General features: G+C 38.1%; 1 protein-coding gene and 1 long non-coding RNA gene across 2 annotated transcripts; one reads left to right on the top strand and one right to left on the bottom strand.

Annotated features, from left to right (window-relative positions):
* Window positions 1-29,238: 29,238 nt before the first annotated feature.
* LOC126147815 (uncharacterized) lies at window positions 29,239-30,877 on the bottom strand. Its single transcript, XR_007530355.1, has 3 exons — window positions 30,817-30,877; window positions 30,548-30,658; window positions 29,239-29,406 (listed from the first exon to the last, which is right to left on the bottom strand). It is a non-coding gene; the product is annotated as an uncharacterized LOC126147815 (long non-coding RNA).
* Window positions 30,878-41,254: 10,377 nt separating this feature from the next.
* LOC126157479 (arrestin domain-containing protein 3-like) lies at window positions 41,255-126,076 on the top strand. Its single transcript, XM_049916377.1, has 7 exons — window positions 41,255-41,526; window positions 70,807-70,944; window positions 79,306-79,517; window positions 103,483-103,665; window positions 124,820-125,008; window positions 125,275-125,672; window positions 125,977-126,076. The coding sequence occupies exons 1-7, from the start codon at window positions 41,415-41,417 to the stop codon at window positions 126,074-126,076; spliced, it is 1,332 nt and encodes a 443-aa protein (XP_049772334.1). The 5' UTR covers window positions 41,255-41,414.
* The last annotated feature ends 18,103 nt before the right edge of the window (window positions 126,077-144,179 follow it).

Genomic DNA, 144,179 nt, shown 5'->3' with positions numbered 1-144,179 from the left:
TATGGTTGCTCCACGTTTGAGAAAATCAATAAGAATCACACCTTGCCTATTCCAAAACACTGTCGCCATCAACTTACTTGCTGACAAGGTTTGCAAACATTTTCTTGGTTTTTGGTGGGACCTTGTGTCCCACTCCATGGACTGTAATTTTGTCTTGCAGTTGATGTGTTTCACCCAAGTCTCATCACCAGTTATGATTTGATCCAGTAATGAATCACCATGTTTGTGGTAAGCCTTCAGAAATGTCAATGTTGCCCCCATTCGCTGTTCTTTATGGTGCTCTGTAAGCATTTTGGGCACCCGTCATGCACAAAATGTGTAGTAGCTTAGCTTCTGAGTGACAATTTCAAACAACGAAGTCTGTGAAACTTGCGGAAACGAAAGCAAAAGCTCCATTATTGTGAAGCGTTGGTTTTCACGAATCATTTCATCAACTTTAGCTACAAGACCGTCAGTCACAATGTTCAGCCATCCACTCCTCTCTTCATCATGAAAGTTGGTTCAGCCATTTGTAATCCTAATGCACCATTTCCAGAACATTCACTCATTACGTTGTTTCCATACTCTTCGCACAGTTCACGACAAATTTCTATAGGTTTTAGGTTTTCTGCCACAACAAAAACCATATCACAGACCACACCTCACAACTGGCAGGATTTTCGATTGCAGCGCACATTTCAAATTCGAACATCGAAAAATCCAGACACACAGAGACATTCCCGCTGTCACGGATGGAAGCCGACTGAGCTGTCAAGCCCGCACATACCAAAATATATGCAATCGGCCCACGCCTAGAAGCATCAGACAGAAATGTTCCCTACTTTCTGAATAGCTCTCATTTATTATTGATGACAAGTCTCTGTTATGTGTGTCTGTTGTGTGTATTAAACTTATGGAAAACTTATGCAAATATTTTATCTTGTAACGCCTGTTGCATCATGTAATGTAATACGTGAGGCCAATACTTATAAAGAAGATATTTTTACAAATATCAAAACCATAGTCAAAGGATAATAAACCTTTATTTGCAACTGGTTGACTGATTTTTCAGTCTATTATGGAAAACTGCTACGAGCTTATACATTTACCCAATGAATGAGCTACATTTTCCTAAAATTCTCCCAATAAACCAATAAACCAAAACTAATACGTTGCCTTCCCTACTGCCAACCTTATGTGCTCATTTCATTTCATATCACTTTGCAATATTAGGGCTAGATATTTAATTGTCATGAATGTGATGGAGCAGCACACTGTTAAGATCATATTTGAACATTAAAAGATAATTATTCCTACTCCATCTGCATTAACTTACATTTTTCTACATTTAGAACAAGCTGCCATTCCTCACATCAAACAGAAATTGTGTATAAGTTATAGTGTATCATCCTCCAGTCACTCCTATACATGATATCATCATAAGCAAAAAGTCAGATTGCTGTTCACCATATCTGTCATATCATTTATGGTTATAGAGAACAACAGTGTTCCTGCCACACTTCCCTGGGAAACTCCTGATGATATACTTGTCTCTGTAACACTAACCATCCAGGACAATGTACTCATTTCTGTTACTTAAGAAGCCTTCAAGCTGCTAACATATCTGGAACGTATTCCATATGCTCAGACCTTTGTTAACAATCTGCACTGGGGCACTTTGTCAAATACTTTCAATAAATCTAGGGATATAGACTCTGCCTGTTGCCCTTCATTCATGGTTTATGTTATGATGTGAGAAAAGAGCAAACTGAGTTTATCATGAGCACTGCTTCCTAAATCCATGCTGATTTTGAGGCAGAAGCTTTTCTGTGTCAAGGAAATTAATTTCATTCAAACTCAGAATAAGCTCAATAATTCTGCAGCAAACTGATGTTAAAAATATTGCTCTGTATTTTGCAGGTCTGTTCTCTTATCCCTCTTATACATAGGAATCACCTGTGCTTTTTTTCCAGTTCCTAGGAACTGTGCACTTGGTAAGAGATTCATGATAAATGCAAGCTGAGTAAGGAACCAATGCCAAAGAGTACTCTCTGTAAAATCAAATTGGAGTTCCACCCAAACCTGTCAGCTTACTTGTTTTCAACTCTTTCAGTTGTTCCTCAATTTCTGAGATGCCTGTTTCTATGTTCTCCATATAAGAGTCTGTATAGCTTATATTTTTAATAAATGTGTAGAATTTGGAATTTTTCTGGATGCACTCAAGGTATCAAAAGTTGTCCCAGTTTTTAAAAAAGGAGACAAACATCTCCCCCAAAGCTACAGACCAGTCTCCATTGTTCCAATATTCTCAAAGGTATTTGAGGTGCTGATACACACACAAATAAGCAACTTCTTTGAAAAACACAATATCCTATGTAACAATCAGTTTGGCTTTCGAAAGGGGAAGAACACAACAGGGGCCATCTTTGAAATCATTGACCAAACCTTAACAGCTTTTGAAAATAATAACATGGTATCACTGGTATTATGTGACCTAAGCAAAGCTTTTGATTGCATTCCTGTTGACATACTACTGGGGAAACTAGAGTTTTATGGGGTGAGAGGGAGCACTTTATCTGTGATAAATTCTTATTTAAGTAACCGAAAACAATTCGTTTCAGTCAGAAATTTAAATTCTTCCATCATGGAAATCAGCACAGGTGTACCACAAGGGTCTATCCTTGGATCCTTCTTCTTCATTGTCGCTATTAATGATTTACCTAAAAATATAGCTCACCCTGTTGTGTGTTATGCTGACGATACAACACTACTTAACACACATCAGAACATTTCAGATCTGAATAACCTAACAAAAGAAACACTAGATAAGGCCCTGGACTGGTTTGCAGCCAATAAGCTCCGGTGCAACCCTGACAAAACACAACAACTTTTAATGGGAACATCAAATGAAGTAGGCAATGAGTCAGTAAAACTCTTAGGTATTCACATTGACTCAAAACTATATTGGGAGGAACATGTCAATCATGTATGTGAAAAAATATCTCGGGTGGCATACCTTCTCTTGAAACTGAGGGAGGTAGTGAGCTTGGAGTACCTCGGGGTGACATACTTTGGGCTACTCCAGTCACATATTTCATATGGTCTTATTATATGGGGGCACTCCCCTCACATCAAAAATGTATTGAAATTACAAAAAAAAGTCATACATATAGTATGTAAAAGAGGTGATAGGGAGCACTGTCGTCCTCATTTTTCCAGACTCAGAATACTTACAATTATAAATTTATACATCTATGTGTCTGTACTCTATATTAAAAATAATATTTCAGAATTTATTGCCGGGAAGGAAATACACGAACACAACACCACGGCGAACGGTAATTTAGACATACCGTGCCACAGATTAGCGAGAACAGGAAATTCCCACAAAGTTAACCCACTCAAAATGTTCAATAAACTGCCAATTCATGTTCAGTCTATGGATACAAATTCTTTTAAAATTAAGTGGTACAGCTGGCTGTCAGATCATCCATTCTATGACATTAAAGAATTCTTTGAGATGCCTGAGGAGAATATAAGCATTTAAAAGTTGTCTGTAGTTAAACACATTATTTTGTGCTGTGGTTAATCGTGTGTAATTACAAAGTTTATACTATAAACAATAAAATACCATATTATATTAGATTATAAGATAGCTTGTTGCGTTAGCTTTTAAAAGCTATCCTTTGTAATTTGGTACACTGCCATGCTTCAAATGTATTTATAATGTATTGACAGAAGTTTATTTTGTTATTCTGTATGTACTAGTACATCTTGTATGACGAAGCCAATATCATTGTAAAATGATCTATGGTGAATAAAATTCTTGAAATTCTTGAAATACACAATCATCCTGCATTAACTGTTTTTTAACATGAAATTCAAAACTTCAGCTTTCCTTTTACTGCCTTCTATTGCCATACCAGACTGGTCAATGATAGACTGGACAGAAGCCTCTGGTCAGGTGCTTATTGATTTTACATAGAACCAGAATTTTCTTGGGTTCTCAGTAAGATCTTTTTCCAAGGTATGACAATGGAAGTTGTACAGTTTGTGAATTGATATTTTTATAGACACATGAATTTCTGTCATCTTTTGCCCATCTACATTTCCTCATTCTTATATGAACACAGAGAACATTTCAGAAAAGTGCATCAGTATTTGTCACTCAGTATTGTGAAGTCACTGGATTCAGCTTGGCCATCTAAGGAATATACATCTAATATAAAGTAACTTATTTCATCCTGCTTGAGACCCCATTCCATTATTGCCAGTAAATATTGGTTCTTACTCTATTACTGCCTGTGTCAAGAGCAATTTATTTCTTAGGTACTGAATGTTTCAGCACATCACATGGAATGCCTTGTTCTGTTCTATTTCTCCTGTACAATGATTACTGTAGGAGTTGGATCTTTCTGTATAACTACTCTTCTGGTACTTAGATACCATTTTAACACTGTGTTGCTTGTAGTTAATATGTGATGTTTCCTCATTTCTTTCAGTAACTTCTGTATTACTAATTGCACCCCAATATCATGTAAATTATGTCCATCCCCAGTATAGAATCAGTTTTTGAAAGTCTGCTAATTTATGAAAAATATTCATTTGTGGCACTGATTTCCCTGTTCAAACAGGACCAAGGTAACAGATCATGTTGATATGCAATATTCATTAGTGGCACAAATCATGATAATGTGGAATGTTCATTAGTGGCACTGAATTCTCTGTCCCTATAGGATCAAGATGACAACTCATGGTAAAGTGGAACATTCACAAAAACAATTTCATATGAATCAGTTTGCTCAGGTGTTCTTTTCACTCTCGGCAGGCTATTGTGGCTTCATTTCCTATAATGTAATTATAATCACCAAAGAGGGCAACAGAATCATTAGTAGATGACTCATCTATTTTTGTACAGTTTACAACCATGCTTATTTCTGAAAAGATGGTCCCAGGCTGGAAGAAACCTGTTGTTTTCACAATTGCTGCTTCATTAACATGAAATGCAATTATGCAAGCACTACAGTCAACAAGAATCGAGAGTTTCCCCAAGTAACAAGAATTTACAGACTGTTGATATTGTTTGCAAGTGTTCTGGGAAACAGCAAAGCTGCAGGATGTTCATGGGTAACTTCAATAACACTATCAAAGGTGATTTCACTTAGTGTTTCATATCTGTTTTTTAGCAGAATACATGGATTTAATTTGTTTCTGCAGCTCTCACATTTCCATTCTAACATCATCTTTTCATCTGTTTTAAACAAGGAATTAACTTTTCCATGCTGTGCATTCAGTGCACATGACATCATTTTTTATGTCTCTCCTGTATTTCTATACTTTATTACTGTAAGTCATAATATATCATAATAGTTCAGTGTGTGATTCATTTTTACATAATATGTTCTACTGCATTAATTTGATTCATCTGTGTTTTAAAATGTAAGCTTTGTAATAACAACACAATAATTTTGTATTTACATGGCTTTTATTTGAGTTTCTACATTTGATTATCTTTGCTACATTTTGGGGAACTCTATCTTGTTTCAAATCCATATTTACACATTTATATTGTTATAGTTTCACTTTTGGTACTCATTATAAATTTAACAGCTAGATACTTGGGGTGGAAGAGATCTAAGCACAACATTCCACTCTATTCACCATAAGGTTATTTAGGAGTTCCATATGTGAATATACTATCACATTTTCTTATTAAACTACTGATTATTGCAGCAAGTTTCTTGATGATATAGCACATTAGTACTGTTGCCAGGTGAACACCCTCCTTTGTTATTTCTGCATTTTTCTGTGGACTGATCACGATTGTGATCTACACTCAATGCCTGAAATGCCATGTTGATTTAGATACACCAAGAAAGAACATTCTTCCGATTTGGGCTCTCTCTCATTCCTGTACCAAGCTTCATCCCATCTAAAAAACTAAACTCCACCCAAAAAGACCATGAAGACCCAATGGTACGGACCAGCCGCCATGTCATCCTCAGCCCACAGGCATCACTGGGAGGGCATGTGGTCAGCACACTCCTCTCCCAGCTGCATGTCACTTTATGAGACCAGAGCCACTACTTCTCATTCAAGTAGCTCCTCAGTCCCACAGTACTTAGAGCCATTTGAAGTCTGCCAGTTCAGTTTCTTCAGTATCTCTGTGACACTCTCCCACAGATCAGACAAATCTGTGACCATTTGTGCTGTCCTTCTCTGTATATGTTCAATATATCCCCTCAGTTCCTATTTGGTACAGGTACCACACACTTGAGCAATATTCTAGGATCCATCACACAAGTGATTTATAAGCTACCTCATTTGTAGATTGATTGTATTTGCCCAGTATTCTTGCAATAAACCAAAGTCTATCACCTGCCTTACCCGTGACTGAGCATCTACGATTGTTCTATTTCATATCCCTACAAAGTGTTACATTGAGGTATTTGTATGAGTTAACTGATTCCTGCTCTGGATCATCAAGTTATAGTCATAGTATACTACATTTTTTTCATTTTGTGAAGCGCACAATTTTACCTTTCTGAATATTTAAAATTACTTGCTAATCTTTGCACCATTTGAAATCTTATCAGAGTCTGACTCAATATTTCTACAGCTTCTTTCAGATAATACTTCATTGTAGATAACTGCACCATTTGCAAAAAATCTGAGGTTACTACTAGTATTGTCCACAAGGTCATGAAGATACAATATGAGTAACAAGGAAACCCGGCATACTTCTCTAGGGCTCAACCAAAGTTATTTTTACACCTGTCAATGACTTCATCCAAGACAACTTGCTATGTCCTCCCTACCAAAAAAAAAATCACAATCCAGTCATGAACTTCACTTCATACCCCATCCACTGATGCTTGACAATAAGCATAGACGTGGTACTGAGTCAAATGCTTTTTGAAAATCAAAAACTACTGCACCTACCTGACTGCCTTGACTCAACAATAAAGTTTTTGCCCCAGTTCAGAAATATCGTAGATCCCAGATATTGACAAGAGAAAGAATGTTCTTTGAATTATTAATTTACAAAAAAATTGAATAAATAACTAAAATTTTGCATAAACAAGACTTTGAAACTGAACTGAAGTTCATACAACAGTAAACATATGACTTGGACAATGCCTACAGTGTGTGGGTAGAATGCACAACTGTGGTATCAGTTATACTGGATGACTCGGACACAGTAGGCTTATATGTTATACTATACCACTCTCCCACATTATCCCCTCCTGGGGTCAATATTGTTTCTACAGGGGTAAATAGCATGAATATGTAAAATGTGAGCTCTAGACATAGTTGAATGTTAAGGTTACATAGGACCATAGAGTGATAGTAATGTGTGAACACAGATGGCTACCATCAGTGTGAACAGAGGTATTGGCAAGTAGACAGAAATATTGGAGCATAGAGGGGAGACTAGGGAGAGAGTAGGAGAACACTAATAAAATACTGTGCAGAACCCATAGTGTAAAAAGGGTAAAGGGCAAAGGGATGTTCAAACTAAGGCTTAAAATATAAATACAGTAAATGATTTAGATAACTATGGCACTATAATGGAGACAGGGGAAAATTGTATGGTAGAAAGGGCAGAATTGAGGGTCTGAGAATAGGGCACAGATAGAGTGAGATATGGACTAGTCAAATCAAGAGCAGGATGGCCGGTGGGATAAATTGGATGTTGAAGAATATCTTTCTTGAGTGAAATTCAGGGAGCATCTGGACATCTTACTTTGTGAAGAGATTGTTGGAGTTCAACACTTCATGCTGAGTAATATTGCTCTACCACTGGTTAATTAAGATTTTCATTTTCTACAGACTGACAGTGTCTGTTAAAATAAATGAGCACATGGTGTCTTGTCATGTGCAAATATAAGAGGTAACAGGAAAGTTGGTGCACGAGGTGACTGCTTGAGATGGTGTACTCAACTTCAATGGAACTGCATTTTCCAGTGAGAAAACAAATATAATGTGCTAATAGATCTTGTACCTGGGCATGTCAAATGCAAATAGCTCAATGAGCATATAAATGAGAACAGACAAAGATATTTGTAACTTGGAGGGGAAGTGGAATAATAACAGAGCTATTCTATTTTGATTTCAAAGCGTAGTATTCAGTAGTCTGGAACAGGGTATGATCAACTGCCCCAGTGCAGGGTAGTACTGTGTAATAGAAGATAATCAGGGGATTTGGCGTTGGATACTCAGTAAAGATATAACTGCACTTTTTTTTTTCTTTAGGTTCCTCATAATCTTGGTTGAGAGTATACCTGTGTATGACAAAAAATCAATGTCCTATCTCTTTCTTGGATTGATATTTCACTTCTCATTGTTGTTCATGCATGTTTAATGTTGATTTTGTAGTATCCATTTCTGCAAAATGTTTCTTTCAGATTGCACTGCTCAGCCAAATGGTTGATATGTATGGACTGAGATCAGTGAAGGAACATAGTGATGTGGCATTGCAGTATGATAAATGATTTCATCCCAATATGTATAAGTATTTGTGTTATCCATCTGTTTTGTGTGCGGAATACTGTGTGACATGCCATTGTAAAAGATGGTACCAGAATCTGTGTCAATCAGATTAATGAACTGTGATGGGAGCCAGTTTTTAAGTTTTGCACGGATCTGGTAATGAAAGTAATGTGTTGTGAGTGTACTGCATAGGCAGAAACTCTGTGCACATTATGACCTTATGGGTCATTCCACAAAGGACTCTGTATCCATCAACTAGTGCTGTGGCTAGAGGCATCGTTTGGGCAGAGGAGTAAGTTTTCTCCAAGATTTAAAAGTAATGGAATCATGTCAAATTCAGCAGAAGTTGTGTACAGTGACTTAGATTTATAGCAACATTATGATACTCTGCTTGATTTATTAGAAATATTCAGTATTTTTATCTTCATTAACGAGACAGATGTATTACTAACTTCTCTCATCCTATCTAATTCATTGCACTTCCTGCTACATGAGAAGATACCATAAGAGTTAACAATGAACTTACAGAAATCAGTTAATGTTGTAATTGTAATTTTATTTATCCTGTAGATCATACATTGTGTGCAGAGAAGCACATGACAATATAGGACAAGTCAAAAATGGAGACGAGATGATACATGGTTAAAATGATTATGATAGTGATCTTATAGTGATACAAATGTTCATATAATACATCTGTAATGCCAAGAAACAGAGAAGTGTATAGGTGCATATCTTGAAAAAACACTATTTCTAAATAAGTTCTCATTATTAAGGGAAAGAAACATCTAAGAAAATAACATGAAAATTAAAAAGTACCATACACATTTAAAAAGCCATTACTAAAGTAAAACAGTAAAGGTGAGACATTTCTGTATTAAGGTGTTTGGGTTTACATACGAAGTACAGAACATGGACAGAACTAATTTTTATGTTTCAAGATATTCATCTATACTATAACAACACTTTTGCAATATATATTTATGAACAGCAGTTTTAAATTTTGAAGTGTCTTTCATTGCTTTAATATTATTAGGTAGCTTATGGTAAATCTGTTTCCTGTTTGTAGTGGTCCATTCTGTTTAAGCATTTTGTATGCATGTTAAATATGTATATCCTTCTTTCTCCTTGAGTTATACAGATGGATACTCTGGTTAGTTGATACAAGACTGTTGCTATTTTCCAAGATTTTCCTAACAAACATTATTAATTGTAAGATAGTAGACATGGTAGTGGAAGGATGTGAAGTTTCTTAAATAAGGGCTTGCATGAGCTTGACTCTTACAATTCTCTTTTGGCATATAAAACAACTTTTGCTGGCAGATTCATTTCCCCAAAAAGATTATGCCATATTGCAGAAAGATTCTGCCTGGGCAAAGTATTCATTTTTTAGTCTCTCTTCCAATGTGCAACCAGCAAGAATTTTGATAGTGTAACAAATGATATTCAATTTATTTGTAATGTATTTTGCATGTTGGGTCCATCTTAGATCTTATTAGATCCATATTCCAAGAAAGTTTGTAGGGCTTACATTTCAAGGGTTCTGGTAAACAACTCTATGCCTGGTGTTAATGGGCATTTATTTTGCGCTGTGTGTAAGTGCACTGTAACTGTTTTTCTGTGTTAATTACTAAACTGTTTCCAGAAAACCAGTCTATAATGTGTGTGGTACACTTTTTAATCTCATGCACTAATTCTTTTCTGGTCCGTCCTTCTATTATAAAATTTGTGTCATCTGCAAATTTTATGTAATTATGGTGTGGACTGATTAGTTCCAAGTTATTTACAAAGAGTAGAAACAGAATTTATCCTAGAATGGAGCCTTATGGTACACCATACTTAATGCTCTGCTTTTCTGAGCAATAGGACCTTATCTTGTTCCCTTCTTGGATAGCAAGCTCAACTACTTGCTCTCTATTTTGTAGATATGATTTGATCCATTCATAGGCTGGGCCCCTAATACCTACAGCTTCAAGTTTCTTAATAAATATGTTGTGACTGATGATATCAAATGCTTTAGAGAGATCTAGAAATATGGCTGAGATATACACTTTGTTGTCTATTGCATTTAAGGCTTCATTTAGAAATGCAAAAATAGCAGTCTCAGTTGATTTACATTTTCAGAATCCGTGTTGTGTATTTGAGAAGTAATTATTTTTTTCTATGAAACTGATTAGTCTTTTATAATAGAGTTTTTCAATTACTTTGGAAAAAACAAGATAGTAGTGAAACAGTCCTGTAGTTTGATACTTCTGTTTTTATCCCTTTCTTGAACAGTGGTTTTACTTTTGCTGTCTTCAATTTTTCTGGGAACACCCCTTCTGATACAGAACAGTTATAGATGTCAAAAAGAGGCCTCAGTTACAGATGTCGGAAGGTGGCCTGGCTATGAGGGAAGCACATTTCTTCAAGATGTAGCCAAGGATATTGTCAGTACCAACAGAGAATTTGGACTTCAGTTCTTTGATTATAGCAAGTATTTCCTTTTTATTGGTGGAGTATAAAAAAAAGACTTTTTATTTATAGTACATCTGGATTGATTGCTGTAAATTTTTATTTATATCTTGTTCAGCTATCTGTGTAAAGTAGGAATTAAATTTATTTGCAATTTTTGTAGGTGCACTTATCATGACTGACTTCTCCATTAGGCAGTTAATATTATGGAAATTGTCTGTTCTGCTGCAGTTTCCCTCCTTACAATATTCCATATGGCTTTTATCTTATTGGTGGATTTTTTGTGTATGTGTGATTTGACATTATCTTTGCTTGTTTGACAACATTTTTGAAGATCTTTCTATAGGTTTTGTAACAAGTATCAAATTCTGGTGACATGAACTGTTTGGACAATCTGTGTAGTAATCTTTTTTTGTTTGGGGATACCAGATTCCTGGAAGTGATCCATTTATTTTTTGTATATTTTCCTCTGTTTTGGAGGGAAGCACAACTCAAAATAGTAGGAAAAATTACTGTAGGAGTTATTGTATTTTCCATCTGTGTGTTTGTAGTTATAAATCTCTTTCCAGTTTTCTTTGCTCAAGTAACGGAGAAAGTAATTTATATTTTCATTACTGTATTTTCTACTAGTGGTAGGTAGGCAGTGTTTAAACTTCAGCTCGGTTTCTGTACTCAAGAGTTTTTGAGCTGTGTGATCCCCAATACCCGTGCTTAATGTTTCTGTTTTATAGTTCAGTTCTAAATTTACAAATATCTGATCAATGGTGGTAGATGAAGTCTTCATGATACGAGTTGCTGTTTCTACAGTAGATTTCATGTTAAATGTTTGCAAGAGATTCAGTAATTCATTTTTTTTCTTTGTGTCCTTTTCAAAGTCAATATTTAAATTACCACATAGAATAACTCTTCTGTTTCTTTCTCTTAGCCTGTTAAGTGAATGTTCCAAAATTAGGAAAGTATTTGTGTCACCAGTTGGAGCTCTGTATAAACAAATAATGGCTAGTTTAGTGTCCACTATCTCAACTGCTGATAGTGCTACATTTTTTTCTTCATTATTTCAACAGGAAATGTTATATTTACAAAGTTTATGTCATTTCTACAAATACACAACTTCCACCACGTTTAAGAATTTTTCTACAGAAATAACCACCTATCACATAGTTTGGTAGGGACACAATATGTAACTTGTCCTCATCAAGCCAATGTTATGTGAGACACAATAATGAGGTAGTTTTTAATTCACTTTCTAAGAGGATTTGGATTTCATTATTTTACTAGTTATTGACTGCACATTTTAATGAAAAGAACCAAGTTCATATTTTTCTGTTCTACCTGTGAGTTTAGAAATAAGATGTTACTGTGACTTATCTGTGAGTTAGCAGGCAGATTTTTCGCATTTTAATTTTTTTCCTGGCTTGAAACCATAAAAAATTGTCATTGAGTGAGACAGATATATTTTGCCTTTGGCTCCTCCTTAAGCTGTGCTGCTCCAATTGTTGTTGGTTCTGCTGCTGCTACTATTGTTGTTGTTGTTGCTTCTGATGATGGTGTTGCTGGTGTTTCACTTATTGCTGGTGTTTACTCTTCCACAACTTCTGTGTTGTTCTGCCAAATTTGTTCATTCAGCATATACAATTTGGTACCTCATGATGAATCCTCTGAGACTCAACATGAAGATGCATATTGAGAAAGATCACACTATAAACTACTTGCAAATGATTCATCTCATATTATTTGGTAATTATTTACTTCTATATACAGGGTGTCTCACCTAACTCTGCCACCTCAAATATCTCTGGAACAACAACAGATATTCAGAAACGGTTTTCACCAGTATGAACGTACGGCAGGGGCTTAGGAAACCAAATACCATATGAAATGTTAAAACGTAAATGAATACTATTTTCAACACAAACTTGTGTTTTAAGTGGACACCCCCTATTATTTCATATGCAATCAATATCATGAAAAATCACAAAAATAATGGCATTGGTTGCATGGCAATACGTCAATTACATCCCAAGAAACTGCAAAGTGAAGTTGATGCTTGAAATAAATGAAGTGCACAGTTAGCGCATGTCCTGAGTCTCAAGCGTGCACTGCACACTGCCTGTGTCAGGATCTCACACAATGGGAAGGTATGCACAATCCACAGAAATAAACAAGTAACACATCCAACACAAAGTTACATTTTCCAAATTGTAAATGTATGTCTGTTCTAGCAAAATAACAACTAGGGATAACACACTTGAATTCACTTTGCTAAACACATTTACTAGTGCCCTGTCACCCAAAAAAACTGTATTGTTGTGCATTACATCCAGCATAGAAAATACACCCACATCTTGACCAATGAAATTGTGTCACATCAACCTATGTTCAAAGTGCCCTCCTTTTGCATGAGTACGTGTTTGCAGATGGGTAATAAGAGAGTGTTGCACAGATTGTAGAGTTTCTACAGACACTGCCACACACGCCACAGTAATATGATGTTGAATATCCTCTACTGTCATTGGGGGTTGTTGATACACTTTGTCTCTCATTGCGCCCCAGAGAAAGAAGTCTAATGACGTCAGGTCGGAGGACTGTGCTGGCCATCGCACAATACCTCCCCGCCCCTCCACCTATTTGGAAATGTCATATCTAGAATGTCTCTGGCAACTTTTGCATTCTGTGTGGAACATTCATCATGTTGAAACCACATTGATAGACGAGTTTCCAATCCTAGATCCTCCATGGGGAGCGCTAGTATGTGTTGAAGAAATGATGCATATCGCTGTCCATTCAATGTTCCATGGTAAAAATAGAGATCTTCAGTACAGTTTGCAATGATAGCACACCAAACATTGACACTCCAGTGTCATTGATGAGCAACTTGGCGAATCCAGTGGGGATTTTGCATGGACCTGTTGTGAATATTCCGCAGATTCACATTACCATGATTTGTAAATGAAACCTCATCTGTAAACAATGTGTTGCTTAGAAATACTGGATTACCTTGCAACTGCTGAAGTGCAAAATGACAGAATGCAATGCGGGATTCAAAGTCATTCCCGTACAGGTCTTGTTGCAGTGAAGTATGGAACATATGAACCCGATGCCGATGCAAGATTCTGCACACACTACTGTGGCTTATTCCTACACCTCGTGCTATTTCTTGTACACCTACCTGAGGACTGTGTGCTACAGCAGCCAGATCAGCAATTTTGTTTCCATTGCCAGTCGCTGGCACTCAACATTGACATTTTGTGGGAGCCCAGCTTTCTGTTTCCATGGGTGTCTTGCAGATGTTGCCAATGGTTTGATGTGACAGACACTGCCGATCTGGGTAGCGTTCAGCATACAGTGTCACAGCTGTGGTTGCATTTCTGTGACATTCACCATAAATTAAAATAATATCTAGTTTTTCTTCATTACCGAAGGCCCGCATATCAACTAGATGATGACAAATGTAACAAGCCACAAGAAAACGGGTTTTAATGTGGCAACATATGTGAATTTTGTTACAGCATGAGAGCAGTTCAGCAGACCAGATTAGGAGACTTGTATACTGAAGGTAGAGCATGCCATGGTGATATTGGTATATTTACAGCAGGATACAGTTGCCACTGCAGGCAATCCCTGCTCTGAGCACAGTACGACATACAATGCATTATGTCATAAATTGTGACGCCATTGCTATCCTTTACAAGCCACATATTGCAGAGCATATGGGGTTTAGAAACGTTAAACCAAGTGTCTTACCACTAATTGTACCTCTAGTTGTCGTTTTACAACAATAAACATTATGCGCAGGACATCCATCATTCTGATACCACATTATTTGACACATTATAAGAGGTGGACCGGTTCAAGTAAGGTACAGCTCAAGAAGGGGCCAAACTATACCCCATTAGGAACAAAATATGGGCATGTAATGTGATGTCAAACAATACCACACCATACATTAAACTCCACTGACATAGTACGTCAATCACATCACAATTACCGGCAGCGTGAGGTGCGTGCTTGAGTCTCAGGATGTGCACTAGCTGTGCGCTTCATTTATTTTAAGCGTCAACTTTGCTTCGCGATTTCTCAGGATGTAATTGACATATTGCAATGCAACCAACGCCATTAGTTTTGTGGCTTTTCATGATATTGATTGAATACGAAATAATAGGGGGTATCAGTTTAAAAATACACGAGTTTGTGTTGAAAATACTATTTGTTTAAGTTTTAAAATTTTGCTTAGTATTTGGTTTCCTAAGCCCCTGCCATACATTCATGCTGGTGAAAACCACTTTTGAAATTCTATTGTTGTTCCAGAGATATTTGAGGTGGCAGAGTTAGGTGAGACACCCTGTATATGAAGTTTATTTAGTAGTACACTGCACCACTGGAATTTATACCTGTAGGCTACCGTCTGGGACCCATGATATGAGAAAAAGTATCAATATCTACAGTCAACAAAATAATAATACAAGAACAAAATTACTGGATGTACTACATCTGGAGTATGTGAGTAATAATCGTAATAAAAACCGAAATGACCTGAGTGATAAACTTAAATATCTTTTTCCAAAGTTAACTGTGCATGAAGCAGTTGGTGAGGGCATGGTGAAATTTATCCTGTTTTGCAATCAGGATCCAAATACTTCGTAGTTTAGTTCAGTCAAAAACTAAACATAACATACACAAAAGATAAATGTGTACTTACTGTGCTAATGATCTTTCAGTCACATAGAAAAAAAAAACTGTGGTTAAACTAAGTTGTACACTTTTTTTCATTGTCTTATTAGCTAATTTTTTGGAATTATCAGTTGAAAAAGGAAATATCTCGGTCATGTTAGTCTAAATTCTAAATAGTCTGGTAAAGTAGAGCGTACCACCATTTTGAAGCTTACTGACCTATTTTGATGCCTCATAATCCTCACAGATTGTCTTTTACTACTGTCATTGTGATGGTTATTAGGTGCTCTAAACACTTGTTAAATGATTCAAAACAACACAGTCTTGTTGACTTTTAATTTCATTCACCTTTATTGACATCAAACATAATTACACTGCTCAGCTTGCAGGTAATGACTCTGACAGATATTACAACACAATCAGCAGCTCACAAATGCCCTAATTAGCCTACCAAAATTAAGATGTATTCATTCAGAATAAACAAGTGATTGAATAACATACTTCTGATAGTAATGGTCACTGTAACTAAACAAATTGACTAGAGAGCTTGAACTATGGTAACTGACATAATAATGAATATTTCAATACTGTAGCTCAACTGAGGCTGACAGAGATGTACCCCATGTAATGAATGATAGGTGACAACTGTCTGAACCTTTATGTGCAAGGCCTATTTAACGACACCCATAAGACTGTTTTTACAATATAGTAAAATACACAGTAATTACATACCTATTCAGTTATAACACAAAACAGTGGAACACTCATATCACCATACACAAATCTGCATAAGACATGGAAAACAATTCTAAGGTACCAGGAACTGACCCATGCTGAAATACCCATATCAGTATACAATGTACCCTCCACAGGTGGCAACACAGATGTTGACTCTGGCATCCAGACAACTGTACAGATGGCATATGCAGTTGTTATACTGCACCTGCTGGACCTGTTCATGCAGTTCTATAAGATTTGCTGGTTGATGTGTCACACGAGTCATTTCTCATCCCATGATATCCCATATTGGAGACTGGCCACGGAAGTTCCTGCACGTCTTGCAGGGCATGTTGAGTTTCATGAGCAGTGTGTGGGCAAACATCATCCTGTTGGAACAACACATCACCTTCCTGTTGCAAGAACAGCAAAAGATAGGTCTAACAACATTCTTCATGTACCAAGCACTGGTTAGCATCCCCTCCAGAAACACCAAAAGTGAGCGAGAGTTATTGCTTATCGCACCCCAAACAATAAGGCTGTGGTTGGGCCAGGTGTCTTCAACAAATGCACTCTGCAAGATAGAGATCACCAGGTCTATGTTGTACTTGCAAATAACCATCACATGTGTACATGCAGAATGTGCTTTCACCACTGAAGATTATGGTGCACCATTTCATCTTCCAAGTGATTCTCTGATGGCACAATTCGAACCATGTGTATCAATACTGTGATGTGAGTGAAAGATGGGCTAGAGTTGTGTGGGCCCATAGTCCCACTGGTTTGCAGCAGTTTGTGTTGACATGTATGGGCTCACAAGTCCTCTTATCTGTGCTGTGATAGCTATACAATCTGCCATTGTTGCCCTTATAATACAATGATCCTGGTGGGTGGGCGTGCTGCATGGATAGCCAGAATGTCATCTAAAAGTGTGAGAATGTTCACATGACCACTGACAGCAGCATCATTGCACTACTGATGGGGGCATTTCCAACCTGCGTGGCAATTCTCTGAAAGTACCATGCTGCCACTCAGAAGGCCACAATTTGACCCCTTTCAGACTCGCTTAGTTGGCTGTAGGAAGTACAAGTGCATCTCTGTGGCATGGTTACTTGCTTGCTTCACACATTTCCCTCACAATGAGCCTTATGACTACGAGTATTCCCTATTAAAGAGTAGACACAGATGATGCTCTAGCAGCTACATGTTGGTGGACAACGTTGAAAGCATTATTAGTACACCTACTATCACCCTGGTGCCATATTCCATTATTGGATCAAACGGACGACACCTTTCCAGGTGTACTATTTTTTTTAATTTTTTTTTGTAACACTGTAAAATGAAAACCACTGAAACAATGGTGATGGCATTGCCTATGGTAGAAGTTGTGGTCTCTATAAGGGTGCTGACACGCTGTTGGAAGAACACGGGTACACATGCAAATCATGACAGAGAGAGCTCATCTATGCATCGAGCATCCACCGTGCTCACTAGTGCTGAAAACAGAGAATGAAGGCTTCAAAAGAAGAGCAAATGGGTGTAGTGGGTTTCTTTACAGTAGAAGGAGTGCGCAGAATGGTAAATTGTCAAAGGGTGGGAGAGGGTATGAATTGCACTGCATGTTTGTTGCAATGGTCAAGGTGTGACATAGGCGATTCAAGGAAGGACGAATGTCATTGACCAATGATGCACGATCTGGAACGCCACACTGCATTGCTGATACCATTGTCCAGCAGGTGGATGCCCTCATTGTTGAAGAATGATGAGTTACGGTGGCCACCACTGCCCCAGAAATCAGACTGAGCATCAGAATTGTAATGGATATTCAGTTCTCCATGTACACTTTTGACATTGTACAACGAACTTCAATTACCCGCACTCCATCCACTGGCAAAAAATGCACTACATCCTTTAGTCTTCTTTTGAAGCTACTGTTTCTCTGTTCTCATTACCACTAAGTGCTGTGGATGGGCAAAGTGTTCACAATCTCATGCTGTCGTCATGTGGGTGTACACCTATGTCTCTCCAGCAGTGAGTTTTGGGCCTCAGTGCTCTTATAGTGCTGCTTCCATAAGAAATGGCATTACAATCCTATCAGCTGTTTTCACTTTACACCCATAAGTCTGTTTCTTTTCCAGTAACTCTAACAGACAAAACTATACAGATAAGGGTACTGCACATGCAGCAAAAACAAGGGAGTATCTGTAAAGAGGCCAGACTGATTTGTGGTTCCTGAAGAGGGTAGCAACCTTTTGAGGAGTTTCAGGGGTAACTCTAAATGATTGACTGATCTGGCCTTGTAACATTAGCCACAGTGGCCTTACTGTCTGGCACTGCAAATGGCTGAAAGTAAGGGGAAAGTGCAACAATGATTTTTTTTCCGAAGGTATGCTGCTGTTCTGTATGGTTAAATGGTGATGGTATCCTCTCAAGTAAAATATTCATCAGATAAAAAGTACCCCTTTCTGATCTCTAGATGGGGACTACTCTCCATCTACATCTATACATCTACTCTGCAAATCACACTTTTGCTTGGCAGAGTGTCATCCAATGACCTTTAAGGTATTTTACTACCATTCCACTCTCAAACAGTGTGTGGGCAAAAGAAACACTTAAATTTTCCGATGCAAGCTCTGATTCATTTTATTGCAATAATCATTTCTCCAAATGTACATTGGTGCCAACAAAATATTTTCGCATTTGGAGGAGAAAGTTGCTGTTTGAAATTTCATGAAAAGAAAAATGGCTTTTTATTAACAATTGCCACCCCAACTCACGTAACATGTCTGTAAAACTCTCTCCCGTGTTTCACAATAATAGAGAACGATCACCCTTCTTTGTACTTTGTAGATGCCCAATGTCAATCCTGTCTGATGCGGATCCCATACCATGCAGCAATACGCCACACAAGTGTAGTGTCAGCAGTTTCACTAGTAGACCTGTTGCACCTTTTGTTCTGCCATCGTCTGGAGCATGTTATGTTCAGCAGAAACAAAACTGGCATTCTACAGATCAGAGCATAGGATGTTACATCTCTTAATTGGATTCCTAGATTAGAGAACTTAGAAAGGGAAATGGGTAGTTTGAAGTTAGACTTAATAATAAGATTAGAATACATAATGAGGGATTGGTACAAGACTAAACCAAAGAACATCCTAATTGGAAGGCCCAAAGACAACATAAGTTTAAACTAGCTAGGATTTGCATGTGACCTTGCTCTCTTGTCAAATAGTAGGCTATTTAGGAAACAAAACAATACATTATCTCACTACAGTAAATAGCACAGAAAATTTTAATATCCTTTGAAAAAACAGTCCTCATGTTAACTCACCCACCACTTATAAACAAAATTGCTATAAGAAACCAAGAAATCAAAATTGTGGATAAATTTAAATTTCTGGGAGAAATCATAACATATAACCTCAATGAAAAGCCAACATGGCACAACACAATAAACAAACTGACTGGAGCACAATATATCACCCAGAACACCTACAACAAAAAGAGCCTGTCAAAAGCAATAAAATTAAAATAGCAAAAAACAGTCACTCAACCAGGATTAACATATGCGAGGGAAACTATCTTTAAAACAACTAACACTGCACAAATAGACAAAATACTCAAAATAGAGAGAAGAATCATAAGAAACTGCATCAACAAGTCATACCAGAAAGAGACAGACACTGGAGAGTGGCTACAAACGAAACAGTCTACAAGGAAATAGAACCGGTATCAGGAATAAATGCATTTCATTTTTCAGACATATAATCAGAACATCAGAGAACAGGATCGTCAGGAGAATAATAGATGCTTCAAATAGCTCTAAGCATTACAGGACTTAACATCTGAGGTCATCAGTCCCCTAGACTTAGAACCTAAGTAACCTAAGGACATCACACACATATCCATGCCCCAGACCGGATTCAAACCTGCGACCATAGCAGCAGCGCGGTTCCAGACTGAAGCGCCTAGAACCGCTCGGCCACAGCGGCCGACAGAATAATAGAAAATTTTGGAATAGTAAGCACAACATTAAGTGGATTACAGAAATCAAGGAAGAGATGGATGAGCTTCAGATTACATTGGAAGACCTAAGAAACAAAACTGAAAAAACTCAGGAAACTCGCAGACAAACAAATCGGACTGCAAATGGGAATCAACAAACAGTCAATAGGAAGGGTGATTTCTGATGAAGAAAGTATGAGATCCAAGACAATGAAGAAATACTGGGCTGACAGGAAACTGAAAAGTTCTTTGTATAAAATTGGCTACAGTGGTCCAATGAAGCCATAAAATGTAAATAATAATAATAAGGTTCAATGTTTTTCACGCATATTGACAACAGTTTGAAAGATTCCTACCTCATTCTGGAATCAAAGAGAGGGTCAAGAAATCTAGCCTGGTATTTTATTCGGATTTTATGAGCGGATGATTTTACATTGTTCAAACAGCCTGGTGTAATTCGTTTTGTTGACAGAACAATATCATCTGCATACGCATAGTTAGGGGATTTTTATGGGAGAAGTGATAATTGTCTCCAGCTCGTTAGTACACAGTGCAAAGAGTATGGGATTGAACATAAATCCATGTGGGAGATTTGTTGTAAGAAGACGTGGTCTACATACTTTATTCCAGAATCGAATCCATATGCACCTTCTGAAGCCATACAGGTACGTGAACATTATCATACACTTGGTTTGCGGAGTATGGATGTAGATGTAGAAGAACATGAAGAAAGACAGCAGAAAATTCTCTGTTCTTGCGCCTGCGTCGTAGATGAGAGGTCAAGGTAAGGGAAGGGTGGGACTAGAGACCACGGCGAGCATACTTGCCACTGGCTATATTTCACCTTAGATTGCTGTCACCAAGCGGCAAACGCCTCAACTTCTCCACTATCCATTAGTGCTATGTTGAAGTTAGAAGGTATTCTGGTTCATTGTCTGGAAGTTATCCTGCTGATGTGAGGTAAGCGCACTATATTAACTGTTACAACTAAATATAAACTTCTAGTAAATACGATTGGTAGTCACAGCCGAAATCTACGTAATTTAAGCTTTAACAGCATTTTTCAAAGTAAGATCTAGTGTTAATTGTCAGATCTGTAGAACTGCATGGCGTCAAAATGGGCAAAGAGGCCATGACTGGCTACTTTGCTTCACACTAAACTCGCTGTACTTTTTATGTAAATTATTTTCATGAGACTAAGACCAAGCTCATTTTGTGCATTTACATACTTTTACAATTATAAAAACTTGATATTAAGGCCTATCTTACCATAGTTACCTAGTTTCATCTTTGCTGAACGAAGATAGCATTTCTCTTTGAACTGCTTACATTTCACGTTTGTTCCGACGCAGTTATGGTGTCCAAATAACCAGAAGAGCCCGGGACTCCAAGGTGAACCAACGAGCTATTTATGCTGTAAAAAAAGAGATGGTATGCGGTGGAAAGCAGCTGCTAAAACCTTTAACGTACCCAGGAACATTCTAAAACATCGTGTTCTTAAAAAATCAACACGCTACTAAAAACAAAAAATGTCTAGGACACTACCGAGCTGTTTTTTATGAAGATCAAGAACAGCAACTTGTACAACGTCTTTTGGATATAAATGTTCGTTTTTATAGAATTACAGTAGCTGACCTGCATAATCTTGCTTACGAACAGAATGGAATAATTTCTTCAATAACTTCAACCATGACTTCAGAAAGCAAGATTCGGAAATTGTTTTGAGAAAGCCAGAGGCGACTTCTACAGCGAAAGACCAAGAATTCAGCAAAATAATTGTTACTAAATTCTTTAATATTTTAGAGGATTCCCAGAAAAGTCACTTATTTTTTGCACTAAAAGGTAGACTGCCAGTAGCTGAAAGAGGTGTTCTACGTTTGTTATTTGTGCTTCGGCAGGTGGAACTTTTATTCCTCCTTTCGACTTATTTCCCACACAGCGCATGAAAGTAAAGCTCCAAGATGGTTCTCTACCTGTTACAGCTTTTGCTTGTCACCCGTTAGGGTTGATGCAAAGTGAGATATTTACACCGTTATTTGATCTTTTCTTTTAAGTATGCTAAACCAACAAAAGACGACCCTAATACTTGATTGACGTGCTATGTGCACCAGGAACCTTGATTTCATTGAAAAGGTTACGAATAACTAAACAATTTTAATTTGCATCCCCTCACATTGCAGCCACAAGCTACACCTGGTGGACGTATCTTTAATGGCGCCTTTCAACACCTTTTACATCAAGCTATCAAGAGATTCTTGCGAAATAACTCTGGTAGGCAAGTGATTCAGTGTCAGGTGTCTCATCAGCTTGGGGAGGCTTTTGTAAGTGCAGCAGCTCCTGTTGCCGTAAATGGATTTCGAAGATGTGGCAGTCAAAAAGGACTTCTTTACTGAAGCAGGTTTAGCTGCAGCTACAACCACAGACGTTCACAATCCATCTGCCTCTGCTACATGTCTACCAGCTGAATACAGTCAGGACTCAAAGATCCTAGGACTAGAGAAACTCGTCCTTCTGAGACATAACAGATCTGCAGAACCTCAACCCAACACTCCACGTCTTGCACTTCGTCGAGATAGCAGTGCACCATTTGCTGTAAGTTCTGGAGACGCCAACACTGGATTTGTTCTCATCCTTCGATACTCATCACATCCTGGCACCTCATCTGCAGTTAATCCACCCACGAAGACCAGTACTTCTGCTGCAAGTCCACTGTCCACGTCCAGCAAGCCAACTTCATTTGCTGTAAGCCCTCATGCTATTGTTCCAGTCCCAATAGTAAAAATTAACCAACGACAAAATAAGCGAAAAAAGGTTCAGAAGTAGTTTTAACTTCAACGCATTACAAGGTTTTTCTTGTAACAGCAAAGGCAGAAAACGAAGAAAGAGAAAGACTGAAGCAAATTTAAATACAATCTGAAAAGGAAGAGAAGGTTAAAAATAAAAAGTTAATAAAGAAGAAAGAACTTAAAGGAAAAAAGAAATCGAAAGTGGCAAAACGAGCTTAGTTTCAAGATTCTGTTAGAGGCGTCAGAGACGTTGACTGCCTGTTTTGTGAGGACTTATTTTCAAACTATAGAGAAAATGGGGCGTATATCACTAGGGGTAAGATAGATACTGCCTACAGGAAAATTAAAGAGACCTTTGGAGAAAAGAGAACCACTTGTATGAATACCAAGAGCTCAGATGGAAACCCACTTCTAAGCAAAGCAGGGAAAGCAGAAAGGTGGAAAGAGTATATAGAGGGTCTATACAAGGGTGATGTTCTTGAGGACAATATTATGGAAATGGAAGCAGACATACATAGATGAAGATGAAATGTGTGATATGATAGTGCGTGAAGAGTTGGAGATAGCACTGAAAGATCTAAGTCGAAACAAGGCCCCGAGAGTAGACAACATTCCATTAGAACTACTGACAGCCTTGGGAGAGCCAGCCCTGACAAAACTCTAGCATCTGGTGAGCAAGATGTTTAAGACAGGCGAAATACCCTCAGACTTCAAAAACAATATCATAATTCCAATCCCAAAGAAAGCGGTGTTGACAGGTGTCAAAAATTAGCGAACTATCAGTTTAATAAGATACGGCTGCAAAATACTAACATAAGAAACAGACAAATGGAAAAACTGGTAGAAGCCGAAATCAGGGAAGATCAGTTTGAATTCCGTAAAAATGTTGGAACATGCGAGGCAATACTGACCTTACGACTTATCTTAGAAGATAGTTTAAGGAAAGGCAAACCTATGTTTCTAGCATTTGTAGACTTGGAGAAAGCTTTTGACAATGTTGACTGGAATACTCTCTTTCAAATTCTGAAGGTGGAAGGGGTAAAATACAGGGAGCGAAAAGCTATTTACAATCTGTACAGAAACCAGATGGCAATTATAAGAGTAGTGGGGCATGAAAGGGAAGCAGTGGTTGGGAAGGGAGTGGGACAGGGTTTAGCCTATCCCCGATGTTATTCAATCTGTATATTGAACAAGCAGTAAAGGAAACAAACGAAAAATTCGGAGTAGGTATTAAAATCGATGGAGAAGAAATAAAAACTTTGAGATTCGCCGGTGACATTGTAATTCTGTCAGAGACAGCAACGGACCTGGACGAGCAGCTGAATGGAATGGACAGAGTCTTGAAAGGAGGGTATAAGATGAACATCAACAAAAACAAAACGAGGACAATGGAATGTAGTCGAATTAAATCGGTTGATGCAGAGGGAATTAGATTAGGAAATGAGACGCTTAAAGTAGTAAATGCGTTTTGCTATTTGGGGAGCAAAATAACTGATGATGGTCGAAGTAAAGGATATAAAATGTAGACTGGCAATGGCAAGGAAAGTGTTTCTGAAGAAGAGAAATTTGTTAACGTCGAGTATAGATTTAAGTGTCAGGAAGTCTTTTGCTGAAAGTATGTGTATGGAGTGTAGTCATGTATGGAAGTGAAATATGGACGATAAATAGTTCAGATAAAAAGAGAATAGAAGCTTTCGAAATGTGGTGCTACAGAAGAATATTGAAGATTAGATGGGTAGATCACATAACTAATGAGGAGGTATTAACTAGAATTGGGGAGAAGAGAAATTTGTGGCACAACTTGACTGGAAGAAGGGATCGGTTTGTAGGACATGTTCTGAGGCATCAAGGGATCACTAATTTAGTACTGGAGGGCAGTGCAGAGGGTAAAAATCGTAGAGAGAGACCAAGAGATGAACACACGGAAACAGATTCAGAAGGATGTAGACTGCAGTAGCTACTGGGAGATGAAGGAGCTTGCACAAGATAGAGTAGCATTGAGAGCTGCATCATACCAGTCTCTGGATTGAAGATCACAACAACAAATAACAGAGAAAATGAAAATGTATCAGGTGTGCAGGCTGCCTAAACTGCAGTGGCGTAGCGTGGTTGTAAAGGTTGGGGAGACTCTGCAGTTGTTTTAGGCAGACAAAATAGTACAAAAAACAATAATTTAAACAAATGAAACAAAATGCATCAAATAAAACAACAACTACTACCCTACCACTATTACCGCCACTAATAATAATAATAATAACTAACTTGTTCAAGAAACGATGACAAATTTGTAGAACTCCAGCAGCAAGAGAAGAAGCACTTACATTTCCTTGTACACAAGTGCAATGCACGTGACTTTTCTTTCCACGAATAAGTCTATTACTCGATCTACAAAGATCTGATCACCGCATAGCTCTTTTCTATTGCTAAAGTGCTCAAACACGGGAGTCGGATGTCGGACATTGAATTCCTTAAATAATTCTTCACTCGTTTAAGAGAACTCATGCTTCGTTCACTGCTTGCTGTTGTTGCGGGTAGGGTCAAATCCAAACGCAGGAACTTCGTTGTTTCTTCATAAACGGAGTCTAAATGATTGACAATGTACTTTAAGAGGATTCTTGGAGGTAAGTGTTTTTTCTCATCAACGTATATGTTACACAGTTCATTTTCAAGTTGTTCTTGCTTGAAAAAAGGATACTGTTCTAATAATTGAAGCAGTTTCAACTTTGGAAATTCTTTTTGGTAGTTTGGGAAACACTTTTCGTTCAAAAGTTCAAGAAACTGAATTAGGGGAAAGTCTTGAAACCTTCTTTCCATCTGAAGAATTTGCAAATCCAGTATCTCGTAAGTTAGTGCCCTGAGAGATGTCTTTTGACTGTCACAAAATGAGAAGTTGCCATTAAAACAGAAAGTGAATTTAATGCATTCATCAACGAATGTTTCCTTTGTTAATTGTCGTAAGTTTCTCAAAACAGTTCTTATTTCTTCGTGGCAAGCAATTATACTGACAGATATTGACTGAAGAACATTAAAGAGATGATCAACATAAACAAAGCACCCTCGGCAGAAGCAAAGCAAGTAGACAAACGTAGGATCATCCATCCGTCGTTTCATTCCCACAGCACAGCTCAAAGATTCTGGGTCCCACTGAGAGTCCATATCATCAAATATATAGTTAAAACACTATATAGCCTTAAGAAATGACTAGATGTTGTTGAAACTGCCCTGGAACGAAAGTTCCAGCGAGTGTTGCTAGCATGTGGCAGTTTAAATCCTTTCTCAGTTAGCAACACAGTTCGTTTTGATGATTTGCTGAAAAACGAATGGAATACAGTAATCATTCGTACTTGTCGTATGATTTTGGAGGCATGTAACAGTACCAAATTCAGTTGGTGTGCGTAGCAATGAATAAACAGCGCATAGGGACAGAACTGTTTCACGAATTGTTGTAGTCCTCTTTCTCTGCCCGCCATTACTGAAGCGCCATCATATGTTTGACTAACCACTTCTCTTTCCACTTTCCATTCTTTCAATACTGCATGAATAATGTTTGACAAACCTTCAGCAGTTTTATTTCCAGAAACATCGTAAAATATTTCCTCAATTTTGTCTGCAATACAATACCTGAATGTTATACTCATCTGACTCTTGCATGACACGTCTAATGTTTCATCAGTCTGAATCGAAATGAAATTGCAGTTCTGAATTTCAGATTTTATTATCTTATTAACTTCCAGAGTTATCATTTCTATTACATCATTCTGTATATCTGGAGAAGTTCCTTTAAAGGTTGAAGATGATGACAGATGGTCTCGGATTAACTGCTCTCCTTGAGCTAGTAAATCCAACAATTCCAGATAGTTACCTTTGTTCCTGGAGGATTCGTCTTCTCGATGGCCTCGAAAGGCTAGTTCTTGTTTACAAATACAATTGCCTGAATAAGACGAGCCAATACTCTCCTGTTGGATGCAACTTGTTTGTTGTATTTTATTGCTGTCAGACGAGCGGCTTCAGAAAGGGCGTGCTCATTCTACTTTTGCCAATAACTGAAATCATTCTTTGTACTGCAGGTGACGTTTTGATATTTGATGCTTTTGTGCTTTCCTGTCAAAGTTCTTTACTATACAAATGCCCTCATTGCATCATTCCTTTTCACCACCAAACAGAAGACATATTTAACAATATAAGTTGTTATTAACTGCATTCACAGTCAGCCAAGCATACTTTTCGTATCAGGCTGTCTGAAAAGTGCGTTTTTGTTTGGCTTCACTTAAAACTACACTGAGTATAAGAGTAGGTCGTTTGTTCTTCAACTCGCACTTTTTCTCGTACGATAATGTAGAAAAAGGCGTTTTTAATAAAAATTATATAAGGTGTTCAGTTGATGGCTCACTCATGTTGGCGACACAACGAAAATATGCACTAAAATCACACAAGAATGACTACGAACACAAACGGCGCGACTGTTCACTTCCGTGTTAAAAGCCAGCATAGAAGCGGCAGAGACTAGTCTCGATACCTGCTACTTAGTGGTGGACAGGAAATCGCGTATCTGTTAGAAATCACAGTGACTGAGAAGTCACAGATATCACAGTAGCAACTTTACAGAATCTAACTGCGATTTCAGTCACAGTTAGCAGTCGCAAGTAGTATTTCATATTCAAAGACGTGAGCCATCTATTGGTCGAATTTAGCACTGCTTTCTGCGATTTCAGTGACAAGTCGCAACTAAGAGTCGCAAGTAGCAACTAAAAAGCGCGGTTAACAGTGGCATCTGTTGGCCAAAGTTCGTACTACGTCCATCTCTGCGGTACGCTATGGAGTCTAACTGCGATTTCCGTGACAAGTCGCAACTAAGAGTCGCAAGTAGCAACTAGAAAGCGCGGTTAACAGTGCCATCTGTGGGTCAAAGTTTGTACTACGCCCATCTCTGCGATACACTATAGAGTCCCAACTGCGATTTCCGTGACAAATCGCAACTAAGAGTCGCAAGTAGCAACTAAAAAGCGCAGTTAGCACTGCCATCTGTTGAGCAAAGTTCATACTACGCTACTCGCTACCGAGTCAAACTGCGATTTCTGTGACAAATCGCAACTAAGAGTCGCAAGTAGCAACTAAAAAGCGCAGTTAACATACTTTTCCTAGTGTCATCTGTTGACCGACGTACGTACTTCGTTATTGAGGCCTTGTGCCTCACGAGATCGATGTGCTGTGTGTGCATATGAAGGCCTTATTTCAATAGTGGTACAAGTCCATTTTTGTTCATTTTGAGATACAGAGTCGTAAAGTTAAATGAGCGCTGACAAATCTGCATTTGAGATACCAGAGATATTCAAGCATATGGCTTCTTGCTAGAGATGAAGCTTTATTTATGTTTGTTTGGATCATTAATTTCAGAAGCATTATAGACAGAAAAGTGGAGGTAATGGACTTGTACCACTATTGAAATAAGCCCTTCATATTATATGATGACATGCACATTCAGCATCAGTTATGGTTGGTCAAATACTGCTGTGACTCTGAATGTATTATATTAATAAGAAGCAACATTGCCTTTTTCTCCTGAAAATATCAAGTAACGTAACAAATGTGTTTGATTCTGCTTCCAATATGACAGTTTTGGTTAATACTCCACATGCCTACAGGACTTTGCAATGTTAGCGCAGCAGAACTCAGACATCTGTATAAGTGTAGAGAAATGAAAACAGTCATATGAATGCCTCTCTTTTGTTCCGACACAGTTCAAGACTCGGGAGAAAAGTTTTACACCTGGTGTTCTACATGGCAACTTCACACACAAGAACTTTTTGCCGACACTACTACCACCTACATAAGTAAGCTTTTCCTGTGTTACTTTCAAGGAATTCACTTAAGCTATTCCTGATTTAACTGTAAGATCTGCACTTCCCACTTTCGTATCAACAGCCTCAAAATGCATATTGTAGACTTCGGGATATGTTACAGGTCAGTGTCACAACAAGATTGTGGAGAAAGAGGGGGGGGCGGCATTTCACTCTCCAACAAGTGTTTACCAATAAATATGTGGCGGAAAATTAAGGGTATAGGACGGCTTAACATGTGGAAAATGAGATTTTCATTATTCGCTCATTGTATTTAACATTTATTATTCCTTTAAAATCGCACAACAACTTCAATAAAACACAGTTTAATCACTCATCTGCACACTTATTTCGCAATAATGTCACTTTTAAACTGCAAATCCTCTAAGAGCTCTCTTGAATCTTCACGAGTCTCTCCCTACAGCCTTGATGTGGATAGATACGTACAGCAACCAGAACTGTGTCTGCAAAATCACAAGGATTATTAAACAATTTTTGCTGTCACTAATTACAAGCAATATAATTGGCAGAGTAGATTGCTAACATTTGCTGTAATGAAAGCCACTCAATGGGGTATATTTCACATTTGCAAGAACGATCTCACTTAAGTAATTAAGTCCATCGAAACACTTACAAGGGAACATCCCCATCGCACCCCCCTCAGATTTAGTTATAAGTTGGCACAATGGATAGGCCTTGAAAAACTGAACACAGATCAATCGAGAAAACAGGAAGAAGTTGTGTGGAACTATGAAAAAATAAGCAAAATATACAAACTGGGTCGTCCATGCGTAAGATAGGTAATATTAAGAGGACTGTGAAGCGACGAGCGCCGTGGTCCTGTGGTTAGCGTGAACGGCTGCGGAATGGGAGGTCCTTGGTTAAAATATGCCCTCCACTGAAAATTTTGCTTTCTTTATTTTCGCAAAGTTATGATCTGTCCGTTCGTTCATTGTCTCTGTTCACTGTAATAAGTTTAGTGTCTGTGTTTTGCGACCGCACCGCAAAACCGTGTGATTAGTTGACGAAAGGACGTGCCTCTCCAATGGGAACCGAAAACATTTGATCGCAAGGTCATAGGTCAACCGATTCCTCCACAGGAAAACACGTCTGATATTTTGTATACGACACTGGTGACAGCATGTGCGTCACATGACAGGAATATGTTGTCGACCCACCTAACTAGTACACTTGGCGAATGGGTGAAAAGTTTCTTCTATCTTGCCCGATTTAGGTTTTCTTGTGCATGTAATAATCACTCCAAAAAAAGTGATGAAAACATAAGAGTTTTTCACATAAACTGAAAATAAAAAGTTAAAATTTTCAGTCGAAGTAAGATTTGAACCAAGGACCTCTCGCTCCGCAGCTGTTCACGCTAACCACGGGACCACGGAGCTCTGCACCTCACAGTGCCCTTAATATTACCTATGTTACTCATGGACGACCCAGTTTGTATATTTTGCTTATTTTTTTCGTAGTTCCTCACAACTTCTTCCAGTTTTCTCGATTGATCTGTGTTCAGTTTTTCAAGGCCTATCCACTGTGCCAACTTATAATTAAATCTGAGGGGGGTGCGATGGGGCTGTTCCCTTGTTAGAAACTAACCTCTCGTCTGACGAAAACGGTCTAAAGACGCAGTGGCAATTTCTCCAGATCTGCTGACAATGATATTTTGAGTTATCAGTTTACTGAGTGACTGAAATGTAGTTCGGGTACCTGGGAACATAACAATACGTTAGAATTCATTTTCTAAACACGAACTATTACGGTACTGTATGGCTACTTACATATTAATTACACTATTAATATTTTCACAGTTGTTTCTTTAATACAAGATTAAAGCCAACGGAAGAACAAACGTAAAACATACTTACCAATGACATGTTTGTTGAGATGCAATTTTCTGTGTGGACAGATGTAGCTTTTTCATGCGGTCGTAAGTCGCAGAAATCGCAGGAGTCATAGAAATCGCAGAAGTAGCAGAAGTCACAGAAATCGCAGAAGTAGCAGAAGTCACAGAAATCGCAGAAGTAGCAGAAGTCGCAGAAATCACAGAAGTAGCAGAAGTCGCAGAAATCGCGGAAGTAGCAGAAATAGCAGTGGCGGAGGGATACGCGACTTGGTTCCTTAACTGCGACTCTTAACTGCGACAAATCACAGTTAAGAATAACAGATACTGAAAAGTAGCATTCACAGAAATCACTGATATCGGAAAATCGCAGTTTAGCCCATCACAAGAGTGTATTGTATACAAAACACAGCAGAGATATTTTTGATACACTTCCAAGGATGTTCGAATACTTGACCCATAGATACTAGATAGTGTTCTCTATATTACTGCGACAAATCACAGTTAAGAATAACAGATACTCAAAAGTAGCATTCACAGAAATCACTGATATCGGAAAATCGCAGTTTAGCCCATCTCTACTGCTACTGCTAGCAAGTGCAGCGCACCGGCCTTCGTGGAAGAGGGGAAATGGAGGGGAGCCGAGAATGCCACTACAGCGCAGGCGCACACAGCCAGGTAAGGGAGGGGAGGCAGAGACTGAGAGCAGAGCAGTCGAGTCTCGAGCAGGCAGACACACCAACACTCAGGGTGCGGCGGCGCGGTCTACAAAACTGATGTCTTCGCACATTTAGTGCTCTTAGTAGAAAGTTGTTTATATTTTTGTTATGTATTACTATTGCATCTGTTTTAAGCACGAATACGGGAGAGACTAAGACTCCCCTCACGCTACGCCACTGCTAACTGTGTACACAAGGCTTGTGCTGAGTATGAGGAAGAAGACAATCAGTTCCTCTGTGAACGCTGCAGATAAACTGAAAAAGACAATAGCCAAAGACATGTTGAAGCGCCGTTTTTCATAAATTGTTTAATTTATCTTGAACGTAATTTTAAAACAAATTACAAACTGTCAAACCTTTGTATAGAATGATAAAGTTCGTATTACTTGAGAAAAATACGCACTTCTCAAAATGCAGTTAAATTATTATTTTTTGTATCGGGCTTAGTGGCCATTTTACCCTACCCAACAGGACAAAGTGCCCATTTCACAGATTAAGTTAAAAACTTTTTTTCTTTTCACAAAAAGTAACCGAAATACAGTACAACTGAAAATTTTCGCATAGACATAAATAATAAAGCTAACTAATTCCTAATTTTTCTTTTTTATATCAATTTTCATTTATATAAGATATTTATCTTAGTCTGGCCACTATGCCCAGCTTTTCCGTAGTTAAATTATCAGTTGCTGCCTGGTCATTTACAAGCCAATACTGCCCCGATGCCAGGCTATGATTTGATTCCAACCACTATTGCAAGTGATTTTTAATCAGGCACTCTGAAGTTTTGTTCATGCATGGTGAAAGAGAAGTACATCTATATGATGTGACCAGCTCTTCATCTTTATGTGGTTTCAGCTAAATCAGTACTTACGTTGTCCAATCATCTATTAGTGTGTCGTTCATCCATATTTAATTAAATATCTGTAACAGTTTTCTGGGTGTTACGTCAGAGAGATTTTCTGTTACATGGTACCGGTAGTGTATGATATCCTTGCTGGGCAAGTAATTTACCGCCTCTTTCATATCTTTCACCAGTTCTTTATACAAAAATTGTACAAGTGGATAACTGTAATCCCTTTATTATGGTGAACGAAATGGCTGGTCGGCTACAGAAGCTAGTGATATTAAGTTCACAAAGTCTTCAAGCCATGTATCATATAGTGGCTGATGATTAGTTGGGTTCAGGTATTGAGCATTAATTTCCTCCGTGTAAGGTTATTAGTTAGGGATTCACAAAAAAAAACGCCAACTGTTTTCTTTACTGCCGTAGCTATTTTCTGATATGCAACGAAGTTTGCTACATTCTGTTGTTTCCTGAAGTTACTGTACGCCAGGTTTCTCTGCGCTCTAGAGCACTCTTGTGTCCACCAAATAGGGGCCCATTGCTTCAAAACGATGACTTTCTTGGTTCTTAGAATGGAAGTTGATGCAGCTTCTTCAATAACTGTCTTAAGTTGTTCTTTCATTAATGATCTGTTCTTGCAGTAAATGTCGCAAAGCAATCCGTGCCACAAGAAAGTGGTGGACACATTGCCAAGCAGCTTATTGTCGATTAGTAGTTGTTAAATGTTTGCTAAGTAGCTAATCCTGCGGTTGATTACTGACAGGGACTGTCTGACGAAACATTACTCGCAGACTTCCCTCAGCATTCCAGCTGACTGGACAGTTCTTGTGAAATAAGACAGCAATTTAATGATGAAGAAGCTTCCTAAATTGGTTCATGGAAATAAGGAAGTGACGCTAGCAATATTAGTTCACCGTAAGTCTTTTTATAAAGCTGGTGCCAGTCCCCTCCCCCGCTCCTCTAGCAATACAAGACTACAAGACCCTAAATACCTATTTTTACGTTTCCTGTCGTAGGTCTCACAACTGGCACACCCGCACTTCAGGATGTATGGGTGGAACAAACCCTGGTAACTCAGGCACCCCTTGTGGCTGCTAAGGGATTCAGACCACTCGTTTCCAAGTGACCTAATTATCATGTCAACCTATCACATCCAAACCATCACTGTCTCACTACAACAAACGTCAGTCTATTCAGTTACCATCATTCCACATCGCGTAATGCCTTTACATTTAACGCTATACCCTGACACGCAATATGTAAGTAAATGCCAACTGCTAGGAGCCATTTGAAGTTAATGAAGACGTGTGCACCTTGTGATGTGGGAACTTTGTGATGATTTTTTCGTTCCCGCACACATGCCACTATGTCGGACAGTCGACTGATGAAAGAAATCGATTGTGGAATCACTCTTACAGTGCCAGTTTAATTACAAACTGACTTGCATGGAGTTTTATAAAAATGTAAGAGGAAAAAAAAGACTTGCTGAAAAAGGTGAAATCTTCCGAAAGATATGGTGTATCAGCTACTTCTGCCGCAACAAATTCCATATAATTGTGTTCTAAATAAAATTCAATTATATTAAATAAACTTTTACTTCTTTTCTAACCTCCGTCTCGAAGTGTTCCGATGAGGTCCCAGTTAGATATGGCAACCCTAATTGGAAGGCAATGTTTCTGAGAAGGAACTATCACTTTCTAAATGGAACAGCTTATCTATGTAGTAGTTTCGTTACTTAGTCGATCGTCAGCGTCATCTCATTTTATTATAGCTTAGGCTTATTACATTACATAGATAAAGGAAAGGCAAACCTACGTTTCTAGCATTTGTGGACTTGGAGAAAGCTTTTAACAATGTTGAATGGAATACTGTCTTTCAAATTATGAAGATGGCAGGGGTAAAACACAGGGAGCGAAAGGCTATTTACAAGTTGTACAGAAACCAGATGGCAGTTATAGGAGTAGAGGGGCGTGAAAGGTGACCAGTGATTGAGAAGGGAGTGAGACAGGCTTGTAGCCTATCCTTGATGTTATTCAATATGTACATTGAGCAAGCAGTAAAGGGACCCAAAGAAAAATTTGGAGTAGGAATTAAAGTTCAGGGAAAAGAAATAAAAACTTTCAGGTTTGTGGATGACATCGTAACTCTGTCAGGCGGAGCAAAGAACTTGGAAGAGCAGCTTATCGGAATGGACAATGTCTTGAAAGGAAGATATAAGATAAACATAAACAAAAGCAAAACGAAGATAAAGGACTGTAGTCGAATTAAATCTTGTGATGCTGAAGAATTAGATTAGGTTCACAAATGGTTGAAATGGCTCTGAGCACTATGGGACTTAACTTCTGAGGTAATCAGTCCCCTAGAACTTAAAACTACCTAAACCTAACTAACCTAAGGACATCACACACATCCACGCCCGAGGCACGATTAGAACCTGCGACCGTAGCGGTCGCTTGGTTCCAGACTATAGCGCCTAGAACCGCTCGGCCACCACATTAAATTAGGAAATGAGACACACAAAGTAGTAGATGAATTTCGCTATTTGAGGAGCAATGAGTACACTAAGCAGATTTAGGAGGATGTAGGTTGCAGTAGTTACTCAGAGATGAAGAAGCTTGCACAGGACGGAGTAGCATGGAGACTGCAACAAACTGTTATTTGGACTGAAGACCACAACAAAAGACTTATTAGGAATACCTGGACTTTTATTATAGTAGTATCTGTTTCCTTATGATCTGCAAATTGTTCATAAGTACTAAAATACCATATATTCTGACTACAGAACTGTTTTTTGTCATATACATACTATGCTGTATTTAATTTTTCAAGAATAATGTCATTTTCAAGACTTTACTTAGTTTTTCGCGTGAACATCCATTTATGACACAAGAATTCATTCTTTTAATATTGGCAAAACCTTTACGAAAAATGCAACTATGTTGCTCAAGAATGTATTTGTACATGTTGACAATAAACTGATGGATCATAAGCTAATTATCATCGTCATGTCACATACTGTTATTAACCTGTTCCAGATATGGGCACTGAAAAAAATTGATGTTTTTTATCGATACTGTACTAAAGTTCGTGATATGGCAACGTTCGTCAAAACCATATAATTTCCACAGACACTGCACTTGCAAAATTCAGCAATGACGCCCAATTATTGCAAAATTTTTATAGTTGATTTACTGTCACTCATTTTCTGAAGCAGAATTTTCGCAGTAAAAACAACTGACTCATCCATAACGAACATCGTGAGAAATCAAGACCTTATAAATCACGACTACTTATAAATCATGACTACTTTTACGAAAAAAAGATGCCGAAAACAAATTACGAGATGAAAACAAAACAATCTGCATCTAATTTTTAATATACGCGCGTAACGAGGAAATCCAGAGAAACCATTTAACGTTCATCGACAGCAATCTCCGGCACAAACAAAATAACATTACACATTACGTCATTGGTCAAAGCCGACGGGTGGTATCGGACACTAGAATTGACCCTGTGATGTGAAAGGGATGCCTTCGTGAACCATTTAAATCCTCTTTTACTGTATTTGTGACGATAGCTGAGGGAGCTATAACACCAAAAACAATGTTGGTTTGCGTACTGGTACTGCTTCTTACTCGTTACATTTTCACGTTTCAAATCACACGTGATACGTGTTTAATCTTCATGTTTGCCAAAAACTTACTTACATTTTGTTTGTTAGCCCACAAATAGGGGCAACGAGGAAAAAAGTAAGCAGGGCATGCTATCATAACTTGTGAATGTCAAAACAAAGTAAAAGATTTTTCAAATGTCAAAGAAAAAGAACAGCATGCAGATATATCTCTATGCAAAACTGTGTTATTTTTTTATTAGACTGTCGGTGCATAAGAGTCAATGTAGATTACACATCTTCTTACTTCGAAATCTTATCAATGAAGTGTCATTCAGTGTGTCGCCAATAAAAGCAAAACATGACAAATTCATATTTGAAAGCATGCTCCAACAATTTGCAATTCAGCAAATCTCACCAGTAGACAGTTATGTGTGTATTAATGGGCATTTAAACTAATACCTCCCATATATGTTAATGCAAAGGCCCACATTGTTAATAAAGGAGTTGCCTCAGCAGCCTAGAGCCCGTAAAATAGATATTTTGCTTCAGCAATTATGTAACTAATTTTTTAGCAATGATAGCCTAGCCACTGTAACATATGAATGCTATTTAAACAAGAATTTCATGTATATTTTAATAAAGATTTTATTAATAGTACCTAGGTTCACTCTTGGTTGTCACAGTAAATTATTGTATCTTTTTAACAGTAGCCTGTTTGCTTCATTACACAGAATATTTCTTGCCAGAACCACTCTGTCAGTTTTTTAGGGGTAGCCTGTGTGGTTTTACTTTTAAATTCTGTTTCAGGCTACCAAAGTACTGGACATAAGCCTGCATCAAGCTTAGTTATAAACGAATAATAATACTAGGATAGTATACAACGACTGCTTTTATTTACTCATTTACCCATCATACAGAAGATAATTTGGTTCAATGTATTTATCTGATACAGCCATGAACGTAATTGTGCATATTAAAGGCACACGGGATTAACGACCAAGGGACATCAAAGTTTAAAATACAGTTCGTAGTACCATCTTACAGAGGAATGGAAGTACTATAATGTGGCACGGTTCGTTTTTTCTAAAAAGGATCAAGACACTCGAAAATCTGTGCTAAGGCTATAATGTTCTCGGGGAAACGATTAAGGTCCACTCGGTGCTAAGGAAAACGACCAAGATCCATTTTCTACTCAGAGACTATTTGCTTTTCCGCTTATGTTTCATCCTACAATGTTGTGGCTTCATATCACAGGCTTTCCAAAAATACTTGTCACTCACTCATTGTAAACGAAGTTCGAACTCTGACATTGTTTGGTAATAAAGCGAAGACCTATATAAAACAGTCACATTGAGCATCAAAAATAGGCTGGAAAAGTTTTTCTCAGTAAGCTGCGCAGAAACACTCATTTCTTACTGTTACCGAAACTGTGCATAAAGTAATGTCTTAAGTTGAATGAAAGCACCAGAAATGACGGAGAATGAAGATGAATATTACAGTCTTCTATAGATTACAAGAACAAGGAAAAGAAAAGTGTTGGAGCATATTTCTAATTCTTCAGAAATCTTATGGGCCATGAGTAATGTTAGTGGTGACGAGTGTTACGTGCTTACGATTGAGACGTTTTCTGAATGTTCTGTTTATAGAACAGAATAGATTAATGAAGGAATTCAATCAAATAGCTTCCTATGATATACAAAACTCATCTGACTGGACTTCTCAGGGTATATCCTATGCTGAGAAGAAGTCCACATGAAGCCTGTAAGTCATGATTTTTCCTATGTCTATGAATTGTTAGTTAATAGAGGTGGACGAATACAGGACGTTCGGTTTTGTCAACAATCCTTCTTGTGAGTGTATGGCATCTACAATAGGCGTCTTATTATTCTTAAAAAGGCGATGGCCACAACAGGAAAAGCACATGTAGAGACCATTCGATAACGTAACACTAGACCAAACAAACTTAAAAGAGAAACCGTATCCAAAGTCCATCAACGTATATTGTCACTGAGAGGCCTCATATCACATTATAGCATTCATGATAGCGTAGAACTGAATACTCTACAGTTATACCTGTTATATTCAGAAGAATCTTCCGCTTCGTAATTTTGTAGCCAGTGAAGCATATTATTACATGCTGCTATCATTTTATTCATTCGGTAGTCATGTGCTTTCTTCTGGGAAATCTGTTTTTTATGCGAGTGCCTATGACCAAACACTTTCCAATGTAGCACCTGATAAAGCTGTAGTATTTAGGTTCGGAAATTTGGCCAGACAGCGTGCGTGAACTCAGTGATTCCTGTTCTAGATAGAATAAAAACACCTGAAGGTAATGTTCTGGGGTAACTAAGATGGAAGTCGGCATTAAGTTCTTGACGTCATGACAACTTCCTTATTTTTACCCCCACGGCCGTTTTGCAACCTTTGTGTCGAAAATGAGCGATTGTAGGATGATACAATATGATTTAGACAAAATTTCTAGTTGGTGTGGTGAATGGCAGCTGGCTCGAAATGTACAAAAATGTAAGTTAATGTGGATGGTAGGAAAACAAAGACGTAATGTTTAGATACAGCATTCGTAGTTTCTGGCTTGACGCAGTCACGATGTATAGATATCTGGGCGTAACGTTGCAGAGAGATATGAAATGAGCATATGAGGACTGTGGGAGGGAAGACGAATGGCAGACTTTGGTTTACTGTGAGAATTTTAGGAAAGAGTGGTTCATCTGTAAAGGAGTCCGCATGTAGGACGGTGGTGTCATTTTTTCTTGAGTACTGCTCAAGGATCTGCACCAGGGCGGATTGAAGGAATATATCGAAGCAGTCCAGAGGAGGACTGCTAGATTTGTTACCGATAGGTTCGAAAAACATACAAGAGTTATGCAGACGTTTCGGGACCTCAGGTGGGAACCTATGTACGAATGGCGACGTTCTTTTCGAGGAACACTATTGAGGAAAATTGAGAGAAGCGCCTGAAACTGACTGCGGAACGATCCTACTGCCGGCAACATACATTTCGCTTCAGAACCACGACCCGAGAAATAGGCTTATGCAGAGGCATAAAGCGGTCGTTTTTCTGCCACTCTACCTGCGAGTGAACAGGAAAGGAAATGACTTAGTGGTACATGGTACCCTCTGCCAGGCACCGTACGGTGGCTTGCGGAGTACGGTATGTACGTAAATGTAGATGTAGATGTAAACTAATGACGTTACACAGGACATAATTGGTCAAAGCTGACGGGTGGAATGGAACACTACAATTGATCCTCTTGGTATTATTTGGCCCCTGTTAGCATTTGTTTTGCAGTCTGAAACTTCGACTGCATACTTAGGTAACACAGGTGTAGGAGAGAGACTTAATTGTTCTGCTTCCTTGTGCGTTTTCTTCTGTAAACTGCACTTCTGCTGCAATGCATGGACGCTTTTAGCTTTGCTATCGTTGGGGGGATTGCCAGTGAAAACTTCTTTGTGCATCTGTTGTTCTTATTGCTAACTGTAGCCGGCCAGGGTGGCCGAGCGGTTCTAGACGCTACAGTCTGGAACCGCGCGACCGCTACGGTCGCAGGTTCGAATTCTGCCTCGGACATGGATGTGTGTGATGTCCTGAGGTTAGTTAGGTTTAAGTAGTTCTAGGGGACTGATGACCTCAGAAGTTAAGTTCCATAGTGCTCAGAACCATTTGAACCATTTTTTTTGCTAACTGTAAGTGATTCAGTCTTCTCGCCAATCGATGTGGGCACTTGTGTGCTCTTTCTTTACCGCAAGGGATCCGAATTGGCGGTAATTTAGACGTAACACTCGCTTCATTTCCAGTCCATTGCTTGTTTCCGATCTCCCCTCACTGATGGATCCAGTTTACCATAACGAAATTGAAACCTTTTATCTCAGTGTTTACAATTAATTCCAGTTTCCACTGTTCACTGTTTTGGCAATTTCATACACGGTCCATCTTTTACAGTATCGGCACTACTTTTACAAAATGCACTGGATACACTGCTGCTTTGCTTTATACACTTATTTTGCAATTTAAGTTCGCATTATGTTTTTTGCTATAGCATTGTGTCGTATTTATGTTTAAGTTCTGTAATCTCATTTAGTAGCAGACTGACGACCTCATTTGCGCAGTCTTTGTTGCCAAGTTTGAAACTTATTCTGTAGTCGTTACATTTACTGCACGCCCAGATTTTCCGCTTGATGCTTCCATTAACACATCTATAACGGTATGCCTTACATTTTACGTACATGACACCTTTCTACGCGCTGTTTTCGCAGGAGCAAATGTCGGCGCTCATTCTTGCGAGCAGCCAAGTCGTAAGATGACGTGGTCGCAGCACTCGAGTTTTCACTTACATAATTTTCAGTTTTGCGTTTGTTACTTCCGCCACTTTTGTTATTGTTTTACACGAAATACACTCCGTTGCACTGTATTTAAGACACTTTTCTCCGGAATTATTAACTACATTTATGGACATACTAAGCTCTTAACCCAGCGCCATCTTGGACCTACGGAGTTCTTATGGCAACGTTTTTCTAGTACTCTCATTGAATATCCCTTTTTACTACATCTTATAAATACACTATCAATATTTTTATTCCATCTAAGGCTGTCTTGAAGCCAGACACCCAGAAATTTTGTACTGGCCACGTCTGTGTATGACACCTGAATTTTTATGTCCTCTTCACTATTTGTTTTATGTTATCAAAATTTAGTGCTATTGTTTTATTTATTTATAATCAGCTTTTTATGACTGACCCAGTTTACAGTACCGTACTACTTTGTGTCTCCGATAGTGTTTACTGAAGTATTTCTTCCGACTTACTACTGAGCGTGTTAACTGCAACTGAATTGTGTTTTGTGACGGTGTATACTCAGCATCAGATGATATACATTATTCAAATGTAGAATGGACCCCAATACCGACCCTTGTAGCGCATCTTTATTATCATGATTTGTCGAAAATCATTGTAAAATGCAATCAGATGACAAATAAAACTCCTGTAAGTACGGTTCTTACAGGTATATCTCCTCTTAGTATTATTATTCCAGAATGTCTTGTGCTAGGACGATGGTGACTGCAGCAGCTGTGCCTGTTAGAAGAGCAAGGTGGACTGAGCAATGACGAAAATAGCGGGTGATACGGTCAGGTGACGCATTTGGCTTATCATCATGATAGTCACCTATCGAGTTTTACATGGCGCTGGCTTTAGTTGGCTACTGCCACTGCCCGATTGTGGAAGCAGTGGTTGGGAATACTACCTCACAGGAAATATAAAGTGCAGATTGTTTTGACGCGTTATGACACGTGACACAACGTTGCACGCTCGTTGAGTACATTCAGACGCGTCCGACCTGAGACCTCAAGAAACTCTAGTTACTGTACTACACGCTCTTGACTTTTTTGAGAAGGCCTTTTTCTGCGTAATCTTTTGTCCGTGAGTTACAGGGAATGGTCCGACAAATTCGAATATATCTCGACAATCCTGTTGCGACGTATTACGGAGGCTACACCGTAACGGGAAGAGTAGTCGTCAGAACAGACGAAGAGGAAAAAATTCGCGGTAAGTAACAACAGTATTTTTTTTTTGTGATATGAAATTCGTTTAGAATAAGGACTTGGTTATCTGTGACGTTCATTTTATATCATATGTTAGCTAATCCGATGTAGGTAGTAGAAAATCATAATCGCACAGAAAACAAGGTTTTGAGGAGCAGTCGGAGCTATCATCTGTGTCTAATAATGACAGATGACGGTGATTCTCTAGGCTAATGAAAGATTTGTTGTAGGTTATCAATGATTGGAGATACAATAGACGATTTACTTTGAGCGCCGAAATTATACAATTCGTTGATGTTCGTGCCACGTCATTTATGGCTTTACTTCTGCCATCCAGTTCCGACGTACAGCACCGGTATGATTTCCGTAGTACGGTACTGGTGTCTGTAATGATCGTTGTGTAACAGTCTGCATTGTCTGAGGTGGCTTGAAAGATGACTCATTGTTAACTGGCGATGACAGGGAATGAAACAATGGAAAATCCAGGGTGGAGTAGTCACAATATTATGAAAAGGATAGATTGCTATTCATCATGTAGCGGAGATGTGTCGCAGATAGGCGCAACAAAAAGACTGTCAAACAAGTAAGCCTTCGGCCGAAAAGGCCTTCATCCGAATTAGACAACACATGCAAGCACGCACGCTGGTCTCGGCAGACGAAGTGTGAGGTGTGTGTGAGTTGCTTGTGCATGGCGTGTATACGTTGTCTAATTGGCGCGCTGGTTTGGAGGGGTGGAATGACATAGGTTTACAGCACAGAGTTGCCTTCTTGCTTCCTAAAACACGTTTTCAAAGAAATGTTTAAAACCATTGAAACCTAACAGTGCGGTAAAAAATCTAATACGTTCTACAAGACATCTTCTGAAACTACAACACTGTTGAAGCAGCATTAATAAAGAGATCTGCCTTAGCCTCTGTTTCAGCTGTGGTGCTATTTGCAACATCCTTCCGCGTTTTTCTTTTCGTATCCAATTCAAACTGAAATTAGAAATACAATGAATACAATATACACATTCCTTGCTTATTCCGGATGTTGACGGTCTGTTGGTGTATGGGGCTGACGATGGAAATGAGCAAATATCAGTAATATTGTACTGACAGAGATGGATCTGAAGAGGTTTGAGCACAGCCTACAGTCCACTCACCACCCTCACGATTGGATACACACTTTCCTCTGTACCCATTGGCCACACAGGATGTATCCACCCACAGCCAGGTGGGAGGCGCACACCAATACTATAAATACTGGGGCAGCTACAATATTTTAACAATTAGAGATAAGATGATGAGTATTACACATGTCAAAACATAGTGGTATATTAACACTGACACCTGACTCAAAACCCTGAGCTTTCTGTTACTCTGAGTTTTGTGCTGTTAATTGCAACCACTCTATGCTAGATACAAAAAGTAATGTTCTACTATTATCATTAAATACAGCAAATTTTTGGGAATGCATATTGTAACAGTTCTGATACTAAATGTAACTGGGTTTTCTCTTTTGATGCTAGTCAATTGTCAGGATGAGCATCACTGCAATGGGCATTTAATTCTAAAGCATTATGTCAGGATGAAAATACTAAATAAATTAATTTTTCACTCTTAACAACATGTGGGCAGGGTGGGTTCTTCCTTGGCTCGGGTATGAGGTAGAATAAAACAGCATTTTTACATAAGATAACTTTTATTGAAAGTTTCGTACAACTGTATCTTACTGGATGTTCTGGTTCGGAGAACGGCAGCTGAGTCGTTTGCGTAACCTTCTGCTGCGGCAGCGGCGGCATCTGATTACGCTTGGCAGTGTGTATCTGGTGTCGCCGTCTCGCCCAGCTGACTGGAGATGCACAGCGCGAGGTGGCCCGTTTAATTATTGCGAGCGAAGTCGTGCATCGGATGGTGATACCTTGGATGTGGCATCCCAGTGTTTCTCTTCTCTAAGCGACCGCGTGTGTTGTGCGGCGGCCAGCGGAGCAGCATGGCGGGGGAAGGCCAGTGTCCTGGACTCGAACAATGGACTCCCGCTTGCCAGTCCTCGGCTGTCAGATCTTCATCCCAGCTCACAGGTGACTGCTGATGTGAGGCCATCTCCTTCCCATCCTCACGAGTCACCCGGGTACGTAAAAATCAGACTTCAAATACCTTTTAACTTATGTCTTTTGGCGCCGAGGCTGCTGCTTGCTATTCCATTACAGCGGCAGACTTGGTGCGTCTGTGCATGATGTAGTCTCTTCTTGCATGACGGTCTTCAGCACCGAAACTGACTGAAAACTACTGCTACTCTTCTCTTCTTCCTTCGTCTTCTTCGTCTCTCGTCTGTCGGGCCCACTGCGTCTCGCGTATTTATTCACTTCAGTTTACTGAAGGTGAACGACTTCACAGTCATTGCCTCTACTGTCATGTTGAGAAGCGTCTTGAAGAATCTTCTTAACATCGGTCATTGGCTCTTGGAATGTAGGCGAGGGCCTTTGATCACATGTGACGACTGAGAAACACATGAGCCGGTCATTGCCTCTTCTGTCACGTTGAAAAGCTTCTCGAAGAATCTTCTTAACGACGGTCATTGACTCTTGGAATGTAGGCGAGGGTCTTTGCTCACATGCGACAACTGAGAAACACGTGAGCCGGTCGGGCGATGCCCTGACGGCTGAATAGACAGCGCCCTCTTATGTGGAACTTGCTGACTTCACGGTCATTGTCTCTTCTGCTCTGCTGTTCTGCCCACTGTTTGCCAGTATGTACCTCTCTAATCTAAACCAAGTTTTTCATTTATATACTAATTTCTACTTCACTTTGATTTTACTAATTTATTTACTTAAGTACCACTCAACATTCCTCCACCCTTCGGAGAAATTCGCCCTCGAATTTACCACTCAACATTCCTCCACTCTTCACACGGCAAAAGCACTAACACAAGCAATGAAAACTCTCGACTTAGAAGATTACACACGCTTCACATTAAGTATGTTGAAAATACTTTATCACTTTACTAAAGCATTGTACGCTCATGAATCACATAGCTCACACATAAATTGTTATAATAAGTGTAACAAATCTTGATGACAATGAATAAACAAAAATAGATTATTCACTTAGAAAGTTACATAGCAACACCTGTTTAATCTACCCTATATTAATGCAAGAATATCTATTCCACAGTATTGTTTACTTTAACATAGGACTGTTTAATAAAGATTGAAGTACGATAAACAAAATTAATACACTAATGCGCAAAAGTAACCACTGAAGTACACTAACTAGGAGTGTGGTATCCAGTTAACAGGGATTTGATGAAGTGTCATATTATGATTTGGCTTATTTTTTCGTCTTAAATAAAACAAAACTGTACAAAGAAGAAACTCCAACACAAAGGTTCCAGATATACCCGTTCCTAGCATTATAATTTTAGTTTTGTGTTCACTTTTTAATTTTAAGACATGTTGCATCATAACATTGGCATCAATTTTGCCTTGCTGTGAGTTTATGCACGTATCTAATGACTTCAGAAGGGAACTGTCAAGGGAGTCATTGAGTTAGGATAGATTTTGTGAAGGAAATGCTTGTATGGGGTTTTCTTAAAAAAGCAAACATGGTTATGGACCTACCAACCTAGTAAAAACAAAAACAAAGAAAAGAAGGAATATATTGTTAACTACAAGATCTACATGTTTCTATGTTCACTTTTTTTCTTAAAAAATAAACCATTATCATTTATTAATTATTTACATTTGTATACTATCCAGAGTCTACTATGATTCAACTACGACATTCGCACCCTTGGTCGAAGATTGTATGGTGCCATGTCTGTATGTTGTGCTGGTGTGGCCACTCTTTTTCCTTTTCGGGAACTTCCTCCACCCTTCGGAAAAGCAGGCACTATTGTTGAAGGAATTACATCTGGAGCGCCCTTAAAAGGTTTTAAACGACTTGCATGCACAGTGGTAGTTCGGGTGGGCAGTTGCAGTTTAACACTGACTGGTGACGTGATCTCAATAATTTGATAAGGACCTCTGAAGTTTGTTACAAATTTCGTCGTTTTTCCTTTCGCAATGTATGGAGCTGACAGCATCACCCACTGACCGATTTTCTAATTTGGACAATTAGCTTGGGCATTACCTAATCTTTCCTGTCGTTCCAAAGCCTTTGTAATAGATTTTTGAACCTTTTTCCATATATCCTTCATCACTCGACCGAAATCTTTTACTGTTTCTCCGACTTTTCCGTTTTTCTGCCTGATTACATCAAAAGGGGACGGCATTTTTCTCCCATAGACCACTTCATAAGGTGACATGCCAGTTGCTTCATGTGTTTTGGCGTTGTATACTGACACGATTATTGGTAAATACGTATCCCAATTAGAATGTTGTTCGTTAATATAATAACTAAGCTTCTTGCCAATTATCCGATGAATTCTTTCTGTGCGCCCGTTGCATTGAGGGTGTAACGGAGTTGTGCGTAATTTACGTATTTTTAGTAAGTGGCAGAGCTGTTTCATTAATTCAGACATAAAATTAGATCCCTGATCTGTGATAATAGCTTCAGGTACGCCAAATTTAAGTATCCAGTTGTTAACTAAAGCTTGGGCAACTGTGTTTGCTTGCTGATCTGGGAGACTCACCATAGCTAGATACCGTGAAAAGTGATCTATAATTGTAAGAACATACTTATTACCAGCAGGTGTTTTATGAAATGGCCCGTAGAGATCCAGTCCACAGATTTGAAATGGACATGAAGCCTCGAGGTGCCTCTGTAAGGGTATTTTTGAACGAGAAAGGTCAGCTTGTTGTGCGCACGCAATGCAATTACGGACGTACTGCGCAACACCCTGCTTTCTGATTTGCCACGAAAATCGCTCTGCTACACGTCTTTCGGTTTCCGCTGTCCACCGTGTCCTGGAAGGATATGATCATGGGCCTCTGCCATTATTTCTTGTCTAACGTGTTGGGGAACAACAATTCGCGGTCCAAGTTTTGTTTTACGGCATAATACACCATCTTCAAAGCAAAATTGTTTTTGAGTTGCGTATTTTTTGCATTCTGTATCCTCATCTTGTGCCTTTCTCCAGTCCTCAGTAGCTTGCCCTGTTGCTTCCAAAAGTGCTATTTTCCGACTTAGACAATCTGCATTTGTGTGTTTTTTGCCTGGTTTATGGATAACTTCGAAATCCATTTCGCAAAGACATAGGGTGAGACGACTAGATGGATCCTTTAACCCAAGCAACCATTTTAAAGCTGCGTGGTCTGTAATAACCTTGAATTTCCTACCATACAAGTAGCATTTAAAGTATTTGATGCCATAAATAACACTTAACAATTCTTTCTCCGTTGTGGAATAATTTCTTTCTGCCGTTGTTAGTTGTCTCGAATCGTAGGCTATGGGGTGTTCCGCGCCATTAACATTCTGACTCAAAACAACTCCTACTGAATGACCACTTGCGTCACAGGACAAAATTAATTCTTTATTATAATCTGGGTAGGCTGATACTAGACTGTGTGTTAACTTATCTTTAAGGGTTTAAAATGCTGATTCACAATCTTCAGACCAATGAAATTTTGCACCCTTTTTCAATAATTGGGTTAAGGGTCGGGCAACTTCAGCAAAATTTTGAACATATTTTCGGTAATACAATGCGAGACCAATGAAACTTTGTACTTCCTTAACGCGTTGTGGTGTTGGGAAGTCCTTAACTGCCGAAATTAATTGAGGATCTGTTTTAATTCCTTTTTTACTAATGACATGCCCTAGGTATGTAACCTCTGTCAATGCAAAAGTACATTTTTCCATATTTAATGTTAATTTAACTTTTCTAAGTCTCTGAAAAACATTGTGAAGACGCACAGCATGTCCATTAATGTCTTTGGAGAATACAAAAATATCGTCTAGATATACACAACATTGCTGAGTTTTGAGTCCTCGCAATACTCGATCGAGTAGTCTTTGACAAGTTGCTGATGCATTTTTCAAACCGAAAGGCATTCTTTTAAGTTGCCAGTGGCCTCCAGGGGTAGAAAATGCTGTTTTATGCCTATCTTCAGGAGCAACGCCCAATTGATGATATCCGCTACGTAGATCGATTGTTGAAAACTATTTATTGTTACCCAAAATGTCAATGATATCTGTAATGTTTGGAAGAGGATAAACATCTGAGATAGTTTATTTGTTAAGGTGTCTGTAGTCACAACAAAATCTATATCGTTTCGCACTGTCGGGAGAGTTATTTGGAATAATTACAATATTTGAATTATAAGGCGAATCAGAATATTCTATAATTCCATCTTGTAGATGCTGTTCTAAAAATTCATCCAGTAGTGGCTGTAAGTGATGCGGTACTCTATAAGGCTTCCTATAAACTGGGGGGCTGGGATCCTATGCTGTGTGATATCTGTTGCTGGCAGTGGACCTTCTGCATTAAATAAATCTTGGAACTCAACTAAAACTGCTTCTATCGTGTCTCTATCCTTTCCTTGCAAATGCTCAATTTTCTGGCGTAATGCGGTTTTATAGGCATCTGGTTTCTGACCATCATTAATATCTGACCAAATGAAACCTTCTTCTTCAAAAGTACTGACTGTAGCTACTAATATTCCCTTATGCAACTCTTTGTCCTCCACTCTGAAATTGTCAATATGTACCGGTACTTATCTTTCTCCCTCAACGTCTTGAACCCGTACAACACTTCTACAATCTTGGAACTCAACTAAAACTGCTTCTATCGTGTCTCTATCCTTTCCTTGCAAATGCTCAATTTTCTGGCGTAATGCGGTTTTATAGGCATCTGGTTTCTGACCATCATTAATATCTGACCAAATGAAACCTTCTTCTTCAAAAGTACTGACTGTAGCTACTAATATTCCCTTATGCAACTCTTTGTCCTCCACTCCGAAATTGTCAATATGTACCGGTACTTATCTTTCTCCCTCAACGTCTTGAACCCGTACAACACTTCTACAATCTTGGAACTCAACTAAAACTGCTTCTATCGTGTCTCTATCCTTTCCTTGCAAATGCTCAATTTTCTGGCGTAATGCGGTTTTATAGGCATCTGGTTTCTGACCATCATTAATATCTGACCAAATGAAACCTTCTTCTTCAAAAGTACTGACTGTAGCTACTAATATTCCCTTATGCAACTCTTTGTCCTCCACTCCGAAATTGTCAATATGTACCGGTACTTATCTTTCTCCCTCAACGTCTTGAACCCGTACAACACTTCTACATACAAAACGATGTGATACATCTAATTCCTCATTTTCCTCTAATGGCTCTATTAGACACACTGTATCTGTAGGAATCTTGGGGTCAACGGTCATCCAGAAAAGTTTTCCTGAGCCAGATGGTATCTGATCCTGCGAATCAACCTTCAAGGACGTTGCGCTCAGTGTAGTTGATTTCGCCTTCCGGTTGAGCAAATCTTGCAGCAGCAGGCCCTTTGCAGCGGTGTCACCTAGCCGAAACACTATTCCGCTAAGTTCTACAGTTTGATGTCTGAGGTCGATTTTAGCATGATGTTTATTCAGGAAATCCAGTCCTAGGATCACGTCGTACCCGTCAGTTACCTTTGTTACCACTTCTACATCTTCTTGAAATTGTACACCGTGAATATAGAAAATCAATGATGTACATCCTAATGACTTCACTGTACCTCCTCCTACCCCACTCAGTCTATACCTTGGAGGGTCATATTTCTTTTCTCCAATGCATTCATTACTCACTATTGATACGTTTGCGCCTGTATCCACCAGTACCCTTGCCTCTTTATCCTGTATGGTAGCAGATAACCAGCATTCCGCCTTCACATTCGCCTTAATGGCATGAAATTTTATTGGGAACGCCTGGCGGCAGCTCCGACATTCCCGTTTGAGTTTAACTGATTTCTATTTCCAAAAACTTTCTTAGACCTGCATTCCTTGAATGTGTGACCTATTCTTTGACAATTAGTGCATTTAGGTTGTCTGCAGTTTTTTGCTATACGTCCCTGTCGATCGCACCTAAAACATCGTACTCCTGCTGAAAATACATTTCGCTTCTCCTTGTATCTGGTGGTAATGTCTATATCTTCGAAAACCGTCGCCACAGGTACAGCTTCCGCTAAATTTTTTAGGAAACTCTGCCCTGATACGACGGGACGTTTCAGGAGATAAACCATGTAAAAATGTATCCAGAGCTCTATCTTCTGCCTCTTGTAAAATAACTTTATTTGCTTCATCACTAGTTGTCAACTGATGAGTATTAATATTAACTTTTCTAATCATATCTACAAAGCTTTCTAACAACTCGTTTTCCGTCTGAGTGATAGTGTTTAATTTTTCCCTATAAAATTTACAGCTGTTCTGTTTTTGAAAACATTTAAGCAATCCTTTCTTCAATTCCTCAAATGTTGGAGCATTCCGTAATTCTTCATGGTATAATACGTGTGCTTTAGCCTCTCCTAGCAATCTTAACTTTGTCATTTGTAAGAGCTGTTCATCTGACCATGATCCTAACTTTGCAGCTGCTACTAAATCATCAAAAAAGGCTGTTATGTCGTCGCCAGGTTTACCTGAAAAAGGAGTTACTAAGACTGCTGCTGAGGAATCTAGGGTGGGAGGCATTGAACTGGTTTGCCTAACCTCACTCAACTGTTTAAATAATGCATTATTATCACTTTTAAGCTGTTCTATCTGATTAACTAAGATCTGAATAGCTTCATCAGTATATACCGCTTGTGGTGCTGACTCTGACTTTGTACGATTTTGTGTCATCATTTTACGCACTGTTAGTTACACAATCTTACCACACTGAATGAAAAGGATGTTTAAATATTTTTGACAAACTCTTAAAATTATGAGAGAGAATACACTTCTGAATAAAGAAAATATTACGACTGCTATGTACACCTCTATCCTTTCACACATTAAACGATACTAACTGTGGACCTTTAGTGACTGTCATTCACACCTCATATTGAGCCAAGGGTTTTTTCTCTGACACCAAATGTAACATTTCTGTCACTAAATGTAACTGGGTTTTCTCTTTTGATGCTAGTCAATTGTCAGGATGAGCATCACTGCAATGGGCATTTAATTCTAAAGCATTATGTCAGGGTGAAAATACTAAATAAATTAATTTTTCTCTCTTAACAACATGTGGGCAGGGTGGGTTCTTCCTCGGCTCGGGTATGAGGTAGAATAATACAGCATTTTTACATAAGATAACTTTTATTGAAAGTTTCGTACAACTGTATCTTACTGGATGTTCTGGTTCGGAGAACGGCAGCTGTGTCATTTGCGTAGCCTTCTGCTGCGGCAGCGGCGGCATCTGATTACGCTTGGCAGTGTGTATCTGGTGTCGCCGTCTCGCCCAGCTGACTGGAGATGCACAGCGCGAGGTGGCCCATTTAATTATTGCGAGCGAAGTCATGCATCGGATGGTGATACCTTGGATGTGGCGTCCCAGTGTTTCTCTTCTCTAAGCGGCCGCGTGTTGTGCGTCGGCCAGCGGAGCGGCATGGCGGGGGAAGGCCAGTGTCCTGGACTCGAACAATGGACTCCCGCTTTCCAGTCCTTGGCTGTCAGATCTTCATCCCAGCTCACAGGTGACTGCTGATGTGAGGCTGTCTCCTTCCTGTCCTCACGAGTCACCCGGGTACGTAAAAATCAGACTTCAGATACCTTTTAACTTCTGTCTTCTGGCACCGAGGCTGCTGCTTGCTGTTCCATTACAGTGACGGACTTGGTGCATCTGTGCATGATGTAGTCTCTTCTTGCATGACGGTCTTCAGCACCGAAACTGACTGAAAACTACTGTTACTCTTCTCTTCTTCCTTCGTCTCTCGTCTGTCGGGCCCACTGCGTCTCGCGTATTTATTCATTTCAGTTTACTGGAGGTGAACGACTTCACGGTCATTGCCTTTTCTGTGACGTTGAGAAGCTTCTTGAAGAATCTTCTTAACGTCTGTCATTGGCTCTTGGAATGTAGGCGAGGGCCTTTGATCACATGTGACGACTGAGAAACACGTGATCCGGTCATTTCCTCTTCTGTCACGTTGAAAAGCTTCTCGAAGAATCTTCTTAACGATGGTCATTGGCTCTTGGAATATAGGCAAGGGCCTTTGCTCACATGTGACAACTGAGAAACACGTGAGCCGGTCGGGCGATGCCCTGACGGCTGAATAGACAGCGCCCTCTTACGTGGAACTTGCTGACTTCACAGTCATTGTCTCTTCTGCTCTGCTGTTCTGCCCACTGTTTGCCAGTATGTACCTCTCTAAACTAAACCAAGTTTTCATTTATATTCTAATTTCTACTTCACTTTGATTTCACTAATTTATTTACTTAAGTACCACTCAACAATATATTCAAGGAAGTCATGCATGTAAATTGGGAAGAGTAATTGGCCCAAGATTGAACCCTTACAAAGTCCAAATATATTGGTAACTCACGTGAGAAAGAAACGCTATTTATGATCTCATTCAGAACTTCTGACTTGCATTGAAGTGGTGCCTTTTGTCAGTGGATTCTTAGGTGTGAACACAAGGAACTGTGTGCTACACCTCATGTGCCCTGTACTACTTTTAATTTTCAAGTAGGATTTTGTGGTCCAAGACAACAGACAACTGAAGGGTCTAGAAAAAACCTTCCAGTGATTTGTTGTTAGTCAGGAGATTTTAAAGCATGGTTCAAAGCCTGCTGTTTGGAGGACATAGACTTTCTGAAGCCATACTTTAGGAGGTGGATATTTATTTATAAAATTTATGTGTCTGTCATAGAAATGTTTTTTTAACACTTCTGAAAAAGATTTAAGTGAGATACAGGGCTACTACAAACGACTGAAGCGATTTCATAAATTCACTGTAGCTCCATTCATTGACATATGGTCACGACACACTACAGATACATAGAAAAACTCATAAAGTTTTGTTTGGCTGAAGCCGCACTTCAGGTTTCTGCAGCCAGAGCGCTCGAGAGCGCAGTGAGACAAAATGGTGACAGGAGCCGAGAAAGCGTATGTCGTGCTTGAAATGCACTCACATCAGTCAGTCATAACAGTGCAACGACACTTCAGGACGAAGTTCAACAAAGATCCACCAACTGCTAACTTCATTCGGCGATGGTATGCACAGTTTAAAGCTTCTGGATGCCTCTGTAAGGGGAAATCAATGGGTCGGCCTGCAGTGAGCGAAGAAACGGTTGAACGCGTGCGGGCAAGTTTCATGCGTAGCCCGCGGAAGTTGACGATTAAAGCAAGCAGGGAGCTAAATGTACCACAGCCGATGGTTTGGAAAATCTTACGGAAAAGGCTAAAGCAGAAGCCTTACCGTTTACAATTGCTACAAGCCCTGACACCCGATGACAAAGTCAAACACTTTGAATTTTCGGCACTGTTGCAACAGCTCATGGAAGAGGATGCGTTCAGTGCGAAACTTGTTTTCAGTGATGAAGCAACATTTTTTCTCAGTGGTGAAATGAACAGACACAATGTGCGAATCTGGGCGGTAGAGAATCCTCACGCATTCGTGCAGAAAATTTGCAATTCACCAAAAGTTAACGTGTTTTGTCCAATCTCACGGTTTAAAGTTTACGGCCCCTTTTTCTTCTGCAAAAAAAACGTTACAGGACACGTGTATCTGGACATGCTGGAAAATTGGCTCATGCCACAACTGGAGACCGACAGCGCCGACTTCATCTTTCAACAGGATGGTGCTCCACTGCACTTCCATCATGATGTTCGGCATTTCTTAAACAGGAGATTGGAAAACCGATGGATCAGTCATGGTGGAGATCATGATCAGCAATTCATATCATGGCCTCCACGCTCTCCCGACTTAACCCCATGCGATTTCTTTCTGTGGGGTTATGTGAAAGATTCAGTGTTTAAACCTCCTCTACCAAGAAACGTGCCAGAACTGCGAGCTCACATCAACGATGCTTTCGAACTCATTGATGGGGACATGCTGCGCTGAGTGTGTGAGGAACTCGATTATCGGCTTGATGTCTGCTGAATCACTAAAGGGGCACATATCGAACATTTGTGAATGCCTAAAAAAACTTTTTGAGTTTTTGTATGTGTGTGCAAAGCATTGTGAAAATATCTCAAATAATAAAGTTATTGTAGAGCTGTGAAATCGCTTCAATCATTTGTAATAACCCTGTATAGGTCAGTAGCTGAAGACTGTGTTGGTAGAACCATTTTTCAAGAGTAGTGAGACTTTTTTGTTTTGAGAACTTCGAGAAAAATATCTGTTCGAAAAGAGAAGTTGAAAATATTTGACAATGGTATTATTATGTGCTGAGAACATGCTTTTAATGCAGTGGTAACACCGGTTCCCCTTCCGTGACCCGGTCGTATAGAGTTTAGTTTAGTAAAGTAGTAAAGGAAGACATTTTGGAAACATGAACATACAAGGGGCATTCAGTAACAAAACAAACACATATATGGATTGCAACTCCTAGCACTGAGAATTTAAGCTTTTGTGCTAGTCTGGCAACCTTGCAAAGAATGGTAGTCATTTGTTTTTCTTTCTTCCCATTTCCTATACCAAGTGGCATCTTTCGCATCCAAATTTCCATCTCCTTTCCTCTTTCCAGTCCTCTTCTTCCTTGGCTTTGTTCTGCATCACACACCCTGTTCCATCAGCCAATTCCAGTAGCTAAGATCTTCTTCTTTCTCTGTGTCACAGAGGTCTCCTGTCTCCAGTACCATATTTCATGCTAGCTGTTACCTGTGACTGCACTCGGATGTCATTAATTATCTTATGATGAGTAATGGTGAGTAAGTAAGCTACTGTACATGCAATAGCATCAGATGCCCTCACATGTCTGCCTGTTCAGATTGGTATAGCTTGTGATATGCACCACACTCTCCTCATTTCCAAGCTGTCCGTACGTATGTCAGTCGGTGTGCACAGCATCGCTGTCAAGTAGTGCATACAGAAGGGCATGGCAGCAGTGTGCGTGAGGCATCGTGCTGTAGAAGTAGCTTTACATTATACAACATGTACATTATGCAACAATTAATATGGGAGTATGGGTTAAACACATTGGAAATTGTACAAGCATTGTATTTATTACTTTGAATTATATCACATAGAACATATTAACCAATAAAAGTATTTTCACAAAATATGATAAAGACCAAAGTTAAAGAGTAAAATAGCTTTTCCAAAGAGTAAATATTTTCCCTAATTTGCTTAATATCCTTCAAGTCAACAAGTATCTTGTACTACAAACTTTTAAAGTAGTCCGTCTTCTTCCTCATTGTTCATGTTATCTCCATACCAAATTTTGTCGAAATCAGTTCAGTGGGTTGCTCGTGAAAATGTAACAGACAGAGTTACTTTCACATTAATGATACTAGCATGGATAAAACTTTCAGTTATGATATCTATTTTGGTGTGATCCTTTATGGTGCCTCAGGCTATGCTCAAGTTACCTGTAAAAACCCAATGAAAGAAACTAGTGTGTTCAAACAAACAGAAACTATGGTTTTTGATAAAACTGTAAATCATGATATCTTATTTTCCATGATCAGATTTTTATGAAATGAAGCCTAGATGGTGCCTCAAGCTGTGCTTAAGTTACCTGAGAAAATCCCATGAAAATTTGTCTAGTATTTTTGGAGATTAGCATGTTCAAACAGAGAAACAGACAGGATACAACAGTTTTACATGAAACTTTAAATCATGATGTCTTTTTTCTATACAATCCAGTTTTGATGAAGCAAATCCTGTACGGTATTCCAAGATGTAGTCAAGTTACCTGAAAAACTTCATGAAAATTCATCTAGTGGTTTTTGAGATTAGTATGCTCAAACAGACAGACAGATTTAGTAAAACTTTAAATCATGATATCTTTTTTTCCCAAGGTGTTCCAAGCTGTACTCAAGTTACTTGCAAAAACCCCATGAAATTCATCTAGTAGTTTTATAGAAGTTTGTTGAAACAGAAAGACATCACAGTTTTACAGGTTTATTATCACCGTCTTCCGTCAGCCATTCTTCTAAGATGTCCATATCGAGTTCAATGTTTGTTTTCAGTTGTGTCTACAATGAGAATAAAAAGCTACATGAAATACATATAATCACACCATAGTTTAAAATGTCTGGGCAAAAGTGCTCTTGTCAAACAGAAATATCTTAGGAGTAAAATCTAAAATGTAAAAGTATAACATAATTGTCAACCAGATAAAATTCTCATTGAGCTTGGAGACTTTCCACAGTTGATCACCATACAGAGTAATACTTTCAAGTATAGTTTTGTATATATGCTTTCTCAAATTTTTTGATGTATTTTTATTCCAAATAGTGAACTGTAGTTGCTATTCTGTGCTTTATTTCCTCACTGCTTCTACTGTTGTCCAAAGTGATTGTCCATAAATATTTATATGACTGACTACAATTTACTATAGATCATTACCCACAACAAGATCCCTCCTTATAACTCCAATAACAAAGTATTCAGTTTTGTGAATTTGTTTCATACTCCACTGTGAAAATTGCTCTGTAAATCTTCTTAACATTTCCCTGGTAAAAGTGATCTGATTTTTGATAAAATTCAGTGGTCATAGGACTTATGACACTGTATAAAAACCATGTGTGTTTCCAAGTTATTGTTCATACTCTTGTCAGTCATCTGTCTAATTCTGCAGATATTATCAATACATGATCTGTCTGCTTGGGTGCCACTCAGTTTCTCTCTAAATTATAGTTTTGAGGATCATAATATGGAAGAGAGAACTATGATGCCTCAATTCGAGCAATAATCTTTTCTTTCCTTTTTAAATATATTTGTAATGTACCCTTCTTTAAACTTGACAGGGATTTCCTCTCCACTAAGAGATTAGACAGCTTCATGAGATGTTCAAATAATATGTTTGGCCTGGCCTTCAACAACTTTATACAAAGAGTTCTTGGAGCTTTGCTATTTTTTAATTGTTTAACTCCCTATGGTACCTCTGCTGTCGTTTTCTCCTGAGTTTCTATGTCATGTTTGTTGCCAACAAAGAAGCATATATCTTGAAATTTGGATTGATCTTCTTTAAAAACTTGTTCATAGTATGTCTTGCATCTATATAGGCTCATCAGCTGTAAGTTTGTACTTCTTCAGTCATTTATTCATAACTGTGTTATCACCTTCCTTTCTTCTTTGGACTTCCTGAAATGTCCGAGGTCTTAGTTACAGTGACATGTTCAACTTGTGACGTTCGCCTGCTTTATTTCTTCATTGATAGCCCTCGGTGTCGACATACTGCATTGTTATACTGATTCACTATTGGTAAATGTTGCAGGCAACATCAGCATACTGCTACAATAGTTTGCTGTTGAACATCTATGAGCAGTAGAAACCTAACCACACAGTTCAGTTCTTGCAGAATAAAATGATACATGTGACATTATTTTTCAAATAAAATAAACAGACATTTTCGTTAATTGTTCAAACACATGGCCTATTTGTGTTACACTTATTCCACTTTTAAGTTGCTGCATTGTTGTTATGCTAACCAATACATGTCTCTCATCTGAAAATTGGCCATAGACTGACTCGGGACCCAAAATCGGTCATTTATATATCCTCACAATAATAAGCACTGAAACTATACGTTGATTGATGTTTAAGTTACAGAAATTACAATTAAAGCATGAGTCACTCAATTAGCTGAATACATTGAAAAATTCCTTCTTTTTAACAGTTCCTTCTACCACAAAGGTTAGGCCAAATTATTTGTTTAAATAATGAAATTAACAGATATAGTTATACAAACAATACTTTTGACAAACCTGGTAATTATTTTGGAATCAGTTAAAGGCTGGCTTTGCTAATATGTTTTCGAATAGAGCCAAATAAATGCTTTAAGAATCCTGGTAGTTCTTCTTCCAAATGTTTATAATTAGTACAGAATTTATATTTGTTTATAAATCAACAATAGAATCTAAGTCACAAAAACATTACTGATTTCACTGTATAATGGTCTGTAGCAAAAGATCTTAACTAGGAATTGTAAAAATAAATTAGGAAAATAATTACATACACAAAATTAAGCAAAAAATTAGACCTGGTGCTGCATACCTTAAGACTAAGGGCCAGCCTTTCTCTTTTATGGAAATGCAGATTATACTGATGCATGTTAATGGTAATTAGGCAAAAATGAAAATAAAATGAATTTGAGGCAGATGGCGAAACAAGAGAGGACGTAAAGAGATCCCAGCTTGCTTCATCACATTTTACCTCCTCATTGGACTGACCTGACACACTATTTGTGATCAAAAGTATCCGGAGACCTGGCTGAAAATGACTTACAATTTCATGGGACCCTCTATTGTTAAGGCTGGAATTCAATATGGTGCTGGTCCACCCTTAGCCTCGCTCACAGCTTCCACTCTCACAGGCATATGTTCAATCAGGTGCTGGGGTTTCTTGGGGAATGGCAGTCCATTCTTCATGGAGAGCTGTGCTGAGGAGAGGTATCAATGTCAGTCGGTGAGGCCTGCCACAAAGTCGGCGTTCCAAAACATCCCAGAGGTGTTCTGTGTAGGATTCAGGTCAGGACTCTGTGCAGGCCAGTCCACTACAGGGATGTTATTGTTGCGTAACCAGTCCTCCACAGGCCGTGCATTATAGACAGGTGCTCGATCATGTGAAAGATGCAATTGCCATCCCCGAATTGCTCTTCAACAGTGGGAAGCAAGAAGGTGCTAAAACATCAACGTAGGCCTGTGCTGTGATAGTGCCAAACAAAACAACAAGGGCTGTAAACCCCTTCCATTAAAAACACAAGCAAACCATAACACCACTGCCTCCAAATTATACTGTTGGCACTACCCATGCTGGCAGATGACGATCACTGGGCATTCGCCATACCCACACCCTGCCATCAGATCGCCACATTGTGTACTATGATTTGTCATTCCACACAATGTTTTTCCACTGTTCAATCATCCATTGTTTATGCTCTGTACACCAAACGAGCTGCTCGACCATGAGATCCAAATTTTCTCACCTCCCACCTAACTGTCACAGTACTTGCAATGGATCCTGATGCAGTTTGGAATTCCTGTGTGATGTTCTGGATATATGTCTGTCTATTACAAATTATGACCCTCTTCAGTTGTCGACAGTCTATGTCAGTCAACAGACAAGGTCAGCCTGTATGCTTTTGTGCTGTATGTGACCCTTCATGTTTCCACTTCACTATTACATCAAAGACCTAGGGATGTTTAGGAGTGTGAAAATCTCACATACAGTTGTATAACACAAGTGACACCCAATCACATGACCACGTTCGAAGTCCATGAGTTCCATGGAGTGCCCTATTCTGCTGTCTTATGATATCTAATGAGTACTGAGGTCACTGATATGGAATACCTGGTGGTAGGTGGCAGCACAATGCGCCTAATATGAAAAACATGTGGTTTTGGGGTTGTCTTGATACTTTTGATGAGACAGTGTAGATATTACAAATAGCTAACTGGGCAATTCAATGATCACAAGTGACCCCAGAAAGTGGGTTTAACATTCTACACACAAAAGAATATTCCATAAAAAATCTCCTTATCAAAAACTACAATATGTAAGTTTTTCAGATTTCTACATATATGAACTGGTCATATGAAAATCCCCATACAAAATATTTACATATAGTGTATTGTACAATGGTACAAAATATCCACAAATTATATTTTTAATAAAAATAGGCATCTTCATCATAAGTTATGTCCTTTTATGGATAAACAAAGATTACATTCTAAGGCACATATCACTTCATGCAAGTCCTGTCTTGCTGCTAAGAATAAATGATCATGGGTTGCAAAAAGTTAAATTGCACTGCCTTGCCGTTCATTTTCAGACAGAAAATTTCACTTTTTCAATGCTTAGTATTTTGCACAAGCACTTTCACTCTTTTAATGAGCTTTAACACATTTTCTCACCAAGTTGTCCACACCTTCAACAGGTCCAAGTGGCATTTAGTAAGGAAATGCACTGCTGTCAGTTCCCTTGGAAGTGGTTCTCCTCCCCCACAGTACATGAAAAAAAATTAGACAAAATACACTACTTTAGAACACTCACTTTTACTTCAAAATAAGTATAATGAAAAACATGTTTCACACTAATGGTAAATAATAGTCATTAATAAATACATTACACAGTTTTCAAAACATCACAATAATTAGTCCTAAAATTGACTATAGCAAAAATATAGGGACTAGTAAAAATGTAAAATCAAGTGCATATTATGCTACAAAACATTACTCTAGTTCATAACTCTGTCTCAAACTGATTAGATTTGAAAGATTTGTGTATCTTTTCCATTTCCAAAATCACTAAAATGCCAAGTCCTGGTTTGAAATTCACACCATTTATGAACTCATATCACCTTAATGTCCAAAATATGTACATTAGTTCTAGCAAAAATTCAAGATGTGCAGTAGCATAGATTTACTAATCATTACATTATGAAAAAAGAATAAAGTTGCCATCACGTAACTTAATGACTACTCACATTGAAATTAAGCAGATGGAAGTTGTACCAAATCATTGCCCTGCTTCTCCACTCATTTCTGAATACTATCTCATTCAGCCTGAAAATTAAATTCTCACAAAATGTTACCAAATAGTTGACCTGTCAGAATATTCACATTACTCTTGCACCGCAGATATCAGTTAATCAGCAAAATTACTTTTCTTCATTCCAGTATTCCCACTTTATACTCGTAATTCCTCAGAACACAAACAGAAGTTTTTAGATAACCTATAGATCCGATAATGCAGCATTACATGACTTGTATCTCACTAAAATATTGCTGTTTCTGTTAATCTCTCATTCCCAGCTGTAGTGTCATGAATTGCACTATATACACTGTACCCAATGTTGCCTAGTTCAAAAATAGATCATCAGTATAGTTATACCACACACATTTGTATACAGTTAACTTTTTCATGACTCAATCATGTCCGTCAGCTCCATTACTTTACTTACATTTTTTACCTCATTAGCTAGTGGAGTTCATTCTCAAAAAGTATCCCTACTCCAGAGACTGGCTCCCTAACCATTAAGATCCTAACATTATTCGTTATTTTATTATTGCTTTATTATCTAATAAATAAACACCTGCCTGATGCAAAATTAATTCTACTGAAAAATACTCCACAGTAACAGATCCTTATGCTAAGGCAAAATTAACCCTCATTTCTGATCAGACAAAATTATCTCTTAGAAAAACTATTATTTCACTGTATTCCATCAAATTGCTTGAGATTCTAGCCTGAAAAGTGATGTACATACAAATCTTTCTTATTCTTTCCACACACATTACTCCAGACAACTATGTATAAAGGTTTATTTCCTTAATAATAGAAGCAGCTGTACCATGACACAATTCTACAGGTAGATAGTTATCTCCATATGCTGATTGTGTTGACTACAAACACTTCTATTATACCACAATTAATATTAAGACCTAGTATTCAAGAGGGTTTTTACTGCATGGGCCTAATGCCTTTGCTGCTGCACCAAAGTATACTAATTTTAACACATGATCTGATTGCATCAGATGTCAATTATAGTTTTCAGATAATTGGCACCTTCTCCTCCACATATGCTGACACCTTTCATTTTCTGTTTACCTTCCCTCTTTGCTTGACAGAAATTCTTTAACCATGATGCCAATTTACTTTCATTACTTTTTTTTTCCTTTTCTTCCATCCTCTTATGATTCAATTACTTATCACTAACACAACATAGTATATATAGATAACACTGGAGGAACCTTTTCTAGAATATTCCTATACTAAAGTATCCTGCTGTGCAAAATCACATGAACGTCAAAGATAGAATGTTTCTGATTCACTTATAAAGTACAGATAGAATAGGAGAAGAGTTTGACTGCCTCAGGAAAAATGAGATATATGGCTGGGATAAGCATTTCCGCCACACAATTGAATCCAGCACAGAATGTGGAACTCCCTACTTGCTCTGGCTCGCCTCCACTCAGTCATTCCTTGAATTTCTACTAGAATTCTGTTCATCCCATTTACCTGAAACTCTCTCCCTGATTGATTATTATCATCAAAATTCCTCCTATGATCTTCCAGTGTGGGCTTCACCCTCTCCACTTTATCAACATAATTCAAAAAATCGCTAATATTATCCCTAGGGGAAGGTACAAGCAATTCTCTAACTTTATGAGGCAACTTAGTTTCTAATTATTGACTCACTACCTAGCTCTTTGCCCTAATATTTCAGTTGGCTTATCCAAAACCGACAGAAACCTTTCACAGTACCCGTCCTTGAGTCAAATCTCTCTCCTCCCCAAAATTCACTCAAAATTATCTGCTGCTTCTCTTTGGACCAATATTCATCTAAAATTGCTTTCTAAAGCTATGCCACAAAGTACAACTATCAGCTACCTGAGCTGCCCATCCATAAGCATCCCCTTTCGAAAAACCTCTCACAAAAGGCATTTTCTCTTTGTCATTCCATGTTTCAGTCAAATCATTAAATTCCCTAATGAAATCCAGTGACTGTACTTCCCCATATGGTTCAAAATTATTAAAGTTCTTACAACAGAAAATGCAGGCTGGAGTGTAACAATATTATGAGAAGGGAAGTTGTTACTCACCATAAAGCGGAGATGCTTGAGTCGCAGATAGGCACAACAAAAAGACTCTCACAATTAAAGCTTTCAGCCATTGGCCTTCATCAACAATAGACATTGCCTATTGTCTGTTGTTGATGAAGGCCAATGGCCAAAAGCTTTAATTGTGAGAGTCTATTTGTTGTGCCTGTCTACAACTCAGTATCCCGCTATATGGCAAGTAGCAACTTTCCTTCTCATAATATTTTTAAATTTCTTACAACTAACAAATGAAGGACTGTTTGGCACACTACACATTCTATCCTTTAGATTTTGTACCTATTCCACCTTTTTCTCCATTTCAGCCAGTTTTTACTCTACATTTTTATTTACTTTTACCAGTTTTTCCTCTACCATTACTGCAAACTTGGTTTCTACCTCTATTTCTAAATCTTTTTTAATCTGATCGATTTGGTTCTCAAGTTTAACCCTAGTTTCAGCACAAAATTTCCTGTCTGGTTTGACTTCATCTTTACACTGTTTCTAGGAAGCCTCCACCCTCCTACTATAGTCATCACAAAGTTTCTTTCTCTCTTCTACACATTTACTACTCATTAATGTTAACTTCTCATTAGTATTCTGTACTACTTTCTTTCTTTATCTTTTCATCACAGTCTTTCACTGCCTCCTCAACCTTCTAAAAGATTAGATGTGACTACCTTAATTTCCTTTTTAATTTCTTTCTTCAGTTCCTCCATGTCAGTTTTAATCCTATCAGTTTTATTTTCCACCCTCCTATTGTCTTCTTTCATACTCAAACTACTCATAATTTGCCCTAACATCACTTCCAATTTTCCACCTGCCATAAACTTTCATCTCTGCTGACTTTCGCTACTAACTTCTTCCTCCTTAGCCTTAACGATTTCACCCACTTCAGTACTGTTTTTGTCCATTTTGCTCACATCACTACTCATTGTAGATGACTCTTTTGTCATCTCATCTACAGTATGACTTTCACCCCCATCATTCAAAGCTACATTCATGTCTGCTTTATAACCACTATCATCTTCCAGATCAGTGCCCATTAAGTCTTTCTGTTCATTTAAAAACTTAACCTCTACAACTTTGTTATCAATCACATCACTCCTTTCTTGTCCATTCTCCCACATCACACTGTTCTGTTTGTGCTTCATCACAAATCGTTCAAAGAACAGTTTTCTGTTGTCCAATAGCTACTTTTGGAAATTGTAGAAACATCATAAATATTGTGACTCTTCAGGCTTTCCCAGCGGATATGTTGTAAATAGTCTTCACGGGTGTGCCGCCGGATGACGTTGTGGGATTTGCACATCATCATCTGTGAAGACTATTTACATCATAAATATTCTCTCAGATGAACAAACAATGCTGATGTAAGTACATGAACCTTTTAAGTTTTTGCATGTGGATGAAAAAGTTTAAAAGTGAGCAATAAAGCATAATCAATTAACACACTGCTGGGCATTCATTAGCAGTATTGGCTCCAGTGTTGCAAACCTCTTAACATCCTCTTATCCAAGAAGACTGACAACTTATAGTTAAACAAACTGCCAAAAAGTTGAGTAAGTGTTGTTACAACTCATTCCATCATTCAAGACGAACTGAACAACTGTATGACGTGTGCAATGTGGGACCCCAGAGAGCTTACTACTTGTCACAATAAGCAGAGATTTTGCATTAACACTAAGCTCAAAAAAGTTTTCAGTAGTAAAAGTGATGCATTCTTTGAAAGGATTTTAACATATGGTGAAACCTGGATAGATTATTTTGAGATGGAGTCAAGGCATCATAGACCACAATGGAAACATGCTAAATCACCTCTCCACAATAAATACAAAACGGAACATTATTTTGTCCGTGATTTTTTGAGGGAGTAATCTGCTGTCAACAGCCTATACTACTTAGACATGACTGAGAAAAAAGTATAACACATGCTAAAGAGGAAATGTCCAGAGTGGTGGATGGAAGAAGTGCTGCTTCTTCTTCAAGGTAACTCTCAGCCCCATATAACACAACTGACACTAAATTAATGGCAAAGTGGGTTGGGAGGTGTTACTTCATTCTCCCTACAGCCCTGACATTGCCCCTTCAGATATTTTTCATGTTTGCTCTGATGAAAGAAGGTTTGTGTGGCATCAGGTTCAGCTGCAGTGAAAAGGTGAAGAAAAAAGCACAAATCCAGGTCAATGATCAAGGTACAGAATTCACAGAGGGGATAAGAAGGCTTCTGAGAAGAAGGGATAAGTGTATGAAAGTTGGTGGCGATTACATGCAAAAATAGACAAAAAATTGTATTGACTTAATAAACTATTGTTTCTGTGCTGCTGTTTGCGTGTTTATTTATTTTTATTTATTTATATTTGAGTTCTATAGATCCTTGACATGAGGGTATTGCTAGAATCTAGAACATTTCAGATTATTTTAGTAATAACCATATGTAAATGGTCATGATGCTTACCGTTTAAATCATATGTGAACACATACGTGAAAAGTAAGGTCCAAGTATTCAAGCAACAACACGGATTATAGCAGTAAAATTATCACATGAACAAATTATAAGGCTTACAGTAATGATAGGGTGTAGAATGTGTCAGATTACTGCAGCAATAACCATATAGCGATATGTATACGGTCATAAGGCTTACAGTTTAAATCATATGTAAACATATACATGAAAAGTTAAGTCCAAGTATTCAAATAATAACGTGGATTATAGCAGTAATAGTCATCACATGAACAAATTATGAGACTTGCACTCTAATTCATATAAGAAGCATTCTGTCAACAATTGATATACCAGTGATGCATAACTAGTTCTTATAGTAATGCTTAAAATTAAACACTAGTTATTACACATAGTCAGAAAATTCCTGTGAAGAAAGGAAAGAGCTATGCAAAAATAAAATTTTAGCTCTTTTAATGCTTGGACAACATATTCCTTTCTGTACAATGCTGAGCCTTTTTATATAATTGTGAAAGTCTTGTTCATATCTTGTCTCATGATCATGATACTCACTGTTTTTTTTTTTTTTTTTTATGGACCAATTTAGGTTGTTGTTAATATGTAATCCCAGGAATTTGGAAGACTGTTTCTCTTTTTGTATTCAACCCTGAGTATGCCATTCCTCACTTTTGTCTGCCTTCCTCTTCATTTCCGCATATGTAGTACATCTGCTGTACTTCATTATTTGGTGCATATAATGACGTCATTGGTTGTCTTTGTGATTCTTTCCATCAGTAGCTCCTGCTATTGTTTCAATGATATTATTGTGTTTCAAAATGTGCACTATGAGTTTGTCTCTTCTTATTTGGATGTGTCTCCACAGAGATCAGGTTCTTGTACTCTTCTCAGTACCTCTTCATTGGCAACTCTGTCTTTCCAGCTGATTTTCATCATCTTTCTGTAAAACCAAATTCCAGGGCTTCTAGCTGTCTTCTCTCTTGTTTTCCTTTTGTCTGAGTTTCACATCTGTATAGGGCCACACTCCAAACAAATACTCTCATGACCTGTTTCCTTGTATCCAGACTGAAGTTCTTACTGGTGAGTAAGTTATTCTCAAATTAAATGAAAATTTAGAATGCTGTATTCTGCTTACAATTCAATTCTGACTTCTGCCACCCCCATACTCTTCTTCAGCATTGCACATTAATACTTTAGTTTTTCACTTGTTTATCTTCATACCATACTGACTGCAGAAAATCCTTTCCATTGTGATGAGGACCTTCTCTAGAGCTATTTCATGTCTGTGATAACAGCAATGTCATATGTGTAATGTAGCATGTCTATCTTCTTCCCATTAATTTTGATCCCCACCTCAGCAGTTTTATGAACTTGGTCTATAGCTTCCTGGGGATAAGCATTGAATATAAGAGGAGAAAGAGCACATCTTTGTCTCATGCCTGTCCTAATGTTTACTACCTGTCCATTCTTACAGAAGCTGTGTGTCACCTTTATGTTTTAGACCTGCTTTCTTAAACACTCTGAACATCTTTTGCCAGATAACATTATCAGATGCCTGTTCCAGGCCTACAAAGACAATGTCACTTGGTTTAATTGCCTGTATTTGCTTTTCAACAAGAAGAGTCAATGCCAGAATCACTTCTCTTATTACTGATCCCCTACTAAATCCTAGCTGACCTTCAATCACCATATCCTTCACTTTCTCTTCAATTCTCCTCAAAATTATCTTTGTAAGAGTTTTTAATGCATATTATATTATGCGTAAGGTTTGATACTGTTCACATTTTGTAGCTCCACCTTCTTTGGTAGAGGAACCATGATATATTTCTGGAAGTTGGTTGACATCGCTCTTGTGTTATAGATGTACTTAATCATTTTCAGCAGCATCTTTTTCATATTGTCCCCAACATTCTTGATTAGTTCTGCTGGAATGTCATCAGTACCCATGGCTTTGTTCTGTAGCTTTCTAAGGGCCCCAACATTCTTGATTAGTTCTGCTGGAATGTCATCAGTACCCATGGCTTTGTTCTGTAGCTTTCTAAGGGCTTTATCAAATTCTTCCAGAATGTTGTCTCCTTTGTCATCTTTGTGTACATCCTCTTCCTTTCCTATTACATCACCCAGTGAAAGTGTTCCATCATACAAGTCCTCAATGTATTCTTTCCATCTCTTCACCAAATCTGCACCAAACAGCATTTTCCCCTCTTTGTCTGCTATGGCATCCAAGTTTGTTGTTTTGTGTTTGTTATAAAATTTATTTGTTGTTCTGTTGGCTATGTCAGCTCTTCCATTTTGCATATTTTCTTTAACTTCTCTGCACATTTCCTGAAGAAAACTTTCTTTTGCTTTCCTACCTTCTCTGTTTACTAAATTCCTTAATTTTCTGTATTCAGGCTTTACTTGTTCAACAGCTGCATTTTTGTGTAGTCTTCTGTTTTCAATAAGCTGAATAACATCTGCTGTAATCTGTTTCCTCTTGTATTTGGATTTAGTTTTCCCAGCTATTTTTTTCTTCTGATTTGTATATGCCAGATTTAATTTGTTCCTAATTTTCTTTTACTTCAACATATTGGAAATTTTTAGCTAAGTTGTCATTTTATTGTGTACAATGCCTTGCCAGTCTCTCAGTTTCAGTTTTTCTGTTTTCCCATTCCTGTTGTACTGTCTTTTCTTCAAACACATGAATTTTAATGATCTTTTTTTATCAAGACCATGTTGTGATCACTGTCTGTTTGTGCAGATGAATCACTCTTGCAGTCTTTTACTGAGAGTCAGTTCTCAGTATTTCTTTGTCACAATATTTTATTTCAACGTACTCCTGTTTTCTGTTCAAGTCTAAATGAACTCAGTCTTGTTATCTTTGAGGGACAGGCCATTTGAAGTGAACCAATCTAGAGCTTCCCTAAATATACTGGCCACAATGTTCTCTAGACTGCAGTTGGGTACTTTGTCAGTCGTATTGGTTGTGTTACCTTCAGCTAGGATGAAGTGTGCTTTTTGTGCCCTACAGCACGGCGGGTCATTGATACAGGTAAGGAAAAGTAAGTACCAATCATCGAGCCCAGCAGTACTCCACATTTCACTGTGCACCAGCCAGAGCAGGCAGATGGCATTGCAGAATTATTCAGTACTACCTTCTGCATTGTGTCATCTAGATATGACTTGAGCTGCATCCCTTCTTTACCTTTTAAGCTATAGTGGTCAGCCTTCATAAGTAGAACTTCATGATCTACACTGCTGAATGCTTTAGAAAGTTCACAAAAGATTCCAACTGGAGACATTTAATTGTTTATAGATTTGGGGAGTTGGTTGAGAAATGAGAAAATGGTATGTTCAGTTGAAGTACCCTTTTGGAATTCAAACTGATTTTTTAAAGGATGTTCTTGAAAATATGTTTCTCTAGAACTTTAGAAAGATTTGGTAGCACTGAAATTGGCCAGTAGTTGAAACTTCAGCTTTATCATCTTTTTTGAACAGTGGTTTAACAATTGCATATTTGAGTCTATTATGGACAGTACCTTGATTTAAAGACTCATTATATACATGGCAGAGAACTTTAAGAATAAATTAGCAGTAGAGCTTCAGTCCTTTGATAGATATATAATCCACACCAGTGGAATTTTTATTTTTCATTTGGCTTATACCTTTTTGAAATCATATTCGGTATGAATGAGGTTTAAATCCCTGACTGGCAGTTTTAATTTAGGTTTCCTGTGTTTCTCCAAAATAAAACATGACACATTGCCACATATGTACTCATCAGCACTCTAAATAAAACAATTACAACTAAGAAACCTGAGATGAAAGTTGTGCAAATAGCATAAATTAAAAAGGCTTGCAGCAGGCCATGAAGCAAATGAGTAAATAAATAAGTAAGTGATTATTTGGATGGTTCTGTGATCACACCATGGCCATGCCTTCCTACATCCTACTCCAATCAATCTAAGGTCCAGTCTTTAATGACATAAATAACAGACTCTAATCAGACAGGCCTATCTGCGAATCGGCATCTCTGCTATATGGTGAGTGGCAACTTTCCTTCTCATAATATTGTTAAATAACAGACACTATGAGACACTTCATACTAGTTTCGCTTGCTTCCATCACTAAATGTAGAAAGTATTCTTCACATGGTGTGACACCTTCCACTTGAGCAATACTGTGGGGCATCATCTGAAAACCATGTTTATAAACTCAAGGCTTTCTTCAACAACTTTTTTCATGACAATTAAAGCTGAAGTCTGTGAACAGTCATTCCAAATATGTTTTTGTTGTCATTCTCCACTTCCTGTATTAAGTTGAATGAATACTTTGATAACATACAGTATACATTGATAAGCCAAAACATTTTAACCACTGCCCACCATGACACTGTATGCTGCCTGCTGGTATTTCAGGCACATGACTTGGTAACAAAAGTAATTGGAGCAGACACCTAAGAGGGATCACCCTAGTGGAGATATGGGCTGCAAATGGGGAAATCCATTGAGATAAGCAACTTTGACAAAGGGCAGATTATTATTACTCATAGTCTGTGAATGAGCATCTCAAAAACACCGAAGCTGGTCAAATGTTCACATGCTACTGTCATGAGAATCTACGGAAAGAGGTAGGACAGTGAAGCTAGCACTAGGCAATTAATGGTTGGACATCCATGACTCTTCACAGAACATGGATTTTAGAGGCTTGTCTGCTCAGTAATGTAGGATATATGGTGACCTGTGGCATCTCTGCCAATAGAGCACAATACTGGTGCAAGCATAAGTGTTTTGGAGCACGCTGTTCATCATACCACATTTAACATGGAGCTCCACAGCAGACCGCCTCTACATGTTCATTGTTGACCCAGTGACATCATCAGTTACGATTGAAGTGAGAATGGGACCATCATGCTTCAACTGTTCATCTTCGTAAACATGTCAGCTCGTCAGGTGAATTACATCTTTGCTATACTAGGTCGATAGTTGTCTCCACAAACACCATCACCAAGATGAACAGTAGCTCGAAACATGCAGCATGTCATGGATACAGGCTGGTGGGAGCAGTAGTATGTTATGGGTTCATTCTCCTGTGCTCGCATGGGACCTGTGCTAGTAATCAAAGACACACTGACAGCTGCAAACCACCTGCATCCCTTCATTCTTGATATCTTCTCCAAAGACGATATCATATTTCAACAGTATAATTGTCAGAACTGTGCTACAGTGGTTTGAGGAGCATTATAGTGAACTTACATTGTGTCTCAGCAAACAAATTTGCCTAATGTAAATCCTATGGAGCCCATCTGTGTCATTATTGGGCACCATCACCGTATACATAAATGAATCACCCGTTATTTACATAAATTACACGACCCGTGCATTGATATCTAATGCCGCATACCTCCACAAACATAACAACAAACTGTTGGCCCCCTTATACATGCAATCAATGGTGTGCTTTATTCCAAAGACGGACAAACAGGCTATTAAAAAGGTGATCATAATGTACAATTGAACCTGTATTAAGCTTAATTTTTGCATTTTAAATGAAAAAGACTGTTGTTTCTCATTGTTAAGTGTACTTTTCTTCCCAAAGCTTCTGGCCGTAATGTTGTCCTTTTCTTCCCAAAGCTTCTGGCCGTAATGTTGTTGTTATGGTCTTCAGTCCAGAGACTGGTTTGATGCTCCTATCCATGCTAGTCTAGTGCATGATGAGTAAAGTTAGAGTTTTGGGGCAGGGACTGGGGTTGGGGTGGATGTGGGGCATAGAGCTAGCAAATATTGAGATCATAAGGATTATGGGAACAAAGAATGTGCTATAGAAAATCTAATTTTGAATGACTGGATCAGACTGGAACTGATGTACCCCTGAACAGGAATCCAGTGTCTTATAGCTGCACCCCCTTGTTACAACCTTATAATGCCTCTGTGGAAATGAAAAGGTGACTTTTAGATAGATACAATGTATGACAGATGTTTGCCTCCACAGTAATGGAAATTTGTTCTACAGGTAAGAAGTGCCATCATGTTTATAAACAGGAATGCATCCATCATTCTTTCATGCAGCTTCTTGAATTAATTTTTATGGATAAAGAAAATTCTTAGCATAAATTATCTATATGTAAATGTGCACCTTTGTACTCTCTTCTGAATATTCTAAAAATGTTACTTTGTGACAAATTGATCAGATGTAATTGATTCTGATTTACACACACACATGCACACACTTAACATTTCTATACCTGTTATCTTTTATGCAGATATTTCTGCAAAATTCAGAGGTGAAGCCAATGTGAGGTGGACTGAACGAGTGAGAAGAAATCGTGAAACCAAGAGTGTTACATTTTCAGCATATGAAAAGTACTTTGAAACAAAATATTACTTTGTTGGAGGTCCTTGTAAGTATACTCCATTTATTTATTCCTATTTATTTTGTGTTACTTTTGGTCAAATTTCTTGATACCTGATAGTTTAATTTCTGTAGAGCTCTCTCATTTCAGAGACTCTCAGGTCACAAATAACATATCATTAGTTGCTATGACATGAAAGATGATTATTATTAAAAGGGAAATTTGTTGCTATCCTCCTAGCAGATGAAACTGTAACATAAAATTTTGCATGGTACATGTCAAATAAGCTAATTAAATGGAATCTCCAGGTTTTTAATTTTGAATTCTGAGGTGCTGTTGTAAGGAAACATACATTTCTGTAACACATATTTCCATTGTATGTTTCTCCCATCTGTACATCACATGATCAGCAACGTGAGAATGTTTTATTATCCAGAATTTTATTCCACTCAGTTTAACAAACTTGCTATTCATTATATCATATTTTTAAGATGTTTTGTTAAAAATTTGTATCCCTTTGTTATCAGTCTGTATTTCAGAAAAAATGTGTCTGTTTTATCTTGCAAAAAAATTGTTATTTGTACTAGCTTTCTATTAGAACTAATTAGATGTGACAAGTATCATAAATATATTTCACTTCTATGATTCAGGGTAGATGTTAATAAGAACACTATTCACAGCACAAGAGGAGTATCAGGTTTGTGAACTGTTATAACAGGTCATGACATAATCCTACATGATGGGGGAAGACATTCTTTAATTCTTCAATAATTTAAACACTTCATCCAGAATGCATTAATAGTTTTGTCCAAGGAATATTTAATTTGGATGCAAGAATACCGGTGTGAAAATTGCATTCCACTGTGCAAATTGCCAATACTCATATAATTTATTTAGAGACTGTGTAAGTTACTAACCTCTTTCACATGTCTCTGTCTTATTGAATTTCTCTTATTGGACCATGCACAATAATACACAGTACCAATATGTTCCAAAAAGATGCAAATGAAATTGCAATTTTCTAGCAGTCATAACTCAGATTCTATTAATCACAGAGATAAGGAGTTAAATGTTTTGGATAGCCCTTGGTTTGGCAACCTTTTGTATACCTATCACAAGCACAGGCATACTGTAGCTATCCCACAGTATGTCATTAAAATTTAAACATTAAACACTTCCCCCAGCCCAGGGAACTTGAGCAAATTGGTTGGTTCTTTTGCATTAGGTGCAGTCTAGGCTGGGCCTTAGATGGCTTAGGGAAGCACTGTTTGTTCTTGGACAGTTCCTGAGAAACCCCAAAAAACCTTTTTTGTGTACCAAAAGTATCAGTTGTGGGGATGGTCACTTCTATAATTTCTATCCATGCCAAATCATCTAAATTTTAGCCAAATGTTCTGAAGTTGGAGTTCTCAGGGAGCTTAGAATTTTTTTTTCAATTTTAATATCCTTTACCACGGTCTACAGGTTTGGGGTTACTGTACTTAAGCAGAAAAATGTGAGAAAATGGCTCAGATCTAAGCTGTACACTCTTTAGACATTTATCTAGGAACACCATTTTCCCATTTTTGAAAATCTTTATCTGTTACCAAGATGCACCCAAAAAACCATGATTTTAGGATACTTCAAGTACCAATTGTGGGGATGGCCACTTCTATAATTTCTATTCATTCCAGATTGTCAAAATTTTTACATATGTTCTTAAGATGATGTTCTCGAGTAATCACTTGATATCATTATCCATTACTGAAATGGAGAGGTTCAAAGTTACCATACTTCATACATGGAAAGGGTTCTGGCATGATTGCAGGGGTTCTGAGGTCACCAAAATATGTTTTTCGTCACCATTTATTCACTAATGAAACTTGATGGCATGATGTCTGTGTATAATGGACTCTTCACATCTGTACATGTTGCCTACCCCTGAAAATTATTTGTTGTAAGTACCTTACAGAAAATTATTTTATGATATGAAATTCTTAGTATGTGTAAATCAAACACTTCGTTTTCTGGTGTACTGTAAGTGTAGCTTAAAAATGTTGTGCATTTTTATGTAAAGTAGTGGTAAACAAACTTGCTTTGGTTGGGAGACAATTTTGTGTTAAGTTTATGTTATGTGGATTTATTTGCTGTTTGCATGTCAAAGTATGTAAATGTGACAAAGAATGTAAATAAACTGTCAAAACATTATTGACCTACAGATTTCATTTTATGTAAGTTGCACACCCTGCTGTAACAGGGAAAAGGGGGGAACCAGCAGAAAAATGGTCCTCTTTAAAAAAATCCTTACAGAAAAGTGAACAACCAGCTGGTTAAATCCTCAGAGACCATGGAAATTTAAAAGAGAGTTGAGTGGAGGCTACACATAGGTTTCTCGAGGGTCTGAACCCCCCTCCCCCATAGTGGTGAACTTAAAAAGGAAAAATTCACCTGCTTTCCCACATCCCCGATTCCCATATGTTAAAAGTTTCCCTGTCTAAGGGCAAAATTCTGAGCAAACCATCCCCAAGGATGCGTATAGAGGAGACAGTGGTGGTTGAAGAGAAAGACAGCAGACTGTGAGTGAGAAAGAAAGGGACAGTAGCAATGGGAGAGAAAAATAATCACACAAAGGCAATAGCTGGGAGACAGAGATACAGTGAAAGTGGTTAAGAAGGAGACAGTAGTAAGGAAGAGCAAAAGAAAGGGATGAAGACTGTGATAGATGGAGAGAAAGATAGGAGAAAGTGCCAGTGGGAGAAAAGACAGTGGGAGAGAGATGTATGTATAGAATTTCCTGTGTTAAAAGAGCTTGAATATATTGGCATGGCAAAATTTTTGATGATGAAGGCAGAATGAGGATTGAGGCAGCTAGTTCCACATTTTTTGTCAGAATCTTTCAAAGAGGAGCTTATTTGCCTTTTTTATGCTCTGACAGTAGCATTTTTCAGCTGTTAATCTTCTTGCAATTTTTTATGATGGTGTACTGCTATTGAATGATATGCACAACATTTTAGTGTTTTGTGTCCATTACTGTTTATTTTTATTAACACACACTGTAGTTTGATCATCAGTTTTATGACTTTTATATCTATTCAGACTTGGAGAAAGTTCAACCATTTTACAAGTGGCACCGATTAATAAATTAACTTTACGTGTTTTGAGACTCACTGCATGCTTTACCAAACTGACACATTGCAACTACAAACTTAAACTACTGAGTAGTTACTGACTGACATAGTGACTGTACTGACTGAATACAAACTGCAGACGACGGTGACTTTGTCTGAAATCCCTGTTTGTAGATGCATGTATTATAGAAATTACAAATTGATCAAATACTAAGCTATTCCATTTCAGATATTGACATAAAAGACAGGAAAATTAAAAGGGAGATAGATATGATAGGCAGAGCAATAAGTTTATTTAACTAAGAGGTGTATAATTAGCAAATTCTAAATTATCAGTAGTATTTTATGGGAGAGCAATTTTAATGTGCACAGGGATTCCTGAAGTTCACAAAAAGGTTTCAAGAAAGTGAAATTTTCTAGTTGGAATAATTAACAAAGTAAAACATTTTTCTAATAATAGTATACATTTTTGGACACAGAAAAATTGTACCTACAAAATTATGGCCCTGAATTTGGAAAATATTATTGTTTTAATATTGGAAAATTCAGGAACATAAAATTTTTAGTATGAATATAAAGTTTTTGGTAGAAGTAAAAATTTGTTGAAAACTGAGGAATGAGGAATTTCAAATCAGCTAGTTCAAATTTAAAATGAACAGTTTGTAGCAGTATTTAATCTCGCATGGCTACATGATGTGTGGTTGTGTAAGCCATACATTCTCAGTCATGCACCACCTTGTACCTTGAACTAGAAGGTCTTCTACTATGTAATATGTGATATTTGTAAATGAACTCTGTTTCTTTAATGTCTTTAACAAGTTTCCCTGTGTTGAAAATGGAAATCTGTGTCAGTTGCCAATAGCTTCTGTTTCAGTATTGTTTTTAACTCCTAAATATTTTTTGATGGTACTTCTTCTTCATTTGATTTCACTTGCTGGTTGTTGTTCTGTAGTAGAGTAATGATGTAACACTAAGACTATTAAAAACAGCATTGACAAGATTTTCTCAATTGCAGTACTTTTAAATTGGGATGGAATATTTGTTCCTAGGCATATGAGCGTGTTATACCTTGGAATGATTTTTCACTTTTGGAAAAATGTTACTTCTCCTGAGTAATTTTTATAATTTCAGAAAAAGACTGCAGCACACATAATGTGAATACTATCTTTTCAAAATGGAATAAGAAAATGCAGGGTGTACATAAAGTCTGGGAACATTTTCAATTATTTATTGCACAAGAACTAAATATTGTACAGATGTCATACATATTGCATTTTGAAGAGAAACTCTGAAAGTTCTTTTACAAACATTCAATATGTGACCCATGAGTGACCTGGCAGATGTCAATATGGTAACTGAATTCTTGCCATACCCGTCCCAGCATGGCATTGTCGACTGTGGCTGTCACTTCCCATATTCTCTCCCAGAGCTCTGCTACATCACGTGGTATAGGCAGTACATACACCGGATCTTTAATGTGTCCTCACAGAAAAAAGTTGCACAGAGTGAGATCTGGTGACCCAACACACAGAAAGCTCGCTTTGCACCTGAACTTGCCATATTTGCGACTAGTGCTGACCATCGACAAATCACCAAACTACACTGTGGTGGTATACACGAAAAAAAAACTTTCAGGGTTTCTCTTCAAAATGACATATGTATGATATATGTACAATGTTTTGTTCTTGTGCAATAAATAATTGAAAGTGTTCCCGGACTTTATGTACACCCTGTATATGAAACTTCTATTATGAGACTGGCTAGAGGCAAATTCTTAATGTGTGCCAAGGTACAATGTTCTACCCTACTTATCATCATTCAGATACAATCATTCCTAATTTCATTGTATATTTATGAGAATTTTTGGATGCTTGTGAGTGTGTGTACATTACACAATTTTATCAGTATTCTCGTCATGAAACACAGCTTATTCACCCTAAATTACAGAGCATATATATGTGAGTAAACAAATATTTTTGAACATTTTCGGAAGTCACAAGTGTTGTACATGACATATTTCATAGTAAATTGGCATGTGTGAGTTACATTTACTGCAAATATTTTACAACTAACATACTGTGTTACATTTAGTTTTGTTTTTTAACAGGCATAAATATTGTCTGCAGTTTTGGTAAATTAAAGCTGTTGTTGAGTTGGTTAGTAACCATAACTTCAAAAATGTTTCAGGGAACAAGGAAATTTTATTCCAAATATTTCTCTTTCCATAATAGGCATCTCATTTTAGCTGTTAGTCATGTTAGTTGTAGACACAACTGTAGCACATCAGTACTGTAAACTAAAAGGAATCAACAGGCGTATCTTAAAGTTATTGTGTATTGTTCTATATAATATTACACTAGCCACAGTGCAGCTCCTCTGTGTATACTGTTCTTGATCATGGGATGAGTTAATTGACATTTGTAAGCAAACTGTCAAGTGTTTGGAAGCTTCTGCAAATGGGCGTGTTGGGAGGGCTCCTGAGAGTCATGTATGAAAGGCACCAAATGTACCATAAATACTATCCTCTCCTGTGGATACTGTCTTCACTACAGGAAGTACAGACACTGTTGCTGCTCATCCATTTGTCTGTGAGTGATGTGTCAATGAGTTAATGATAAATCGAGTGGTGTGTCAATGATAAATCTAAGTTCCGTGTATGGGGGAAATTGAGATCAGGGAGAATCTTCAATTCTAACCAACATGTTCAAGGTGTTATTTTCCACTGACCTTGTTACTGAACTGGTGAGACTCACTTAACCTGTTGGGAAACATGCTGTATCATGTGTCATGGAAAGGCAGGAGCAAAAAGGTAAGGGCCTTTTGATTTTTGATCGTTCAAACTTGTCATGAATAAAGGTACTCCTTAAGGAAATGACAGCAAGGGTCAGGCAGGAATTCTAAGTGCACTCAGTGTACAACTGGAGCCTCATTCAACATGCTGAAGAGGCTGTACCAGCTACTATTGAGGTAACAGGGTGCAACCAACTACAGATAGTGGTGTGTGCTAGAACAAACAATGACTGTCATCTGGGATTTGAGATCATTCTTGGATCATTCCAGGAATAGGCAGAGAAGGTTGAGAAGATCAGCCTTGCCCACAGAGTCTCAACAAATGTTACAATCTTCAGTGTTGTCCACAGAACTGATTGTGGCTTCCGTATTCTGAACTGAGACTTTGAAGGTTCTGTACCAAGTCAGACTGTGACTTCCTAGACTTGCACCATAGTGTTGAGAACTATGGTGTCCCCCTTGATGGGTCAGGTGTGCACTGCACATAAGAGGCTGCTACCCAGCCCAGTGACCCCATTTTCACCTCAAACAGGAGCACACAATACACATGAACAATCAGAGTACTCAATATGTACAATTACTCGGAGTACTCAATAAACTTGGAAAATCAGATTACTTGATACACAAAAATACTTCAGAAATCATATAAATTTTGGTTATCTTTGTTATGCCTAAATAAATTACAGAAAATTATTTAATTTAAGTAGAAATATACTAAAATGTAAAATAAAAACATATTTCAACATGTGGAAACTTGAGTTCACTTCAGTTTTAAAAGAAACTTTTGAAATAATTTAAATTTATTATTGACACCATTTTAAAAATATTAGATTATAATTTGATTAATTTCTCAAGTATAAATGTCATATAATAATATTGACTGATAAATTTTATTTTTCAGTCTAAACAACCAATATGTAATTCTAATAACTTTGAGTTATAATCTAACATATACCCAATAAACTGGGAATCCCATAAAAAGTGATAATAACAACTCCTTCTGTAAATTATCTGATTATTTATATTGATGGATTGAAAATTCCTGTTAGCTATATGGTAAAATGGCAATTAGTTGTGTTCATTTGAAAGTTGTTTAAGCTATTAGTGCTATGTAAAGAGACATTTATCATTGCAGATATTAGTAACTGTTTCCTTTGAAAAGTACTAACACAATCAATCAGATATTAAACTACCAATAGAAGTTAATATGGTAGCCCAACAGATACCCTTACAAGTGTTTATTATGTGAGTAACTGGCTAGAAAACTTATACTGCAGTCATGCATAAATCCTGTTTGTGTCAAGTTTGTAATGGTGGGGAAGTATCAGGAATAATTTCTGAGCCGAGATTGTTGGGAGCAAACATGATACAGTCCAAACCACCAATCTATACTAAGTCCAATTAACAGCAGGGTCATGATGATTAACAATAATGACATGTGACAGTATAGCTTCATATATCGCAAACAGATGAGTCTATTCTGCACAATCAGTTATATACCCAGAAGCCAGCTGTTCATCCTACCTATTTCTACAGTCAAATCTATAAGTGCACCACAGGGTCATAAATGATTTGGCTGTGGTCTGGGCTAGTGTCACATGGTGGAAGAGAACTAGGATACCCGCCAGAGGGTCTGGTTTGAGATGGGGCATTTCTGCATGGACCCAGTAGTGACATTTCACCTGCATTGGGACCCATCTGCAGCTTCTAGCACCCTCTGCCACTGGTTGGTTGATTTGGGGGATGGGACCAAACAGTGAGGTCATTTGTCCCCTCATATTGGGAATGATGGGGAAGGAAGTCAGCTGTGCCCTTTTACAGGAACCATCCCAGCATTTGCCTGATGTGATATTGGGAAATCATGGAAAACCTAAATTAGAATGGGCAGATGGGGGTTTGAAATGTTGTCCTTCCAAATGCAAGTCCAGTGTGCTAACTACTGCGCCACCTCACTCACTCATGCCATTGTAGTGGCAGCAAGTGATGGTTTCATGAGTCACAGTAATACATTGATATTGGCTGAGGGAGGATGTCATGAGAAAAAAGCATGAGATGGGTTTTGCAAGACCAATGTTTTTCGAATCCATGCTGTTTAGAGTGAAGTAGTTTGTTCTGTTCAAAATACTTCATCACATGTGAGCTCAAAATACCTTTAAGATTCTACAGTGCATGAACTTATTGAGGAATCAAGGTTTCCATATGATCTTAATGTTGCTGATAAATGTCTGCATAGATAATAGTAATCTAAACAGGGAAATAGTCAACCAGTCCTCATTTTATGGTGATTGTTTGTGAAGATCAATAGGGTAAGTGGATATCTTGAATCATGAATCCATATTGCAGGACTCTCCAGATGATCAACTAGAAATTATTTACATGAAATGGATTACAGCTGAACATTACCTTCTGTACAGTTCTTGTTTAGGTTACTGACCATTGATGATGTGCTTATTTTGCCTACAACTGTAGCCACTTTGGTTTACAAAATTATGTGGAATACTGGCTGTTTCAGCTCAGGAGCTCACACTTCCACCAGGAGAGCATGTGTATAATTTTTCTGTCAAACTCCCAGAAAATTTGCCATCGTCATTTGAAGGCACATATGGTCATATTCGTTACACAATCAAAGCAAAAATGAACCGGCCATGGGCATTTGATGAAAAAGTCAAAGCTTTCTACACTGTGATATCACACCTAGATCTGAATAAGGATCCTTTGGTCAAGGTATGTTATTATGAAGTACTGCATTAATATGAGGACATGATATTTTAATGAATTTTCTAACATTCTGTTATACTGTATATAAGAATGCTCCATTTTAGAATATTCCACTATGTTTATTGATGATGATGACTGTAACTATAGTAATAATAATAATAATAATAACAAAGTACACAAGGTATAGACCAGTTTTATTTGATTATAATTGTTTCTCACCTACACAGCAACATGTCTTGTTTACAGACTATTTGTTGATGGGATGCTAAACCCTCATCCTCCTTTTTTGCATATTATTTAAGTTTTGTGTGTATTTGACACACACTGCACCAGCTATTTATGAAATCTTTGGGCACAACTTAAAGTAATCATTTTGCAACCTTTTTTAACTGTCAAGTGTTATTCATGTTTTGCTTAACTTCAAAAAAGAAGTAAGAATGCACCAGTATTTAAAAGTATTCAAATATGGTAACACAACTGCCACCATATCATCATTTTTCATCAACTTGTCATTTTAATTTTAGTGTGAGTGTAAAACTGAATGGTATAGGTACCAAGAGTTGTGATATAAAAAGATGCAAAACTTAAGTTACCCAAACTTGTCAGTGCACTCAGAGTCTTAAAGAATTATGTGCAGAGTTAACACCATTATTGACTATAATCTACAAGAAATCCTTTAAGCAGGAAAATAGCCCCGGTAATGAATAGTGGGTCACACATATAGGGTTGCCAGATATCAGTGAGGGAAAATAGGAACACATATATTGACACTGACATTTTTTTAAAATAATCAGTTTTACTGCACATTTTCTTCATAATACACTCAACACAATGAAGAGGAGTACTTCTCAACTGAGCATGCAATCCTCAACTTTTTTCATTAGACAGTCCACTTTTCATATTGTCCTCAGTTTTGATGTCTACTCTGCTCTTGATTTTTGATCTGTTTCTTACTTCATCATTAAAAGATATAATGGCATCCATCACACTAATCTGAAAAGGTGATGTGCCAATGAAAACAGTTTTTGGCAAGTGTTCCCAAATGCAAGTGCTGAAGCTTTGATTTGAATTCTGCATTTTGCCAAGTAAACGTTTTTCCCAGAGCTTAGACTTTGAAAGATCTCTGTGTATTAGCTGTCATTCTGCCTCAACAGTTTCTGGCATGGGGTCTGCATGTGAATGTTTTGTCTGTTTGCTTTACATCTATAATACTTGCACCATGAGATATTTCATTTTGGGATGACGTCATAATGTGGATGTTCATCAGTGGATATTCTGTGAAATAGAGTTAACCAGGTTGCTTTTTTCATTTCACTGACATTTTCACTGTTCCTCCTGATGATTAGAGCATAATATTCTTTGAAATCTTCTATTTCTAATTTGGTGAGTCTGCCTTGTCCACCAATTGCTTTTCCATCAGATAATTTTTCCTATTATGTTCTTGCAGAGTTTACTAAGTCTTGCCCCCATTCTCTTCTGCACTTATTTTATACATTCCATTCTTTTTAAATTTAGAGTTTCACCATATAGTTGAGCAGCCACAACACTATTGAAGCTTTTAGAGTCACCATCACCAAGGTAGTGAGTATATTGCAGGTCTAGCAATTGACCTACTAAAATGGAGACTGCCGCCTTCTTTCCATACTGATGCTGAAACCTTCACAAATTTTGTCACATTTGTGTCCATTTACTTTATTGGCACAACTTCAGCAAGTGTTCTGTCAGACATTCAAAATTCAGCATCTTTCCTGTATCTACAGAGGTAGCTGTGACAACTCCATTCTGTAATGTATGGCCTCTGTTTTGCCAGGCACCATCAAATGCGGCAACAATATCAATAGATTAACAAATGTCTACAGTTTCCTTCACTGCCTACTGCACAGGTTCTTCACTGATTTCAGTTAAGGGATTGTGAAAAATTTTATAATACCTATCAAATTTGACAGGTGGTGGTGGGAAGTCCATCATTGTAGGGAATGTCTGCTGCTTTTCTTCCCTTTCCAATATACCTCATGGCATAAGTAAGGAAAATATTCCCTTTACTATAGCTTATGCATGTTATAGATGTCATTGTACATTTCATTACTTTACATACTTCAGTTTTGCCTGATAGGCCTCTTCTCTTCCTTATGCCCATACTAAACATAAGAGATTTTTACTATTAAAGTATTTACTTTTAGCAACAGGCAAAAGCAATTCTGAAGTCTTCCACTTGCTAATTGAAATGTGATCATTTTTTCACTATTTACAGCATCAACACCTTGTTCATTTTAAGTACAATTTTTCATCTTGACTTTTAAAGTGCTATCTGGTAAACTTTTAAAGCTAGCCTCACTTCAGTTCCTTCATTTTTTATGATTTTCAACAACATGCTTGTGTTGATTAGTGTAAGATCTATGACTGCAATTAAACTTCTTCGTTTTTGGAATTTTACTAGTAAAATGGTTGAAATACACAGGTGCAACAACAAGTTCAGAACATGAACGCATGTAAAAAACATAAGTAAACTTGAGTTATCTATTTTACTGACAGAAAGATCAATTGAAATAAATCCCTGCTCATAGTGCAGTCAATATGTTCACCAGGGATACTACACAAATGAGTTGCTATGGAAACAGCAGCACCAAAATTAAATAATGAGACATTGTGTTCAAGGTTTTGTTTTTGGCAGTAGTGTGACCATTAGGCTTCAAAAATGGTTCAAATGGCTCTGAGCACTATGGGACTTAACATCTTAGGTCATCAGTCCCCTAGAACTTAGAACTACTTAAACCTAACTAACCTAAGGACATCACACACATCCATGCCCGAGGCAGGATTCGAACCTGTGGCCGTAGCAGCCCCGTGGTGCCGGACTGCAGCGCTAGAGCCGCACGGCCACCGCGGCCGGCGACCATTCGGCATTCAGAAGCTGCACCTCGTTAAAAAGGCATTTTAACACAAAAATGATGAGGTACTGTATATAAAGTACTTATTTTTATGATCAGGAAGAACCACAGAATTTTATTAAATTAATTAATCATTTTTCAGATCCTCATTATGTCCATATCTCCTTAATATAGAATCGTTTATGCAGTTTTATTTTTAACATGCATGCAAAATTTTGTACAATTCCAAAAAATTACTAAATACGTCCCTATAATCTCATATAAATGATTTTCTTTGCATCTCCTGTAACCTATTAGCATCAGACACTGTCTCCTCAGTTAATTTCATGAAATCATCTTCTCTCATCTTTTTTTATTAGCTCTTATACTACAAGCCTTTTTGTTTGCACAAGATAAATTATTAATTTTGCCCACTGCATATACTTTATTGTCTGTGTTACTTTAGCTCCTTGACCCATAATGTACAAAGACTTTTCTTTCCACTTCACAACCACATTTGCTTCTTGTAAATAGTCAATACACAAAATGATATGTTCACTAAGATCAGGTATTAGAAGATATCCATTACTGAACACTAACTCACTAACATCAAATGTTAAACTTGCTTCTTGATTTTCTTGCTGTCTACCTGTAGGCCCCCGACCTCCACTCCAACTACTGGCATCTCAGTGTAATTTAACTGCCTTCTCAAGTTCTTTTCTGAGTACTTCTGACATCCCAGAGATTTAACTCCCTTAGTCCATTAAGCTTCACTGGCCTTGCCACAGTGTTAACACATTCAGATCACTGAAGTTAAGCACTGTCAGATGTGATTAACACTTGGATGGGTGACCATCGAGGTCTGCTGAGCGCTGTTGACAAGTGGGCTCCTCTCAGTCCTTGTGAGGCCAATTCAGGAGCTACTTGACTTAGAAGTAGGTGCTCCATTCATGAAGACTAACAGTGGTCTGGAGAACAGTGTTCTGATCATGTGCCACTTATCTGCATTCAGTGATGCCTTTGGCTGAGAATGATATTGTGCTCAGTTAGTACTCTTGGGTCTTCAGAGGCCTGTTCAGACAGAGTTTATTTTAATTTAGAGTCCATTAAGTACCTTCCTTCCAATGCTCCAACTTTTATATTGATAAAAGAGCTTCCCATTAACTTAGAGGGTGTGGCTCCTCTGACAGGTCTCTCTCAACGTCATCAAATTCAGTATCTTCACTCCAACTAACATCAGTTACTCTTTCAATTAATTTAATGCTCAGTTTGGAATTGTGGGCTTTCATCTTGTCACAATCATTTTCAACAGAGTTTTACATTTCAAGTAACTTAATTGTCACTTAAGAATTGTAATCTTTTGCCTCATCACTTCCATTTACAAACAATCTCTACATTTGTTGAATTTCATCAGCACTACTTAACCTTTCTTTATTGCAGACACTGATAATTTTTCCACTGCTCTTAACACTTATTACTACCAGTTTTTACTAAAAGGAATTGTGTCGAGAAAATTTTCTGAAACTAATCAAAATTTTGTAAGGAAACTTATAACTTTTTAACATCTAGTTTGACATGTTGTGAGTTTTATTCAGAATTTACATCATCTTCAGTCCAGTTACCATTAGAAACATGACCATAATTTGGCATCTGCAACACAAGTCTAAACCCACATTTTCTTCATAACAGCCCCTAGGCATCACTAGGCTCACTATATCTGAGACTTCACTCTCTTGCTATCATAACAATATTTCTTTAATTAAATTGACACAATAACCCATTTCTTCTCATCACTTTTTTTTTTATTTCACAACTTATCCGCATATTTATTTAATTTATCCTTCTGTTTCTGTACTTCTGTTCCCCCAGTGCCTTCATTCCTATTTCCTCCTGATTCATCCCACCCAAGTCCTGACTGATCAATGCTAGTAAATACCATTCCTCCAAATGAAAATAACTACTGATTGATCTTTTAAAACACTGGATTTCTAAGTGTTTCTTGAAAATTCCCCTCCAAACTTCATTGTCAATGGTAGTTTTATTTATTCGAAATACTGTCATCATTTTCATCAAAATTCTAAATTAAACACTCATCTTGTCAGTGGCCCCAGCATAAAAATCATCATAAGTTCTCAAATTGTGGACTGTGTGCATTTTTGAGCATTTTCAGAAGCTGTCATTGTCCTTGCATTCACGATCAATTTGAAGCAAATTGGTGTTTGTGATTTATCTGCTGTTGCAGATTTTCTAAGTGACATATTGCGTCACATTTAGTTTTCCCTGAAAGAGTAGTAGCCCTCTATATTATCTGCGTTAATGTAAAGTAACTCTGTTTCCAAGTTTGCAAATGACTATAATAAACATCACAGTGTTTTAGGAAGTAGTTTTTATGACAGGTTTTTGTGTTGCATTAATAGCAATAGACTCTTTGAGAATGCCCACATCAAAACTGGTATCAGTTACCATGACACTGTATGGCAAGAATGATTCCCAAAATACAAATCACAACTAAACGAATCAGAAAGATGTATGTTCAGTAAACTAGATAAAAAATCAGTTACGTCATATCTCAATGAGGAAACAGAAACTTTCAGCACTCTGGCTCAAGTTTAAAAGAATAATTGACCATGCATTGTACCCAGTAGAACGGTTGATACTGGAAGAGAACCTCCATGGTATACAGTTGCTATAAATAAACTTCTATAGAAACAGGGATTACTGCATAATAGGTGTAAAACAAAGTGTAGGGCTATAGATAGAGAGATGCTGAATGAAACACATTTGGCTGTCTAGAGAGCCATGACTGAGGCCTTCAATAATTATTGTAGCAGAGTAATATCAACTGGTCTTTCTCAGAACTCAAAGAAGTTCTTGTCATATGTGAAGGTTGTTAATGGCACCAAAGTTGGTGTCCAGTCCCTAGTGACTGAGACAGGAACAGAAATTGAAGGTAGCAAAGTAAAAACTGAAATACTTTGTTTTCAAATGTTCCTTTACAAAGGAAACCTCAGGGGAATTACCCAATTTAAGCCTCAGATCACTGAAAAGAATCAAGAATTTTATTCACCATAGATCATTTTACAATGATATTGGCTTCATCATACAGGATGTACTAGTACATAAACAAGTGTCAGTACATTATGGAATACGTTTCAAGCATGGCAGTGTACCAGATTACACCAGGATAGCTTCTAAAAGTTAATGCAGTAAGCTATACTATAATCTGATATAATATAGTATTGTATTGTTTATTGTATACACTATGTAATTACACACAATTAACCGCAGCACACAATAATATCTTTAACTGCAGACAACTTTTAAATGCTAATATCCTCCTCAGGCATCTCAAAGAATTCTTTAATGTCATAGAATGGATGATCTGACAGCCAGCTGTACTACTTATTTTAAAAAAAAATTATATCCATAGATTGAACATGAATTGGCAGTTTATTGAACATTTTGAGTGGGTTTACTTTGTGGGAATTTCCTGTTCTTGCTAATCTGTGGCACGGTACATCTAAATTACCCTTAGTGCTGGTATTGTGTTCATGTATTTCCCCTCTGGCAATAAATTCTGAAATATTATTTTTAATATAGAATACAGACACATAGATGTATAAATTTATAATTGTGTGTATTCTGAGTCTGGAAAAAAGAGGGCGACAGTGCTCCCTATTACCTCTTTTACATATTATGTGTAAGACTTTTTTTTGTAATTTCAAGATATTCTTGATGTGAGGGGAGTACCCCCATATAACCAGACCATATGAAATATGTGACTGGAATTGCCCAAAGTATGTCACCCTAAGGTACTCCAAGCTCACTACCTCCCTTAGTTTCAAGGTAAGGTATGCCACCTGAGATATTTTTTCACATACGTAATTGACATGTTCCTCCCAATAAAGTTTTGCACAGGAGCTTATTGGGTGCAAACCAGTCCAGGGCCTTATCAAGTGTTTCTTTTATTAGTTTATTCAGATCTGAAATGTTCTCATGTGTGGTAAGTAGTGTTGTATTGTCAGCATAACACACGACAGGGTGGGCTATGTTTTTAGGTAAATCATTAATAGCTACAATGAAGAAGAAGGGTCCAAGGATAGACCCTTGTGGTACACCTGTGCTGATTTCCATTACGCAAGAATTTACATTTCTGACTGAAACGAATTGTTTTCGGATACTTAAATAAGAATTTATCGTAGCTAAAGTGCTCCCTCTCACCCCATAAAACTCTAGTTTCCCCAGTAGTACGTCAACAGGAATGCAATCGAAAGCTTTGCTTAGGTCACAAAATACCAGTGATACCATGTTACTGTTTTCAAAAGCTGTTAAGGTTTGGTCAGTGATTTCCAAGATGGCTCCTGTTGTGTTTTTCCCTTTGCAAAAATCAAACTGATTGCTACATAGGATATTGTGTTTTTCAAAGAAGCTGCTTATTTGTGTATGTATCAGTGCTTCAAATATCTTTGAGAATATTGGAACAATGCAGACTGTTCTGTAGCTTTGGGGAAGATGTTTGTCCCCTTTTTTAAAAACTGGGACAGCTTTTGATACCTTAAGTGCATCTGGAAAAACTCCAAATTCTACATATGTATTAAAAATAAAAGCTAATGGTTTGGCAATTGAGTGTATTGTCTTTTTAATTACGTTATTTGATAACCAATAACAGTCCATATGTTTAGAACTTGAAAATTTGGATACAGCTAAAACATCAGCAGGTGTAACAGCCCTCCATTGAAATACCAGGTTAACAGGCAGTGGTGTTTCAACAAGGTCCATTGCAGATGAATGTCTTGCTTTAATACTGTTACTTATTTGTTTAAATGAGTTTAAAAAGTACTGATTAATTCCTAAGGTTCAAGCAGAGCTGTTTCTGTGCGTTTTGGTGTATTCTCTTGTTTTATTATTTGCCATGCTGCCTTGCATTTGTTGGGAACCCTTTCTATACAGTTTTCCACTGCTTGTTTTTTTTTTTTTTTTTTTTTTTTTTTTTTTTTTTTTTTTTTTTTTTTTTTTGCCAGAAGGAGTTTAGTTCTGTAGTATTTTTTGCATTTCAGATATGACCTACAAATGTTCACACTCTGTTCTGCTCCTTGGTTAGCGGCTTGCCTATGCATCTGGTACAGCATATGCATGTCTTCTGCTAGCTCTTCTGTAAACCAATTCTAACTTTTCTTTTTCATTTCACTTGGATATCTAATTTTTTTTACTGATGCACAAGAATACCATAAATCTGTGTACTTTTTAAAGAAGTTATCAAAGGTAATTTCAGCTTTCCTTTCTCCAGATTGACAATTATATATAAAGTCCCAATCTGCACTTCCTAATCTATCAACAAACATGTTTTCTTCCTTTTGTCCTCATACCATTACTACTTTAGGTTCTTCAGTTATAACTGGCCGCCTCTTACAGAGTGTAAGGAGTAGTGGCTTACGATGTGCAAGTCGACTTCCTGCAAGTCTGACTGTAAAATCTTCCCTATGGAAATTCACAACAACATTGTCTATGCAGGCATTCTTACATGTGGCACAGTTATTTGTACAGTAGAGGTCTAATGATCTTAGCATATTCAAAAATGTCCTAGCAACTGGCCTCTGTGAATTAAGTAAGTATTAGTGTCAGTGGTGTTGATAAACAGCCGAAATTTTTAAAACTGAACAAATCTCCAGTGCTTGATGGAATCTCTGTCAGATTCTATACTAAATTTATGGCTGTGTTAACCCCTCTTCTAACTACACTCCTGGAAATTGAAATAAGAACACCGTGAATTCATTGTCCCAGGAAGGGGAAACTTTATTGACACATTCCTGGGGTCAGATACATCACATGATCACACTGACAGAACCACAGGCACATAGACACAGGCAACAGAGCATGCACAATGTCGGCACTAGTACAGTGTATATCCACCTTTCGCAGCAATGCAGGCTGCTATTCTCTCATGGAGACGATCGTAGAGATGCTGGATGTAGTCCTGTGGAATGGCTTGCCATGCCATTTCCACCTGGCGCCTCAGTTGGACCAGCGTTCGTGCTGGACATGCAGACCGCGTGAGACGACGCTTCATCCAGTCCCAAACATGCTCAATGGGGGACAGATCCGGAGATCTTGCTGGCCAGGGTAGTTGACTTACACCTTCTAGAGCACGTTGGGTGGCACGGGATACATGCGGACGTGCATTGTCCTGTTGGAACAGCAAGTTCCCTTGCCGGTCTAGGAATGGTAGAACGATGGGTTCGATGACGGTTTGGATGTACCGTGCACTATTCAGTGTCTCCTCGATGATCACCAGTGGTGTACGGCCAGTGTAGGAGATCGCTCCCCACACCATGATGCCGGGTGTTGGCCCTGTGTGCCTCGGTCGTATGCAGTCCTGATTGTGGCGCTCACCTGCACGGCGCCAAACACGCATACGACCATCATTGGCACCAAGGCAGAAGCGACTCTCATCGCTGAAGACGACACGTCTCCATTCGTCCCTCCATTCACGCCTGTCGCGACACCACTGGAGGCGGGCTGCATGATGTTGGGGTGTGAGCGGAAGACGGCCTAACGGTGTGCGGGACCGTAGCCCAGCTTCATGGAGACGGTTGCGAATGGTCCTCGCCGATACCCCAGGAGCAACAGTGTCCCTAATTTGCTGGGAAGTGGCGGTGCGGTCCCCTACAGCACTGCGTAGGATCCTACGGTCTTGGCGTGCATCCGTGCGTCGCTGCGGTCTGGTCCCAGGTCGACGGGCACGTGCACCTTCCGCCGACCACTGGCGACAACATCGATGTACTGTGGAGACCTCACGCCCCACATGTTGAGCAATTCGGCGGTACGTCCACCCGGCCTCCCGCATGCCCACTATATGCCCTCGCTCAAAGTCCGTCAACTTCACATACGGTTCACGTCCACGCTGTCGCGGCATGCTACCAGTGTTAAAGACTGCGATGGAGCTCCGCATGCCATGGCAAACTGGCTGACACTGACGGCGGCGGTGCACAAATGCTGCGCAGCTAGCACCATTCGACGGCCAACACCGCGGTTCCTGGTGTGTCCGCTGTGCCGTGCGTGTGATCATTGCTTGTACAGCCCTCTCGCAGTGTCCGGAGCAAGTATGGTGGGTCTGACACACCGGTGTCAATGTGTTCTTTTTTCCATTTCCAGGAGTGTATAATCTATCAGAGATCCCTTGAACAAAAAATCATGCCCAGTTGTTGGAAGAAGGCGCAGGTCAGCTGGCTGAAGGGTAGTAGAAATGATCCGCAAAACTACTGTCCAATATCCTTGACACTGATTTGTTGTAGGAATCTTAGAACATATTATAAAGAGGTATCTTGAACAGAATGACCTCCTCAATGCCAGCTGGGATGGATTCTGAAAACTGATCATGTGAAATCCATCTTGCATTTTTCTCACATGACATACTGAAATCTTGGGTCAAGGCAGACAGGTAGATGCTGTATTTCACAAGTTCTGAAAAGCATTTGACTTAGTACCACACCTATGCTTATTGTTAAAAGTATGATCATATGGGGCATCAAGCAAAGTTTGTGACTGGCTTGAGGACTTTTGGTAGGGAGGATGCAAGCTGTCTTGCATGGACAGTCATTGTCAAATGCCGAATTAACTCGGGGTGTGCCCCAGGGAAGTGTGTTTGGACCCTTGCTGTTCATATTTTGTATTAACGACCTTGCAAACAATATTAGTAGTAAAACCAGGTTTATGATTACGATGTAGTTACCTGTAATGAATTACTGCTTGCAAGAAGCTGCATAAATATTCAGTCAGATCTTGATAAGATTGCAAAGTGGTACAGAGATTGGCAACTTGCTTTAAATTTTTAGAAATGTAAACTTTTGCACTTCACAAAATGAAAAAATACAGTATAGTTTCCTATGATTATAATATCAATGAGTCACTGTTGGAATCGACTGACTCACACAAACAGCTGTGTGTAACACTTTGTAGGGATATGAAATCGAATGATCACATAGGTTCAGTCATGGGTAAAGCAGGTTGAAGAATTTGGTTTATTGGTAGAATACTGGATAAGTGCAAAAAAAAAAATCACTCGTGTGACTGGTTTTAGAATATTACTCAAGTGTATGGAATCTTTACCAGAGAGGACTAACAGGGATATTGAATACATACAGAGGAGCACAGCACAAATGGTCACAGGTTTGTTTAATCCATGGGAGAGTGTTGCCGAGATACTGAAAGAAATGAACTGGAAGACCCTTAAAGGTAGATGTAAACTATCCCAACAATGTCTGTTAACACAGTTTTAAGAACTGGCTTTAAATGATGACTCTAGGAATATACTACAAGCCCCTATGTATCATTTGCCTAGGGATAGGGAAGATAATATTAATATAATTACTACAAGCATAGAGACATTCAAGCCATCATTCTTCCTACACTCCATATGTGAATGGAGCAGGAAGAAACCTTAATAACTGGTACAATGGAAGATACTCTCTGCCATGCATCTCTTGGTGATTGGCACAGTACAGCTGTAGATGTATATGTAGACATAGCTGTAGTGTCATCAGGTCCATATATGGTCCCCCACTGCATTCTTTCTGGCAGCTTCCTCTTTAATGCTTTTATCTGTTTCAACTCATCAAACTGCTGGATGAAATAAAGTATCTTTCAAGTGAGCTTTGAAAAACTGTTTCATGCCTCTGCCCTCTGTTTTCTGTGGTGTGGCCCATTTAAAAATTGACCCTTGATTCTAATCTCCTCTCATTTGGATCAAAACTAATTTCAAAGAATACTCAGACTCATTAAACGTCAGATTTTGGCTGTTGAGTCCTTCAACTGAGATAATGCTTCTCCATTAAAGAATCTTTTTACAAATTCAATTTTTAAATCATTTAGTTTTTCAGAAAGTAAATTATCTTTGCAGTATTGCATAAACTCCATGGGCTGGAACTTCTGATCCCTAGGGAAACTTCTCATATTAGACTACGTATAGTACCCAGCATTAAAGAATCTTTCTGAGCAATTACTGCACTTAGTTTTGAACAATTAATAAATTTTTATTTAGTTTACACATTTTGAGCTGCAACTGGCAATCTGTGCTAATAGATTAGAGAACATAAACTTCTTTACCAAGACTGCTAATAATAATCTTTGTTCTTGATAACCATTTATGGCAGTCAGTGTTACCCTCTTCAGATCTCAGCAGACATCTTATTGGATATTTCTTAAAACAGCAGTAAGAGTACTCTTTCTCATGATTTGGTAGCTACCTAACAGACTAAAAGACTGATACATCAACATGTCAGATTTGATTAAATCAAACTGTATATATAGTTATTTTAATCTTGATGCCAATGCATCAGTTTTCTAGTCTTTTATGCAATTACTAGTTCATGGGAAAGAGTACTTTTATTGCTGTTTTAAGAAATATGTAAAAACCTGTCTATCAATATCTGAAGCTGGTAATATTGTCTGCCATAACCAATTATTGAAAGTTAATGTTATTATTAGCATTCTTCAAAAAGAAGTTTATCTTCTCTAATGTAACAACATTTTGCTTCAAAGTTGACTCTTCATTATCAGTTACAACTTTTTCTACTTTTACTGTTTTATCATTTAAAGTATTAAGATGAACAATAGTTTGGCTATTGACAGTTTCAATTTCACATTTTTGCTTAGCGTGTGAGTCATCTTGTTGTCTACCTTATCCACTCTTTTGCTGAACTTTTCTACTTTCTCACATGTAGCCATTACTTGGCCACCTGGTTCACTTCTGACTTCATCAATCTGATTGCTCAGTTTCTTGACTGTTTCACGTGTCATTGTTAAAATTTACGTATTTGTTTCTGAAATTCTGTATTGTATTTGAGCACTTAGTTCCTTTTTTGTTTCTGAAACCTTGACATTGATATTACTAGGTTCACCTAAAATCCTCTTGTCTGACTCTACACTTCTTTCTCTAAATATGAAATCTTGTTTTCTATTTCCCACAGCTCTTTTGAATGTTTATTACCCACCTGGTTAGTTTCTTCAGAAATTCTGCTATTTGTTTCTGAAATCATGTTAATGTTTTTGAGCACCTGTTCTAATACACTTTGAAAATCTGGTAAAGTACTGCTTTCACTCTGATCCAGGGCTGCTTGTTCTAGACCAGTGTTTGTCAAACTTTCTGAGACCAAATATTAGCAACTACTAACACTCTCCCATCCATCATCAACATTAGTACCTAACTAAACTTTATGATGAAAAAGATTTTTCTTTGAACGTTTTCATTTTTAAAATGAACAAGGATAAATGATGTTTAGTTTATGTAGGTGTTTATTATACCAGTAACTAATGAGACAATTTGTACTGCTTGTTTCTGACAGCATTTTTTATTGTGTGATGAAGCAGTTCTCAATGTAGCACGAGCACTATGTACAGCTCCTTCACAGGAAAGGAAACCAACTACTCATACTGAGGGTAAACACTTGCTACAAAACATGCTTTCTCTGCACCACTTCCATCTCTAATGGCACTTGTTTCACTCGCACCCTGCATCCCCATTTAAAATCAACCAAGTTAAAATGTGTGCAATATACTTATGGTTTAAAAATCACTTGATTTCTGGACTTCTTGCTTATGATCTAACAGAACTTGGAAGACTTCAGACTGCCAGTTCTTTGTGTCTGATCTCTGCCACTAACAATAATGATAATAATAATAATACTGTGTATCCTACAGGATACTACTGTGGCAGCTGTTGTATAGTTACTGTGTTTTGTGCTGCTGATTACCATTACAACCTCTCTGAGTAATTGTTGTGATGTTGAATTAATTTAGTTATTCCATATAAGTCAGTGTAGATTGCTACATGTGGTTTGAAATATGCACACAGGCATCAGTGTAACCTACCGTGATGATAATGCGACATAGCAGTTTAAATTCTGAATATTGTTTTTGGGAATGCCACGTATATTTTGAGCATGAGTAAATGCATCTTCAATATATGTAGTGTACTTAATCTCAATATGCAGGCAAAAAGTTATTTATTATTAATGGAAATGTTACACTTTGTTTCAATGAATGACAATGTAATGCAACCAGCAACTAACCCAGCGATAATATAGAGCATGAAATGATTTCTTTTCCCAGCAAATTAATCTAATGTTACACAGAAAGAAAGAATGGTACAAACACCTGTGTATTATTAAGATAATTGCAAAGAATTTCTTTGCAATTATCTCTATAAGAATTGAGTTAACTTTTAATCCTTTGAATTAACTGAAAATATCTTATAGCAGGGGTGAAGTGTCATGTTAGTCTTGTGGTGTTAAATCTCTGAATAAGTTTCATAATAAAAAATATTAACTAACTTTAATATTGAAAACTGACTGTAAAATATCATTAAAGCACTTAGAATTATTTTCCTTTTCTAGTGATGCTAGCAAATATATATATATATTAGATTCACCTGGTCCTACTCCAAATCCCATGCCACTTTCCTTGATGTTGACCTTCACCTGTCCAATGGCCAGCTTCACACGTCCGTCCACATCAAACCCACCAACAAGCAACAGTACCTCCATTACGACAGCTGCCATCCATTCCACATAAAACGGTCCCTTCCCTACAGCCTAGGTCTTCGTGGCAAACGAATCTGCTCCAGTCCGGAATCCCTGAAGCATTACACCAACAACCTGAAAACAGCTTTTGCATCCCGCAACTACCCTCCCGACCTGGTACAGAAGCAAATAACCAGAGCCACTTCCTCATCCTCTCAAACCGAGAACCTCCCACAGAAGAACCACAAAAGTGCCCCACTTGTGACAGGATACTTTCCGGGACTGGATCATATTCTGAATGTGGCTCTCCAGCAGGGATACAACTTCCTCAAATCCTGCCCTGAAATGAGATCCATCCTTCATGAAATCCTCCCCACTCCACCAAGAGTGTCTTTCCGCCGTCCACCTAACCTTCGTAACCTCTTAGTTCATCCCTATGAAATCCCCAAACCACCTTCCCTACCCTCTGGCTCCTACCCTTGTAACTGCCCCCGGTGTAAAACCTGTCCCATGCACCCTCCCACCACCACCTACTCCAGTCCTGTAACCCGGAAGGTGTACACAATCAAAGGCAGAGCCACGTGTGAAAGCACACACGTGATCTACCAACTGACCTGCCTACACTGTGATGCATTCTGTGTGGGAATTACCAGCAACAAATTGTCCATTCGCATGAATGGACACAGGCAGACAGTGTTTGTTGGTAATGAGGATCACCCTGTGGCTAAACATGCCTTGGTGCACGGCCAGCACATCTTGGCGCAGCGTTACACCATCCGGGTTATCTGGATACTTCCCACCAACACCAACCTATCTGAACTCCGGAGATGGGAACTTGCTCTCCAATATATCCTCTCTTCCCGTTATCCACCAGGCCTCAATCTCCGCTAATTTCAAGTTGCCGCCACTCATACCTCACCTGTCATTCAACAACATCTTTGCCTCTGCACTTCTGCCTCGACTGACATCTCTGCCCAAACTCTTTGTCTTTAAATATGTCTGCTTGTGTCTTTATATGTGTGGATGGATATGTGTGTGTGTGCAAGTGTATACCCGTCCCTTTTTCCCCCTAAGGTAAGTCTTTCCGCTCCCGGGACTGGAATGACTCCTTACCCTCTCCCTTAAAACCCACATCCTTTCGTCTTTCCCTCTCCTTCCCTCTTTCCTGATGAGGCAACAGTTTGTTGCGAAAGCTTGAATTTTGTGTGTATGTTTGTGTTCGTTTGTGTGTCTGTTGACCTGCCAGCACTTTCATTTGGTAAGTCACATTATCTTTGTTTATATATATATATATATTTAAAAAGAAAGATGATGAGACTTACCAAACAAAAGCGCTGGCAGGTCGATAGACACACAGACAAACACAAACATACACACAAAATCTAGCTTTCGCAACCAATGGTTGCCTCGTCAGGAAAGAGGGAAGGAGAGGGAAAGACAAAAGGATTTGGGTTTTAAGGGAGAGGGTAAGGAGTCATTCCAATCCCGGGAGCGGAAAGACTTACCTTAGGGGGAAAAAAGGAGGGAAAAAAGGACAGGTATACACTCGCACACACACACATATCCATCCTCATATACACAGACACAAGCAGACATTTGTAAAGGCAAAGAGTTTGGGCAGAGATGTCAGTCGGGGCGGATGTACAAAGGCAAAGATGATGTTGAAAGACAGGTGAGGTACGAGCGGCGGCAAATTGAAATTAGAAATTAGCGGAGATTGAGGCCTGGCGGATAGCGAGAAGAGAGGATATGCTGAAGGGCAAGTTCCCATCTCCGGAGTTCTGACAGGTTGGTGTTAGTGGGAAGTATCCAGATAACCCGGACGGTGTAACACTGTGCCAAGATGTGCTGGCCGTGCACCAAGGCATGTTTAGCCACAGGGTGATCCTCATTACCAACAAACACTGTCTGCCTGTGTCCATTCATGCTTGTGTCTGTCCATTCGCATGAATGGACACAGGCAGACAGTGTTTGTTGGTAATGAGGATCACCCTGTGGCTAAACATGCCTTGGTGCACGGCCAGCACATCTTGGCACAGTGTTACACCGTCCGGGTTATCTGGATACTTCCCACTAACACCAACCTGTCAGAACTCCGGAGATGGGAACTTGCCCTTCAGCATATCCTCTCTTCTCGCTATCCGCCAGGCCTCAATCTCCGCTAATTTCTAATTTCAATTTGCCGCCGCTCGTACCTCACCTGTCTTTCAACATCATCTTTGCCTTTGTACATCCGCCCCGACTGACATCTCTGCCCAAACTCTTTGCCTTTACAAATGTCTGCTTGTGTCTGTGTATATGAGGATGGATATGTGTGTGTGTGCGAGTGTATACCTGTCCTTTTTTCCCTCCTTTTTTCCCCCTAAGGTAAGTCTTTCCGCTCCCGGGATTGGAATGACTCCTTACCCTCTCCCTTAAAACCCAAATCCTTTTGTCTTTCCCTCTCCTTCCCTCTTTCCTGACGAGGCAACCATTGGTTGCGAAAGCTAGATTTTGTGTGTATGTTTGTGTTTGTCTGTGTGTCTATCGACCTGCCAGCGCTTTTGTTTGGTAAGTCTCATCATCTTTCTTTTTAAATATATTTTTCCCACGTGGAACGTTTCCCTCTATTATAGTCATATATATATATATATATATATATATATATATATATATATATATATATATATATATATATATATATATATATATATATATACTGAAATATTTTCAGTACACTTAATAGCAGGCCCAGCGCCACCAAAACAATCGAAGCCAGATGGGTAACTGACAGCAATATTATTATTATTGTCTTTAAATAAATTTTACATGGAAGGAGAGGTATTTTTGAAAGGAAACATAAAATACCTTCAGAACAAACATGGCTCTTGTGTATATAAATTACACTTGAAGTTTCATGGTTTCATTGATTGATTGACTGATATGTTTATTCATCCATATAACAATACAAATTGTATGGACATCATCAATTGTATCTTATGAATTAAAACATACATAGGTTCTTACAATGTTTCCAATTCAATTCTGACAATTTTTAGAGGTCATTTCTTACAATATTTATAATTATGCCATGTGCTGTCACTCTATAGAGGCCTATGTTGTATTTGTGTGTACTAAATAGCTATCTACAATTATTCTAAATATTCATTTACCTTGTCACAACTTATGCTTAATAAATAAGTCTTTAGCTTTTGGCTAAAGATATGAAGTTCCTTTATACCTAGTATTTACTGTGGCAGTCTGTTGTACAGTTTTAGGCCATTGTATAGCCTACTGTTCTGTGTTTTGGACTTGTTTCTCCTGTTTAGGTATAAGTAGTAGCTGGATCTAGTTTCATGGTCATGTATTGAGTTGTTTATAGCATGTAGATGAATAGCTTTCCTTACTTACATTACAGTATGGAAAAATGATTCACATGGGACATTCAGAATTTCTAGTTTTTTGAATAAATCAATCTAATGGGCCATATTGTTGCTATTTGTCATTATCCATACAGCTCTTTTCTGTACCTTGAAGACAGACTGAATATTCCCATCACTTGTTCACCAAAACATGATTCCATAACTGAGAATTGAGTGTATGTATCCAAAACATGTTATTTTGAGGCATGAAATATTGCACACTGGTGCAAGTATTTGTAGAGCATAACATGCTGTGGATAGTCTCTTTGTTAAATCTTTTGCACGTTCTGTCCATTTTAACTGCCAATCTACCTTCAACCCCAAAAATTTGGTATCCATTAAACATTCTATTACATCATCATTAATTGTTAATTTATCATTATTGTGTCTTTTATTCAACCGGAATTATATACGATTAGTTTTATTTACGTTTAAAGTTACTTTATTTTTCAGTGACCACATGAGAACATCTTTGAGGGCTTCATTAGCCTTTTCTGTCAACTGTGTATGGAGGTTTGGCTCTAAGCACTATGTTGCTGTCATCAGAAAACAGTATCTTTTCCCCACATCTGATACTCTGTGGAAAATCATTAATGTAAATAAGAAAAAGAATTGGAACTAATATACTACCTTGTGGGACACCTATATAAATATTTTTTGGATTTGATAAGTCTTACTAGAAATACTTCTGAAGTATATGAAATCTTAAAATGCTGCATCCGGTTTCCTAGGTATGATTGAAGCCACTTGTTAAGAACACCTCCTGTTCCTAGTAACTCTAATTTATGTAATAAAATTATGTGGTCCACTGTATCAAATGCCTTTGATAAGACCAAGAAAATTCCAGTGCCTCAAGAATGACCTTTGTAAGCTGTGCAATAGCTGATTTTGTACCTCTTTTGGGTCTGAAACCATGTTGTTCTTTGCAAAGAAGGTTAAACTGATTTAGATACTGTGTTAATCCATTTTTCATTACTTTTTCAATAATTTTGGAAACGGTGGACAGTAAGGAGGTTGGTCTGTAGTTTTCTACATTTTCTGCATCACCATTTTTAAGTATGGGTATTACTTTTGCTTGTTTTAGGTTCTTGGGAAAACAGCCAGATTTGAATGATTCATTGATTACTTTTGTTAATGGAGCTTTTATGGAATTTGCACATTCTTGAAGGACTCAAGCTGGTATTTCACCTAGTCCAGTTGATTTTGTATTTTTTAATTGATGTATAACTTGTGCAACCTTTTTCTCAGTTGCCGGTTAGAGTGCCATTGAGCTTGGTGGATGGTTCTTGTTGAGTAAGACATACATGTCAGGAAAGTTCTGTTGTCATTTCTTAGCAATGCTGTTGAAGTACACATTTACAGAGTTAACTATTTCTTTTGGGAGGTTCATTTGTCTATGTTTGTTCTAAATTTGTGAATTCAAAAGTTTTTGCCCTGTGTGCTGTTTCCCACTTGATAATATTCCAGGCTGCTTTGCTTTTGTTTTCTACCTCCAATAGTATTTTATGGTTTGTTAGTTTTTTAGCATCTAGTAGTAACTTTCTATAGATTCTCTTGTAGTTTTTATAAAATTGCAAAAAGGCTGGGTCAGTCTCTCTATTTTTGATTGAAGCAAGATACCTAAGAATTTAAGAGGATTTTTTGATACTTCTGGTTATCCATATATTTTTCTCAGAAGTTGCAATGGTACGCAAAGTTTTGGGGAATGCTTCCTCAAATTTTAGTTTAAAAATGGACATGAAACACTTATACATTTTGTTCACATTCATTTCCGCATGGACTTCCTCCCACCATTCACATTGTATCTGGGATGAAAATTCATGCAGGTTTGACTTTAAGAAGAGCCTTTTGTATACTTTTAATTTAGCAGGCTTTTCTACACAAAAATTTACTTTTAATGTCTGACACAAATGATCTAATAAGCCTAGATCTTGAACATGTATGTAGCGTTTTTTCCTGTCTATGTCTGTTGCTACACGGTCTATCAATGTAGAAGATTGTTTAGTTATTCTAGTGGGACAGCTTACAAATGAAGTCATGCCATAACTGTAGAAAACATTTAAATAGGCATGACTGACATCATATGACTTCATTTTATTGATAGTGAGATCCCCACAGACGATTATGCTTGTTTTTGAGCAAGATACCTTAGCTAGTGTCTGATTTAGTTTTGAGAAAAAAATATCCACATCAGCTCTCAGTTGGTACACACAAATTACCATTAATTTTTTGACATGTTGTGTTTTGTTACTTCAGTAGCTGAGAGTTCAAATTGTTTACCAACACTTAATACGGTAAGGTCATTTCTTTGTTTAAATGAAATACCTTTCTTCTCATAAATACACAAACCCCCACCTTTCATGGAGAGTCTACTGTAGAAACAAGCAACTTCATATGAGGCTAAGGCTAAATATGAGATTTCAATCCCTTTGCACCAGTGTTCTGTAAGACACACAACTTAACTGTATAATGTTTGTAGATTTACTTCTATTTGCTGAAGATTGCTTTTTATGGATTTATATTCTGGTGAAGTACTGTTAAACATTTAGTTGTACTTATCGTGGTTGCCTCCTCCTCTTTGTGCTTGATGTTAAAAATCTTTCTGATGGTTGGAGGCAGTGTTTTCCTCCTGCTTGCTACACTGTGCATTTCACTTGCTGTTCTTTCCTGTTCTTCTGGTGGAGTTTCTGCTGAGTCATCTATTGCTGTTGTTGTTGGTTGTGTAGATGTACATGTTGTGACCATTTCCTTTGCCTGTGTAGACATTGGTCCTAGGTCTTTTATTGCTACTGTTGCTGGTATTGTTACAAATGCTTTCCTGTTGACACTTACTTCCATATCTGATCCTTCTCTAAGTTAAGCACTACTACAGCTGGATTCATTAGGCAGGCAGGGATCTCCATGTCATTGATAGCCTTGCTTGTGCAAGATACTTTGCACTCCTCTTTTGCTGTTGGCAGTGCAATTCTCTCATATTTATCACTTATGGAGAAAACACTTGCCACAAATATTTTGATCCTCTGGCAGATTAAAGATTTGACCCACTTATTTAGATGCATTCTGTGTCTCGTAAAGTGCTTTCTTTCCAGGTCATTTAGGGTGAGAAAAACAGCATTTAAAAGTGGATTGACATACCTTTTTGTAGGCCCTGTTTGCTTTGAGGATCTCCTTGTTTACACACAACAATCCAGTAAGGTAATGCCTATATGGTGTGCCCAGCACAATTATTTTCTGATCCCCAAATGTACAGAGTATCTCTCTTAAAACTCTTGTTGCTACTTTCAGTTTATTTCTATGTACATCATTTGCATTGTCTACTATTGTGGTACACTGGTTTTGCAACACACAATTACTGTTTTTATGGTCCTTCTGTATTTCCTGTAATCCTGCTCCAGGTTTCACCACACTTGTAGCATTGAGGTCTTGTGGATAACGAAGAATTTCTGCTATTCCTCTGCCGTGGCTGTCAGAAAGCAACACTATACTAACAGTTTTTGGTAACCCTTTGTTTACATTGTTACCCTGCTGCTTGTTTACCTTCATTTCATGACAGTTGTTTTCTGTAGCTGTACTTCGACATACTTGGAACTTATTGAAATACAGTATATTTTAATGGAAAATATGTACAATATTTGTCACAAGATATTATCAGACTTGACAAAATGACTTATAATATTACAGATATTACTTTCTTATTCTGCATTACCTTCATATCGGTTGAATAAATCATGTCATACATTAGACAGGCTTCCAGGTGATGCCACAGCTGTTAATAATAAAATAATTTTTCATCTACTGAGGGAACTACCTACAACTTGGACAAGGCATTTTCATGAGGTATTTCAGCATATGTGATGTATATGTCACAGTTTTACTGTCTTAGAGGCATGGTAAAACTACAAAGTATGTGTGTAGTTTGTGGACTATTCCAGGAAGATGTTCATACATTCATTTCACAAGCTGTATCCTCCACCACATAATGTCACTGTTATCATTAGCATCTGAAAAAGGAAATGTAATTATTGGTAATAAATGTAATCAGTATTACAGTCTTATGAAAACTTAATAGTAGCAATAATCATTTAAAAATAATTCAGTTTTGTGACTTACACACAACTGAACCCTTCTGATTTCACCCCTTAAAAAGTTACAGTTTACCTCTTGGAGGTATTTCCCCCATGTTGGCAACCACTGTTCCAGAGCCACATGATCTAGCCCTGATTAGTCTAATGCTACCATTTCTATGGTTGATTAAACTAATTCTGTCTCGCATACAGCCTCCGGTTGGTTTTTTTTTTTTCTTTTTTTTTTTTCAGTGGTCTATTAGTCATGTTGAAATATTTGACTAACATCATTAGCAGAAAAAGTATGACATAAATGTGTAAAGCTGTTAGCAGTATCTTCCACACTTTCACATAGCACAACACAAAATTCAAATGTAAATGAATTGTAGGAATGTTCTTATCTAGTGCCACATATAAACAGAAGTCCAGAATTCAGGCTTCCACTTATGCAACCTGCTTTCAAAGTTACCATCAGTTCTGATAACATTTAATATTGCTCTGGTTCACATGAAAACTTCCTAAAATACTCTACAATAGACAATTCAATGCATTATATAGGGCACAACTGAATCCTGCAGCATGGCACTGGTAAAAAGGGCTCTTGGAAATCTCATCTGGAATCAGTGCCACATCCGCATTACACTGGGTCAGCACCACAAACTCTGACTTTGTGAGAAAACTAAGTACTTCAAAATTACTTACCTTAGTTTATGATGTTTTTGCCAGGGCTGAAACTGCATAGTTGTATGCTCGAGAATCTCTTGTATGCAATTTTGTGATAATGGATTCAATGTTGTTATAAATAAAACACTGGCTGTATAATTCAGTTGAAGAGTTCCATTTAGTACACCAGTAGAGTCGGTCTAACTCAGTGTAATAAAACATTTTACAATAAGTGCCCCAACTGCATAATACTTGACAGAGGTGAGCACTACAAAAGAACATCTGCTTTCTTTGACATACAGAAACCTTCTTGATGGATTTACTCAAAAATCAAATAAGCAATTACATTTTAACCTATTTATGTAGGTGATACATATCAGACAATGTGTATGACAAAACTTAAACAAATATTGGTGATTTTAATGAACTAATTCTACATGTGTGTAATCATCATTAATTGTGGAAATACAATTTATAGTTCTTGCATTTAGCAACACAGATAACAGTAACACAGTAATGTTTTGAAATTCTGTTACATGCTACAATATAATTAGGACAATGATCTAGGCTGAAGCAATAAATTAAAATTTGCGCTAGCCCCAGGATTCAAACATGGGCTCCTGCTTACTAGGTGGATGAGCTAAGTGCTGCGTCACATTGCAGCTACCACAGCTGCATGGATTACCCTAGTACATCTCCCTCCCTGATACAAATTGCAGTTCATGCAATTTAATTATTTCACATTTTGAATAACGATTCTGCTCAGCAGGATTGGCAAGGTGTAAAGTGTATTTCAGCTAATGATTCTTGTAAGCTTCCTCATTAGTTATAATTTCTCGAGGTAATTACTTTTTGTAAATAAGCAAATTTTCAAGTTTCATTAATATCCTATATCACTTCACATGGCCTTCCAGTCCTCTACAAATATAATAATTATGAAACAAAAGTGAATGTTATTCATATTTAAACTGCTTCGCAGTCTATTTGTTTTGAAAATTTGCATATTGCAAATATGGTTGTAATCATGACTCATTAACAATCTTTTCATTGCTAATTGCTAGAATATAAGCTGAATATTATGAAATTGTGTTGGTATAAGTCACACAGATAGTGTTGTCAAGTTTGTTATTCGAAATATGAGTTTTGTGTGCTGAAAACAGAGTGTGGAAAATACTGGTGAAGAACCTGATCCACAGTAAGAGGTAATGCACTATTCAATACCTGCCTGGAATACTTACTGAAATGATCAGTTCTCCGCCTAAAACATTATAGTCTATGGAGTACAGTTTAACTTTTTGTGAAAGCAATCTGTGGCCTGCTAACATGGAGCAAAACTTTTCTTGCATGCTTTTGTACACTGTTAAATTTTGTAGAACAATAGCTATTATACAAATCAATTAGCATATGTGATGTCTTTTATTTTTTCTCACAATACTGCTATCTTTACCTTATTGTTACAGGAACCTGTATTGCAAGTCACCGAGAAAACTCTGTGCTGCTGCTGTTGCCGTTCTGGCCCTTTGACATTAGTTGCTAACATTCCAGCTACAGGATTTGTCTCTGGTCAAGAGATACCTATTACTGTAGAGGTTGATAATGCAACTGAGGAAACAATAAGTGCTGTTACATGCTCCCTGAAGAAGGTATTGTACAGTAACAGTTTGTTTCCAATAAACTAATTTCAGTCTTGAAAAAAATTTAATGTGAGTGGAAGAATATTGCTCACAATTTTTTGTAAAATAATCAAAGAATGAAAGAAATCTAGCATATTTAAAATTATGTGACAAGGGTGTCGATCATCAATAAATGTAAATTTGTTGTGTGTAGAAAGATCCTCTACATTTCCTCAGGATTTTTTTAGTTCAAAATTTTTCCTTCAGAGTAAGTAAAGGAACATAGAAACTTACAATAACATTGAAAATATCCCATTACAATGATTTCTGTACTAATAAACAGGAACAACACAAGCTGAAATTACATGGAAGTTGAGTGAAAAGTGCAACAAAATAATGTAGACAAATTTATATTTCAGAATTGGCAGTCTTTTTGCTGTAAATTTATGTAAATAGGAGCAAGGAATGTGAATGTGCTAAGAATTCTGATGACTTCTGTTACTGCCATTTGATTTCAATATATACCTGTTGCTTCTAACTTGTTTCTCTAAACTCCAGATTCCAAATGAGTAACTTGTCTATTCCATTATTTACTGTTCCTCTTTCATGTGTATATCCTGTAAACATTGTTCATAATTTCTCGAAAATTGATATTTATTATCTTTTGGTTATTTTTATTATATATGTTTTATAGAAGATGGGCAACTGTCAGCCTCTTAGTCAACTTGATTTTGTCTGTATTTGTAAACCTTTAGGATCCATTATCATTGTCATTCCATTTCCATTTTACATACAAACCCTAAATTACTCATAATTTCAAAGAAAATACTCACTTTTGTTGCCTTAACAATACTACTTGCTGCTCTCTTTCTACTGTAGTAAGAGCCACTTGGCATCACTGTTCCAGTGGTCAAATGTGATCCCTAAAATGCTGTATCTGAGAATGTCACAGTGTTAAAAAGACAATATATAGTAGTTTCTCTGCAAAGGAAATTAGAAGTAATAAAAAAATTGATAGTGGTGTGAAACTGATTAGTGTCTTCATACATACTATTTAGATCATTGTCAAGTGTAGCATGGGGTACTTCCTATTGTACAACATATTAGAGTTCCTTTTGATTCAGTTCAATTCCAGAATATGAGAAGAATGACGGCTTACATTTCTCCGTGTGCACTGTAATTAGTTGGATCTTGACTCTGCAATCCCTATGGGAGCGATATACAAACAGGCTACACGATATTCCCAGATTCCTCAGTTAATACTGGTTCTTAAAACATGTCACGTACTAGGGTAGCTGACACCTATCTTCAAGCATCTGCCAATTGAGACTACTCAGCATTTCCGTGATGTTCTTTGATGAATCAAACAAACCTGAGATTATTGTTGCTGCCTTCTTTCTAAGCAAGCTGTATACCCCATTGGTCCTATTTCATATGGATCTCACATACTTGAGCAATATTCTAGGATGGGTCACACAATGGTTTTGTAAGTACTCTCTTTTGTAGACTGATTGCATTTTCCCAGAATTGTAACTATGAATCAAAGTCTACCACCTGCTTTACCCATTATCGAGTGTATTGACCAAGTAATATACAAAATCGATCCAAGTAACACAAACAAGACTTTATTCATAAACCTCTGAACAAAAACAGAAGTAAGCCTCTTTTGACTCCACATGTAACAAGACAAATGACATAAGTGATACACAGAACAACAGAGTGGGAGAAACTAAAAGAACATAGTGAGAGTGAATTACCATTGCTCCACATGTATTTAGCTGCGAGTCACTGTGAGACACCATGGCAGACACTGTACCATGTGCACGCTTCCTACAGGTGGCCTCTAGTGGCTGGTCCATGCTGGTACAGTTGGTGGTTGATCGAAGTACACCCTCACAGTGACACTACCCTCAGCGCACTCAGTAGCAGAATACAGAACACCTGCCTTGGCAACAGAGGAGATACTGGTGGCCTGGTGAGAGAGGCATCCATCAGATCCAGAGTGGCAGCAGCTGCTGATGATGGTGGGGCTGGGACGACGTGCTGGTCAGCATCAGAACGTAGGACCAGAACACAAAGAGATGCACACACACCTGAGGGCAGTGGGCACGTTTGGCAACCGATAACAGCACCAGAGAGAAGGGTGCCATCACCATCTCTGTGTTGTCATCAGCAGACAGGTCCCAGTGCAGAGTAGATGGATCTGGACCCACTGGTAACAGTGACTGAGGCAGTGATGGTAAGGGGGCTGGTGGAGGCAGCCTGACCGGTACAGCAGGCTTTGGTAATGCATCTGAGGCCAGAGACAGACCAGCACTCAGTGCTAGGAAGCTGGAACCCCAGGGCACCACACATGGAGGAGACAACCATGGGACAGGGGTGCCTTCACAGCAGGTGATGACAGGGTCGGGGTGGAGGGTGGTGGGGTGGGCGGTGGTGACACGAGCCGCATCTGCGAATTGGTAGATTTCATCAGTGAGTTGGAGCGCACTGATCAAAGTGGCATACCACCAACCCATTGGCCATATGGACATCACAAAGATGGCGCCCCAGCTTCAGGCAACAGGGGCTGGTATCCACTTGGGTTGGTGATCAAACCCTTGTACTCACACCAGCGATCACAGCATGAAGTGGCTGGTGAGCCCAACCATGGCACTTATAGTACAGGTTGCAAGAGATGGAGGAGTGTGTGTCGCTGCCGACCCTGAAGTAACTTAACTCAGTCAGGCTCCATTCCCCCATAGGTGTGAAGCAATAGGTTCCCAGAAAAAGGAGGAGGGTGTTGTCTGGTGAAGAATTAACTACAAAGTTTTTTGTTTGGGGCTTGAATGTAAGCAGTAGTCATTCTGCTTTACCATTTGATTGAGGTTCAAATGGCAGAGCTATAACATGACAAATGCTGTCAATTGGAAGATGTGAAAAGTGAATTGGGACCTGTTATCAGAAACTAAAGTACAAGGCAACCACTTGATAGAAAAAAACTCTAAAATGTGTATGAATTGTGACTTAAGCCAACATCAATGTACACTCAAGAATGTAAGGAAAAGGGGACAATACACCCACAACCAAGAGCCAATAGGAATTCAAGAAGGAACCTGCAACATCTACATGAAAGCATTCCCATGGCTGGCATGGAGCAGGCCAGGGGACAGAGGTGCTGTGGGAGCTGCATGTTGTCAAGTACACAGCTCACAAGCCATGACAAAATGTACAATTTCTCCATCAGTCTCTGGCCAAGAAACATGTCTCCTTGCTAATAGTTTAGTGTGCAAAACTCCCCAATGGCCCTGGTGGAGGAGTCGTAGAACCTCATGCAATAACGTGATGGGAATGACTACTCTGGGAGAGAGGTGTTCCGTGAACAACAGCAAACCACTGTCAAATGCAGAGAGGCGATGCTGTAAGGAAAGTTGTTGTCAGGGGCCTGAAGCCTGTTCTGGCAGTTTATCTGGCGAGCCTTGTTGAACAAACTGAACCACCTGCTGGAGAATCGGATTGGTTAAATGGCAGCTGGTATGCGTGAGTTTATAACTGAAACTCCCTTGACTGCATTCTACATTTCAATATCAAGGGTGAAGCAAAAGCAGTTCTTCATCATCAAACTTGGGATTAGGACCCACAGGAAGGTGGGACAAGGCGTTCACATTGGCATGTTTAGAATAGGTCAAAAATGGATTTGTTATTGTATAAATACAAGAACAGTGCCCAGCATTGCAGGTGTTGTTCTGCTTTGTTAAGCAAGGAAGTGTGAGGTTTAAACAAGGAAACCAAGTGTTTACGGTCAGTTATAAGGTGAAACTTGGAGCCATATGAAGAAACATGAAATTTCTGGAGTGCATTGAATATGGCAAGAGCCTTTTTTTTTTTTTTTTTTTTTTAGAGTACTGCTTCTGGGGCAGAGTGAGAGATCTGGAGGCAAAAGCAACAGGTTGCTCAAAGCTGTCAGCATGTTGGAGCATGTTGGTGTGCTAGGACCATGCAGAAACCGTACGGTAGGTGCCAGTTGCCAAAACAATGTGCTGGAACATAGAGAAGTAGCTAAACAAGGAGTTTGGATTTCAGCAAAGCATGTTTGCAATCTGGGCTCCAGCAAAAAAGTACATTCTTGTGTAACAAGGTGTGCAACTGGTGGACCAATGTAGCTGCCCCAGGCAGGAATTTATGGTAGTAGCCTGTCTTCTCTAGGAAGGCCTGCGGCTCCTTCGTGGCATAAACGTAATAGCGGAGATTTGGTCTGGCAGAGGCCAAACCCAATCCCACAAGACCTTGAATCCCAAATAAACAATAGAAGGCTGAAACAACTGAGATTTCATCAGGTTATGCTGTAAGCCAGACTGTAAGACAGAAAACAAAGTCTACAAATTTTTCAAGTGATTGGTCATGGTGGAGCCTGTGACAACATCATCAAGTTAATTAACACATAGTCAGTTGCTCTAAAAACCATTCGAAAATAGCAGGGGCCCTAGCCACACCAAAAGGAAGGCACAAATATTGATCGAGACCAAAAGGTGTACTTAAAACCAGAATTTACCAAGACTCTTCATTTATGGGAACCTGCAGATATGCATTAGATAAATCAGTTTTAGAAAATGACTAGTCATCCAACGTTTTTGCCAACAGTTCCTCTTGATGTGGGAGAGGATATGTATCCACAATCAACTGTATGTAGACAGTAATACGAATGTCAGCTCAGAGGAAAAGTTTCCCCAATAGTTTCTTAACTTCAGCCATTGGAGATAGCCATTCACTAGCAGTAACAAGTTGCACACCCCTAGAGATTGAAATCTGCTTGTTTCTGCTTTCACTTGATCTTTCAGTGACAGGAATAGGACAATGTAATGAATCATCCTCCTCTAACATTAACTTTTTTGTTATAGTGATAAACAATACTGTGTATAATCTCGAATCTAGTGTAGGTTAAAATTATCTCAGCTGTTTCATTAAAAGGATTAATACAATTTTATATATGATGTATTATGTTTCAGGCTAAAATGTAAAAAAAGAAATTAATGTGTTACAGGCAATATGAACTTACAGTTAAAATCGCACTTCTTTTAAAAATATTTGAAAGTACAAAGTTTGTGTTGTTGTTGTTGTGGTCTTCAGTCCTGAGACTGGTTAGATGCAGCTCTCCATGCTACTCTATCCTGTGCAACCTTCTTCATCTCCCAGTACCTACTGCAACCTACATCCTTCTGAATCTGCTTAGTGTATTCATCTCTTGGTCTCCCCCTACGATTTTTACCCTCCACGCTGCCCTCCAATATTAAATTGGTGATCCCTTGATGCCTCAGAACATGTCCTACCAACCGATCCCTCCTTCTGGTCAAGTTGTGCCACAAACTTCTCTTCTCCCCAATCTTATTCAATACTTCCTCATTAGTTATGTGATCTACCCATCTAATCTTCAGCATTCTTCTGTAGCACGACATTTCGAAAGCTTCTATTCTCTTCTTGTCCAAACTATTTACTGTCCATGTTTCACTTCCATACATGGCTACACTCCATACAAATACTTTCAGAAATGACTTCCTGACACTTAAATCTATACTCGATGTTAGCAAATTTCTCTTCTTCAGAAACGCTTCCCTTGCCATTGCCAGTCTACATTTTATATCCTCTCTACTTCAACCATCATCAGTTATTTTGCTCCCCAAATAGCAAAACTCCTTTACTACTTTAAGTGTCTCATTTCCTAATCTAATTCCCTCAGCATCACCCGACTTAATTCGACTACATTCCATTATCCTCGATTTGCTTTTGTTGATGTTCATCTTATATCCTCCTTTCAAGACACTGTCCATTCCGCTCAACTGCTCTTCCAGGTCCTTTGCTGTCTCTGACAGAATTACAATGTCATCGGCAAACCTCAAGGTTTTTATTTCTTCTCCATGGATTTTAATACCTACTCCAAATTTTTCTTTTGTTTTCTTTACTGCTTGCTCAATATACAGATTGAATAACATCGGGGAGAGACTACAACTCTGTCTCACTCCCTTCCCAACCACTGCTTCCCTTTCATGTCCCTCGACTCTTATAACTGCCATCTGGTTTCTGTACAAATTGTAAATAGCCTTTCGCTCCCTGTATTTTACCCCTGCCACCTTTAGAATTTGAAAGAGAGTATTCCAGTCAACATTGTCAAAAGCTTTCTCTAAGTCTACAAATGCTAGAAATGTAGGTTTGCCTTTCCTTAATCTTTCTTCTAAGATAAGTCGTAAGGTCAGTATTGCCTCACGTGTTCCAGTATTTCTACGGAATCCAAACTGATCTTCCCCGAGGTCAGCTCCTACTAGTTTTTCCATTCGTCTGTAAAGAATTCGTGTTAGTATTTTGCACCTGTGGCTTATTAAACCGATTGTTCGGTAATTTTCACATCTGTCAACACCTGCTTTCTTCGGGATTGGAATTATTATATTCTTCTTGAAGTCTGAGGGTATTTTGCCTGTTTCATACATCTTGCTCACCAGATGGTAGAGTTTTGTCAGGACTGGCTCTCCCAAGGCCGTCAGTAGTTCAAATGGAATGTTGTCTACTCCGGGGGCCTTGTTTCGACTCAGGTCTTTCAGTGCACTGTCAAACTCTTCACGCAGTATCGTATCTCCAATTTAATCTTCATCTACATCCTCTTCCATTTCCATAATACTGTCCTCAAGTACATCGCCCTTGTATAGACCCTCTATATACTCCTTCCACCTTTCTGCTTTCCCTTCTTTGCTTAGAACTGGGTTTCCATCTGAGCTCTTGATGTTCATACAAGTGGTTGTCTTATCTCCAAAGGTCTCTTTAATTTTCCTGTAGGCAGTATCTATCTTACCCCTAGTGAGATAAGCATCTACATCCTTACATTTGTCCTCTAGCCATCCCTGCTTAGCCATTTTGCACTTCCTGTCGATCTCATTTTTGAGACGTTTGTATTCCTTTTTGCCTGCTTCATTAACTGCATTTTTATATTTTCTCCTTTCATCAACTAAATTCAATATTTCTTCTGTTACCCAAGGATTTCTAAGAGCCCTGGTCTTTTTACCTACCTGATCCTCTGCCTGCCTTTACTACTTCATCCCTCAAAGCTACCCATTCTTCTTCTACTGTATTTCTTTCCCCCATTCCTGTCAATTGTTCCCTTATGCTCTCCCTAAAACTCTGTACAACCTCTGGTTCTTTCAGTTTATCCAGGTCCCATCTCCTTAAATTCCCACCTTTTTGCAGTTTCTTCAGTTTTAATCTACAGGTCATAACCAATAGATTGTGGTCAGAGTCCACATCTGCCCCTGGAAATGTCTTACAATTTAAAACCTGGTTCCTAAATCTCTGTCTTACCATTATATAATCTATCTGATACCTTTTAGTATCTCCAGGGTTCTTCCATGTATACAACCTTCTATCATGATTCTTAAACCAAGTGTTAGCTATAATTAAGTTGTGCTCTGTGCAAAATTCTACCAGGCGGCTTCCTCTTTCATTTCTTAGCCCCAATCCATATTCACCTACTACGTTTCCTTCTCTCCCTTTTCCTACACTCGAATTCCAGTCACCCATGACTATTAAATTTTCGTCTCCCTTCACTATCTGAATAATTTCTTTTATATCATCATACATTTCTTCAATTTCTTCGTCATCTGCAGAGCTAGTTGGCATATAAACTTGTACTACTGCAGTAGGCGTGGGCTTCATGTCTATTTTGGCCACAATAATGCATTCACTATGCTGTTTGTAGTAGCTTACCAGCATTCCTATTTTCCTATTCATTATTAAACCTACTCCTGCATTACCCCTATTTGACTTTGTGTTTATAACCCTGTAGTCACCTGACCAGAAGTCTTGTTCCTCCTGCCACCGAACTTCACTAATTCCCACTATATCTAACTTTAACCTATCCATTTCCCCTTTTAAATTTTCTAACCTACCTGCCCGATTAAGGGATCTGACATTCCACGCTCCGATCCGTAGGACGCCAGTTTTCTTTCTTCTGATAACGACATCCTCTTGAGTAGTCCCCGCCCGGAGATCTGAATGGGGGACTATTTTACCTCCGGAATATTTTACCCAAGAGGACGCCATTATCATTTAATCATACAGTAAAGCAGCATGCCCTCGGGAAAAATTACGGCCGTAGTTTCCCCTTGCTTTCAGCCGTTCGCAGTACCAGCACAGCAATGCCGTTTTGGTTATTGTTACAAGGCCAGATCAGTCAATCATCCAGACTGTTGCCCTTGCAACTACTGAAAAGGCTGCTGCCCCTCTTCAGGAAAGTTTGTGCCATACTTAAAATTCATATAATTAATTGCACAATCTAACACTAATTATTACATTCATTTCTGGATTAATTTATGAAATAATGATCTCTAATAGCTATGATTCATTTTGTTTTGTATACTCTTTTGCTTTGTAATCTCTTTGAAATAATGTGAATATTGCAGAATGTAAGTAGTGGTGGGCACGCCTCTGATGGAAACACATGGCATTTTGCTAAACTTGTTACCAACAATGTAATTATTAGTTTTTTAAAAGTGGAAACTATAAAGTCAGTGTGATTTAGAAGAATGGGATAAAATAAAAAGATATTCCTAGCAACAGGCAACTCTTCATTGGTTATTTTTGTCAACAAGGATGTAACAAATCGAAATCTTCAGCTGCAAGAATGTACTCCTAGACAAGACTTTGAGGTAATCAAGATAAGTAAAAAGTTCTTCTTTTGTAATCTTACTCCTGTCATATTTTTCAAAAATTTGTGGCAGGGAATGTGACTTTAATGGGAGAGTAAGATTACAACACACATGACAAATATTAGGTGAGGCCGAGCTGTGGATTTCAAGGAAATCCGAAAAGAAGTCCAAAAACTCCTCACACAGTGCTTCCAGTTGAGAATACTGTACCTGATCAGACACAAGGTGAACTGCATTGGTGATAGAAAATCCAAATGCCTGAAATGGTGCATCCAACCCAAACAAGTTCCAACACCAACGTCAGCAACCACCAAAAATGTAATGGAATGAACCACTGATTTGTGAGAAGCAGATGCCATAAATTTTCCTAACAGCACAATGCTCTTTTTGTTATAACTGACCAGTTTCTGTGTGACCAGTGTCAAGTTTCTGTGTGACCAGTATCAATGGCAGCAACCCTAAGTTCACACAGGTTTGATAATTCAACAACATTACTGCAGCACCTGTGTCAATCTGTAGCCAGAGCAATTGGTGAAAAATTCTTATCTCAATAAACAAGTTATAAGTGTTGGAGTCACACAGTGTTTGTCTATGTCCATGTCCTATGCAGTGTTCATTGTATGACACATGGAGGTGATGTAGCCTTTCTTCTGGCAAGCGTTACAAGTAACCCAGGGCTTAGGGTATGCTGACTGTTCATTCTGGACAAAACAGAAAGGACAAGAGAAAAAAAGAGAATGCAGATGCTGGCATTGTGGTGGTTTTGGCTTCTTGGGCCAGTCTTGGTCTGCTCAGCATTAGGACCTTATTTTGACCGATGCCACTACTGCTTTCTCTTGAAAGTTATCGGTTGTCCTAGTCAGCACATCTTGTGCCACTACTACCATGTCACCCCACGCTTCAGTTTGATTACCCACTGCCTGAGAAACTTCAGAAGATTGTGCAATTTGCAAAACTTTTACCAGTGGTGGTTTTTCACAGAGTAAAGCCTTCTGGTGCACTTCCTTGTCTGGAGCTGAACAGATAACTGCATCATGTAAAGTACATTCTGCATAAATCATTATGGGCATGAGTGATGAATTGAAGTTCAGCTGTCCAAGTCCTGTGTGACTGGTTTAAACCAGACCAGTCGTTCATCAGTAGAATTCAACTTTTGACACACTATGACATGTATTCTTTTGTGATGGTAGTTGGACTAGAAACTGCAGTAAGAGCTGCTGGTTCTCGTAAAGGGGCAAGCTGACATGTTAACTACTACACTTTAGGTGGAATCCATGAGAGGAATAAGGCTTTGGACAAATTCACGTCTGTCACACCGAAAGCCAAAAAATGCTGTCTGAGTCTTTTCTCATGAATTTCCCAGTCCGCAGCTGAATCATCATAAGGCGGACAAATGGGTGGACGGTCCAGTGGAAGTGGACAGACCAGTGAAACAATACACTGTCATGTTAATGGAAGCCACCAAAGTTGTCACTGCCAAAGTAAGCTGTTCAGTAAAAGGCTGGTAGCACGGCATCCATAATGACTGATCTGATGAAACTGCACTTAAAGACTGCACACACGTAAAATATTCCAAACTCTTCACCAATCTCGTGAAACTGATCCATGTAACACAAATACGGCTTTATTCATAAACCTCTGAACAATAACAGAAATAAGCCTCTCATTAGTCCAACATAACAAGACAAAAGAATCATACAGAAGGTACAACATAAGTGATACATAGAACAACTGGTGTGAGCAGAATCGCTATGAGTCACCAGTAGATGGCACAGCGGAGACTGTGCTGTGTGCACACTTCCTACAGGCAGCATCTAGTGGCTGGTCCATGCTGACAGACAAGTACTCCCACATGGTGACACTACACTCGGCAGACTCACACTCATTCACACTAGCAGCAGGGTCTAGCATTGAGGCTAAATGATCATTTCATTCTGTATTGCTATGAAGTGTTACACCCAGATATTTGTATGATTCAACTAGTTCCAGCTGTGACTCATTAGTATTGTACATGTGGGATACTATATTGTTGTGTTTTTGTGCAATGCAAAATTTTACATTTCTTAACATTTAAAGTAAATTCCCACTCTTTGCACCACTGTGAAATCTTATGATACTCTGACTGGACATTTGTGCAGCTTTTTTAAGATGGTACTTCATTGTAGATAACTGCATTATCTACAAACAGTCTGAAGTTACTATTAATGTTGACTGCTAGATCATTAAGATATGACATGAACAGCAAGGATCCCAATACAGTTCCATGGGTTGTGGCTGAAGTTACTTCTATATATTTTGATGACTCTAATCCTGTCATGAAATGCTCATTTAAGTCATTAATTTTGTCTGACACCTTATAAGATTGTACTTTTGTTAATAAGTGTAAGTATGATACTGAGCAGTAACTCTCGTATGTCTTATGAGTTTACCTTGAAACGTGACTTTCAGGATGTCATGTGAGAAGAGAGTTAGGTAAGTTTTGCATGACTTGTGTTTTTAGAATCCGTGCTAGTTGTCATGCAAGAGGTCATTCTGTTTCCTATACCTAATTAGATTCAAGCTGAGAATACATGCTAAGATTCTGCAACAGATGAATGTCAATAATATTGGATGGTAGGTTTCTGGATCACTTGTGATGACCTTCTTTTATGCAGGTTTGACCTGTGCTTTCTTTCAACTATTGTTGTTATTTGTTTAAAGGATCTTCTACATATTATGATTAAAAGAGATGGCCTACCTCAACTGCAGATGCTGTACAGAATATGACAAGAATACAGTCAAGCTCTGGAGGCTTGTGAAATTTAGTAATTTCAGTTCCCAGTACCACTTGTGCTTCATCATCTTTGCAGTGGTGTCAGAATTAAATTGGAACACACACATTCATTCATTCATTCACTCACACATCAAATTCCATAAATTTCATCATGAACGAGAGACTTCAGGGATGTGGAACGAGTCAAGTTAAATATTAACAAGCAGAAGTAACAACTGCTGGATACTTCTATAAAGTATATAAGCAACAGTTTGTAACTAGTGGTAATGTATTCAAAGTGATGATTTTGGCAGTTTCTTCTAAACAACCATATCTATAGAATATATCGAAAAACGAAGATGATGTAACTTACCAAACGAAAGTGTTGGTATGTTGATAGACACACAAACAAACACAAACACACACACAAAATTCAAGCTTTCGCAACACACGGTCAGGAAAGAGGGAAGGAGAGGGAAAGACGAAAGGATGTGGTTTTTAAAGGAGAGGGTAAGGAATCATTCCAATCCCGAGAGCGGAAAGACTTACCTTAGGGGGGAAAAAGGACAGGTTTACACTCGCACACACACACATATCATATGTCTGCTTGTGTCTGTATATGTGTGGATGGATATATGTGTGTGTGTGTGTGTGTGTGTGTGTGTGTGTGTGTGTGCGAGTGTATACCTGTCCTTTTTTCCCCCTAAGGTAAGTCTTTCCACTCCCGGGATTGGAATGACTCCTTACCCTCTCCCTTAAAAACCACGTCCTTTCGTCTTTCCCTCCCCTTCCCTCTTTCCTCATGACGCAACCGTGTGTTGCGAAAGCTTGAATTTTGTGTGTGTGTTTGTTTGTGTGTCTATCAACATACCAACGCTTTCATTTGGTAAGTTACATCATCTTTGTTTTTAGATATATTTTTCCCACGTGGGATGTTTCCCTCTATTATATTCATATCTATAGAATGTTTGCCAGGAGAAAAACAGTTACTTTGAAAAAAAATCACCAGTCCTCCTCCTGTAACACTCAGCTATTGTTGTAGTTTAATACTTCAAATAAAATGTTTATGTGACTTTAAACAGGTTACTGTCAGCTGGCTATATACTGCCAAGGCCTTATTCTACCTAATATGAATATGAGGAATTTAAGTTATTGAGTCCAAGTATTGTGATAAATTGCAGTAGTGGCTAAAGAGGTGTTCTTTTACATTGTTACTGAAGATTGGGTTGTTAAATCTCATGCCTGATGCCCACCAGCAACCAGCTATAGACTTTTGCACCAGAATATAAAAATCCATTCTCAATCTAGAGAGGGATGCAATGTCAGTATGGAAAGTATTTCTATTTCTTTGCTATTATTTCCAAAACTTGATGAGCAGAAGAGCCTGGTTGAAAGGACACATCCTGAGGAATCAGTGAATCCTGTGTTGGATAATGGAGGGAAGTGTGTGGATAAAGACTGTCAAGGGAAACCAAAGCTTGACTGCATTAGTAGGTTCCAATGGAGGTAAGCTGCAGTATTTATGCAGAATCAAGAAGCTTGCTACACTAGTATGGGTATGTACATCAAACCAGTCTTTGTATTTAAGGCTACAACAACAACACCTCCAAATTCTCGATTAGTTCCTGGATCCACAGAACTCCATCAGTTGCATAGCTTACCAATTATACCCAGAACAGTATATCCCATTCAGCATATTATGTCCTTTTACTTAACCTTTTGGTATGCTATGCAGTGCGTCCCAGGAGGCATGGTGAATATTCATGGATCTGTGAGGAATGGATCACTCATTTGAAGCAAAAAACTTCATATGGACATGTACCCTCTTGTAAATGATGACCAAGATAGAACATATTTAATGTACATTTTTTGTGGGCTAGTGGCATGCACATCCATGTCTTCCACCCTCCTCCTTGATGTTTTATTCTAACCAGACATATCTCATTGCTTTCAATCTCTGCTTGTCTTTCAGCCATTAAACTAGCCTATTGAACACGCAGTTGTCCATGGTGTGTTGTGAGTGAATTAGTGCAAGGGAATGAGAGCATGTCAGACAGAAGCATTGATTAACTGTATTTGTACAAGTGCTGGCTAAAATGCCACATATCTACATTAATGGATATATGATCTATGTTTATGGCTTTTGCATTAGTAGTGGTCCAGCTGCTGCTGAAGAATACAATATGCACTTTTCGACATATTGAATTCCTGATCATAGAGCGTTTATCAATGCTTTTCCAACTGGTACTTTGTAAAACATATTTTGTAATAGTTATTAACTGTCCTATATGTGTGCATGTGTAAACCTGACAATGTATTGAATAATGCAGAAAATAAATAACAATGTACATTAATTGTGTTCTGTCTCTTAAACCATTCACAATAGGGCATATGTCCACATGAAGTTTTTTGCGTCAGATAACCCCTATATAACACCACCTCCAAATTCTTGATTAGTGCTTGGATCCACAGAACTTCATTAGTTTCATAGCTTACCAATTATACCCAGAGCAGTATATCCCATTCAGCATATTATGTCCTTTTACTTATCCTCTCGGCTTGCTATGCAGTGTGTCCCGGCAGGAATGGTTCAGTTTACAGTTCATTTCACATTGATTCTGTCTGTTTATTCATTCATTTATTCTTCAAGTTCCATTGTGAAGTAGAGCCTCCGGGGATGCAGAATGGGTTATGATATCCATTAAGAAACTGAAATAACTATTAGAAACTGCATTAATAATTATCATTTAACTGCTTTAAACTATGGTGCTTATTCGTAAACATACTGAAATTACTGAGAGATCTGTTTTGAAAACGAACTGCTGCATCCTCTTCAATATTAAACTGTTGCTGTATATTCCCTCATGCTAGATGAATATTACACAAGCATATTCATATTTATCATTAGAAGAAGTTAATTTTGTGTTGTAAGAATAGTCCTTTTTATGATGCTTGTGACACTGCCTACAGAGGTCTTAATTTGTGAATTTAGATAATTTCTAGGTGTAATTACAAGGTATGTTTTCAATTTTCTTTTAGTTTATAGGAATTCAGAATTTCATGACTTGTGTACCATGGGACTCGTTTAAAACATTGGCACCAGAATGTCAACCCACATCAAGAGCTCCAGTTTAATATCTTAATATATTATTGTTCATTTAGATGTTTGTGTTGTCCTCCAATGATCTTATTACTTTTCCCCATGCTCTTGTAGAATAATTGAGTTTTTCTAGTTGCCTGATATATGACACTGTCAACTTACTTCTTTTAATTTGTGCATTTTCAAACCTTGCTCAATAGAAATTCTGTGATATTGAATTTATATGAAATTGGTTTTATGATGTGGATTATTTCTTTTAAAATTTATGCATGCTTATTGAAATTTAAAATCATTCTAGCCAAAGATAATATTCTTGAAACATCATACTGACACTGGTAATTTTAGTTTTCCTTTATTATAATGCATTTCAAGATGAGATATTTCATTTTTTTAAATGCCACATGTTGTATAAATTTTTCTACACTTTGATTTGTTAAATAGCCACAAAAATCCTTGATCATTTGCCAAATAGCAATAAAAGTCTGACAGATAGCCAACCAACATTTAAAAACAAATTAAAACAATTTCTGAATGTCAACTTCTTCTACTCAATAGATGAATTTTTAGATATGAACTAGTGACTGTAAAAAAAAGTAATGAAAACTAATGTTAAATTGACAAGTTCTACATCATTATGAAATGTCATATTCACGCATCTGTGGAACAAGTATTAATGTAATGTAATTATACATGGTTATTTAGACACTTACACCGACAGTACACAGTCAGATATCAGTGATAGCGCACTAGGCCAAGCAGTGGTGTTGCAATGTGGTCTATTGACTTCAAAGCTGTAATGGAACTGCAGATATTCATGAGTGTAAATGACTTTAATGGATTAAGCATGGTAATACATTGATGATATCTTTGCCATATGGACTCATGGTGAGACTGACCTGTTAAAATTCCTGGAATCTCTAAATATGTTCTCCCATTTAAATTTCACATGGCCCTATTCCGAATCCCACACCACTTTTCTTGATGATCTCATTGCTACCAAAGGCAAGCTACACACATCTGTCAACATTAAACCTACTAAGAAGGAACAGTACTTGCATTTTGACAGCTGCCATCCTTTCCATGTCAAACGTTCCAAAAATCATGCCTTGAAATGAGATCCATTCTGTCTGAAATTTTGACCACCACACCTAGCTTTTCCATCACCCTCCCAATCCCCACAATATTCTTGTCAGACCCTATGCTCTTTCTGCACCCATCTCACTACCCTATGGATATTACCCCTGTGACTGTCCCCACTGCAAGACTTGCCCTAAGCATCCTACTATACCAGTTCTGTAAGTGGCAAAAAGTATACTATGAAAGGGAGAGCCACCTGTGGAATGATACATTATATACCAGCTGTTATGTAAACATTGTTCAGGTGGAATGACACATTATATACCAGCTGTTATGTAAACATTGTTCAGGTGGAATGACACATTATATACCAGCTGTTATGTAAACATTGTTCAGCCTTTTACATTGGCATGTCGACCACAAAGTTATCAATTAAGACAAATGGGCATAATATCCTGTTGCAGAGCGTGCTCTAATACACATTAGTCATGACCTTGGTGCCTGTTTCATGACATGCACCATCTGGATTCTTTCACAGACACCTGGTTCTCAGAATCTGCATGTGGGAACTAGCACTATAATGTGTCTTGGGTTCTCGCCACCCACCTGGCCTTCGTTTATGTAAATTCCTTCTGTCTCACCATTTCTTCACAGTAACTACTCCTTTCTTTGCTCCATTTTAGTTTCCTATATCTTTCATTTTCTGACCTGTCTATTTCTCGCCATGCCCCTTCCACGTCTGTTACATACAATTCACTTAGCTTTTCACTCTTATTGACTCATGCACAATGTCTTAGCAATAATATTTGTCTTGCATATTACCCTGTTGTCCACCTTTAAGCTCACAGGGTTTCAAACCCCATCCAGTGCAGCCCCCAACAACCAGCCTTTCCTTCTCATTCCATCCAGTAAGTCTCCCCTAACTTGGGGTTCTGGGTGACTTCGTTGAAATCTACTCCTTTTCCTGAACCTTTCCAGCTGCTTTCCCTTCACACCTCTTCCTTCCTCTCTAACTCTTCTGCCGGAAGAAGAACCCACTGGCTCCAAAAGCTTGCATAAGGAAAACTTTTTTATGTTTGTGTTCTCCTGCTGCTGCTGCTTGGTAAGGAGATTTTTTTATCTATCCAATTACATTACAAACTCAGTAACTGTTATTTCATAAATCTGTTTTAACCATTAAGGTTACAACAGTGAACAGGAGCACAGCCACCAAATTCATTCTTGCTTTTTGTTCTTTCTGAGCATTTCTCCATTCCTGACTTCTCCTTCAAAAACCTTGCTATACCTATGACTGCTTGTAGGTGTTAACATTTCACCATCTATAGAATATATGGAGAGATCCTATCATTTTCACCCATTACTTGAGAACCTCCTAGATTAATTCTAATAAATAGTGTAGTGTTCAACATTATATCCAGGCTACAGAATACTGTTCATGAAGTGTAGTACTGTAAATGCAGAGACAATTTTTTTTGTTCAGAATCAGCCTTTCACTCTCCAGTGGACTGTTTATCATTTTGAAACTACCTGGCAGATTAAAACTGTGTGCCAGACTGGGACTCAGAGACAGAACCTCCCCTTCTGTGGACACTGCCCAGAAACACCATGATCCAGGTGACAGTCTAAGTCTGGTGCACTGTGTTAATGTGCCAGGAAGTTTCAATTACATGCATACGTAACTTATTGTGAAGAATTCAAGAGACAACAAAATTAATACACTGCAGTTAATTTTGTGGACAGTGAATTTATTCAACATCACATACATTATTTAATAATGATATGAATATAATAGAGGGAAACATTCCATGTGGGAAAAATATATCTAAAAACAAAGAAGATGTGACTTACCAAACGAAAGTGCTGGCAGGTTGATAGACACACAAACAAACACAAACATACACACAAAATTCAAGCTTTCGCAACCAACGGTTGCTTCATCAGGAAAGAGGGAAGGAGAGGGAAAGATGAAAGGATGTGGGTTTTAAGGGAGAGGGTAAGGAGTCATTCCAATCCCAGGAGCGGAAAGACTTGCCTTAGGGGGAAAAAAGGACAGGTATACATTCGCATACACACACATATCCATCCGCACATACACACACACAAGCAGACATTTGTAAAGGCCTTTTCGCCCATCACTTGAGAAACATCTAGATTAATTCTAATAAATAGTGTAGTGTTCAACATTATATCCAGGCTACAGAATACTGTTCATGAAGTGTAGTACTGTAAATGCAGAGACAATTATTTTTGTTCAGAATCAGCCTTTCATTCTCCAGTGGACTGTTTATCATTTTGAAACTTCCTGGCAGATTAAAACTGTGTGCCAGACTGGGACTCAGAGACAGAACCTCCACTTCTGTTGACACTGCCCAGAAACACCATGATCCAGGTGACAGTCTAAGTCTGGTGCACTGTGTTAATGTGCCAGGAAGTTTCAATTACATGCATACCTAACTTATTGTGAAGAATTCAAGAGGCAACAAAATTAATACACTGCAGTTAATTTTGTGGACAGTGAATTTATTCAACATCACATACATTATTTAATAATTAATATAAAAAGGTAGACCTACTCTTTTTGATGGGTTTTATTTTAGCCTTTTCATGTGATAGTGTTTTTAAGTACTCATTTATAGTCTTACAACATACCCCATACTAGGAAACAAGTCCACATCAGTTAAAGAACAGCTGAAACAAAGTAGAACCATTAACTAAAACTTGGCATCATTAGTAATGAAAACAAATGAGTTTCCTCAAATTCAATCTCCAATACCTGAACATAAATTTCACAGAAAGTAGTATGAATAAATCAGGCATGTTAGTTAACATTTTTAAAGATGTAAAACTCATCTCATAGATTTTTTGAGGTTCTTCTCTTATTTACTTTTTAGTTTGTAGTAGTAACTGCTACTGCAGGGATGCTCTTCATAGATGCACCTGGGATAAGAAATTATCATCACCAGTAGTTGGCTAGTGCGACAGTAAGTGCAGAGGCATATATATCGTGCTTGCCCGACAGTGTCAGTGTCTCGACTAGATCCTAAATAAGGCCACACCATCTGATAGAGTCTGGGTCTGCGACACTTGTGATGATAATCAAGAATTTTATTCACCATTGATCATTTTACAATGATTTTGGCTTCGTCATACAGGATGTAGTTGTACATATGTAATAATAAAATAAACTATCAGTACATTATAGCACACATTTTAAGCATGGCAGTGTACCAGATTACACCAGGATAGTTTCTAAAAGTTATGCAATAAGCTGTACTGTAATATAATATAATATACCCAAAAAAGAATGTAAATGTAAATGTCATGTGACTAGGGCCTCCCGTTGGGTAGACCATTCGCCGGGTGCAAGTCTTTCGATTAGACACCACTTCGGCAACTTGCGCATCAATGGGGATGAAATGATGATGATTAAGACAACACAACACCCAGTCCCTGAGCAGAGAAAATCCCCAACCCAGCCGGGAATCGAAACCGGGTCCTTGGGATTGACAACACAGAAAACTTTTAAATGCGATTATCATCCTCAGGCATCTCAAAGAATTCTCTAATGTCATAAAATGGATGATCTGACAGCCAGCTGTAGCACTTAATTTTAAACAATTTTATATCCATTGACTGAACATGAATTAGCAGTTTATTGAACATTTTGAGTTGGTTTACTTTGTGGAAATTTCCTGTTCTTGCTAATTGGTGGCACGTCTAACTTACCCTCAGCTCTGTTGTTGTATTCAAGTATTTCCTCTCTGGCAACAAATTCTGAAATATTATTTTTAATATAGAGTACAGACACATAAATGTATAAATTTATAATTGTGTGTTCTGAGTCTGGAAAAAAGTGGACGACAGTGCTCCCTATGACCTGTTTTACATATTATGTGTACAACTTTTTTTTGTAATTTCAAAATGTTCTTGATGTGAGGGAGTGCCCCCATATAATCAGACTATATGAAATATGTGACTGGAATAGCTCAATGTATGTCACCCTAAGGTACTCCAGGCTCACTGCCTCCCAACAGTTTCAAGATAAGGTATGCCATTGGGATATTTTTTCACATACATGATTTACATGTTCCTCCCAATTGAGTTTTGAGTCAATGTAAATACCCAAGAGTTTTATTGACTTACTGCCTACTTCATTTGATATTCCCATTAAAAGTTGTTGGGTTTTATCAGGATTTCACAGGAGCTTATTGGCTGCAAACCAGCCCAGGGCCTTATTAAGTGTTTCTTTTGTTATGCTATTCAGATCTGAAGTGTTCTGATGTGTGATAAGTAGTGTTGCATCGTCAGCATCACATACACAAGGTGGGCTATGTTGTTAGGTAAATCGTTGAGAGGTACAATAAAGAAGAAGGGTCCAAAGATAGACCCTTGTGGTACAATTGTGCTGATTTCCATTACGGAAGAACATTTTGACAGAGACAAATTGTTTTCTGTTACTTAAATAAGAACTTATAATGGCGGAAGTGCTCCCTCTCACTGCATAAAACTCCAGTTTCCTCAGTAGAATGTAAACAGGAATGCAACTGAAAGTTTTGCTTAGGTCACATAATAACACTGATACCATGTTATTGTTTTCAAAAGCTGTTGAGGTTTGGTCAATGATTTCCAAGATGTCCCCTGTTGTGTTTCTCCCTTTGTGAAAACCAAACTGATTGTTACATAGGATATTATGTTTCTCAAAGAAGCTGCTTATTTGTGTGTGTATTAGTGCCTCAAATATTGTAGAGAATATTGGGACAATGAAGACTGGTCTGTAGCTTTTTGGAAGATGTTTGTCTGTTAGGCAGAAATGTTAAACTCAACAGTGTCTTCAGTGCTGTTGAACAAACATACATTATTCAGTGACATCATGTGTCAAACTCCCTCTCCCTTTTAGTTTGATTATCATCCATTATAACACAGTCACAACACAATGATGGTCAGATAATCATAACAGACATCCTTGTGATGGACACATCTCACATTAAACTGGAGAAAGAAAAAGCACTGCTTAATTATATCGGTATGTCCCACAAACAAACATGAAAGAGTGTATTTCAGTCTGAAAAAATGAATGAGTGCATTTACTATTATGTGGGCATAAAAGAAGCCTTAATATGGTACCCTAGATATGTTTTTGCAAAGGATAATAAGTTCTAAAATAAGGGAAAAATATGTCACTAAAATGCAAAGAGCTGAATTCTTGACTTACTGTTTATTTTTGTATAGATAGCTAGGGAATAATGTGAGAAAGAAAATGTTGTTTGTAAAAATGTAATTTATTGTAAATTTTTAGCAGATAAATTTAAAAGAAAAATATACTGAAAAGTAGAGCATGTATTCACTCACCATTTTTTTTCCAAATCATGTTTTTATAATAAATTTTGTTTCCTCATCAAGTTTATGTTTCATATTTCATTATCAGTTACACTCCTGTTATGGGCTGAATAAGTAATCTCATTTATTCCTATTGGGTGTGTATATTTACTTTAATGTTATGGTTAATTTGAAGCTTTTGCCTTGTTTTAATTTTTTTGGTTTTCATAAATATTGTTACAAATAATAATAAATAAATTGTGTGTTTTTCAGAATGTATGTTTCACATCCCATACACCTCACAAGAAAACAAAAATAGTAAGAGACAAAATTGAGACCATCACATATGAACCTGTGGGCCCAAATACATCTAAAACTTGGACTAAAAATTTGAAAATTCCAAGTTTGCCTCCATCCAATTTGAATAACTGCAATATCATTGATCTTGATTACTTTTTACATGTAAGCATTCTCCGTTAGACTCCATAAAGAAGAATTACTTTTATAGAGTTCTCTGTTATTAGTGATACATTTTTAAGACAACAGAGATAGGTGTGTGTTTGCAGATAAATGTTATATTAAATTGTTAGCAAAATTGTGTATTGTTTTTTATTCATTAATAATGGATTATGAAGTGTCATGTTTTAATGGTATTTGTGCCACATGTTGTTAGAAACTAATGATCTGAATATTATACATGATATTTATTATCATTTTTCCTGTTCCAGGTCAAAGCAGTTATCAATGGGCCCCACACAAACTTACATGTAAACATCCCAATAAAATTAGGAACAATTCCACTGTTAAGCTACATACCACCTGAATTATCCAAACAGCTATTGGACTCCACCATTCATACTCCACAGCTTCCTCCTTTGAAAGATGCTCCTGAAAAATTTCCACATCCATCCATAACTTTGGCACCATATCCACAACAGCATACACAGTACCCTACTGCGCCATATTCCTCAAATATTGCAGATATCATGGTGCCCAGCACAAGTCAGCAGGATATTACAAATGGACTGCCAAATCAGTTGAACATAATTCCATCTGCACCACCCCTTCCATACCCAGAAGTTCGTAAGTATCCTCATATTGTCTTGCTTCTGCCTATATTTAATCTGTATGATTGTGGGGTACAGATGATAAAACAAGTTACTAGAAGATAGTTTTCCACTTTTGATATGTACACTAGCAATTTGCTTAATATGCTCTTTCCAAAACAACACTACAACAAATATAGAAAAGTATACAGCTGAATGTTTGGTGTTCACTGAGCAGGTTACAGAGACAGAAAACTCACTTATATAGTTATGTTGTTTGTACATGCAATTAAATATTTTTGAAAAATCTATTTTTAGTTAATTATCATTTAGACATGTGTATGAACAACTTATTCATTGTCATACATTCTGTTCTAATTTCAGCTTTAATCACCAATTCAATATCTGTACTTTTGTAAAATCTGAAATTAACAAGATAACCTTCCGGTTGGATTCTAATCATATGTTTGAGAAACATACATAAACTCACTGAAAAGTTTGGAATTTAGTTTGGATCAACATTACACTAACAATGTTATCAGTTGTAAATATTGATTTCTCACGGAAATTGTAGCAACACTAGACCATTTTCTATACAAAATATGGAGTTTCAGTCTTCGATCACTATTCTTTATTTTCAATTACCGGTTTCGGGCTAGCTGCCCATCTTCAGATCATATGTTGTAGTTACAGAGTAACTTGTCCGTACAGAACACACATTCACTGTCATAAGTAAAGTAAATTTGGAAATTTACTTTACTTATGACAGTGAATGTGTGTTCTGTACGGACAAGCTACTCTGTAACTACAACATATGATCTGAAGATGGGCAGCTAGCCCGAAACCGGTAATTGAAAATAAAGAATAGTGATCGAAGACTGAAACTCCATATTTTACTTAATGAACGATCGCGGAATTCCCAGTGAGACAACTATGTCTAGTTTTGATTTTCTATACACTCCTACCACACCAAATACTTTTGGTTACACAAAATAACAATTCTGACTTCTACTGGTGGGAATGGTCTTGAGTTTATGCTACATGAAAGCAAAGAAGATATGTGACAATTTCCAAATAGCACAAAATAATAGTTTTATAAGTATTTCTTCTAATTTCTGTGGCCCACTGAGGAGAATAAAAATTACAAAAAGCGAACTATGTGGTTGTTCCAAAGCAATACTGTTGCATCAAAAACACAATCGAGTCCAAATTCAAAGGCAAGATCATCAGCAAAGTACAATATGTAGAACTGGAAGTGTATTTATTAGTGACACCAGAGTACACCCAGAGCAGAACAGGCTCCTAGACAGAGAGTTCAACTATTTACAAAAATGGAATATTCCAGAATGGTGATACCTATACAGACATTGAATATTCCAGAATATACAAACATTACAAATGTCAACAATGTAGGAAAAGACTGTAAAGAAGACACATTAAGTTGCAGACAGGCACAATTGAAAGACACTTACATAAATCTTTTGGCCACAGCCTTCATCAGCAAAAGAGAAACACACACCATTCACACACATAAGCAAGCACACCTCAAGCACTGTGTGTCATCCTAGCATGTTTGATTAGTGACAGAGATTGATGAAAAGATTAATACTCCTCTATTTCGGTATTCTTTATTACCTGCTAATGTATGGGACCAACACTCATGGTGACTGTATCTTCTGTACTTGGTCTGAAATTTCTGGTTGCCATCAAGTGCTGTGTCTCTTCTCATACTATCTGGCATATGCAAGAGATGAGGTCCTGAAGGTCTTCCACAACTGTGATAGGGATCACATATGATAGTTGGTCATGCATCTTTTGTCCAACTCCGAAAACATTCTGTCTTGTTTCCTGATGATGTTGGGCCCTGTTCTTCAATCATTTTTCTGTTATGTGGCATTTTTTCTGATTCCGTCCAATTTTTTCTTCTGATCGGCCTGGAATTTCTCCCAGCTATTGACCTTATTTTCGTTATCCCAAAGCTTACTGGGCTGTGCCATCCTAGAAAAAGTAATCACTTACCAAACGCCTCATGTCATCCCACCTATTGCATTTGGCAACTCAGTCGAATTCTTTTAGCCATTTCATCAGGCCCTGACCAGCGTCTTCAGCAAAGACTGATGGATGCGTGATGTGCAGTTGGCTTACTGCTGTTTTGGAATCCATCTGCCTCCTAAATGTATGTGTATCCTAGGAACAATGTACTGCTTATATTCCGGTTCATATCTGTGTAGGTGACATATTTTGTGTTGCCTGATCGGAGTCAAAGTGCTGTAGATGTTTTGAAATACATTGCATCCCCACCAAAAATCAGGACCACAATAAGTCCAAATCGAAAGGCAGGGTCCTCAGTAAAGTACACCACTTAGAACTGAAAACACATTCATGACTATTCATGCATCTTCCCACGTTATGTCAAATAACTGGAAGTATACTGTGTCGAATACTCCAGACTATACAAACATTACAAATGTAAAATATTTCAAGAACCTTCCAGAAATGATAAATATCAAGTAACAAATAACTGCTGGTGGTCAGGTTTGAATTAGTGAGCCACAGCACACCAGCCAGTGATGCTAACTCCTATACTTTTATGCCATACTGGATGCACCACAGCTCACAGCAATCTTACTCAATATATTGGCTACTCATCCCTCTCTCTCCATCATAATCTCATACTCTGGTTTATTCAAGCTTTCTGAGATGTGTAAAGATCAACAATTTGGTAATCTCATCTTTAGTGATTTGAAGTCCAACAAGTAACAGACACTTACTGACAAAAAAAGGGAAGCACCTAGAAGGGGAAGACTAATGGAAATGAAATTTCAAGGGTTGAGAGGATATGCGTGTTACTGCTGTGATTACAAAAGCAAGTCAAACTGACAAAAAACTTGGGAGCCTACTAATCAGTGTGATGCTGCACCCCCTCTGGCCTGGATGCATCCACTGATTCAGTTGGGAAGGTTGTTCAAATGGTTCAAATGGCTCTGAGCACTATGGGACTCAACTGCTGAGGTCATTAGTCCCCTAGAACTTAGAACTAGTTAAACCTAACTAACCTAAGGACATCACAAACACCCATGCCCGAGGCAGGATTCGAACCTGCGACCGTAGCGGTCCTGCGGTTCCAGACTGCAGCGCCTTTAACCGCACGGCCACTTCGGCCGGCGGGAAGGTTGTTGTAACTGGTCCTTGATATTTTGGATACTATCACTGGGATGGAGTTGACATCCAAGCTGATGCCACACATGTTATATGAGGTCCAGATCTGGGAATTTTGCTGGCAATGTGAGTACCTTAACATCACGCTGACAGTCCATGGAGACATATGACATGTGGAGAAGTATTGTCCTGTTGAAAAATTGCACCACACCATTGTGGCATGAGAGGTGGCACTTGAGAATGCAGGATCTCCATAACATACAACTGCGCCATTAGAGTTCCCTTAATGACTACCAGTTATTACCTGAAATCATACCCTGTAACTCTGCATATCATGATGCAGAAGTAGAATGACACATCTCCTCAGATCATCACAATACTCACTGAGAATGGTCATGTGGAATAGTGCAGAACTGCAATTCATTACCAAACAACTGCATTTCATTGTCGAACACCATGCAATGCCATTCATCAGCAGTCCATGCTTTCCAGTGATTGCTCCACTCCGAATGCTGCTGTATGTGTTGCAGTGTCAATTGCTACCTCTACATAGGATGTTAACTCCCTAGTCTGGCTACTTCTAGTCTCTGAATGTTGCAGGAAGTCCATTACTTGTTCTCGGATGGCAGGTGGAGATGTCGAGGGGCTATGAAGTGCTTGTTGCACAATACAGCAATCTTCCCTTGTGGTGGTCAGACATGGTTGACTGGACCATTGTAACAAATATGCCTGCCGTCATTTCCATCCAGCCCATTGGTCCACTGTCACATGTAAATTCCCCACAAATGTTGATACTGCATGATTTAGGTGACTTGCCAAATGGAGATCCACAATGAGACCTTTTTCAAACTCTGTTAGGCACTGATAACACTGTCTTAGATCAATATGCAGCATCTACTCGTCCTTCGCAGTGGTCACTCAACATCTGACACTGTTCATGCCCATTATACACCCTAACAGTCCTGATAACACACCAAATGTGTGCAACACTAATGTGCTTTGGTTGCTGTTCTACATGCCACAGAGGATTTGCAACTCTGATCATTTGTACACCTGCTAATGTTATGTACGTGTATGAAGTGACATTGACAATGACCATGTCTTCTCAGTGCTTCGTTTATACTGTCTGGCAGTCTATTTGTGACAACTTTTAAAATGATTTTTTTCCATGAGGTATTCTCAGTATTGATTTCATTTCATTTGGATCCAATTAATTTCCATTTGCAGTTATTTTAAACTTCAAGATCGACAAAAATATGGATACAACCTTCAGGAATATTTTAGTATTTTATACTGTTATTATTATAATGAATCCAATATTAAAAGTATGTAATGAAGATATATGTATTAACGTTACAGAAAACAGAAGGCAATTGAAAAAAAAGAATAAAGCAAATGGCCAACTCACAGAATAAGGAAAGAAAAAATCTTCTTCTTCTCTCACAAAAAGTAATGACAGGAAAAGAGAGAGAGAAAATAATGAGAAAGTGTTCAAAAGAGGGTCACATGAAAATGAGTAGGTAGTTCAAAATACCACTGGAATACAATGACAAGACTGAAACTGTGGTATAACCACAATGAGGTTCAGGCATTTGTTAAATCATATGGAGAATCAGACTGTGTGCAAACATTCAGTGAAACTATTGCCAGCCTCTGCTGTTAAGTTGCAGAGCATGTTGCGAAACAGAATCAATGTTAACATTAAACATTTGACACATCTCATTCCAGTTTCATGTGAACTGTTAGTACTCATTTCACTTTGACCTAGCTGTTATTGTTTCCTTGTTAAATACTGGTATTAGGTCATGTATCTCAGATTCATACAAGTGTGGTAGTCATCATTTAACCAACATTTTGTCTTCTTTGATCACTCCATGAAATCTCAGCTGCTCTAGGGATTATTCCATGCAATTTCAAATGTAACGTAAACTAATTTTCTTGAAATCCTTCATTAGATGTTGTTAGTGTTTTGACAGCCCAATGTGCCTGCAGCTATTACATATGACAATCCTAGGTTGAAATAACTGTGAATAGCACTCACGTGCATATTCTGTTGTTGCATAGTAATTACATAGTTACTTCCAGATAATTTACAGCATATTGTATAACTCTGTTCATCTATGGTTGGACTGCGTGTTTTTCTTTTCCATCATCCCTATGTCTTTTCATTTTTTAATATTTATCCTTTGTTTTTCTCTTGATAAATACTGGTAAATGTTTTTCAGTTCATATGTCTAAATATGTTTTTAATAAGTACACTTTAACTGTCACAAATATTGCAGTTATTTAATTCTTACTGTTATTTTGCATTAGCACACTGTCAGACTTTTTATTATAATGCACAACTGTACTGCATATGCTACTGCTTAGTGTGTGGTAGATATACTTCATGTACCACTATCATTTCCTCTTTCATTTTCCATTCACAAAAGAACAAGTGTTCATAAGCCCCTGTGTAAGCTCTATTTTTTCTGATTTTTTCAACCTGGTCGTCACTAAATAAGTACCTGAAGGAAAGTAATAAGTTGCTTGACTCTCCTTGAAATGTGTCTTCTCAGAATTTTAAGAGGAAACAGAGATGCACAGTACCTCACTTACAGTGTGTAACAGTGGAGTTAAATGAGGATATCTGAGACACTCTCACACTTTCTTAACAAACCCATCATGAAATTAGCTGTTGTACTTTAAATTTTATCTTCCCTTGTGAACCCTCCTTGTTCCATGTTAATGAGCAAAATACAGCAGTTTGTCATATGTTGGCTTTGAAGATGTTGGCTTTGAAGAATATTTTCTTTCATTTCATTGGAAGAACACTAGGAAATGTATCTCTGTTTGGCATTTGCCTTTTCTCCAATTAATTTTATGTGGTCGCTCCCCTCTTACATGTTTTGTAGTTGAAATGTTTCCAGTGATTCATTACCACCTGAGTTATCAAACAATTAATGGAGCTCTCTTCCTGTTTACATACAGTATTTTAAATTTGCTTATGCTTTTGTAAACTGATAGGCCTTTCACAAAGTGTTGCTCCTTTGCATATCTTCCTGCAGTTTAGCACAATTTTGTAAAACTGTGACTTCTCTGTCTACAACAGCATCATAATCATATGTGAACAGCAAACAGCCCAGTAATACTTCCTTATCGTAAACCTGAAGCTGCTTTTACACTATATAATTTCATCTTATTAAGAATGTTGTAATGTATTCTGTCTTGTAAGAAATCTTGAATCCAGCCACAAAGCTAGTCCACTATTCTGTATGCTCATATTTTGGGCACCAGAAAGCAGTTCTGCACTGTGTTGAATATCTTCCAAAAATAAAGAAAAATGGTGGCCATATGAACACTACTATCTATTGTTTCCTGAATGTTATGCACAAACAAAGTCAGGCTGAGTTTCAAAATACCACTGTTTGTGGGATACATGCTGATTCCTCCAGAGGTTTTTTTGATATCCAACTCTTCAATAGACTGACATCAGTGATATATGCTTATAGTAATGTACATTAGTCTGACAACTATCCTTTGAAATGGATATAATCTGCAACTTTTGACATTCACTTGGAATGTTTCATTGCTCCAATAACATACTGTAAGTTTCTGCTTGAGTGACATAAAATCTTATAGATATCCAGTCACATCCAGTCACTTTTCCTCTGTTGAAGAAGTTTAGATGATATTCTATTTCACTGTCACTTATCTTTGTATCTGTCATTTTGGGATATGTGCAGTGACTGAAAGGAGGAACCATAGTAAGATGTTCCTAAGTGAAACACTTTTGGAAGACAGAATTCAGTACCTTGTCCTTCTCAGTGTCACCCTCCATTTGGATGCCATATGATAACAGAGAAAATGTATAAAGGACTTGTTTCCATTTGCTTTCCTTACATAAAAACAAAAGTCTTAGAATTTTTGGCACATTCGTAGACACATATTTTGTAGTTCATTGAATATTTATTGCTCGTGAGAAGTGTTAAGTTAAAATGGGAGTAAATCTAACTGACCAGTGATGCAGAACAGGTGGACCAAGAGAAGTATGTAATACTGAATTCTGTCTTTCAAAATCATTTCATTGTGAAAGAGAGTAGTATGCTTCCTCCTTCCAAAGGCTGTATGATGCCAAAGAAATTGATATTGAAATAAGTGATAAATTGAATAGTAATCAAATAATTCATTTAATAAAGGAAAGAACCTTTATCTAATGAGATACTGGCATTGTTCTATATAGGTTATGCAAAATAAATTGCTTTCCTTCAAGCAAATATATAAATACACCACTACAATTGGCATCTAGCTTATCCTAGCTTGTTCTAGCCAGCACTCTGTTCTTAGTGGTACATGGACTATACTACTTTAACACACTGAATGTCATGATGAAATTTTGACCATGCATTGCTATGCCACATTTAAATCACAAATATTACCTCTGAAGCCAAGTTGATTTTTTGCATCAGATGTCTTCTTTTGAACATGTAGAATTAAGTTACTTGATAAAATGACATTTTATGACTGATCTGGACTGATAACAAGTGTGAGCCAAATATGGCTCACGTGGCCCAACAACAACATTTTAACACAATTATAATCTTTAGCCACATGTGGCTCACATGATTTAAAACCTCAACAGGTGCAAAAATAAATAAAAACACTTTTCAAGAAATGGATTTCAACACTTAGTTTATTTGATTATATTAGCTATACATAACCATGAACCATAGACCATAGACCTTGCTGTTGGTGGGGAGGCTTGCGTGCCTCAGCGATACAGATAGCCGTACCGTAGGTGCAACCTCAACGGAGGGGTATCTGTTGAGAGGCCAGACAAATGTGTGGTTCCTGAAGAGGGGCAGCAGACTTTTCAGTAGTTGCAGGGGCAACAGTCTGGATGATTGACTGATCTGGCCTTGTAACACTAACCAAAACGGCCTTGCTGTGCTGGTACTGCGAACGGCTGAAAGCAAGGAGAAACTACGGCCGTAATTTTTCCCGAGGGCATGCTGCTTTACTGTATGAATAAATGATGATGTTGTCCTCTTGGGTAAAATATTCTGGAGGTAAAATAGTCCCCCATTCGGATCTCCGGGCGGGGACAACTCAGGAAGACGTCATTATCAGGAGAAGGAAAACTGGCATTCTGCGGATCGGAGCATGGAATGTCAGATCCCTTAATCGCGCAGGTAGGTTAGAAAATTTAAAAAGGGAAAGGGATAGGTTAAAGTTGGATATAGTGGGAATTAGTGAAGTTCAGTGGCAGGAGGAACAAGACTTTTGGTCAGGTGAATACAGGGTTATAAATACAAAATCAAATAGGGGAAATGCAGGAGTAGGTTTAATAATGAATAAAACAGTAGGAATACGGGTAAGCTACTACAAACAGCACAGCGAACGCATTGTTGTGGCCAAGATAGACACGAAGCCAACGCCTACAACAGTAGTACAAGTCTATATGCCAACTAGCTCCACAGATGACGAAGAAATTGAAGAACTGTAGGATGAAATAAAAGAAATTATTCAGATAGTGAAGGGAGACGAAAATTTAATAGTCAAGGGTGGCTGGAATTCGGTGGTAGGAAAAGGGAGAGAAGGAAACGTAGTAGGTGAATATGGATTGGGGGTAAGAAATGAAAGAGGAAGCCGCCTGGTAGAATTTTGCGCAGAGCATAACTTAATCATAGCTAACACTTGGTTCAAGAATCATCAAAGAAGGTTGTATACATGGAAGAACCCTGGAGATACTAAAAGATATCAGATAGATTATATAATGGTAAGACAGAGATTTAGGAACCAGGTTTTAAATTGTAAGATATTTCCAGGGGCAGATGTGGACTCTGACCACAATCCATTGGTTATGAACTGTAGATTAAAACAGAAGAAACTGCAAAAAGATGGTAATTTAAGGAGATAGGACCTGGATAAACTGACTAAACCGAAGGTTGTACAGAGTTTCAGGGAGAACATAATGGAACAGTTGACAAGATTGGGGGAAAGAAATACAGTAGAAGAAGAATGGGTAGCTTTGAGGGATGAAGTAGTGAAGGCAGCAGAGGACCAAGTAGGTAAAAAGACGAGTGATAGTAGAAATCCTTGGGTAACAGAAGAAATATTGAATTTAATTGATGAAAGGAGAAAATATAAAAATGCAGTAAATGAAGCAGGCAAAAAGGAATACAAACGTCTCAAAAATGAGATCGACAGGAAGTGCAAAATGGCTAAGCAGGGATGGCTAGAGGACAAATGTAAGGATGTAGAGGCTTATCTTACGAGGGGTAAGATAGATACTGCCTACAGGAAAATTAAAGAGACCTTTGGAGAAAAGAGAACCACTTGTATGAATATCAAGAGCTCAGATGGAAACCCAGTTGTAAGCAAAGAAGGGAAAGCATAAAGGTGGAAGGAGTATATAGAGGGTCTATACAAGGGTGATGTACTTGAGGACAATATTATTGAAATGGAAGAGGATGTAGATGAAGATGAAATGGGAGATAAGATACTGCGTGAAGAGTTTGACAGTGCACTGAAAGACCTGAGTCGAAACAAGGCGCTGGGAGTAGATAACATTCCATTAGAACTACTGACAGACTTGGGAGAGCCAGTCCTGACAAAACTCTACCATCTGGTGAGCAAGATGTATGAGGCAGGAGAAATACCCTCAGACTTAAAGAAGAATGTAATAATTCCAATCCCAAAGAAAGCAGGTGTTGACAGATGTGAAAATTACCGAACTATCAGTTTAATAAGTCACGGCTGCAAAATACTAACACGAATTCTTTACAGACGAATGGAAAAACTAGTAGAAGCCAACCTCGGGGAAGATCAGTTTGGATTTCGTAGAAATATTAGAACACGTGAGGCAATACTGACCCTACGACTTATCTTAGAAGCTAGATTAAGGAAAGGCAAACCTACATTTCTAGCGTTTGTAGACTTAGAGAAAGCTTTTGACAATGTTGACTGGAATACTCTCTTTCAAATTCTAAAGGTGGCAGGGGTAAAATACAGGGAGCGAAAGGCTATTTACAATTTGTACAGAAACCAGATGGCAGTTATAAGAGTCGAGGGATATGAAAGGGAAGCAGTGGTTGGGAAGGGAGTGAGACAGGGTTGTAGCCCCTCCCCAATGTTATTCAATCTGTATATTGAACAAACAATAAAGGAAACAAAAGAAAAATTCTGAGTAGGTATTAAAATCCATGGAGAAGAAATAAAAACTTTGAGGTTCGCCGATGACATTGTAATTCTGTCAGAGACAGCAAAGGACTTGGAAGAGCAGTTGAACAGAATGGACAGTGTCTTGAAAGGAGGATATAAGATGAACATCAACAAAAGCAAAACGAGAGTAATGGAATGTAGTCAAATTAAGTCAGGTGATGCTGAGGGAATTAGATTAGGAAATAAGACGCTTAAAGCAGTAAAGGAGTTTTGCTATTTGGTGAGCAAAATAACTGATGATGGTCGAAGTAGAGAGGATATAAAATGTAGACTGGCAATGGCAAGGAAAGCATTTCTGAAGAAGAGAAATTTGTTAACATCGAGTATAGATTTATGTGTCAGGAAGTCGGTTCTGAAAGTATATGTATGGAGTGTAGCCATGTATGGAAGTGAAACATGGACGGTAAATAGTTTGGACAAGAAGAGAATTGAAGCTTTCGAAATATGGTGCTACAGAAGAATGCTGAAGATTAGATGGGTAGATCACATAACGAATGAGGAGGTACTGAATAGGATTGGGGAGAAGAGGAGTTTGTGGCACAACTTGACTAGAGGAAGGGATCGGTTGGTAGGACATGTTCTGAGGCATCAAGGGATCACAAATTTAGTATTGGAGGGCAGCGTGGAGGGTAAAAATCGTAGAGGGAGACCAAGAGATGAATACAATAAGCAGATTCAGAAGGATGTAGGTTGCAGTAGGTACTGGGAGATGAAGAAGCTTGCACAGGATACAGTAGCGTGGAGAGCTGCATCAAACCAGTCTTAGGACTGAAGACCACAACAACAACAACAACATAATATTATTTAGCTATGTACAGGGTGCACCATTGATAGTGACTGGGCCAAATATCTCACGAAATAAGCATCAAATGAAAAAAACTACAAAGAACGAAACTCATCTAGCTTAAAGGTGGAAACCAGATGGCGACTTGGTTGGCCCGCTAGATGGCACTGCCATAGGTCAAACGGATATCAACTGCATTTTTTAAATAGGAACCTCCATTTTTTATTATATATTTGTGTAGTACGTAAAGAAATACGAATGTTTTAGTTGGGCCACTTTTTTCGCTCTGTGATAGATGGTGCTGTAATAGTCACAAACGTATGAGTACATGGTATCACGTAACATTACACCAGTGCGGATGGTATTTGCTTCATGATACATTACCCGTGTTAAAATGGACGATTTACTACTTGCAGAAAAGGTTGATATCATGTTGATGTATGGCTATTGTGATCAAAATGCTCAATGGGCGTGTGCTATGTATGGTGCTCGATATCCTGGATGACATCATCCAAGTCTCTAGACCTTTCGCCAGATAGTTACATTATTTAAGGAAACAGGAAGTGTTCAGACACATGTGAAACATCAACCACAACCTGCAACAAATGATGATGCCCAAGTAGGTGTTTTAGCTGCTGTCATGGCTAATCCACGTATCAGTAGCAGGCAAATTGCATGATAATTGGGAATCTCAAAAACGTCAGTGTTGACAATGCTTCATCAACATTGATTGCACCCGTACCATATCTCTATGCACCAGAAATTGCATGGTGATGACTTTGAATGTCATGTACAGTTCTGCCACTGGGCACAAGAGAAATTATGGGACGATGACAGATTTTTAACACGCATTCTATTTAGCGACGAAGCATCATTCACCAACAGCGGTAACGTGAACTGGCATAATATGCACTATTGGGCAACTAACATCGCCGGATTTCTCTCTGTGGGGAAAGCTGAAGTATATTTGCTATCGTGATCCACCGACAACACCTGACAACATGTGTCAGTGCATTGTCAATGCACTTGCAAACATTACAGAAGGCAAACTAGTCGCTGTTGAGAGGAATGCCGTTACACGTATTGCCAAATGCATTGAGGTTGATGGACATCATTTTGAGCATTTATTGCATTAATGTGGCATTTACAGGTTATCTTACTGTAACAGCATGCGTTCTCAGAAATGATAAGTTTGCAAAGGTACATGTATCACATTGGAACAACCGAAATAAAGTATTCAAATGTACCTATGTTCTGTATTTTAATTTAAAAAACCTACCTTTTACCAACTGTTCATATAAAATTGTGAGCCATACGTTTGTGACTATTACAGTGCCATCTATCACAAAGCGAAAAAAGTGGTCCAACTAAAACATTCATATTTCTTTACATACTACATGAATATGTAATAAAAAATGGGGGTTTCTATTTTTAAAAAATTCAGTTGATATCCGTTTGACCTATGGCAGCGCCATCTAGCAGGCCTCCCATAGCGCCACCTGGTTTCCCCCTTCAAGCTAGACAAGTTTCGGTCTTTGTAGTTTTTTCATTTGACTCTTATTTCGTGAGATATTTGGCCTGGTCATGATCAATGGACCACCCTGTATAATATTATTTACAATTTTTTACTTGGTCTGACAATGTTCATGAATAAAGATTTTAGAATATTCTGCTTCTTTAACACAGCATTGTGCATGTCACTAAAACACTCGTTGCACATAAAACTGTCACATTTATTGCATTTAGTGCACACCCTCTTCACTTTCTTAGCAGCATCCTTTTGTTCTTCTGTTCTTCACAAGTGCTTATATAACTGCCTGAACATCTTCTTTGACTGCTCTGCTTTGGACCGTGTACTTTCTCAAGGTGATGGCTGTTATCTTCATGGAATGGTTGTAGTGTTGCTCGTGGTTGTGGATCTATGGCATTGAATAGCAGTAGAGTCAAGGGCTCCCTGAAAGGAATTATTTGTATGCAAGACTTGGATTCTTTGTTTGCCAAGTTGTACAGCACTTGACCATTTAGAACAGATGTTCCAAAAAGGATTTCAAAAACGATCTTTCTGTACCATTTAACCGTATGCTGAAATTAGGAATCAATTGAAAAAATGTTGAGTGCTACGAACATGTGTGTGTTCAGTGGAGCAACCACTTTTAAACCCATACTTGAAATGCATTATCTGTGAGCCCTATGAGGCTCACAAGCCCTCTAAATGCAACTCTGCATGTGAGCCAGTTATGGCTCACATGTCCCACTGTACAATACACAATCCAAATATGGCTCACGTAGCATCACAAACCGTGTAACTGTGAGCCAACATTGGCTCATGTGGCAGTCAATGTGTTAATAACTGAAATTCCAGAACATTGCTCTACATGCCCTAGCACTTAACTAAATACATTTTAACATTTTCTTTTCCTGCCTCTAATCTAGGTGATCTACTTATCTCTCTCAATATGACATGTAATGACCATTCTCTTTGAGATATTCGTTCTCCAACAGTCAGCATGTTACGATTCTTTCTCTGTCATTCTTGAGGTCCCTGGCCAAAAGCTCTATGTAGCATGTTATTAAGTATTTTGAAATACAGATGATGATTTAAGGTTGAAATTACATAAAATAAGGAAAAGCAACCACACGCCTATGGCAGACTGTTGCATGGTGCACAGAAACATATAACAAAATAGGGTATTCATACTAGCTTCCAAGCTCTTGCTCTTTCTCCAGTAAAAGTACGCACAGTCATACACACAACCACACAGATTCCAAAATGCACACTCCCGGGGTCACTGCGAGTTTAATTGTTATCAAATTATTATTAAATACTCAGCTTAGCCACAACTGCAGAAGCTAGTGTTCGGGTGTGTGAATGTGTGTACTTTTAGTAGAAAAGAGTAAGAATTTGAAAGCTAGTGTGGGTACGGTTTTCTGTTACATGTTTCTCTGCATCGTGCATGAGTCTGCTATTGTTTTAAGATTGAAATTGGTTGAAAATAATAATAATTAATAAAGTGTCTGTTTTTGACAGTTTTATGATAATTTATGTGAATCTTATCTTTTACTATATTACATGTTGAGGGAATTTGTGTGCAGCCACCATTAATATCAGTACTATTTATGTTTTTCATTGCAGCACCTCCTTCTTATGAAGAATGTGTGTATGGTGTCAGTAATATTGATGATGAAGAAGATTCAAGCCATGTTCAGGAAGAAGACAGATTTATTCCTAGGTATCCTACATACAACCTACATTTTGAAAAGTAAGTGCAATTATATTTTGTTGATTTCTGGATGGAATCAAAGATGAGCTTATACTTTTGTTAATCAATTATGGCACAAATATTTTTAGCTATGTCATGACATATTTTTTTCTACTAATTAATTTTCACATCCAAAACAGGATATAGTCACCAGAACAGTTACACTAAACACCAAAAAAGATAAATAAATAAAAAAATACCCTGTGACCAAATGAGGATCAAGCCCAAAATGTTTGAATCTGCAGTCTTGTTCCATTGACATCATCCCACAAATTTTCTTCTGATGAGCATTCTTAATGACAAAAATATATTTTTACTGTAAATAATAATACCATCTATCACCTTTATGATAGATTTACATACAGAGAAATATGTATTACTGCAAACATTAAATACCATGTATGTAAAGATATGATGTGTTAAATAGTTAATGTAACTGCTCTGATGAGTTGGTGGTGTTCAATTCATGGATTATTTCCTAAAGCTCCCCTCCTTGTCTTGTGGAGAGGCAGCATGCCTGATGGTTGCAAGTGATCTGCAGAAAAGACAATATGCTTGGTAGCATCATGTAGTTATGAAGAGTTAATATTCGGAATGGCATTTATGTAGAAGTAGGGCCATGAATGTAAAATGACAGAGGAAGATATAGCTTAGCCTCTCTCAATTTACCATACTTCAATCCAAATTAAGTTGTAACATATTTGTCACTTAGCACAACACAGAGAAGCATAGAATATAAAGTATAATCCCTCACTGATTTAATATAAAATTTTATTTAAAGGCCATACCCACCTAGTATCAGAGCTTAAATATTATCCTATGGATCAAAGAACAATAGAACCTGAAACATAAGGCATGTGTAGCCAAAAGGCTCTATCATTGTTCTCAAAGAGCTAGAGATCAAGAAAGATAATATATGCAAAGGCACAGAGACTGTCAAAGAGAGTACAGATGTGCAGTGTTTGATACAAGAATGAATTAGTGAGAGCAGTATCTAAAAATTAAATTACAGTGTAACATGTGGGGAACACCATACAAGTTCATGAGTGAGTACACTAAGATCCCAGTGACTTTGGCCATATTGGTCTAGATTTGTTAAAATGTCTCAGGAAAGGAAACCAATAGCAGAATATCTCTCCAACAAACTCTACCCTGCCAATGAACTGCTCAAACTGCTCAGGACGGACATAGAAACCTTCTAGATTCTAAAATATATAGATCCTATCTTTCTTATCAGTGAACTAGATTTTAGTAAAACCCCAAGGTCAGTTACTCCATATGCATGCAATTTGATTAATAGTCGCTTGTGAGGAATGGTATCAAAAGCCCTCTGGAAATCTAGGAATATGGAATCGATCTGAGATCCCTTATCGACAGCACTCATTACTTCATGGGAATGAAGAGCTAGCTGTGTTGCACAAGGACAATATTTTCTGAATCCATGTTGGTTATGTATCAATAAGTCATTTTCTTCAAGGTGATTCATAATGTTCGAGTACAGTATATGCCCCAAAATCCTACTGCAAATTGAGGTCAGTGATATGGGTCTGTAATTCAATGGGTTACTCCTGTTTCCTTTCTTGAATATTGGTGTGACCTGTGCGACTTTCCAGTCTTTAGGAACAGACCTTTCATCAAGTGAGTGGTTGTATATGATTCCTAAGAAAGGCGCTATTGTGTCTGCATTCTCTGAAAGGAACCTGACTGGTATACCATCAGGATTGGAAGACTTGCCTTTCTTAAGTGATTTCAGTTGTTTTGCAACACCTAAGATATCTACTTTTATGTCACTCATGCTAACAGCTGTTCTGGTTTCAAATTCTGGAATATTTCCTTCATCTTCTTTTGTGAAGGAATTACGGAAAACTGTATTTAGTAACTCCGCTTTAGTGGCACCATCATCGGTAACATTTCCATCGCTATCGCACAGTGATGGTATTGACTGTTTTTTACCACTGGTGCACTTTACATACGACTAGAAACTCTTTGTGTTTTCTACTGTATTTTGAGACAATGCTTCATTGTGGAAACTATTAAAAGCATCTCGCATTGATGTCCACACTAAATTTCAAGCTTCTGTAAGACTTAGCCAGTCTTGGGGATTTTGCGTTATTCTGAATTTGGCATGTTGTTTTTGTTGCTTCTGCAATAGTGTTCTGACATGTTTTGTGTACCATGGTGGATCAGTTCCGCCTCTTATTAACTTATGCGGTATGAATCTATCTATTGCTGTCGATACTGTATCTCTGAATTTGAGCCATATCTGGTCTACACTTACATAATTAGCTTGGAAGGAATGGAGACTCTATCTTAGGAAGGCATCAAGCGAATTTTTATCTGCTGTTTTAAATAGATATATTTTGCGTTTATTTTTAGTGGTTTTGGTTGATATGGTTTTGAGCCTCACTACAATGACCTTGTGTTCACTAATCCCTGTATCTGTCATGACACTCTCTATTAGATCAGGATTATTTGTGGCTAAGAGTTCAAGTATGTTTTCGCAACCATTTACAATTTGTGTGGGCTCTTGAACTAATTGTTCAAAGTAATTCTCAGAGAAGGCATTTAATACAATTTCGGAAGATGTTTTCTGTCTACCACTGGCTTTGAACATGTATTTTTTCCAAAAAATTGAAGGTAGATTGAAGTCTCCACCAATTATAACTGTATGAGTGGGGTACTTATTTGTAATGAGATTCAAGTTTTCTTTGAACTGTTCAGCTACTATATCATCTGAGTGGGGGGGTCTGTAGGAGGAGCCAATTATTATCTTGGTACGGCTGTTGAGTATAATCTCTACCCATAGTAATTTGCAGGAACCATCTATTTCAACTTCACTACAAGATAAACTACTATCAACAGACACAAACACACCACCACCTGCTTTATTTAATTTACCCTTTCTGAACACAGTTTGCACCTCTGTAAACATTTTGGCAGAATTTATCTGCGGCTTTAGCCAGCTTTCTGTTCCTATAATGATTTCAGCTTCAGTGCTTTCCATCATCGCTTGAAGCTCTGGTAGTTTTCCAACACAGCTACGTCAATTTACAACTACAGTACCGACTGTTGCTTGGTCGATTCTTGTTGTTTCTTTGCCCTGTACCCTTTCAGACTGGAGTCCTTTTTTATCTTTCTCAAGACTGTCTATCCTAAAAAACTGCCCAGTCCACACCACACAGCCCCTGCTACCCATGTAGCCGCCTCCTGTGTGTAGTGGACACCTGACCTATTTAGCGGAACCTGAAACCCCACCACCCTATGGCACAAGTCAAGGTATCTGCAGCCTACATGGTCGCAGAACTGTTTGAGCCTCTGATTCAGACCCTCCACTCGGCTCTGTACCAAAGGTCCAGAATCGGTCCTGTCGACGATGCTGCAGATGGTGAGGTCTGCCTTCATCTCACTAGCAAGACTGGCAGTCTTCACGAACTCAGATAGCTGCCAGAAACCAGAGAGAATCTCTTCCTATCCATAGCGACACATGTCATTAGTGCCGACATGAGCCATCACCTGCAGTTGGCTGCACCCTGTACCCTTCATGGTATCCAGAAGAACCCTTTCCACATCTTGGATGATTCCCCTGGTATGCACATGGAGTGCATACTGGCTTTCTTCCTATCTTTAGCTGCATATTCCTAAGAGGCTCCATCACCCGCCTAACATTGGAGCTACCAATGACACCCTCTGCACTTGTCTGGACCTCTCAGGAAGACTAGCCACTGCCATAACAGGTGAGGTCACCCTTGCTGGCTCAGAGGTACTTTCAGCAGTGGGCAGTACCTCAAACCTGTTACAGAGGTGTAAGGGTACAGCCTTGCGGCCAGCACCAAATTTCACCTTTCGCCCAGGGATTCACAACCCCGCCACAGTTTGCCAGTCACCGTCAGGCAAGTGTCGACCGGCAGGGACGTCTGAATCTGAGGGGGCAGTGGCATCAGTGAACCCAGGTGATGCTAGAGGTTCCAGAGGCGCCAAAGCGCTCACCTTGGGTGTCCCAATATCACCGTGGCCCAGGGCAACAGCCTGGAGACTGTCGACCACAGCCAACACAGCTTCCAGCTGTTGACAGACGGTGGTCAATTCCCCCTGAATCCCTACACAACAGGTGCAGTCCCTATCCACCCCTAACAATTTTCTTCCCCCTCTTTTATTTCACAAGCCGTTCAAAACAAACAGAT

Source organism: Schistocerca cancellata, chromosome 2 (assembly GCF_023864275.1).
Source record: "Schistocerca cancellata isolate TAMUIC-IGC-003103 chromosome 2, iqSchCanc2.1, whole genome shotgun sequence".
Taxonomy (NCBI): domain Eukaryota; kingdom Metazoa; phylum Arthropoda; class Insecta; order Orthoptera; family Acrididae; genus Schistocerca; species Schistocerca cancellata.
This window is presented reverse-complemented; position numbering and strand designations above follow the sequence as displayed.

Coding starts and splice junctions, on each gene's coding strand:
- LOC126157479 (XM_049916377.1), top strand. CDS start 41,415: ATGGTCCGACAAATTCGAATATATCTCGACAATCCTGTTGCGACGTAT. Junction 41,527..70,806: donor CGAAGAGGAAAAAATTCGCG/GTAAGTAACAAC, acceptor TCTTTTATGCAG/ATATTTCTGCAAAATTCAGA. Junction 79,518..103,482: donor ATAAGGATCCTTTGGTCAAG/GTATGTTATTAT, acceptor TTATTGTTACAG/GAACCTGTATTGCAAGTCAC.